Genomic DNA, 133,104 nt, shown 5'->3' on the forward strand with positions numbered 1-133,104 from the left:
CTTACCATACGCCAAGTGAAATGTGGGGAGTGGGGCCCAAGAGGTGCGTGGGGTCCCCATCGCTGCAGCCAGGCAAAGGGCAGGACAGGGCTCTGCAGCGCCTGAGCTGAGCCACCAGCAGCTCTGCTCTGTAAAGCCTCTCAGGGCCTCCCAGCCCAGGGCCAGGAGCTGGAGGAGCGGGACTCAGGGCACAGGGTGGGGGGCTGGGGCTGGCTGTGACCCCTGGGGAAGTTGGGGAGCCCAAGGCTGGCTGCGGGGGGGGAAAGGCAGCAGAGGGGCCGTGCAGGGAGAGGGCCCCCGGGGCTGCTGGCATGACCCTGCCTCGCCATGAGGCTCTGGCACCTGGCCCCAAGCGCAGCGTGAGCTAGGCATGGGGGCAGGGGCTGGGGAGAAGGCTGGCAATGTGGGAACAGAGCCCTGGCACCACCAGCTGAGCTGTGTCCTGGCTCCTGGGAGGGGCCAAAGAGGGACTGAAGGGAGCTGCAGGGCCAGCTGAGGAGGGAGGACATTCAGAGAGAGAAATGTGGGGCCAGGGCTCAGCTCAGCACAGGAGTCATAAAAACTGTCCTAAATGGAAAAGGTACAAGGGAGAAGAGTAGAGGGAAGGTGAAGCCCAGCCCAGAGAGCACCGGGAGCTGCTCCAGCCCCTGCCCCAGCCCTCAGCAGCACCTCCCAGCTCTGACCCAGGGGCTGCTCCCCTGGTCCTGGGCTTTGCCCCCCCCAGAACGACACCGTTCCCGCAGCCTGCACACACAGGGCAGCCCTGGGGCTTTATTGTTGGGAGAGCAGAAAGGTCCCAGAAGAGCTGGTGCCAGGTCTGGGGTGCGGTCCACGGGCTGGGCACTACGGCCGCCGCCGGCCCCGTGGGCGGCCCAGGGGCTGCTCCTGCCGCTGCCCCGCTGCCCGCTGCGGCTGGGCCGTGCTGCCGGGCCCGGGGCCGCCCGCGGGGACGTCGTCGGCAGCCAGCGGAGGGATGATGTGGCCGGCGCGGGTGAGCACGCGGGGAGCGGTGAGGCGCTGGAAGGCGCGCTGCGTGTTCCATGTGGGGCCCAGCGGCGTGCGGATGCTCTGCTCGAACTGCTGGTGCTTCTCGAAGGGGAAGGGCAGCTCACTGACCTGCAGGGAGACAGCACGGCACGGGGGTAGCGGCACAGGGCCCCCATTGCCACCCTCACCCCCCGCCTTGCTCCCGGGTTTGTCTCCTCCCTGCAGCAGGTTCCTGGGCAGGGGACAGGCACGGCTTGGGGGTGCTTTAGGGATCATGGAATCACTGAATGGTGGGGGTTGAAGGGACCTTTAGAGCTCATCCAGTCCAATCCCCTGCCAAAGCAGCTCCCACCTACATCAGGTCACACAAGAACATGTCCAGGAGGGTCTTGAAGAGCTCCAGAGCAGGAGCCTCCACACCCTCCCTGGGCAGCCTGGGCCAGGGCTCCCTCACTCAAACACTCAAACAGTTTTCCCTTGTGTTTCAATGGAACTGTTTGTGTTGCAGCTTCATCCCATCACCCCTTGTCCTGCCACTGGATACAACAGAGAGAAAGTGCTGCCCCAAGCTCCTGACACCCACCAGTGAGAGATTTGGAGCTATGAATGAGCTGCCCCCTCAGTCTCCTCTTCTCCAGCCTGAACAGCCCCAGGGCCCGCAGCCTGTCCTCAGAAGGAAGATGCTCCAGTCCCCTGAGCATCTGGGTGGCCCTGCCTGAAGGGGCTGTGGCGCAGGGGCGGGCTGTGGGGGTCGGTGGGGCGCTCACACACCTGGTGCGCTGCCGCGTGGATGTTGCGCCGCTCGCTGATGATGGCATGGGGCAGGTGCTGGTCGCGCCGGGGCGGCGCTGGCGGTGGCTTCAGCAGGAAGCTGCGGGGCAGGGGCAGCGTGAGGCGCGGGGCCGGGCCGAGGCCGGGCCGGGGCACGGCCCCTCCCCACACTCACCGCTTGAGCCGCTTGGCGCTGGGCCGCAGCCCCCCGCCGCCCCACTCGCCCCAGCCCGGCAGCGCCAGGCTCACGGCCCGCGGCTTCCCGGCCTGCTCCGCCTTGCGCTTCTCCCGACGGAAATCCGCCGCCACGTCGTCCCCGGCGAAGGCCTCTGTGATCACCCCTCTCTGGTCCACGCCCCCGTCCTGCGGACAGACCCCGTCAGCACCCGCCTGGCCCCGGGGCACAGCCCCGTCTGCTCCCCGCTCACCTCCTCCTCCAGGACCAGGGGCAGGCTGGGGCACTGCGCCTCCCGCGGCTCGCCCGCCAGCACGGCCTGCAGGCTCAGCAGCTGCTTCTTGGCTGGTTTCTTGGCTCGCTTGGCCCTGGCGCTGCCCTCCCGCCGCTGCTGCCCCCGCTGCTGCGCTCCTGCGGCCGATGGCTTCTGCTCCTCCGCACGCTCCTCCGAGCCCAAAGCCTCAACCTCCTCCATTGTCCGCACTCTGCCCAGCTGCTCCGACAGCAGTGGCTCCTCCTGGGCCTGGGGGGGCTCCTCCTGGGCCTGGGGGGGCTCCTCCGGCCCAGGGCTCGCCTCTCCCTTGGCACTGATGGGGTTGTCCCCCAGCAGTTCAGAAGCTGCCTCTGTCTCACCAGCACCTACATGTTGGGGCAGCGGGTGAGAGCTGCCCAGCAGTGGGCAGGACGAGCAGGGCAGCAGTGTGGGAGCAGCCCCCTCGCTGCCCCTGCCTCTGCCCAGCCTGCAGCACCCCAGGCCCACGCTGCCCAGGGCCGTGGGCTCCTCACCTCGGCCCTCGGGGCTCCCTGCCCGCCGCGCCTGCCGTCTCTGCGCAAAGCCCTGGAGCAGAGCTTCTTCCTCTGACACCTCCTCTTCCTTCTCGTCCTCCTCCACGTCCTCTTTGCTCCCTGGAGCACCAGGCTCTGCCACGCCTCCGAGCCCCTCCTGCAGCTGTGGCTCTGGGGCCAGGCCACTGGGCTTGCCCAACATCCAGGGGTTGGCTGTGCTGGGGGCCACGGGCCTGGCTGCCGGCGGCTCCTCCTCCGGCACAGCCTCGTCCGGCTCCTCCACAGGCAGCTCCACACGCACCTTCTCCGTCAGCTCCTTGTTCCTGGCCAGCTGCTCCTGCAGGGCCTTGCGGGCCTGTGAGGGCACAGAGCTGCTTCTAACACAGGCCAGAGGCAGCACACCTGCCTTCCCTGCTCCCCCCAAGCTGTGGCCCCTCCCCAGCCAGCACTGCAGACCCCCTTGTGCCTGTCACCAGACAAAGAGAACTCCTAAGAGACACGTTTCACTGAGGTCTGTAGTGACAGGACAAGGGGGCAATGGCTTTAAACTGAGTGAGGGCAGGTTTAGGTTGGACATAAGGAAGAAACGTCTCCCATTGAGGATGCTGAGGCACTGCAGCAGGTTGCACAGAGAAGCTGTGGCTGCCCCAGCCCTGGAAGTGTTCAAGGCCAGGCTGGATGGGGCTTGGAGAACATAACCCTAGGGAAGGACGTCTCTGCCCATAGTAGGGGAGTTGGACCTGCCTGGACATGTTCCTGTGTGACCTGATCTAGGTGGGACCTGCTTCTGCAGGAGTTTGGACAGGATGAGCTTTAAAGGTCCCTTCCACTCCCCCCCCCCCCATTCTATGATTCCAACCCAAACCCTCTGTGGTCTCACCTCCAGGTCATACTTAGCCATGATGGCCCTGGAACGGGCCCATTTTCCCTTGTTCTGGTGTTTGAGACTCATCCGCTCCTGGTAGGGGGGGAAGAGAAAGAGAATCCTCACAACAAGCACCCTCACAAGAAGGAGCTTCCCAAGGGGTGGGGAGAGTAGCACCTGCATCCTGAGCTGCTCCAGCTCCTCCAGCCTGGCCAAGGCAGCCTCAGGGTCTGACTTGTGCAGCAGCTCAAACTCCTTCAAGGCCTTGCGCCTCTTGCTTTTCTTCAGCACACGATGGTACCTGTGGCACGAGGCAGAGCCCGTGAGCCAGGCCACAGGGTCTGGGGGGGCTGCAGGGACAGAGCACTGCCTTGGGCAGGGAGCTGCAGGCACAGAGCACTGCCTTGGGCAGGAAGCTGCAGGCACAGAGCACTGCCTTGGGCAGGAAGCTGCAGGCACAGAGCACTGCCTTGGGCAGGAAGCTGCAGGCACAGAGCACTGCCTTGGGCAGGGGGCTGCAGGCACAGAGCACTGCCTTGGGCAGGGGGCTGCAGGCACAGAGCACTGCCTTGGGCAGGGGGCTGCAGGCACAGAGCACTGCCTTGGGCAGGGGGCTGCAGGCACAGAGCACTGCCTTGGGCAGGGGGCTGCAGGCACAGAGCACTGCCTTGGGCAGGGAGCTGCAGGCACAGAGCACTGCCTTGGGCAGGGGGCTGCAGGCACAGAGCACTGCCTTGGGCAGGGGGCTGCAGGCACAGAGCACTGCCTTGGGCAGGGGGCTGCAGGCACAGAGCACTGCCTTGGGCAGGGGGCTGCAGGCACAGAGCACTGCCTTGGGCAGGGGGCTGCAGGCACAGAGCACTGCCTTGGGCAGGGGGCTGCAGGCACAGAGCACTGCCTTGGGCAGGGGGCTGCAGGCACAGAGCACTGCCTTGGGCAGGGGGCTGCCAGACGTGCAGCACACCCTGGGAAAGAAGGGGCCATATGTGCCATGGCCTCACACACCAGGCAGGGTCAGTCTCTGTGCCAAGACTGAGGCCAGGCTCCCACTACCTGCCCTGGCCATGGCAAGTCCCCCCTGCCACCTGCCCCAGCCGTAGCATGGCTCCCCAGCCACCCACCCTGGCTATGACCCAGCCTTACTTCTTGCTCTTGATCCTCTTCTCTCGACGAGCTTTGGCTTCATAGTAAGACTGCAGGGCCCGTGCCCTCTGCAGCTCTGCCCGCCGCTGCCGGGCCTGCCAGGGAACAGTGTGAGGGCAGCACGGCGTGAGGGGGCAGAGATGTGAGGGGAGCACGAAGGCAGCGCCGTGGGGCCAGCAGAAACACTCACCTCCTCCAGGCTCATGGCCTCCAGCGAGGCCGTCTCGGCCGGCGTCAGCAGCGGGTCTGTGATGGGCTGCCGCGTCCGGTGGAGCAGCGCAAAGACCTCCTGCTCCAGGGGAGTTCGGGCCTGGAGGGACAGCACAGGCACAGCCAGGTCACTGTGAGAAGAGCTGCAGGAGCCAATGCTCTGTCCCCTTCCTCCCCTGTCTCCACCCTCCCCGCTGCCCCTGAGCAGTGCGTCCCCCTCCTCCTGGGGGCTGGGCTCACAGCTCGCTGCCCTGGGGCCCAGGTCAGGTGGGCAGAGCTGCACCTGAGGCAGAGGAACAGGCTGGCAGCAGACAGGCAGCGCTGTCTGGGTGGCAGTGGATGGAATCACAGCACAGCTGTGCCAGGAACATCACACCAACCAGGCACTTGGGGCAGGCAGAGGGCACGGGAGGAGCTTGGCTGGGGCTGCCTCTCACCTGAACTCTCAGGAACAACAACAGCACAACCCCCACGGGAACTTACACCCAGAACCTCAGGCACCCTTCCAAACCAAGCTCTGGCAAACCAATCCCTGCCCCTGCCTCAGCCCAAGCGCCTGAGGGTTGCTAGTGGGCACCTGGCTCAGCCCAGCGCCTGCAGGCTCAGCCTGTGTGTCTCAGCTGAAGGGCTAAACAAAAGAGCGGGCAGCACAGGCTCCAAACCCTCTGCTCCTGCACCAGAGCACACTCCCACACCTGCTGTGCACAGGGAACGCACAACATCTCCCTGAGCTGAGTCACAGGACAGACCCTTCCCGATGCCCTCCGCGGCCCTCCCGTCACAGCCAGGAGCCCCCAGGGGGCTGAGCCCCACCACCCACCTTCCACGCAGCCGCCGCGTGCTCCAGGGGCACCAGCGTGGGGATCTCCTGCCTGAGGGGGAACACGAGCTGCTCTGCCCGCCGGTTCTGCAGCACCACCTCCTGCCACTTGCCCACGTCTTTGGAAGTCCGGACGTAGGCTGCCTCCCTCACGACCTGTCAGCGGGGGGCGGAGAAAGGGGGCGGGAAGCACGAGACAAGCCCCTGAGTGTCGGCGAGGGGGAGAGGGGCGTGCAGGGGCCGCGTGTGCCGTCTCTGAAGCCCGGCCCTCTCTGCAGCAGCCCGCTCACCCGCTCGGCCTCCTCTTTGCTCAGCGGCAGCTCCACGGGCTTCTTCCGCTTCACCCTGCTCAGCTCCTTCCTCACGCTGCTCAGGGCAGACTGGGGGCGGATGGGCTGCAGCAGCTCGGACAGGACCAGCTTCTCCCCGGTTCCTGAGGAAGGTGCCGCGGCTCAGCACGGGCACAGCGTGGCCCGGGGGGGGCAGCCCCGGTGTGGGGAGCTCTGCCCGCCCCCTCCTGGCGCTCACCTTGGCAGCTGACGTTGAATTCGGACACCTGCACGCTGGCCTCGGTCCGCTCTGCCAGCTTCCTCCTGCCAGAGGGAAGGGAATGCAGCACAGACCCCCCACGTGCCCCCCTCCACCCGCTGCTGCCGTTGCTCGCTGCCCACGGCGGACGCACGAGAGCCGGCGCCAGCGAGCGGCAGCCCCCGAGCGCCCTCCCCGCCACCCCCCTTTCCCGAAGGGAGCCCCTCAGCCGCCCCTCACTCACCGCCTCCGCCCGGAGAGAGAGCTGACCGCCTCCAGCAGCTGCCGGTGCCGCCGCTCACCATCCTCCCGGCCCTGGCAAGGCGGCACACGCGGTTACAGAGCCCGCCCGGGCCCGCCGGCGGACCGGCGCTACCGGCAAGGGCTGCTCCGCGGCGGCCTCCACCGCCCGGCCCCGGCAGCCCCGGGACAGTGGCGGCCGCGGCACCCGGCGCCGCTCACCTCGTCCTCGGCCTCGCTGCCGCTCGGGGCCGCCTCCACGCCCAGCCAGTCCTCCGCCATGGCGCCGCGCGACCTGCCGCCAAGCGCGCCGCTTCCGCCCGCACGACGTCACGGCGGGGCCCAGCGGGCGGAGCGGAGCGGCCCGGCCCCGCCTCGCCGTGGCGGAGCCCTTCGAGCGGCGCTGCCTCGGGAGTGCCGCCATTGGCGGGGGCCCGACGGGGCGGTGCCCGCGGCGTCCCGCACCGCGTCTCGCGGCGCCTGAGGCGCGGCCCGGCGGGCGCATCCCCGCACGTCCCGCGGTCCCCGCCGCGCCGCGCCCGCCCCTCCCCGGCTGCTCGGCCCCCTGCCTGGCCCCGGGCTTCTCGCAGCCCGTCCGTGCGGCCCGAGGGGTGTGTTGTGTGAACGGGAGCGGCGCGGAGCGGCCGGCGCTCAGCCGCGGCGCAGCACACGGCGCGGGGCTGCGGGTCCCGTCCGAGCGCGCTGCCGCCGCTGCGGGGCCGGGCGCGGCCGCGGGACACACGCACAGCGAGCGGCTCCGTAGCGGCCGCGGCCCTGAAGCGCCCTTTGCCCGCCGTGCCCGGCCGCGCGGCGCCAGGCGCGGCCCCGCGGGGGGACCCGGGCTCGGTCCGGGCGGGGCGAGACGCGGCGGCGCGCGGTGGGAGGGGCCGCCGCGGAGTGGCGTGGCGCTCGGCCAATGGGAAGGCGGGGAGCGGCGGGGCGGGGCCAATGAGAAGGCGGGGAGCGGCCGCGGTCCCGCCCCGCGGCGCGAGGCGTGGCCGCCCCTCCCGCGGCGCTGAGGGAGCGAGCGGCGCGCCCGGCCCGGCGCTGCCCGCACCGGCACCGGGTGAGCGGCGGCGGCGCGTCCCCCTGGCCTTTCCTCCCCTTCCCTTCCCTTCTGGTCCCGGCGCGGCGGCGGCGCAGCGGGGGCTGCCCCAGCCCTGCCCCAGCCCTGCCCGATCCCCGCCCCTCCCGGTGGGGCCTGTGCGGGGCCGCCCCGCTCCCGCCGGGCGCTCCCCTCGGGGCCGAGGGTGTCCCCGGCCGCGCCCTGCGCACCCCCTCTCGCCCCCCTCTCCTCTGCGGGTTTCCATGGCGACTCCCCTGCCGGGGAGCGGGGGTTTCCATGGCGACGGCCGCCGCTCCCCCCCCCCGCCCCCCGGCGTCGATCCCCGCCGGGCCCCGGTGCTCAGGCGCTCTCCCTGTCCCCGCAGCCCCCAGCCCAGCGCAAACGAGCCCCGCGGGGCCCCCGATGATGCCGGCGGCGCGGGCGGCGGAGGAGCAGCGCCTGGACGTGTGGCGGCCGCCGCCGCCCCAGTGACGGCCCCGCCATGTCGGTGATGGTGGCGAGGAAGAAGGTGGTTCGGAAATGGGAGAAGCTGCCGGGCAGGAACACCTTCTGCTGCGACGGCCGCATCATGATGGCCCGGCAGAAGGGCATCTTCTACCTGACGCTCTTCCTCATCCTCGGCACCTGCGCCCTCTTCTTCGCCTTTGAGTGAGTTCCCGGCGGTGGTGGTGACGGCCCGGTGACCCCACGGCTCAGGGACGGGGTTGGCCCGGGCTCACAGGCTCGGTGGCCCGGGGAGAGGGAGGGAGCCGGGTGGAGGGGAGGCTGGCATGGCTCTCGCTGCCTCTTTGACTTCCCAGATGGACCCCGAAGGTTTTGGGGGAGGCTGGATGGGCCCTGCCAAAGCTTTTCCCCCTGCTCTGCCTGCAGCCTGACACTGGCCCTTCGTCTCTACTGTCCGTGCTTTCCCGTGTTTGGGGCTTACAGCCCTGAGCACGGCCAGAGGGGATGAGGAATGGAGGGCTGGGGCCGTGTGGGGACAGGCGGGGTGCAAGGGCAGTGCTGCCGCACTGACAGTGCCGTGTCCCTGCCACCCCAGCTCAGCCCCGTCTCAGAGGTGACCCAGCTGGAGAACAAACAGAAAGCAGGAGCGTGGCAGTGCGGGGTGCAGGCGGCTCCAGCGTGCCCTGCAGCTGCACTACAGCACGGTCTCCCTCCGGCCCCACAGCACGGCCTCCCTCCAGCCCCACGGCACGGCCTCCCTCCAGCCCCACGGCACGGCCTCCGTACAGCCCCACAGCACGGCCTCCGTACAGCCCCACAGCACGGCCTCCGTACAGCCCCACGACACGGCATCCCTCCGGCCCCATGGTACAGCCTTCCTCCAGCCCCACAGCATGGCCTCCCTCTGGCCCCATGGCACAGCTTCCCTTCAGCCCCACAGCACAGCCCTATGGCACAGCCTCCCCCCAGCCCCAGGGCTGCTCTCTGCGGGGCACCAGGCCACTCTTTCGGCGCTTCAGCACTCAGCGGCCTGAAGAGCTGCAGCCCAAGTCCTGGGTGCTGCCAAAAAAGCAGGGCCTGCCCCCTCTCCCCAGTGCTCCCCGAGAGCTGGGCTGGGAAATGATCTGCCCATAGACTAATCCTAGAGAAAGAGCCAAACAACAAGGACAAACACCCTGTGTTTGCCTCCACACTGGTGCTGTGGGGAGGGGGCACGACTGCCCCTTCTGCCTGGTGTGAGGATGAGCTTGGATCAGCTAAACTGCCTTGAAACTTTCCTTCCTCTGTCTCCATCAGCTTGTTTATGTTGCTCTTAGGAAGGCGAAGGTCCTAAACGCTGTTGGGTAACACCAAAGCTCTTTAAGCCAGGAAAGAGAGTGGAATAAACTGCTTGCTGCTTAAGCCCTGGCTCTTCCTCCTGATAACACAAAGCTCTTGGCCCAGATGCTACCCTCAGAGACATCTCTCCCTCTCCCTCAGAGACATCTTCCCTAGACTGGGGAGCTTGTCTCTACTTCCTCTGGCCTGGCATTGCCCTTCCTAGCTCCTCTCATTACTGGCTATCACTGGCAGCCTTGGAAGGGCTTTCTGGAATGGTCTGCCTTGGCTTGCCACGTCCCAGCTAAGGATGTGGCTAAGGTCAGGCCTCGGCCAGATATGAGACTGGTTTTTCTGCTTAGTTGTTGTGCAGCTCTGGGGGCACGTGCTGTGCAATGGATGGGGAGGTGTCAGGGCTCCTGCCCGTGGGAAGCCCGAACGCTCCCTGACTCAGTCTGAAGTGGAAGGTATGAAATGACACCCCTGGTTGTTTTGTTGTTTGGAAGTGGAGCTAAGGCTTCCTGCCTTGCAGGGGGCTGGGGCTCTGGACCTTGGAGAAGAGGAGCCTGAGGGGTGAGCTCAGGAATGGTTACAGATGCACAAAGGGTGGATGTCAGGAGGCTGGAGCCAGACTGTGCTCAGAGTAGGCCAGTGACAGGACAAGGGGCAACGGGCACAAGCTGGAACTGAAGAGGTTCCAAAGAGACACAAGGACAAAGTTGTTCCCTGTTGAGGTGAGGCAGCACTGGCAGAGGCTGCCCAGATGGGCTGTGGAGGCTCCTTCTCTGGAGACATTCCAACCCAGCTGGTTCCTGTGTGCCCTGCTCTAGGAGGTGCTGCCCTGGCAGGGGGGTTGCACTGGATGAGCTTTCCAGGTCCCTTCCAACCCTTGAGACTCTGTGATTGTGTTTGCTGCTCCAGAAACACTTCTTGCAAGAGATAATTGCTCTCACTCCCTGCGGAGCCTGTCCTGTGCAGAAGAGCGAGGCCACATCTCCTCTCAGCCGTGTGTGGCCTCAGCAGACCCTGCTGTGGGGCAGAGCCAGCCAAGGTGCCTTCCAGGCCCAGGGCAGTTTGGTTGTTTGGCCCTGGGTGCAGTGAGCATGTGACTAGAAGTTCCTCGAGAAGCCCCTTCCCTGTGCAGGAGTTCCTCTTGTCCTTGCTGGTGCTGAGACATCCAGCACGTGCCTTGTGTGCAGAGCTGGAGGGCACTGGGGGGGCTGCTGAGATTCTCTGAGTTTGAGTAAAGCCATCTGAGTGGCTGGAGCTGGGGAGATGAGGAAGGTTCGGGGAGATCCACCCCCCTGATCTGATTGTGTCGAAGCATGCTGCTGTGATGTTCTCTGTTTGAAGGAGGTGGGTTGGTTTGGAGATTGACAGAAAATGACCAGAAACACTCCCCAGTGCCTGTGAGGAGATGAGCAGCTTGGCTGCTCAGGAGCCCTGCTTGCCCTGGATGCCTCCTGAAGTGCTTTTGCATCAGGGGCTTGGCCTTGATCTTTTCTCTCTGTTAATTGTTCCTTTCAGCCTTTGGCAGATTCCTGTGGAAATCCAGGCTCCCCCTTAAAGTTTGTGCTACAGACGAGCAGTTCAGGTTGTGAGAGTCTGGTTTTGGCGAGAAGCAGACTGTGGCTCACGGAGGAGTCCTTTGATTCCTGTGTGCTCACTGCAGGGCTGCCTGTGTTGGAAAGGCTCCTTTCCTTCAGCTGCATCACTCGCGCAGTCACACCTTGTCTAAACACGGCTGGAGGTGCCTGGAGCCAGGGAGCCTCTGGCTGCACCACGGCCGTGTGGGTTTGTCCCCGACCCTTGGGCTGCCCCGGTGCCAGCTGCCATGGCCAGGGAGCGGGTCTGTCCCTGACCCTCGGGCTGCCCCGGTGCCAGCTGCCATGGCCAGGGAGCGGGTCTGTCCCCGACCCTTGGGCTGCCCCGGTGCCAGCTGCCATGGCCAGGGAGCGGGTCTGTCCCCGACCCTTGGGCTGCCCCGGTGCCAGCTGCCATGGCCAGGGAGCGGGTCTGTTCCCAACCCTTGGGCTGCCCCGGTGCCAGCTGCCATGGCCAGGGAGCGGGTTTGTCCCCGACCCTTGGGCTGCCCCGGTGCCAGCCGCTGGCCGGGGGCGGGAGGTGCCGTGTGTCATGTGCTGAGCCAGGCGGTTCTCGCCGGAGGAGCAGAGCCACAGCCACTCTGCTTGGGCTGCTGCTGGGCTGTGATTGTTGTTTTCCTTCAAGCAATTCCCGCTGCTGCTGTGGGCTCCTGTGCTGAACGCCCCGAAGCCACCTCAGCTGCACCTGCAGGCCCGTTTATGGTTTTAACGCTCCGGGCTGCAGAGCTGCCGTCTGGAGCCAGGGCGGCTTTTCACAGGGGCGGGAGCAGGACCCGGGGCCGATATGCTGTCCCTGCTGTACCTGGAGCTCCAGCTCCTCCCTCGCAGATAAAGCAGAGGCCCTGGGAGCTGGGCTGGCCTGGGGCAGTCCTCTGCAGTGCCCAAGTCCTCTGCCCAAGGGCACCTCTCACTGCTGCCTTGGCACAGAGCGGCTCCAGGGCCGAGGCCAGTCCCTGCAGGATATGAGACCTGCATTTACCTGAGGCTACTCTGTGGCTGTGACGTGCCACCTAAAGTTGTGTTTGATGTGTGCTTGGCGTTGTTTCAGACACCTAAAGTGCCTGTCAGCTTCCAGAGGAGCTGTCTGCCCGTGCTGCCCATGCCAGAGCGCGAGGACCAGCCCCGCTGAAGTGCTCCGAGCCTTGTGGGCACTCGGGCAGTGGGATGTTGCCTCGTCTCTCTGGCAGCTGGGAGCCTCCTCGCTGCTGTTTGTCTGTAACAGCCCTCCTGAAGCCAGAGCTCTCTCCTTTGGACTCTCCCAAGCAGGTGTAAGAGAATGGGGTTTCTTTTGTCTCCAGCTTTTCAGCATGAGCGCCTGACGGTTGTAAATGTTACAGGCGCGATAGCGGCAGCGAGGCTGGGCTGGGCGAGGGGCTGCTCTCTGCTGGCCTGAGACAAAACACCCTTATCACTTAATTCTATAGATTTATTTATTTTACTTTCTTAGCTATGTAGAGATTAAAATGTCTTTGTTTTCTGCTCCCCCTCTGCTCTGCCCTGCTGAGGCCTCAGCTGGAGTCCTGTGCCCAGTTGTGGGCTCCCCAGCTGCAGAGGGACAGGGAACTGCTGCAGAGAGGCCAGTGCAGGGACACCCAGATGCTCAGGGGACTGGAGCATCTTCCTTGTGAGGAAAGGCTGCAGGCCCTGGGGCTGTTCAGGCTGGAGAAGAGGAGACTGAGGGGGCAGCTCATTAATACTTATAAGAGTTTAAAAGGTGATGGCAAGGGAATGGTGCAGCACTTTTTTTCTTTTGTCTCCGGTGACAGGACAAGGGGTGATGGGATGAAGCTGGAACACAAACAGTTCCATTGAAATATAAGGACAATGTGTTTCAGTGTTTGAGTGAGGGAGCCCTGGCCCAGGCTGCCCAGGGAAGGTGTGGAGGATCCTTCCTTGGGGGTCTTCAAAACTCACCTGGACATGTTCCTGTGTGACCTGATGTAGGTGGGAGCTGCTTTGGCAGGGGGTTGGGCTGGATGAGCTCTGAAGGTCATTTCCAATCCCCACCATGCTGTGAGTTGAAAAAAAAATCTCAGTGCTGACACTGTGTGACTTCATGTTATTTGTTTTTCCCCAGGCCCCAAAGATTTCACACTGACAAAGAGGTGCTCTGGGGTGGTGTTAGCTCTGCTTAGGGCTGTGTCAAGCACTGGCAAAACTCAAACCCTTGTTGATCTGTGCTCTTCTTACGTTTTCACTCTATAGTTACATTTTCCTCTCCAAGTTGTGTTTTTCTCTGCTCTACCTCCATAGAGGTATACTTGCTGGTACCTGGAGTTGAGCTCCTTGGGCTTGTGAGGTTGTGTTTCTGCAGGAGGGAGCTGCTCCCAGGTTGCTGGATGGTGTGCCCTTCTTCCTGCACCTGGGCTCCTTCCCAGAAACAGCTTGGCTGGCCTTGCAGCCTGCACCTCCTCTAGCACTGCCAAGCAGGCCTTGGGTTGACTGTGGCTGGGAGAAGGATGATGACTGCATCTGGAATAGTGTGCCCAGTTCTGAGCCCCTCAGTTGCAGAAGGACAGGGAGCTGCTGGAGAGAGTTCAGCACAGGGCCACAGAGATGCTGGAGTGGAGCATCTCCCTTGTGCAGGGGGGTTGCACTGGGTGAGCTCTCCAGGTCCCTTCTAGCCCTTGAGACTCTGTGGCTCTGAGGTTCTGTGACATTGGCCCGATGCTTTGGTCTCTGTCTGAGGTTGGTGGCTGTGCTGTTGGGTCGGTGGCACGTGCTGGCAGCGGCCCCGTGGTGCCAGCCGGGCTCCAGCCAGTGTTCCCTGCACCGAGGTCAACGGATGGACAGGGAGAGTTTCTGCAAAGCTCCAGTCCTGCCCTGCAAGGGCTGCTTGGGAAGGGCCCCAGCCCCGCAGCACTGCAGCACAGCACTTGCCTGCTGCCACGCTCGCTGCCAGCCCATCAGGCGCTGGAAAGCGTCCCAGGGCTGGGCGAGGCAGATGGCTGCCGGGGCTCAGGGGAGGGCGCTTCCCTCACCTCGGCGACGAGCCCACGGCGTAGTTACGTGTGACCTCGGGGAGTCAAAACAGGGCATTTCCCAGCGAGATGGAAATGAGCTGTAGAACAGAGCTGGTGCTGGGCCTGAGGGCCCTGACCGCGAGGTGCTGCCGTGGCTGAAGGCCGCTTCCACCGCCCTGGGCTGCTGATTTCCCCTCCCTCCAGGGCTTTGGCTGCCGTGCTGGCTGCGGCAGCCCTTCCCAAATGCTTGCTCAAGCAGCCCTTGTGCCCTGAACTCATGTCACCTCCCGCCTGCTGCTCCTTGCTGCTTCCCCCTGCCCGTCCTAACAGGCTCTTTGTTTCAGCCTTTCCCCCCACCCCAGCACCCCTCCGGGGTGATGAGTTGTGATAGAGCTGTTATTGTCTGCGATTAGATGACAAAACGCTCAAGAACACAGATACTGCGCTGGGAATGGAGGAGGAGCAATCTCCCTCCGTGCCAACAGCGTGGCTCTGTTGACTCTCAGCTTTCCCAAACAAAAGCTCTTTGCAGTGCCCTTTCCGTCGTGCCCGGAGCGAGCTGCTGAGCCTCACCGTGCCGGGGCAGCCACGGACCGCAGGTGTCCCGGTGCCAGCGGGTACCGGTGCAGGGACACCTCCCGTGGTCACCTTACCTGTTGCTCAGCCCTTCTGGGCAGGGCTTGGCTTTCTGTTCCCTGGGACAGGGAGGGAGGGCCAGGGCCGTGCCGGTGGCACAGCCGGGGCTCGCCAGACATGGTTGTGGTGCGGTGGGCGTTTGTGTCGCTGCCCTCACCTCCTGCCCGTGTGGCTGCCCTGCTGCCTAGGGAAGCCAGAGGGCCCTGCTCAGCCCCTGCTGTGCCAAGGTGGGTGCCCAGCACAGCACCTGGCAGCTGGCTCCCAGCGGGGTGAGGATGGTGATGGGGTGATGGTGGTGACGGGGCCTTTGCTGAGCAGATGCCTCCTGCACGTCGGTGGCGGCGGCCGAAGGAGCCCCAGCGTTACTGCTTCCTTGTGACAGTTTCCAGGGGTCTGTTTCCCGTCAGACAGGAGAACAGCTGGTGTTTTCTGGGGCTTTCTCCTTGCCCTCGCTTCTGCCCACCTCTGTGCAGGCAGGTTGGGATGGCTCCTCTTCCCTCCCAAACTGTGTGCCCCGTGCCTGGGCCAGGCTGGGAGCAGGGTGGAAGGGCTGGATGGTGCCACATCCTGAGCCAGGGCGGGGAGGATGGTCACACGCTCTTCTGTCTCACCTCCTAAACTTGCTGGCTGCTTCCATTCCCACACCAAGCTCTGCGGTGGGGAAACGTCAACGTCGAGGCTGCTGTGCCGTGCCTTGGGGACAGCAGAGCAGGACTCCCAGAGGCAGGTTTCCTTGGGGAGATGCCCAGGAAGTGGTGAGCAGGGAGTGAGTCACAGCCCACGCTCCTGCTCGGACACAGGCTGCGTGGGGAGCGCGCTGGTCGCCGCGGGCACCGATCCCCTTGAGTCTGGAGTGCTGCTGTGTGTAGAGCTTTTCAGGCCTGTGCCTGGGAGAGTGCAGGCAGCACAGATCATGTGCTTGCAGGCAATAAGTCTCTTTGCTGACAGTGCACTGGATAAACTTCTAAGGTGTCAGTGTCTATCACAGCCTGGAAGCTCTGGCGCAGTTTCGGTTCGGCTGGAACATGGGTCACCAATCCATATTTTTAGGCTGTAATGGGTCCATGTTGTTACAATAACCACAAAGGCTGTCGTGTCAGTTGGACAAGGGGCGAGCTGCAGCCCTTTCAGGCAGGCTGTGGCAAGCTTTGCAAAGAATAAACCCGTGTTCCTTCTCAAAGCAGGACTGGAGGTTTCTGTTTAATCACTGACTGATGGGCAGCTCTTTCTAGACTTTGCCCTTACCAAGGGAAAGCAGTTACCTGGGGCTGCTGAAGACAGAAAGCTCAGCCCTCTGGCTGCTCAGCCCAGCTCTGCACAGGGGGGGACTCTGAGTAACTGCAGAGCTTGTGGTGCCTGAAATGAGGGACTGGGCAGGGGCCAGGCCCTGCACGTGTCTGCAGCTGCAGCCCTGCCTGTGCCCCCTCGCTGGGGCCAAGCAGTGGCCTGGGAAGGCCCAGGGAGCCTTCCTGCAGCACAGTGTGGGCTTGCAGGATCCAATTGGTGGAACAGTGGGGAACTGCACTGTGTTTGGAGAGGCTTGGGGGCAGGAGGGCTGTGGTGATGCTGTGGATGTCACAGAAATGGCCTTGCTTAGGGTGAGAGGTCCCCTGGGGAGGACAGTCCCGGGGCTCTCGCCACGGGTGCCTGAGGGGGTGTGGAGGGCAGGAGGCTGGGCTGGGAGCAGCACAGTGGGGTCGGGTCTGGGTGCCCAGCACCGTTGGGAAGGACCTGGAGCAGTGTGTGAGGAGAGGAGAGATTTTGCACAGGCCTTGGGACTTTAGTGGGCTTTCCCCTGAGCTGTGGGACCTCCACTCTGACATACACACGAAGGACCTGGGGTGAAAATGTGTTTTCTTTCTGCCCAGTCTATCTCTCAGCTGTGACTCCTGTGCCTGTGCTGCAGTGCCCACAGGAGCATGCCTGTGGGTGTCCAGCAGCGACACGGGCCTGGGGCAGATTAACCTCCCTGCTCCCTTTGCACTGCCTTAATCAGCGGGATTAGCAACACAAACTCCTCGTTGGCCCTTTCTGTATTTATAAAGCAAACAAACTTCATGCTGCTCTGGCAGGGGAGGTGCACTGGATGATCTTTCAAGGTCCCTTCCAGCCCTTGAGGTTCTGTGGCTCTGTGTTTCCTCTCCTGAGCCGGGTTGTCTTGGGGCAGGAGCTTTTCTGCTTTCTTTGGAGCTTTCATATCTCCCGCCTCAGGGGAGTCAAAGGAAGCCCCATGTCTCACTGCAGGGGAATGGTCCCCTTCCCTGTGAAGGACAGGACACAGTTCATCCCTGGAAAGTAACTTCTGTTGCTTTCCTGGGAGGTGCTGCCTCTTCAGGGCACAGCCAGAGGTTCCTGCTGCTGCCTCGTGTGCCCCGTGGCTCTTGGGGCTAGGCCTGGGCAGGACCCCTCTGCCTGGCCGGCTGCATGTCTGCCCTCGCCCCTGACTCTGGCCAAAACGGGAGCTGGAGACAAAACAAAGTGCTGGGCAGCATTCTGTGCCTGGCTGGTTACAAACACGGTGGCACTTTGCTGGTGGCCAGTGGCTGGAGCTGCGCCGGGCTCAGGAGGAAGCGATGGACCGCGTGTCCTCTGCAGGAGTGAGCAGCCTTGAGGCAGGCCTGGACTGTGCCACCTTGCCAGGCTGCCAGGGCCTGGCTGGGGGCTGCAGGGGTGCTGGGGGCTGGTGCTGAGGGCTGCTCCCCGCAGGTGCCGGTACCTGGCCGTGCAGCTCTCCCCCGCCATCCCCGTCTTCGCCGCCGTGCTCTTCCTCTTCGCCATGGCCACGCTCCTGCGGACGAGCTTCAGCGACCCCGGCGTGATCCCCAGAGCCCTGCCCGACGAGGCAGCCTTCATCGAGATGGAGATTGGTGAGTGTGGAGCCAGCGAGCCGCTGAGGGCTGGGCTGGCAAAGCCTCTCTGTTTCTGGCGCGTCTGTAGGCTGCAGAGCCCTCCCTCCCTCCCCGGCCGGCATTCCAGCAGCGAGCATTGCCCCAGATGGGGCTCGTCCCCACCTGCTGACTAATCCTGCTTGGCTGAGGCTCAAAAGCATGGTGTCATGTACCTGCTTCCCTTCCCTTCCCTTCCCTTCCCTTCCCTTCCCTTCCCTTCCCTTCCCTTCCCTTCCCTTCCCTTCCCACCCTTGCCCTACCCCCTTCAACCCCCCTCAATATGCCAGTGAAAGCTCTGGCATCCCTTTCCTGCCTCCGAGCTGCCAGGTTGGCTCTGGACGGCGGGAGCAGAGCGGCAGGCGCTGGCTGCAGAGCAGGGCGGGGAGGTGCGTGGTGCAGGGGCAGCAGCTCTCATGTCTTGCTCCGCTCTCCCTCTCAGAGGCCACCAACGGGACGGTGCCGCAGGGCCAGCGCCCGCCCCCGCGCATTAAAAACTTCCAGATCAACAACCAGATCGTGAAGCTCAAGTATTGCTACACATGCAAGATCTTCCGGCCGCCCCGCGCCTCGCACTGCAGCATCTGCGACAACTGTGTGGGTGAGTGGAAAGGCTCTGCCCGCCCCCTGCCCCTCCCTCCCTGCCCCCTCCCTGCCCTCTCCCTGCCCGCCCCCTGCCCCTCCCTGCCCGGATTTGTTATTAAAAGGGCTTTGAGCTTCCTTACCCTGCTTCCGCTCCTGGAAAGGGGACCACGCGTTGGCAGAGGGGTGGCACAGGGGGTCCTTGTCAGCTGGTGAGCTCGGGGCAGGGCGCAGGCGGGACCGTGGCCGGCGCTGAGCCCCGTCCCTGCTGTCACAGAGCGCTTCGACCATCACTGCCCCTGGGTGGGCAACTGTGTGGGGAAGAGGAACTACCGCTACTTCTACCTCTTCATCCTCTCGCTCTCACTCCTCACCATCTACATCTTCACCTTCAACATAGTCTACGTAGCACTGAGTGAGTGTGGCTGCGGGGACGGGGGTGGCTGGGCTGGTGGAGGGAGGGGGATGCAGGCCGGGCTGGGAAGGGGAACTGGACTGGATGTGATGTTCCACAGGAGAAAAAACATCTCCCTCTCTCTGTATTGCCAGAATCTCTGAAGATTGGGTTCCTGAACACATTGAAGGAAACCCCAGGGACATATCCTTCCTCAGTGCAGAGGGGCTGGCTTCTCCAAAGCTGGGGGTTGACGTGAGCTGTGTGATGCAAGGGCTGGAGCCTTGGTGCCCCAGCTTCTCTAAGGACTCTTTCGGGGCCTTTGTCCCCGTGATTACAAGGCAAGGAGCAATTTTGTGGCTTTTGGGAGGAGGGCAGGACAGAAAGCCATGTTTAGAAGAGGAGAGGTTAGGGTGCTGTGCCCGAGGCAGTGACACAGCTGGGCCAGGGCTGTTCCCAGGCTGTCCCCAGTCCTTAACTGTTCTCACTGTACTGGAGGTGCTCATCTGCTTCTTCACCCTGTGGTCAGTGGTGGGGTTAACTGGGTTCCACACCTTCCTGGTGGCACTGAATCAGACAACCAACGAAGACGTAAGTAGAGTCTTTCTGTCCCTCTGAGCCCTCTGCCAGCTCCTGGCCGTGCGCCTCACTGACGTGCCCACGGGCTGGGGCGGGCAGTGGGGCAGCAGGCCTCAGCTCCTGCCCTGACTCTTGCAGATTAAGGGGTCTTGGACTGGCAAGAACCGTGTGCAGAATCCCTACAGCCACGGCAACATAGTGAAGAACTGCTGTGAGGTGCTCTGTGGGCCTCTGCCCCCCAGGTGAGCTCTGGAGGGGCAGCCCTGCCAGTCCTGGGACCCTGGGGAGCAAACCCTTCCTTGGCTACCAGGCCTGGCTGATCTTCTGCTAGCTGTGTGTGTGTTTAGGGCTTCTGGAGGGCACTAGGGACATGGCTGGGTGCTCTGGGGAAGATCTTGTGTTGCCTACCTTGTGTATCTTGAGCGATTCGAGCCCGTGATGCAGCTCCTTGCCTGGGGCAGCACGTGGGGCAGAGGCTCCTTCCTGGGAGCTCCTTTCAGTGGGCTCCTGCCCTCTGAATTGGGATGCTCTCCAAGGGGCTTGGTTTTCACAGCAAGAACATAGAGACTAAAGGAGGTTTGGGCTGTGTCCAGCCTGTTTTGGAGAGGAGCGCCTTCCCCTGGCATTTGTCTTCCCCCAGCACTTTTCCCGTCAGGATAAGAAGGTGGTTTCAGGGGCAGGGGTGGGGGGCATGGGTCTCTGACAGTGTGGTTCTGCTCTTGCAGTGTCCTGGACAGACGAGGCATCTTGCAGCAGGAGGAGAGCTCAGCTCAAGAAGAGTCGTGCCGGCGGGGGCCCAGCAGCGCAGAGCCTGCGGCTGCCCAGGGCCCCGGGGCGCAGGAGGGCAGCGCTCAGCAGCCTGACACAGCTCTGCCTCAGCACAGCACCGTGAGTGAGCCCGCTGCAGGGGCTGAGGGGCTGGGCCTGCACCAGGGAGGGAGCTGGCAGTGGGACTGAGCAGGGATGAAGTAACAGTCGGGGGCCTTGCTGAGAGGCTGCTGCTGAACAGCCTCTGCTGCTCTAGCCCTGCAAACCAGCGGAGCCAGCTGGGAGGCTGCTGGGCTCCTCTGGCTCTCCTGGGGCAGCCTCAAAGCTGGCTGTGGCTTTGGAAATGTTGGTCCTGCTGGGACAGCCCCTAGGAGCTGGAAGCCGTGGAGACCAGGATGGGTCGGGAGCTGGGGGGCTGCAGGCACCTTGTTGTGGCAGCTGGTTCTCATTGAGGGGCTGTCCCTGGGCAGGGCCCTGGCAGCTGTGGGACCTCCACCCACAGAGAAAGCCATTGCCCCACGGGGTCTGGTCCTGAGCAGCCTGGTCTGGCTTTGCAAGAAGCCCTTCTTTAAGGCTGGAGACCTCCAGAGTGCCCTTCAATGACTCTGAACTGTGGTGGGAAGTGGCTGTTTGGGCGTGAGCTACAGAAACAGCCTAGACTACTGCTGGAGCAGTCCAGTGCTCTAGATCTTCATGGAGCTGCTGGTTTGCTTCTTGGGTGGCTCCTGGTTTCTCCTTTTCCCAAGCACAAGAGCCTGGAGCTCTGAGTGGTGGAGCTGGAGGCAGGAGCAGGGCAGTGGGTGCAGCGTCTGTGTGCTCACACAGATGCTCTTGGCACTCAATGCTGCCTCCTCTCCCTCTCCCTCTCCCTCTCCCTCTCCCTCTCCCTCTCCCTCTCCCTCTCCCTCTCCCTCTCCCTCTCCCTCTCTCTCCCCTCTCCCCTCTCCCCAGGTCCCTGTGCCAGCCCTGAGTGACACGGCCGTGCCAGAGGAGAAGCAGCCACCGCCTGGGGAGCTCTCGGCCCCTGCCCAGGATGCTGGGCAAGCAGAGCACTAGCATCTGCTGGAGAGGGACAGCTTTCTTGTTTTGTCTAAATCAAAGCTGGAAGTGATAGAGGAGAGGAGGAGATGGGCTGGATGGATGGCAGGCAAAGGATTCCTCATGGCCGTTGTGCTTTAGTGATCATTCCCCTCGCTGCGCAGGCAGCACCGAGTCACGGCCCCAGGCACCGCTGCGGCCGCTCTGCCTGCGGGACGGGGCGGGACCTTCGCTCGGCAGGCTGGGCACGGCTCGGGGCCAGGCTCACCTGGGGCTGCTGGCCAGGCCGTGGGGCTGATGGCCATGTGGTCCCCAGCTCAGTGGCCAGGCTATGGGGCCGGTGGCCAGGCTGTGGGGCCAGTGGCCGGGCTGTGGGGCTGGTGGCTGGGCTGTGGGGCCGGTGGCCAGCCTGACCCCCCAGCTAGCCCTGGCTCTGACAAAGTGACCCGTGGTCCAGCAGCTCTGCAGCAGTGACGCTGGGGCCGGCTGCTCGCTGCTGCTGGGGAATCCTGGTGGGAAGGGAAAAGCAACGGATGGCAGTGGTGTCCTGTCCCCCCTCCTCCCTCCTCCCTCCAGTCTGTGGCGTTGTTGTGTGGGTTCACGTGGCAGAGGTTGTCTGGAGACGTTTTGGTGCCGAAAGGGCCGAAACAACCTTTGGGGAAGGTGTTCTGCTGGCAAGTTTTTAAAGTCGCTTCCTTCCCGTGCTCCTTCTCCCCGGCTCCGTCTGTCCCTGGCCTCTGCACCACACACAGCCATGGCGTGAGGCTGGGGCTGCAGGGGAGGCTCTGCCCGTGCCACGGGCCCTTCAGCCAGTGCCAGGCCCCGGCATTTGGCTCCCAGGTGCCTGTGCCTGGCACAGCCACGGCCGCCCTGGCCTCCTCTGCCGTGCTGCTGTGAGCACACAGAGCCCGGTCTGTCCGAGCCCCTGGCAGCAGGGGCGGCTCAGCAGGCGGCTGGTGCTGCCCGTGCCCCACCGGGCTGAGCAACTGCTCCCTGCCAGGGCACAGCCCCAGCCCCCTGCCACTGCTGCCCCACAGCCACAGCCCAGGCAGGGGTTCCTGGCCCCGGGAGCTGCCCTGGCCTCAGGCTCCTGTGAAACTGTGTGTTGGCTCTGCCACAGCGTGTGTGGGTGACACCTGCAGCTCCTGCCTCTGGGGTCGTCCCATGAGGGCGGTAGGGATGGGGGGAGGGCAGTGGGGAGGGGGGAAGGCAGTGGGGAGGGGAAAAGGCAGAGGAGATGGGGTAAGGCAGGGAGGGGGGAGGGCAGAGGGGAAGGCAGGCAGTGGGGATGGGGGCAGGAAGGCAGTGTGGGGGAGAAGCAGAGGGGAAGGCAGGCTGTGGGGGTGCAGGCAGGCAGGGGGGAAGGCAGTGGGGAAGGCAGGCAGAGGGGAAGGCAGTGGGGAAGGCAGGCAGAGGGGAAGGCAGTGGGGAAGGCAGGCAGAGGGGAAGGCAGTGGGGAAGGCAGGCAGAGGGGATGGGAAGAGGATGCCACTTGCTTCACTTTTTTAAAAAATAACAAAGGAAATGGAATTGGCTTGAGAAGCAACTGAGCTGTGGCCCCTGCCTCTGTCTGTGCCCCCTTCCCAGGCAGCTGTCTCTCTCCCCAGCCTCTGCACCCCCTGCTCCCGGGGCAGGCAGGGAGCAGCACACTGGAAGAGCCTTGACTCGCTTTTATTGGGATGGAGCACAAAGGGACAACCCAGGTGCCCATGGCTGGGGTGTAGGAGCCAGTGCTGGGCTGAGGGCCTGAGGCAGGGCCCCCATGGGGAGCAGCTTGGCTGGGGTTAGGAGCTGCCCACGCCGGGAGGCTACAGGGTCCTGCCCAGGCTGCAGCTCCCCTGCCCATTCCCAGGGGTGCATTGGGGGGCTCTGGCAGGCTGGAAGGGGCTGTCCTGCTGGGCAAAGCCTCACCCTGCTGTGCAGATGTGTGTCGCTCCAGCTGCCTCAGAGCCTCCTGTGCCAGACTTGGTGGGGAGCTGGGAGCTGCCTTGGGGTCCCCTTGAGCCAGGGACGTTGCTGGCCGGGCCCTTGCTGAGCTGGTCTCCCCCCACAAGCCAAACTCGCCAGCAAAAACCTTTCCCTGGCCACCGTGGCCGTGTGAGGAAGACGCTGGGGGAAGGCACAGCGGGTTCCTCCCTGCAGAGGGGCTGGGCTGGTGGAAGCTCTGCGCTGCGGCCCCCAGGCGCTTGGCAAGTGGGGCCAGCTCCCTCCCTCCTGCCCTCACCCCCCGGCTGGCAGCCAGGGCCCCGGCAGCAGCTCGTCAGGCTGTGGGTACAGTGGGGTGAACCTGGGGGGGGGCACTCCAGGCCCACGATGCCCCAGGCTGCCAGAGCTCTGTGTGTCAGGGTGCGAGGCAGCGCTGGGCAAACTGTCCTGGGGCAGAAATGGGGCAGCCTCGGGGCTGCAGGGCTGAGCTGCTCACAGCTGGGGGGGGTCTCGCTGAAGGGGGGTCCTGCTGCCGGGGGTCCTGCTGCTGGGGCTCACCTGCTCCCCCTGCGAGCAGCCGTCCCTTCCAGGGCGGTGCGAGGCCGGGGCTGGGGCGGGAGCTGTGCCCACGGGCAGGGCAGCTCAGGGGGACTGTGCCAGGGACTGCGCCCGCGGCTGCCCCTCGGGACCCTCCGGCTCGGCCTCGTCCCGGCTGCTGTCCAAGGCCTCCGATCCCTCGAAGCAGCCCGAGTCCCGGGGAATGTCGCCCTTGGGCTCCGAGGGCGAGGGCTGAGCTTCGGAGCTGTCGCCTTCCTCGGGCTCGCTCGCTGCTGGGAGAGACGGGACGCGGCGTGGGGGCTGCGGCCGGCGCTGGGGCCGCGGGGGGCTGCAGGCATCCCACCCCCCCAGCCCTTACCATCGTAGTCCAGGAGGAGCTCGGCGGCCGTGAGCAGCTTGGCACGGTGCTGAGGGTCCGTGATGTTCAGCTCGTTGAGGTGGGTCTCCCGCAGCTCCTTGAAGTCCTCCAGGGTCTGGTAGCCGTTGAGCAGGAGCGTGGAGGTGTGTTCCTGCAGCGGGAGCAGAGCAGCACGGTTCCCCTTGCCTCTCCCTGCCCAGCCCTGGTGCTAGCCATGGGGCTACCGCCCTGGTGTGGGGTCACGCCAGCACTTGCCAAGCAGCATCCGAAAAAGCCCCTTGTGCCCCCTTTGCCATGCTGGGGCACGAGGTGGAGAGACCCACAGGGCTGGGGGCTGGTGCCAGGCTGCTGGGGGCAGCGGGAAGGTCCCATGGAGCAGAGGGAGGGTCCTGAGAGCAGAGGAGGGTCCTGGGAGCAGAGGAGGGGGACCACGAGCAGAGCAGAGTCCCAGGAGCAGAGTGGGGGTCCCAGGAGCAGGGGAGGGTCCTGGGAGCAGAAAGAGGGTCCTGGGAGCAGAGAGGGAAGGCCAAGAGTAGAGGAGGCTCCCAGGAGCAGAGTGGGGGTTCCAAGAGCAGGGGAGGGTCCCGGGAGCAGAAAGAGGGTCCCAGGGAGCAGAGGGAGCGTCCTGGGAGCAGAGGGAGGGTCCCGGGAGCAGAGTGGGAGTCCCAGGAGCAGAAAGAGGGTCCTGGGAGCAGAGAGGGAGGGCCAAGAGCAGAGGGGGCTCCCAGGAGCAGAGTGGGGGTTCCAAGAGCAGGGGAGGGTCCCGGGAGCAGAAAGAGGGTCCCAGGGAGCAGAGGAGGGTCCTGGGAGCAGAGAGGGAGGGCCAAGAGCAGAGGGGGGTCCCAGGAGCAGAGTGGGGGTTCCAGGAGCAGAAAGAGGGTCCTGGGAGCAGAGAGGGAGGGCCAAGAGCAGAGGGGGCTCCCAGGAGCAGAGTGGGGGTTCCAAGAGCAGGGGAGGGTCCCGGGAGCAGAAAGAGGGTCCCAGGGAGCACAGGAGGGTCCTGGGAGCAGAGAGGGAGGGCCAAGAGCAGAGGGGGGTCCCAGGAGCAGAGTGGGGGTTCCAGGAGCAGGGGAGGGTCCTGGGAGCAAAAAGAGGGTCCTGGGAGCAGAGAGGGAGGGCCAAGAGCAGAGGAGGCTCCCAGGAGCAGAGTGGGGGTTCCAAGAGCAGGGGAGGGTCCCGGGAGCAGAAAGAGAGTCCCAGGGAACAGAGGGAGGGTCCTGGGAGCAGAGGAGGGTCCCGGGAGCAGAGGGGGGTCCCAGGAGCAGGGGAGGGTCCGGGGAGCAGAGGTGGGGCAGCAGGAGCAGAAGGGGTGTCCTGGTAGCAGAGAGGGGTCCCAGGAGCAGGGCAGGGTCCCAGGAGCAGCCGTGTCTATCCCTTACCTGCAGGTTGATGCGCTCCAGCAGCTCGTGCAGAGTCTTGGGCTTGAGGCGCTTGTTCCTGCCGGCTCCGCGGCTCCTGCGTGCTGGTGCCGGCTCCTCGGGGATCACATCCACGTAGATGAACTTGAAGGAGCCCACCCTGTTGTTGAGCAACCCGGTCCAGGTGCCCACGGGCGGCTTCTCGATGATGCCGATGATGTCTCCTTTCTGGGCCAAGGGACACAGGGGGTGGCGGCGGGCGCGGGCTCGGGGAGGACCCCCGGCGGTGGGGGGACGTTCCCCAGCCTCCCTCCTCAGGGCTCAGCCCCGGCCCTGCCCTTCCCCTGGCTCACCCGCAGCTTCAGCGAGTCCCTGTCGTAGGGGCTGGGTGTGAAGTCGGTGTGGACACGAGCCCGGCCGCAGAAGGGGCCGCTGTACGCCGGGCTGCTCTCCTCCAGCTGCAGGCTCTCCCGGCTGCTGCTCCCGGGGCCAGGGCTGGACACTTCACTGCCTGGGGAGGGGAGAGGGGTCAGAGTGAGCACGGCGTGGGGTGAGAGGCCAGGGGGGTCTCGCTGGGGCCAGGCTCACCACTGGACAGCTGTCGGCTGAGCGACGGGTGCCCGTCCTCCTCCGTCTCCAGATACGAGAGAGGCATCTTGTGGCCCAGCTCCTCTGCACTGCCGCCTGGGGACAGGGGGCACGGGGAGCCCTCCTCCTCCTCCACCTCGCCCTGCCGGGGATACTGGGCTCAGGCCGAGGCGGGGGAGCTGCCCCCCGAAGCTGGCCAGGCCCCCCGCACACCTTGCCCTCGGCCAGGGCTCTCACGGCCATCCTGCCCATCTTGCGGTTCATGGTGCGGGAGATGACCGCCCGCCACTTCTTGCCCAGCTTCATCCCGCTGCCCCGCGCAGCCTCCTCGGGGCCGGCGCTGCTGGGCTCATCCTCTGGGATCTGCCAGACGGATGGAGAGTGAAGGCACAGCCCACTCCCAGACCCCCAGTCCTGCCAGCACCAGAGCCCCAGGGGCTGCCCCATGGGGACACCGGTAGGACAGGAGTTTGGGCAGGCAGGCTCTGTGCCTGGGGGAAGGGAGCCCAGGGGGCAGGAAGTGGTGGTGCATGCTGCTGCCCCCACCTCACCTTCTCCTCCAGGTTGAACTCCTTCTCACTGGGCGCTGGAGAGCTGACTTTGGACTTGGCAAAGTCCTTGAAGCTGCTGGAGCGCTGGAGGGAGAGCTGGGGGAGATGGAAAGGTGTGGGAGCTTCTCCCTGTTGAGAGCCCCGGCACCCACTGCAGGCACCCCAGCACTGAGCCTGGCAGGGGCTCAGCGCCCAGCCCGGGGGTCTCGCTCCACCAGCCCTGCCCTGAGATGGCGATTTTGGGAAGGAGAGCAGAATGGGACCGGCCTGGTGCTGGGTCCCCCTGCCACGGCGGCCGTGCGGTGGATCGGTCCCTCCCTCCCCTGCTGGTATCTGAGGGCTCAAAGCCGAGAGCCGAGTGCTGGCGGGGCCGTGCCCCCGTGCCCCTCTCCCAGCCCAGGCGCTGCCCACGCGATGGCCCGTGACCCCCCCAGGGAGCCCCCCCCGTGCCAGCAGCGCCCGCCAGCCCCGTCCTTCGGACCACAGCCACCCCGCTGATCTCGGCCGTGCAGCAGCCCCACATCACCGCCTCCTCCGGTCCTCCCGCGTCCCCCCGCCCGCCCCCGGCCCCTCCTTCCCCCCCGCTCTGTCTCCTCAGGCGCCGGTCCCACGCGGGAAGGGTTTCCCCGTGCCGGGAGCACTCCCCGTGCCAGCCAGCCTGGGTCCCTGCCTCGTCCCTGGCTGCTCGGCGCGAAGGCGGCGGTTTCCTGCCCGAGCCGCGCTGCCGCCGCGGGCTCCGCTTGCGCAGGAGGCGGCCGGGGCCCCTCCCGGCCCCGCGCCCTCCCCTCCCTCCTCCTTCTGCTTTCCACCGCCGCGGCTGAGCATCCTCTGCGCCTTGCTGCTGCCGTCTCCTCGCAGGGGGCCGGCTCGGCTGGGGGACGGCGGCTTCGGCCCCGCTCCGGCTTTCCTCGGCGGGACCAGCTCCGCCGGTTCGCCTGGCACCGCCGAACCCTCCGGGGCTGCCGGAACCCCTCGGCTTTCCCCTGCACCCTCCAGATAAAACGTTGCGCCCCCTTCCCCCCCGGCCGGGAAAGCTGCAGCATCAGCCTTTGCCCCGGGGCCGGGGCAGCCGGAGGTGCGAAGGCAGCGGGAAGCCCGGCAGCGGGGCTGAGGGCCGGGCCCCCCGAGCTCGGCTGCCAGAGGGAAGTGAGAGCAGCGGCTGCGGGGCCGAGGCAGGGGATGCCCGCCGGGGCCTGCCAGGCTCCCCGGGCCGGGGTGGGGGAACTTCACCCAGATTTCCGTCGGGAGCTTCCCGGCACGGAGGAGCCGCACGGCGCGTGGCTCCGTGGGCAGGAGCACAGCCCCGGCCGCCGGCCCCGCCACCCGCGGGGACTGCTCGTTGGCAGCACGCCAGGGCCCGGCCGGAGCTGCCGGGGGTGCCAGGGCGCCGGCCGCGGGGGCCGCAGCTCGGGCGTGCGGGGGCTGCAGGGACGCGCGGCCGCGGGGCCGGGTGCGGTGCCGGGTGCGGTGCTGCCGGCGGGACGAAGCGGCCAACGCACGTGGCGGAGCCGCAGCCTCGGCGCCGACACCTTCGCTGTGGGAGCCGAGCACCGGCAGCGCGGCCGCGTTCCCCCTCCCCCGGCAGGAAACGCTGCGCGGAGCCGTGGGAAGGGGCCCGCTGTCCCCTGCACAGCCCCGCGGGTCCCGGCGGCTCCCCGGGCTGCGGCACGCCGAGCAGGGACCGCGCGTCCCGGGCGCCCATCCTGCCTGCTGCAGTCGCGCTGGGAGCGGGGCGCGGGACGACGCCGGGACCCGCCGAGGGCACGGTGGCCGGCAGTGGCGGGGACTGATGGGTGCAGAGCAGCGCCCAGGCCCCGCGGGGCTCTGCCCCACGGCTGCCGCTGCCTCCTGACGCCAGGTCTGCGCTCAGCATCCCGCGGGCAGCCCGGGCTGGGGCGGTGCGGGGCGTGCGGGACCATCCCGAGCCCGCGGGCAGCCCGGGCTGGGGCGGTGCGGGGCGTGCGGGACCATCCCGAGCCCGCGGGCAGCCCGGGCTGGGGCGGTGCGGGGCGTGCGGGACCATCCCGAGCCCGCGGGCAGCCGGGCGCTGCCAGCGCTCACCTTCCTGTGTCCTGGCTCCTTGTCGCCGGCGTTGGACGGCTTGCGGCGCAGCATGGTGCTGGGCCCGGGGGCACGGGCAGCGCCTGGCGCGGCACCCACCGAAGCACCGGCACCGAGGCCGGGAGGCGACAGGAAGCCGGCGGTCACATGAGAGGTGCTCGGGGCGGCTGGCGGGTGCGCGGGCTGGGGTAGGAGGAAGGAAACCCTCCACGAAGCTGCTGCCCTGCCCGGGGCCCCGGGGGTGGCGCCTGCCAGCACCCTGCTGCCCCTTGGCCGTGCTGTCCTTGGCACCACGTCCCCTCTGTGCAAAGGATGAAGGTCCCCAGCCTCTCCGCTGTGCCCACTCCTCGTGCCTGCTCATTCTCCCTGCCCCTGCACGATGGTCATACCCCGTGTGACCCTGCACCCGGGATACCCCGTGTCCCCTGCATCCTACACTTATCAGTCCCTAAGGGATGGGTGTCAGGATGGGGCCAGCCTTTGTGCTGTGGTGGCCAGTGACAGGACAAGGGGTAACAGGCACAAGCTGGGACACAAAAAGTGCCACTGAAACACAAGGAGAAACTCATCTGGTGCTGAGATGAGGGAGCCCTGATCCAGGCTGCCCAGGGAAGGTGTGGAAGCTCCTTCTCGAGAGGTTTCCAAACCCACCTGGACACGTTCCTGTGCCCCCTGAGCCAGGGGAACCTGCTTTAGCAGGGGCTTGGGCTGGGTGAGCTCTGCAGGGCCCTTCCCACCCCACCATTCCATGTTTCTACCCACAGCTCCTCCTGGCTGGGTGTTGAGCTCATCATCAGCTCCCTGCCAGCCCCTGCCAGGATGGCTCCCCTGCCCCTCTCGCTCTGATTCCCCCATCTCTGCTCCTCAAGAATTGAAACCTGCCCTGAATCTGCCTCCTTGCTGAGGGTGCTGACTCAGCCACCCCTGGGCAGGGCAGAGGTGTGGAGCTGGCAGAGCCTGGCTGTGGGCAGGCAGAGCCCAGCCATGGTGGGCAGGCAGAGCTCAACCATGGTGGGCAGGCAGAGCACAGCCTTGGGAGGCAGAGCCCAGCCGTGGGAGGCAGAGCCCAGCCGTGGGCAGGTAGAGCACGGCCGTGCCAGGCCCCGCTGCGGCTCCTCTTTAATCACAAACGAGCACATAGGAAACAAACAAAGAAAAGGGAAGTGAGCAGCGGGGAGAAGCAGCGGCGGCGTGGAGGGAGGTCGGGCCTGCAGCCTCAGAGCAGCACAGACAGCAGGCAGGCGAGGGCCAGCGTGCCCAGCGTGGCCCCGGCAGCAGCGGTGCTGCCCACTGCGAAGGGCTCGGTGCTGCGCTGCAGCCAGCGATGCTCCTCCTGCAGCTGCTGCCGCTGCAGCTCCGGCCCCACGCGCGCACGGATCGTCTCGTAGTAGTTGTTCAGGTACTGGATCTGCAGCCAGACACCGCAGGGGGCTAAGGGGGGGTGCCCCACAGCATCCCCCACACACTGCCCGCACCCTCCTTGTCCCCAGTTGAGCCTCCCTGTCCAGGCTGCCCCACACCCTGGTCACTGGCCCCGTCCAAAAGCCCCCTTGCCCCTCACCATTGCCACACATCCATCGCTGCCCGGTGTCGTGTACTCACCCTGACTGCACGCCCATGCTCTTGGTTTCCCACTCTGTCTATCCCCATCCCCATTCCCCCCCCCCCAGACCCCTTGGCTCTCCTCACATCCCTGCCAGCCCCCCCCCACCCAAGCACCCCGTACCTGCTCTGGTGACAGGAGGTTGAGGTCGATGAGGTTGCGGTCGTAGGGCACGAGGGACACCACCTCGAAGGTGAGGAAGGGCTCGTCCCCGCTCTGGTGCTGCCACAGAGAAGTGCAGTGAGTGCTACCAGCCCTGGCTCACCACCGCTCCCTGCAACTGTGCCACCCCTACCAGCACGGCCCCATCATCTCACACTGTGCCACCCCCACCAGCACAGCCCCATCATCTCACACTGTGCCACCCCCACCAGCACGGCCCCGTCACCTCACACTGTGCCACCCCCACCAGCACGGCCCCGTCACCTCACACTGTGCCACCCCCACCAGCACGGCCCCATCACCTCACACTGTGCCACCCCCACCAGCACGGCCCCGTCACCTCACACTGTGCCACCCCCACCAGCACGGCCCCATCACCTCACACTGTGCCACCCCCACCAGCATGGCCCCATCCTGTTATCCCCAGCTCACTGCAGCCCCCCACGCTGTGCCACCCCCAGCAAAGCCCCATCGCTACCTCCGTCTGTGCCTCCACCACCAGAGCGATGTCCTCGATGCGGATCCCAAACTCCCCATCCCGGTAGTACCCAGGCTCTGGGGAAGGCGCCTGGTCAGCCTCAAGCCCCAGCAACTGCCCCAGCCCATCACTCCTCAGAGGGGCCAGATCCACCCTTCTGAGGGGTGCCAAGAGCTGAATGCCCCCTCCCCCAGCCAGGCTCCGTGCCCCGGGGCAGCCCTGAGAGCCCAAGGCACCGTCCTGAGCGGTGGGCACGTACCGATGGAGGTGAACATGCCGGGTGCCAGTGGCACATTGTTGGACTGGAAGCCCACGGGCCCTGCAGGGGACACAGGGTGGGTTACAGCTCCTGGGGACCCCTGGCCCATGCCCATGCCCCGCAGCTCAGCCCGTGGCTGCAGCGCTGGGGTGGCTGCCACAGCACTTACACTCATGCACTGAGAGGAAGTTGCCGATACCGTGGCCGGTCCCGTGGCCGTAGTTGAGTCCCACGTCCCAAAGTGCCCGACGGGCAAAAGACTCCACCATCCTCCCTGGGGAATACCAAGGTGTGGGATGGGGGCCTCCTGGACCCTCCTCCCCACGCCCAGGGGCCCGGGCTCAGCATCCACCTGCCGTGTTGGGCGGGAAGACGAGGCGGGCCAGGTCGATGTTGCCCATCAGCACGCGGGTGTAGGCTTCCTGCGAGGACACGGCGGGGGCTGAGCGCAGTGCTGCCCACACAGCCCCTCCCTGGCCCGTCCACGGACCTTGCTGCTGAGGGTGCCGGGCAGCACTGGGGGTGCTGGCTGCCATGGAAGGGGCTGGTACCTTCTGGAGTGGGGTGGGGACACCCCAGTGCACCGTCCGTGTGATATCTGTCGTCCCGTCCCTGCAGAGGGGTTATGTGTGAGCAGAGGTGGTGCAGCCCCAGTGCTGCCTCTGGGGCCCCCTGGCACCAGGCTACACTGGGGACACGAGGAGGGGCTGGTTGGGCTGAGAGGTGCTGGAGGGGTCCGTGCTCAAGGCTACACACAGGTATTGTCCTCCGGTGTCAAAAAGGTACATCTCATCCTTGGACAGCTGCCGGCTGCTCCCATTGGCGGGGCTGCGAAGGGAGGGGGGTCAGAGCCCGCTCCCAGCCTGCCCAGGGGCTGCCCACGCTGCTGGCCCTGCCTGGGGCTGAGCCCCACCTGTAGTGTGCCAGCGCTGCGTTGAGCCCGCTGGCAGAGATGGACTGGAAGCTGGGCCCGTGGTTGTACTGCTGTGCCCTGGAAGGCAGCGGGGAGGGCGATGTCAGGAGCTCCGGGTGCCCCACAGCGGGTGGGGGGCTGTGGGGGCAGCACTGACCGTCGGAGGCTGTCGATGTGCTGTGCCCCTGAAAACTCATCCACTTGCCCTTGTGGGACCGTCTTCTCCAGCCACAGCAGGTACTGGATGACAGCCACCGCATCCCGAACCTGGGGGGAGGGCCGGTGGCCTCAGGGCAGGGGGCATTAGCACCCCAGTTCCCACGGCTGCCCCCCACCTCTGCCGGGGGCTGTGGGCACAGGGGCGGCTCTTACGTGAGCGGCTCGCAGCAGCTCCTGCTCCTTAGTGTTTTTCACCGCCTTGGCCAGCATGACGGGGGAGTAGCTGGTCTCCAGCAGCTTCTCCTGCAAGGGCAGGCTGAGGGTGGCACCCCCCCCATGCCCCAGGGACAGCCGCAGCGCAGCCCGTGACGGTCGGGCAGCATGGGGCTGTCCCCCAGCCGTGGCCGGGCACGGCAGGGGCAGGGGCAGTGGCATGCAGCCGTCCCACCTGCGGGATGACCCCGTAGAGGCCATAGTTGGTGTACTCGGTGCCCAGCCAGACGGTGACGTTGCCCTGGGTGTAGTTGCGGAGGTGTGCCCGTGCCTGCCCGTAGTCCTGCAGCTCCACGCAGAGCGGCCCTGGGCACGCTGCCTGCAGGGACTGCTGTGCTGCCGCTGACAGCCGCTGCACCTCCACAAACAGGCTGGGGAGGGGATGGGGGACGGGCTGGGGGCGGCAGCCGCCTTTGCTCCCCTGGATCTGGCCATCGGGAGGATCTGGGGACTGCTGGGGGGGGCTCAGGGGAGGGATGCTGGGCTGGGAACTGGGGCTGGCCTCAGGTTGTGCCAGAGAGGATGGGGCTGCACCCCAGGCAGGGCTGGGAAGGAGGGAGCTAGAGCTGGGAAAGATGTGAAGCTTATGGAGCCGGGCACTGCAGGAGATGATGGGCTCTGGGGAAGGGGGCAGACAGGCTAGGGGAGGGTCCCATGGGTGCTAAGCCTCCCTCAGTGCCTGGTGCCTGCAGGGAGATGCTGCCCACCTTATGGTGGTGTTGGTCAGTAGAGTGTAGGAGTAGAAAACGGGGTTGTAGGGGATGTCGTCTCCTCGGAGGTTAAAGAGCCCTGCCAGGAATGAGACCTCGGAGCCTGTGCCCACTGGCAACCCCTCATCCCCCAGATTGGAAACCATGGCACCCAGCACAGCACCCACTGCAGCACCCACTGCAGCACCCACTGCGGTACCCAGTGCAGCACCCAGCACGGCACCCACTGCAGCATCCACTGTGGCACCCAGCATGGCACCCAGCACAGCACTCACTGCAGCACCCACTGCAGCACCCACTGCGGTACCCAGTGCAGCACCCAGCATGGCACCCACTGCGGCATCCACTGTGGCACCCAGAATGGCACCCAGTGCAGCACTCACTGCAGCACCCAGTGCAGCACCCAGCATGGCACCCACTGCGGCATCCACTGCAGCATCCACTGCGGCACCCAGTGCGGCACCCAGCATGGCATCCACTGCGGCATCCACTGTGGCACCCAGCATGGCACCCAGTGCAGCACTCACTGCAGCATCCACTGCAGCACCCAGCACGGCACCCACTGCAGCATCCACTGCAGCACTCAGCACGGCACCCACTGCAGCACCCAGCGCAGCTACTCACAGGCCGTCTCCTCCAGCCCTGACAGCAGCACGGCTGTGGGACGCTGCACGTGCTGCTCCATCTGCAGCCGGATCCCAGCCACCTTCTCCTGCCAGCTGCTCCCTGGGGGTGAGCGGCCGCCCAGCTCAGGACCACGCGGTGCCCAGCCCGAGGGCTGCAGGGCAGGCTGTTGGTGGTACCTGTGAAGGCCTCTGTCAGGTTGTAGATCTCGCTGGAGGCTGCAGAGGGTCGCTGGTCACCCCACGCTTCATCCACGAGGTTGGTCTCAATGGGGATCAGGGTCCTGCCAGAGCCGTGCAGGGCCTGGCTGTAGCTGTTCCACGTGTCTGGGGAGGGGGGGGAATAAGCCCATGGTTGGGGGCACCTGGTAAATCCACACCTGGGAGCTGCCCTTGTGTTGGGCAGGATCACCCCATGTGCCAGTCCTACCGATGGAGAAGAGGAAGGGGTCCAGGCTGACGTTGCCCCCCGTAGAAACCGCCTCCAGGATCCACAGCCCAATGGACGTGATCAGGGCTGCAGGAGAGACTCGGCTGGCACTGCCAGCACAAACCACGTCCCAGCCCACACTGAGCCCAGACAGGGCCGTGGCTGGGGCTGGGGGGACCCTGGGGATAAGGGGACGTGGCAGCCCCCCAGTCTGTGCCCCACTGACTTGTCCTCTGCAGCTCCCAGTTGCAGTCCAGTTGCCGCTCTGCCTGTGTCCAGTAGCGGCTGTCGGTCCAGAGCGCAGCCTTGTCCTGTGTCACCACGGCGGTGCCTGCGGCAAGGGGGGGTGCTCAGGCAGCACTCAGGACCCCTCAACAGCCCCAGGATCCCCAGTCTGACCAGTGGGACTGTGCCTTGTCCCAGGGCAGCGGGGCCATGGGGGCTGCTCACCTGCAGAGCCGCTGAAGCCCGTGAGCCAGCGCAGCCGTGCGTCCCGCTCCGCGATGTACTCGCTCTGGGGCCGGGGATGGAGCCGTGAGGGGTGAGCACCAGCTGGGGGGTGTGGGAGTGTGGGGGGTGGTCCCTCCTGCCAGGGGCACAGGCAGGCAACCGCCTTACCATGTGGGCATCCGTGGAGGGCACGATGTAGGCGTCGACACCGCGGTCCCGCATGGCATCTCGCAGAGCAGCCAGACGCGCCGTCGTGTTGGTGGCCGTGGGGGGCAGGTACTGGTGGCATAAGGGGACACATGCTTGGGGGGCAGCAGCTGCAGCGGTGGGGCTGGGGGTGACTCTCCCCTACCCCCTGCAGGGTGTCCTGGGCAGGGGTGAGCACAGGGTGGGGGGCTCACTGGAGGGTCCGTGGAGCAGTTCCGGACGTCAGTCCTGGCAGAGGTGGCACAGCCTGCGGGCACGGGGACACTGGAGCCTCGGGCTGCTGCCTGGGCAGCCTTAGGTTCCAGCCCTAAGCCAGTGCCAGGGCAGCATCCCCACTCCCAAGCACTGAGCCAGTCCAGTTCTGGGGCTTCTTGAGCAGTGTTTCGGGCCTCAGTGGGTGAAAACCAACACCAACACCCAGCTCAAGAGGGACCAAATGCTGCCGGGCATGGGCAGTGCCTGGGGATGGGCACGGGGTGCAGTGGGATCCTGCCAGGGCACAGCCAGTGCCCACTGCCCCCAGGAGCTGGGAGAGGGTTGACAGGAGGCAGCCCTGAGCACCCCTGGCACTGGGGCTGCGAGAAGCTGGAAACCAAGGCTGTGCCCTCAGCTTCTCCTCGGTGCTCCTTGGCACTTGGTGCCACCACCATCACCACCTTTCCCTGAACTGTCCATCACCGGCACCAGCTACATCCCAGGCCAAGGGCACCGGCCTCCAGCCATGGGGTCCGGGTCACCCTTAGGGTGGTGTGGCCTCGGCTCTGCCCTGGGAGCTGCTCCTCACCCGTCGCCTCCCCACAGCTCGTCCCCGGGATCCGGCGGGCAGGATCAGCCCCTCTCGGCAGCCTGGTCCCGTGCCCGAGGGCAGCGGGAGGGGGCAGCAGCACAGCCCGGGCTCCCCGAGCGCAAACCCACCCTCGCTACCCCCGACGTGGCGGTTGGGGCTGCTGCAAAGCGCCCCGACCTCCTCCACGCCGGGAGCAGCCGAATGCCGGGGGTCCCGGGCTGCGTCCTGCCTGGGGCAGCGCACCCCAGCCCGACCCTTCCGACCTACCCTGCAGCAGGAGCGCCCAGACCGCGACCCAGTGCCGCGGGTGCATGGCTGCCCGGCGGCGGAGCTGAGCGGCCGCGTCCCGGTGCCTCCTGCGGCGCCTTTGCCCCAGGGGCGGGGGGATGCTGCGTGGGAGGGCCGCGGCCCAGGGCAGGTTGGGGCGGGAGGGGTGGGGGGGGAAGGTTGTTGTCCTGCGCTTTGGCAGCGGATCCCGCCGCTAAATAAACGCAAACAGCAAAATCAGCACAAAGTCCAAAGATCCCGGGAGCCGAGGTGGCGCTGTGCCAGCGCGGCTGCCCGGCACAACGGGGGTGCCGGGGGTCCTGGCGTGGGGGTGCCGAGGGGGCCACGCTGCAGGATGTGGAGCGGAGCATCGTCCCGGGCACCGCCGCACCCGGCCCCACCGAGGGACACCCGCGGCGCTGGCGGAGGCCGGGGGGCGGCGGGAGGCACCGCTTGCCATCGCTCAGCGTCGTGGCTGTCGGGGGGCATGAAACGCCCTTCCTTCCCCAGGGCCGTGGTGCGGGAGCAGGGCTGGAGCTGGCCCTTGGCTCCGAGCGCCCCGGGACGGGCAGTGCTGGGACACGGCGGGGCGGGAGAGGAGCCGGGGCGGCCCGGGCGGCGGCACAGCGCATGCACGGGGCTTCGGGCTGGGGAGCTGTGAGGGGGGGTGAGGTGTGCGGGAAGGGCAGCGCTGTGCCGCACGAAAAGGGGCCGGCCTCCGGAAAGCCAGAGCTGCACGTGTGACCCCGCAGCCAGTGCGTGGGGCTCCTGGGGCAGGAGCACGCGTGAGGCCTTAGAGGGCAGCAACGGGTAATGTCAGCACCGGGCAGCACGTGGCCCTGCTCCTGGAGCAACGGGAGTAACCAACCGGGAGAGCACTGGCCACCCCCTGGGCCTGGCTGTCTGCGGGAGGAGCCCTCTGCGATGCGCCCTTTGTCCTGCCGAGCCCGTGAGCTCCGGTCCTGCAGCATCAGCTTGGTGAAAAAGCTCATTATGTCAGTCATAACGAGCCTTGACCCCAAGGCCTGTCACTTTTATTGCACACAGACTTGGTTCGATGACTTCTGTGCAGTTATTGAAGAGAAAGGCTGACTGCAACACAGACCTGCAGTGGGAGGCAGCGAGGTGCCCACACAGACGTTTGGGGAGGATGCATGTGCCCACCCCACACAGGGGTACCCGGCGCAGTCCCTGGTGCAGAGCTGCTGCTCACAGACTGTGAAGTTGCTTCTCTCCATCAGGGATGTCTCAAGGAGCTGCTGCACCACGGGGTGGGCACAGCAGTGTCACCATCACAGCCCGATGGTGGGCTCGGAGGGCACAAACACCCCTCTGGAGCGGGGCAAAGCCGACAGGGCACAGAGTGGGCACAGGGCAGGGAGGGGGATGGAAGGCCCTCGCTGCCAGTGCAGCAGCACCATGTGCTCCGTGGCTGCCGTGGCAGGGTACGAGAGCTGCAGAAGATCTGCAGGTCCTGTGGGAAAGGAACAAGCAGGTGTTTCAGCACAGAAAGACAAGAGGTCATCTGGGGACCTGGGTGGCAACTCCCTGTGCCCCCCGTGCAGCGGGCTGGGGGAGGAAGCGCTGGCTGGCTGAGCCCCAGGCTGGGCAGGATCCTGCCACCCTTCAGCTGCCCCTTCTGTCCCACTCACAACTCCCCACCCAGCCAGGTCCCTCTCCCAGGGCCAGCACCAGCACGGGGCTGTGGCTCCCTGGAAGGTCTCTCCTGAGCTCTCTGCCTCCAGGGATACAGCCGGGCCGGGGATGGGAGCTCAGAGACGCTGCCTCTTGCCAGCAGCGTTTCCCGACGTGGGGCACGGCGGGTTTTGAACCCTTTCAGGCTGGGAGCACTGCTGCAGTGGCCATCGAGGCTCTGGAGCAGCAACGTGTCCTCCGTCGGTCCCGGCAGCTGGCACGGCCCATCCCGGCAGCGCCGACAGCCCCGGCCGCGTCTCACGGCGCTGGGGCTCGGGCCACCAGTCCTGGCCCTGCTCTGCCGCCCCAGCCGCTGTCACCTCTGTCACCCGCCGGAGCCGCCGTCCCGTTCCGTCACCGGGCTCCCGCTCACCACGAGGTGGCACCAGGACGGCGCCGCGGAGCTGCACAGACCCCTGTCCCGTCCCCTGTCCCCTGCCCACGTCGGTGCAGCAGTTTCGGTGCCACCGTCCCGTCCCTGCCTGCGGGCGGCGCAGGGCCCGGCACACTCGTGCTGAGGTGGCTGCCCGTGTCTGACAGGAGCCGGGGGATGGGGTGGGGGAAGGGGATCCCCGGCCCTTGGATAGGAGCAGGAGGGAGGGGAGACGTGGGGCATCACCACAGCTGCCTCTAATTGTTATGGCAACAAAAGTTTCTCAAGGATGTGTCATGTGGTTGCCGTGGTGATGGGCAGCAAGTGGTTTGCTGCCATCCTGCTAATTAGTGAAACGTGCTAATGATGCCTTCCATCCTCCCCACCTGCTCGCTGCCCTGTGCCAGGCTGGGGGCTGCACCCACAGTGCTGCTCAGCCGCCCCCCGTCCCCCGCTGGCCTCTCCTTCGGCAGCCCCTCACCACACAGGGTCTCCCCCACCCCCTTGTTCCCACCCTCTGAGTTCGACCCTGTGCTGCCATCCCCAGTCCCACTCCCCACACCACGGCCTGAGGGTGGGGCTGAGGTCAGACAGAATCTTAATCACAGAATTTCAAGGGTTGGAAAGTCCTTGAAGCTGCCCTGCGTGGCAGCAGGCAAGTGCTGTGCTGCAGTGCTGCGGGGCTGGGGCCCTTCCCAAGCAGCCCTTGCAGGGCAGGACTGGAGCTTTACAGAAACTCTCCCCGTCCATCCGTTGACCTCGGTGCAGGGAACACTGGCTGGAGCCCGGCTGGCACCACGGGGCCGCTGCCAGCACGTGCCACCGACCCAACGGCACAGCCACCAACCTCAGGCAGAGACCAAAGCATCGGGCCAATGTCACAGAACCTCAGAGCCACAGAGTCTCAAGGGTTGGAAGGGACCTGCAGAGCTCACCCAGTGCAACCCCCCTGCCAGGGCAGCACCACCTAGAACAGGGCACTCAGGAACTCCTCCAGCTGGGTTGGAATGTCTCCAGAGAAGGAGCCTCCACAGCCCATCTGGGCAGCCCCTGCCAGTGCTGCCTCACCTCAACAGGGAACGACTTTGTCCTTGTGTCTCTTTGGAAGCTCTTCAGTTCCAGCTTGTGCCCGTTGCCCCTTGTCCTGTCACTGGCCATCCCTGAGCACAGCCTGGCTCCAGCCTCCTGACATCAGGCACAGCATCAGCCCTGTGGTGCATCCCCCCATCGTCCTTGCCCGGTGCAGGGGTTGGCAGCGGCCGTCCCCAGGGCCCCCCGGGCCACGTGCTGCTCCCAGCGCAGCGTCAACCGGACGAAGCTCATCGGCCGTGGCGCGTCCGGTGGGGCCCTTCCCTCCTGCGGGAGGTTTCCTCGAAGACGAGCCGGAGGAAGGCTCTGGGGGGGACATCCTCCCTTTGTGGGCTATTGTTGTCCTTCCGTCACCTGCGGAGGCCGTTGGGGTGACTCAGGCCGGGGTGACGCGCCTGGCAAACAGGACGCGGCGGGGGGAGGCTCCGGCTGCCGCAGGAATGCGGAAGCGCCGCGGCCCCGGGACGCTGCCACCGTCCCCTGTGAAGGCGAAGCCTGCCCGGCCCTGCCTGCCCTGCAGCACAGGCTGTGAGGCCTGCACAGAGGGGTGGGCTGGGGGGGTCCCTGCTGCACCTCAGAGCCCTGCTTACCCATAAAATGAAAAACAGAACCTAAAACCTTCAGAACACCGTCTCTACATCCCTCCCCTCCTCCTGGGCTCAGCTTTATTCCATGTTTCTCTGTCTCCTTCCCAAAGCAGCTCAGGGGGACAGGGAATGGTGGTTGAGGTCAGTTCATTGCCCGTGGCCTCTGCTGCTCCTTCCTCTTTGTGGAGTGATGGCTCCTCACCCTTCCCCTGCCCCAGCGTGGGGTCCCTCCCATGGGACATGTTCCTCACACCCTTCTCCTTCCCACATGCTGTGGTTCCTCCCTGGCTGCCCCAGCGAGGGGCTTCCCACGGCCGCAGTCCTGCAGGAACCGGCTGCTCCAGCGCTGGGTTTCCCATGGAGTCCTGACGGCAAACCTGATGTACCCTGGGCTCCTCTCTGCACAGGACCAGAGGTCCTGCCAGGAGCTGCTCCAGCACAGGCTCTCCACAGGGTCACATCCACCTGCTCTGGGGGTCCTGCCAGGGACTGCAGCTGGGTGCCACGGGTGCCTTCCCCGTGGCCTTCACCAGGGGAACCTGGAGCACCTCCTCTCCTTCCTTCTTCACTGACTTCGGTGTCTGCAGTTATTGCAATCACCTGCTCTCACTCTGCTTTCCAGCTGCTGTTGTGCAGGTGGTTTTTCCCCTTCTTAAATACGTTATCCCAGAGGTAACACAGTCCCTAACAGGCTCAGCCCTGGCTGCTGGGGGCTCCGTCTCAGAGCTGACTGGCACTGGCCCTGTCAGACACACGGGGGAAGATTCCAGCAGCTTCTCACAGAAGGTGCTCCCATCTCTTCCCCTGCCCACACAGAGCCCGTACACACCCATGCCCACACCATGCCCTTAGCCCCATGCCTGGAGCTGGATTGAGCCTCCTCAGCACCCCCCACACCTTTCCCCCAGATCTGTGGGGCAGGACGGTGGTGTCCTGGCATGGTGTTCAGTCCCGTGGCAGCACCTCCCTGCAGGCTGCCAGGGCTGCAGGAAATTTCAGCTCTGCCTTTGTCACCCCCCACAACGCAGTGTCAGCAGCTGCACCCACACCCCGTGTCTGTGAGGGCTCTGTGGGCACCTGCAGCTGCACCTCGGTGCATGGGGGGACCAGATACGTTGGCCCCAGCCTGGGTGCACAATGCAGAGCCAGGGCGGCTGTGGTGTGCATCCTGCTGCGGGTCTGTCCCGTGCCCCCCACTGCAGGCAGCAGCACCGTCGCTGTGCCCCTGGCAGAGGGGCTTTGTGCCCCCCCAGGCAGCGGCTGGAGGCTGGCGGGGGGAAGGGGCTGCAGGCGGACCCCTCTGTGGGCAGCGCCTCGCACAGGGGGCAGACGGGCAGGGGCTTCCGGGGGCGATGGGCATGGGAGGGAGTGCTGAGGACAACCCCCTGCCCGCCCGGGTGCCAGGCGAAGCGGTGTGGGCCGGCAGGGTGGGAGATCCCCGTGTCCCAGGGTGAGGCTGGGAGGGGGCTCTCAGAGCCAGGCTGTGCGGAGACCCCCGGTCAGGAGGAGAGGAGAGTTTCAGGGCCAGCCCGGGTGGGGGGGTCCTTGGACCCCAGGGACAGCCTGGGGAGGTCCCAGAGCCCCGGGGGTGGGGAGGATGCGGGACGGGACCCCCGGGATGGGATGCCGGCGGGGGACGAGGCTGGGGGGGGATCCCGCCCGGGGTTCGGGCTCTGGGGCGGGGCAGGGGGCGGACCCCCGGCCCGGGGGCCCGGGGGGCCACATGACCGGGCGGGCGGCGGGGCCGGGCCGGGCTCTCACCGCCTACAAATGCAGCGGCCCCGCGCCGGGACTGCCACCGCCGCCGCCCCCGCCGCCCCCCGCCGCCGCTCCCGCCATGGCCACGCCGCGCTGGCTCCTGCTGCTGCTGCTCTGCCTCGCACTGGCCGCCGCGGGTGAGTGCCGGGATCCCCGGGCGGGAACCCCCGACTCCCCGCCCTCCCCTGGCCCGGCATCCCCCGGTGCCCGGGCTGGCAGCGGGGAGGATGGAGGAGCCCGCGGGCAGGGTGGGCTGAGCGGGGCGCGGAGGGGCCCGTACCCCTTACTCGTGTCGGTCGGGAGCCGCTGCCGCCGGGATGGGGAGTACAAAGCGCTTTTCATGGTGCCAGTAAAACCCCCCGCGTCCCTCTGGGCAGCTGAGCAGAACAACAGCCGGCCAAGGGCTGGAGACCCATCACGGCCATCGGCTGCTAGGACAGCCCAGGGCATGGCGGGCGGAGAGCCCCGGGATCCAGGGGTGACAGCCCGGGGCATGGCGGGGGGACAGCCCCGGGATCCAGGGGTGACAGCCCGGGGCATGGCGGGGGGAGAGCCCCGGGATCCAGGGGTGACAATCCAGGGCATGGCGGGGGGACAGCCCCGGGATCCAGGGGTGACAGCCCGGGGCATGGCGGGGGGAGAGCCCCGGGATCCAGGGGTGACAGCCCAGGGCATGGCGGGGGGAGAGCCCCGGGATCCAGGGGTGACAGCCCGGGGCATGGCGGGGGGAGAGCCCCGGGATCCAGGGGTGACAATCCAGGGCATGGCGGGGGGACAGCCCCGGGATCCAGGGGTGACAGCCCGGGGCATGGCGGGGGGAGAGCCCCGGGATCCAGGGGTGACAGCCCAGGGCATGGCGGGGGGAGAGCCCCGGGATCCAGGGGTGACAGTCCAGGGCATGGCGGGGGGACAGCCCCGGGATCCAGGGGTGACAGCCCAGGGGTCTGGCAGTGACAGGCAGGGTGCTGGCAGTGAGTGCCACAGCTCTGCCACTCTGCCCAGAGCAGGTCTTGATCCCCTTTCCCAGGTGCCATCCCCGTCCCTGGCACTGCCACACGTCTGATGGGTGCGGGGACCGGTCCCGGCCCCGGAGCATCTCTGCCAGGCGTCCTGGAAAGTGGCGGGAGCGGGGAAGCAGGGGGCAACGGGGTGCATGGAGAGGGCTCTGCCCAGGGAGAGGGGGTGAGGGTGTTGGTGGGCCCTGACCATCGCTGGTGGAGGCGAGGGCAGGGCAGGGTGGCTCGGAAAGGCTGGGGACCGAAGCCCGGCGGCCCGCAGGAAGCACTCGGCGGCCAATGGCTCCTGCCGGGGGCAATTCAGGAAACGGGCGGCGGGGGCCGGGCCGGGGATCGCGGGGAAGCCCCTGGGGAAGCGGGCAGGGCGCGGGGCGCCGCTGACGCTCGCTCGTGCCGTCCGCAGGGCCGCTGTGCCGGGCGCCCGACGGGGAGGACGCGCGGCGCGGGCTCGTCCGCGGGCTCGTGCGGGCGCGGGGAGCGCGGCGCGGGGCCGGGCTGCGGCCGGGCGTGCGCCGGGCGCGGCGGCCGCGGCCCCGGCTCTCGCACAAGGGTCCCATGCCCTTCTGAGGCAGGTGAGGAGCTTGCGGCGGGGCTGCGGGGGGCTGCGGGGAAGCCGCTGCCGGCTGGGAGCTCACGCCGTGTGCCCGCCGTGCTGTCGTTGCAGGGCTGACACCGAACCCCGGGGACGCCCGCTCCGTGTCCTCGCCTGCCCGCGCTCTTCAGCCGGCCCTGAGCGCGGGGTCCCGCCTGTGAGCCTTGGCCTGGCCTCCCCTCCCTGCAGCCCCCTGCTGGCATCGACCAGGGGTCTGCAGCCCCGCCGTGCGCAGCTCCCGGCGCTGGCTGGCAGCGGGTGGCCCGTGGCGGGGCGGGCGCGGGGCTGCGCTGGGGCAGCAGCTCCCTGGACCCATGGCCTCTGCGCAAAGCACTTTGTCAGGAGGAGAAGCTCCTCTGCAGGAGTCTGCCAGCTGCTTCGAGGCTCCTGCCCCGTCCCTGCTGCTGGGGCGAGCACACTGGAGTCTCCGTCTGTTCCCATGGTGCCCATCCTGCATTCTGGAGCATCCTAGATGAGTCGCCCTCCCCTGCATGGGGGGTCCCCTTAGCGCTGGCACACCCAGCTCCTGGGGACCCCCGAGGCGTGGGGCGGCTGCCCAGGACATGGCGGGGGGCTCTGGGCCCCTCTGCCTGCTCCCTGCCGTGTGGGGTGGGGGTGTGTGGGGTGGGTGACACCAAGGGCAGCCCTCAGCCCTCGCTCAGGGTGCCGCAGGGTCCTGGTGACAGCCTCTCTCGCATCTGTAGAGATTTATTCTGTGTAAATACATCTTTGTAATAAAGAGCTATGATGACAGTAAACTGTTGTTTTTGGAGCTGTGGGCAGGAGTTGCTCGCCTGCTGCTGGGAAGGGCTCTCGGGGACCTCTGTGCCTTCCCAGGCTGCCTGGAGGGGGCTGGGGGCCAAAGCAGCCCCTTCCCCAGCTTGCTGCTGCAGGTAGGGAATGTGCCCAGCAAGGAAAGAAGCTGCAGGGCTGCCTGGCCTGTGAAGCTGGGGAGGAAGGTAGGAAAGAAGAGGTCAGCGTCCTCCAAGCTTGCAGAAGGGCTGTGTGACAGAGGGGAGGATGCTGGAAGGGCACAGGGATGCTGGCCCCTGCTGGGGCAGGGGAGTGAGCACATTGGGGCTGGGAGACCCTCGGGCTGTGGAGCAGACTCTAGAAGCAAATGCTGCCTCAGCCTCGACCCACACCTCTGTCCCCTTCTGGGGTCTGTTTTTTTCTGCTCTCCTGCATTGCCCTCATGGGGAGCATCAGCTGCCTGCCTAGGGGCCGAGCAGCAGTGACCTTCCGAAAGCAGGGAGCAGGGGAGCTGTGCCACGGAGGGGCCAAGCAGGGCCATGCCTGAGGAGGGGACAGGGCCTGGTTGGTGGCCCAGTCTTGCTCTCACTGACTCTGCTGCCTTCAGGCAGCCTCCAGCCCCTGTCCCCCAGCCTGACCCTGCCAGCTCTGGGTCTGTCCCCACAGCCCTGCACACAGGAGCAGCTGTGGCTGCCCAGTGCCCAGCCTCGGTGTCCCCATCCCCAGGGGGCTGTGCATGAGCAGGACCCGTGCAGGGGGGGCAGTGGGGCAGGGCTCAACAGACTGGGGGGTCCCTGCAGGACCTTACGGGTGGGTGGGGGCTGAGCTCTGCAAAGGGCTGGGACTCCAGGCCGGGCCCTACCCCAGCCCCAGCCCCATCCAGGCTCCCCCCAAGCTCAGGAGGCCTCTGTGGGGCCTCTGAACCCCACGTTGTTCGCAGGAGGCCGCCCTCCGAGTGAGCGTGGTCCTGGGGCAGGGGAGAGCGGCAGCCGCGGGGCACGGGCTGGGGGGTTCAGAGCAGCGGAAGGGCTGCAGCTGCGGGGCTGGCTGGGAGCAGAGCCCGGGGGAAGCGGGGCTGGGCCCAGCTGGCCTCCATTAGCTCATCCTCCGGGCCCGGGATGTGCCGATGGCCCCGCGCCACTGCTCCTGCCACGCCACCGCCCCGGAGCTGCTGCCGGCACTGCCTGTGCCCCACCGATGGCTGGCACGGGGGGACGAGGGCTGGCATGGGGGGGTAAGGGCCACCAGCTCCTGCCCAGGCCCCTCCTGGGCCGGCTCGTGGAGGTTTGCAGCCCCGTCAGCCCCCCCCAGGGCCGGCAGCCACGTTGTCACCGGTGCTGGAGGCAGAGGCGCTGGCCACAGCCCCCCTCAGCTCCCCGCCAGCTCCCCCCATGGCTGACTTGGGGTGGTTGGGGGGCACCATTCCCCCATGGCCACCCCATGCTGGTTTGAGCCGGGCAGGGTATCCCCCTGCACCGCACACTGCCGTGTGTGAGCAGCCATCCCCCAGGGCAGCACCTCCATGGGGAGGTTCCTCCTGGCGCAGGCAGGGCTGGGGCAGGGGGTGCAGGGCTGTCCTGGCAGCCCCCCGGCAACAGACGGGTGCTGCGGCCCGTGCCAGCGCCGCCCCACAGCATCCCCCGGCCCCAGCGCGGGGGCTTGGGCTGCGGCCAGGGGAGCACAGCTGAGCCTTGACCCTGGCCCTCCTGCACCAGCCTGGAAGGAGGAGGGCAGGGAGGACCCCCAGGTTGGGCCGTGGCCAGCCAGTGCCGGAGGAAAAGGCTCCTGGGCCGGGAGACCTAAGGAATCTCTGGCTCTTCCTGGCCTGGCCGGCTGCCCGCAGGCAGGTGGGAGGTTGCCAGGCTCCGGCAGCTTCTCCCTGCAGCGTGCCGGGAGCCATGGCAGCGAGGGCCGAGGGGACGGGCACAGGCACCACCGGGCAGCTCCTCCAGCACAGGGGCTGCTGCGGGCGCTGGGGCAGAGCGCTGGGGGTCTCCGGCGCTGGGTGGATGTGGAGCGGGGTCAAGTGGCCCCAGAACAGAGAGCTGCAGCCCTGGCACATGCTGGTGTTGGACTGGGAGGCGAGGCTGAGCCCCCAGCCCCTGTGCAGGGCAGCCTCCATGCCTCGCCCCAGCCTGAGGGCTGGCAGGGCCGCCCTGGGCCCAGTCCCCGAGGCTGAGGGCTGGCAGGGCTGCCCTGGGCCCTGTCCCCGAGGCTGAGGGCTGGCAGGGCAGCCCTGCACCCTGTCCCCGAGGCTGAGGGCTGGCAGGGCTGCCCTGCGCCCTGTCCCCGAGGCTGAGGGCTGGCAGGGCAGCCCTGGGCCCAGTCCCCGAGGCTGAGGGCTGGCAGGGCCGCCCTGGGCCCTGTCCCCGAGGCTGAGGGCTGGCAGGGCAGCCCTGCGCCCTGTCCCCGAGGCTGAGGGCAGCCCTGCGCCCTGTCCCCGAGGCTGAGGGCTGGCATTGCAGCCCTGGGCCCTGTCCCCGAGGCTGAGGGCTGGCAGGGCAGCCCTGGGTCCTGTCCCTGAGGCTGAGGGCTGGCAGGGCAGCCCTGGGCCCAGTCCCCGAGGCTGAGGGCTGGCAGGGCAGCCCTGGGCACAGTCCCCGAGGCTGAGGGCAGCCCTGCGCCCTGTCCCTGAGGCTGAGGGCTGGCAGGGCAGCCCTGGGTCCTGTCCCCGAGGCTGAGGGCTGGCAGGGCAGCCCTGCACCCTGTCCCCGAGGCTGAGGGCTGGCAGGGCAGCCCTGGGCCCAGTCCCCGAGGCTGAGGGCTGGCAGGGCAGCCCTGGGCACAGTCCCCGAGGCTGAGGGCAGCCCTGCGCCCTGTCCCCGAGGCTGAGGGCTGGCAGGGCAGCCCTGGGTCCTGTCCCCGAGGCTGAGGGCTGGCAGGGCAGCCCTGCACCCTGTCCCCGAGGCTGAGGGCTGGCAGGGCTGCCCTGCGCCCTGTCCCCGAGGCTGAGGGCTGGCAGGGCCGCCCTGGGCCCTGTCCCCGAGGCTGAGGGCTGGCAGGGCTGCCCTGCGCCCTGTCCCCGAGGCTGAGGGCTGGCAGGGCAGCCCTGGGCCCTGTCCCTGAGGCTGAGGGCCGCCCTGTGCCCTGTCCCCGGGAGCTGCCAGGGCCGCTGCTGCGGCATTTCCGGCGGCAGCGGCAGGAATGCGGCAGGAACAATGCGGCACCTTGCGCCGAGGGTCCGTCCGTGACGGGGCTGCAGCAGCTGCCCAGGCCCGGCCCTGCTCCCAAGGAGCCGGCAGGAAGCAGATGGGGATGACACCGGTGGCTGTTTCCTGCGGCAGGACACGTTGGCCCTTCCCTGCTGCTGTGGGGCCGGGGGGGGGACTCAGGGCTGCGCCAGCGCCCGGCCGTGCCCGCTCCGCACCGTCCCTCCCGCGCAACCAGCTGGGCTGGTGGCTGCCCGCGTGTGAGGAGGCTGCGAGCTGCAGCCCCAGGGGAGCTAAAGCGGCAGGAGCCGGGGATGCTGCTGCCATGCCCTGGCTCTGCCCCACACGCTGCCAGGGTGCTGGCAGGGGCCCGAGCCGGCTGTGGAAGGCTCCGGCCCCTCGCAGGGAGGGGGCTGGTGGGAGCAGGAGGATGGCAGAGCTCTGGGCAGCACACAGAGCGACAGGAGGCTGCTGCTGCCCCCTGCACAACGGAGCTTTATTTGGAACAAACAGTTTCCCAATAAATTATGTCATTTAAAAACTGTAAAAGAAGGAAAAAAAACCCATCCAACCCCAAAGCAGGAGCCAGAAGGTTGGGGAGCCTCAGCAGCTCAGCCAGAGCCTGGGGGCTGCAGGGCCATAGGGGCTGGCAGCAAGCGCAGTGCCAGGGGTCCCAGGCCCACAGCCCCCCTGGCTCTGCCCAGGCCATGCAGCCCCAGCCCGGGCAGGCAGGACTCTGCTTAGTGTTTCAGTGGACACCCACGGGCACCCCTGCCACACCTGTCTGTGGCTCTGGCACTACAGCTCGCTAGCACAGCCCCCAGCTGATCCTCGGGACCTGGACAGGGAGTTCTGGCTTGTTTTCCTCCCTTTCCCCCCAGTCTGTACCCACCCTCCTGAGGGATGACCCGTGGACAGCAACAGGAACTGTGTCCTGCCCCAGGGGGCTGTGCCCAGGGACAGCCCTGGAGGAGCACAGAGCAGCTCCTGCCCCTGCCTGGCCCGGGCTCCTGCATGAACCCCCAGCTCTGGTCCAGAGGGGAGCTGGGGCACAGGGGAGCAGGGCCCAGGCAACAGCAGCTGAGGGCTGGGAGTGCAGGAGGGACCATATGCCAGAGCCTCCCAGCCACGAGGCAGAAGAGAGGACAAAGGGCTGCTGAAGGGAAGAGGCTGAAGTTCCCGAGTTCCTGGGTCAGCCACAGTCCAGCATTCATACATAGCACAGTGATGGGGCAGCGGGGCTGGTGGTGGGGCAGAGGGAGGCAGACACCCAACAGCAGGCGAGGCAGAGTGCAGGGTGCTCACCAGTACAGCCAGCCCTCAGCAGTACAGCCAGCAATCACCAGTACAGCCAGCCTTCACCAGTACAGCCACCCCGCCCAGTACAGCCAGCCTTCACCAGTACAGCCAGCCCCCACCAGTACAGCCAGCGAACACAGCCCAGCACAGCCCCAGCGGCAGCGTCCCCGCAGCAGCTCCAGGTAGAAGGGGGTGAGGAGACAGAAGTGTGAGCTGGGGGCCTGGTGCAAGTGCCACGTGAGGAAGGGGCTGCTGGCACAGTGCTGGGGAGCACCAGAGCCAGCCCCGCTGCCGGGGAGCAGGGGCAGCGCGAGGAGCGTGCGGGGCCTGGCGCTGGGAGGGGAGGGGAACACGTCCCTCCCGCCCGGGAACACGGCGCTGGGAGCAGCCCCAGCCTGGCACCCTCCCGCGGCCCAGAGGCACGGCCCGGCTTTGGCATCCCTCGGGAGTCAGAGTCACTCCTCGTCCCCGGCGAGCAGGAAGCTGTGGAGGAAGCTGATGGCATGCTGGCGGTCCTGCGGGCTCTGCCTGGCCAGCAGGTTGGGCGGAGGGCGCAGGAGGAGGCTGGAGAACAAGGCGGCTGCAGGGGAGGGAAAACCAGTCATGGGCCTGGAAGGGAGAGCTGGGCTGGCCCAGGCAGGGGCTGCTCCGGCAGCAGAGCTGCACTCACCGATCATGGCCACGCTGACGTTGTTGTCTTCTGAGTATCGGAGCAGCTCTCGGAGGAACAGCATCAGGTACTGAAACACGCTGCGGTGGCACCGAGGCAGCTGAGAAATCACCTGCAGAGGAAACGGGGACAGGAAGCTGAGCTCCGGCAGCTCGCACGGCTGCAGCCCGGGCAGCGTGGCCTCCCTCTCCCACTGCCCCCAGCCTGCAGCCTGGCTGCTGGCACGAGCCACAGCCTCAGAAGGAAAGCAACGAGCCCCCAGCTGCGGCTCAGTGCTGATGGCACTGTGTCCCCACAGCCCAAACCCACCCCTGCCCGGGGCTGCATCCAGCCGGGCCCCGGCACTCACCCCCCAGCTGCACAGCAGCAGCACGAGGGTCAGGACGAGAGGGTTCCTGACAACCCTACTGAAAACATGCCCCCAAACCTCTTTCCCTGCCCAAGGATGTGCTTGGGCTGCCTTGCTGCCCCACCAGCCACTTCTCAGACCCAGGCAGCCGCAGCCCTCAGGACCAGGGGTGGCTCCTCCACTCCCTGGGGCTGCTCAGGGTGACGCTTGGGACCTCTTTGGAAGCCACCAGGACTGATGGGAGATGTGGCAGTGCCGATCCTGGGGCACAAAAGCAGTGCCAGGGTAATCAGCTCATCCTGCCCGCTGCAAAGAGCCTCCCAGCCCTGCCCCTGAAGGCCCAGCTGCCAGGGCCAGGGGCAGCCCCGTACCTGCCGGCACAGGCGGCTGCTGTGGGACCAGTCCAGGCAGCGCTGGTACAGCTCGTAGCAGATGACAGGCTCTGGCAGAGCCTCCAGGAAGATGAGGAGGGCCTCGGCCACAGAGTGGTTGCTGCCCGCTGCACCCGTGGGAATCAAGGGCCACACTGAGCACGTCCCACCTCAGGCTGCTCCCTGCCTCTCCTCCTCCTCCCCAGTTACAGTCTCTGCTTCCTCCCCACAGCACTTGCAGCTTCTTTGCCTGACAACAAAGCCCTCCTCCTCCTGCTCCTCCTCCTCTGTTGTCCTCCACCCACAGAAAACGCTGCTCCATCTGCCCTGCCCTGCATTTGCCAGCCCTCTGGTCCCCCTGCTCCCTTTGCCCCAGTGTCCCCCCTCCTCACTCCTCAGAACCAGCCAGAGCTCTGGCCTTGCAGCTGCTGCATGTTCAGCTTCAAGAGAGCTTTCCCTCTGGGGCCTGAGGGGAGCCCACCCCCCAAGGACTTCCCAGACAGAGGATCTGTCCTGGCAGAGCCAAGGCCCTGCGGGCTCCAGGGGACGGTGGGTGCAGGAAGGATACGGATTTTCTCAGGGATGCTGGTGTCCAGGCAGTCAATGATCTGCTCCAACTCCTCCTGCATGCCTGGGGTCTGGAACAGGTCCTCCTGCCAAAACCAGCACAGGGGTGGACAAAGTCACTTTCCTCACAAAGGCTGGGGCCGTAGTGACAACAGGGGTGAAAAGTGGTACCCACAGCCAGTGCCTTGAGCATAGGGGACAAGCCCTGTAAATGCCAAACTGGAGTTGTCTCCAGGTGCCACTGAGGTCCCCGAGCTCTCCAGCCAGGCAGAGGTCCTCTCCCTCACCTGATGGCAGGCATGCTTGAACAAGTGGTCCACCAAGAGCCAGATCTCCTTTGGCACCTGCAGTGGCGCCCCGCTCGCCTCCTCGCTGTCCAGGGAGCCCATCTGCAGGATGGATTTCTCCTGGGGGCACAGAGCACACAGGGGCTCAGGGAAAGCTCAGCCTCTCTGGAAGGGCCCTGGCACAGAAAGGCTGGGGAGGGGAAGCAGCAGCAGCCAGCACCCGCTGTCCCAGCACAGCCCCCAGCCCCGCTCCCTCCCTCCCCTGTGCCGGCGGGACCCCCGCAGCCCCGGGCATGGCTCGGAGCAGCTCCCAGGCCAGCCCAGCTCCCCCAGCACAGGGCCCTGGCTGGCTGAGCCACAGCTCCCAGCCTGGAGCCTGACAGACCCTCCTGCTGGCCTGGCCTCCAGAGCTGCCCCCGGCACGCTCCCAGCCCCTGTCGGCACGCAGAGCCAGGGCTGGGCCTCTCCCCGCTGCCCCGGGCTCTGACCACCTCTGAAGCTGCAAGGGGTGTAAAGTTTCTTCCCTCTGCCCTGACACCACTATCACGTTTTCCCACTTGCTCGTGGGGAGCAGCTGATGAGCTCAATGGCTCAAAAACCTCCATCACAGCAATCCTTAGCAGGACCCACACCGACCTGACACGGTACCTGCACTGTTTGCTTGGCTTTACTCTCACTTCACAACTGCCTCTGTCCCGTGTGCTCCTGGGCAGGAAGCCCCACACTGCTGCCCTGAAGCCCCTTCAGCAGAAGCACCCAGAAGAGACTGACACAAGCAGGAACACAACCCAAGACCAGCAGTAGGAAGGAAGGACACAAGCCAAAAGCAGCCAGCAGCTGCCTGCCCTGCTCAGCCGGGCCCACGGGGAAGCTCCGGAGCGGTGTGTTGGCCCAGAGCATCAAGGGTTCCATCCCAGGAGAAAGGCTGAGAGCTGCAGCCCCTCTGAGAGCTCAGGGCTCTCTGCCAGCATCCCCCACCGCCGGGCATCGCCCGCAGCACGGCCCAGGGGGCTGTGGAGAGCCCGGGGAGGGGAGCGCAGCGGCTCGGGACGCAAAGGCTGCGGCTCCCAGCGGGGCCCGGGCGCCCTCTCCTGCCTCGTCCCAGGAAGCAACAGCCCCTCTGTGGCTGCACAGCTTGCCCAGGCACCAACCTCCTCAGCTCTCCTCTGCTCGGATGGAGCCTGGGGGCTTTACCTGCTCCAGCACTGAGTTAAGCCCGGCCTGTTTAAACCCTCTCCCGTTTCCCCCGCTGTCACTGTGCTGACAGGCAGGGCAGGGACAAGCACCTGGCTGGGAATGGATGTGCAGAGCCCATTCAGGTCACCAAAGACCTGGGCTGGCACAGGGAGGGCAGGAGCAAGGTGGCCACACACCCCCAGCACCTCCTCTTGCTTCGAGGAGGAGATGCGACTGGCTTGGCCCCAGAGCAGAGTGCAGCAGCGATCCTGCTCAGGTGCTGGTGGCCACGAGGGAACCACTGCCTGAGGAAGCAGAGAAATATCTGTCTCCCACACCAGGCCCTCCTGGACACCATAAGGGCATGACAAGAGTGAGACTTCAGTGTTCCCAGCCAGCCCTCTCCCCACAGGTCTGAAGAGAGAGCTCTGGTGAACCCCACCTTATGCTCGTGGTTAAAGCCAACTCAGGCCTGTCAAAGGCTGCCAATCTCTTCTGGAAACATCTCTCATTGCTGACAGGACCAAGAGAGTGTTGTGGTTTTTCCTTCCCAAAGCAAATTTGGCGAGCTTTTAAGCAGCTCAGCTCAGCTGGGCTCACCCCACCTTGGCTGTGGGGTCACTCTGTGCTTCTGCACCTTCTGGTCTGTGCCACGCTAAGAGGCTTTGTGTGGCAGTAAGCTCTGCCTCTGGCCCACCTCCCTTCCCTCCTCAGCAGGAAACCAAGGGGAAACTCTCACTCTTTACAAACAAGGCATTGAGAAGCAGACTTGCCCAGAAACCACTTGCATTACCTTCTCTAAGAAGCTGTCTTCTCCCTGAGAGCAGCAGGAAAGAGAGAAGAGGAAAAAGTATCATTAAGAGAGAGGATGTGATCTCCCATTAAGCAGAAACCTCATTTTCATGACAGGAACCCACCAAACAGCCAGGTCCTCCACACACTTTGCTGACAGGGCCGAGGCTAAGCCTGTGGTGAGAGATTTGCCTGCCAATTAGCAAAAATCCTGCTCACATGATGCACAACCTGGCCAGGATTTCTGCAAACCTGGTGGAGGGGTCGTGCAGCAGCACTGCCCAGCACACAGCCAGGCCTCAGGTGACCAGAGCTGTGTGCAAAGGGCTTCTCCTTCTCTGATCTGTCCTCTCAGAAATAACTGTCCCTGGACCATTTCAGCCAGGCCATGGAGACAATGTTCACTAGGCTCAATCTGTGTCTCTGAGTGCGTGGCAGCTGTGGAGCTGACAGGCCCCCTAAGCAGCTTTGTGGAGAATCATGGAAACGAGGGTTTGTATTCAAACCCTGGGCTGCTGCTCACTCTCCACCTAAGAGCATTATCCTGCTGCCAGGAGCCTGGCAGAGCTCGTTGCAGGCGGCTCCTGGGGTCCCTCTGGCTCGTCAGCCATGGCCCTGGGACCAAACAGAAGCTGTTTGTTTGCCCAAGCTGAGCTTTGGTGGGTCAAATGTTGAGGGTGGGAGGAAGCAGGATGCACTGAAGGGCTGAGCTGGCTGTGTGGCTGCAGGAGCTGGCTGCTGTAGGAGCCTCTGTCAGAGAGGAAGCTGGCACAGGCTCTCCTTCCAAGGCTGAGGGGTGGATGGCAGTCAGAGGTTTGGGACAGCAGGCAGCCATGCTGCAAGGGACAGGGGCCTGTTTCCTGACTGGGTGAGCCATCTCCACAGCCTCACTACCACCCTCCTGACTGCTTGCCCTGCTGCTCAGCTCTCCTGGAGTGCTTGGCACATCAGACCAACCTGCTCCCGATGGAGATTCTTCAAGAGGCTTTTTAAGGCACACAGTAGGACCCCAAGGAAAGCCAGGATGAAATATCAATACTGAGATCCCAAAGGTGAGACGCTTAAGTGTCAGCAACCTCCCAGGAGGGCCATTCCCAAACAAGCCCCCACCTCTGTTCTGTTCTCCTGCATCAAACTGCCTCTCAGACCCTTCCAAATCCACGTTCTCCAGGTCTCCCACTGCTGGAGACCACAGACACAGTCTAGCCAGGCTGAGGAAGATCCTTGATGCAGTGAATGATGAGCTCCAGCACCACACAAGTGCAGGAGGGAAAATGGTTCTTAACATAGAACCTCTGGCCCAGGGCAGCTCAGCACAGCCACTGCACCCAAGGGCACCCACAGCATTCTCCCTCCCCTGCAGAAGGCACTCAGCCTGTCCTGACCCTGGCAACTCCTCCACTCACAGGTATGATTGAAACAAAAAAGACCCAAAATAACTCCAACTCCAGTGGCTTCACAGTGTGAGAAACTATGTCGTGTTCTGGGCAGAGAGGAACCTGCTGAGGGTCACCAAGGGCAAGGGCAGAGTCCTGCAGCTGGGGAGGAACAACCCCCTGCACCAGGCCAGGCTGGGGGTGACCTGCTGGAGATCAGCTCCAGGAGACAGACCTGGGAGTGCTGGGTGATAAGAAACTGCCCATGAGCAGCAACGTGGCCTCGTGGGCAAGAAGCCAATGGCAGCCTGGGGGCATCCAGCAGAGTGTGGGCAGCAGGGCCAGGGAGCTTCTGCTCCCCCTCTGCTCTGCCACAGCTGCTGAGGCCTCAGCTGGAGTCCTGTGCCCAGTTGTGGGCTCCCCAGCTGCAGAGGGACAGGGAACTGCTGCAGAGAGGCCAGTGCAGGGCCACCCAGATGCTCAGGGGACTGGAGCATCTTCCTTCTGAGGAAAGGCTGTTGGACCTGGGGCTGTTCAGTCTGGAGAAGAGGAGACTGAGGGGGCAGCTCATTCATAGCTCCAAATCTCTCACTGGTGGGTGTCAGGAGCTTGGAGCAGCACTTTCTGTTGTATCCAGTGACAGGACAAGGGGTGATGGGATGAAGCTGGAACACAAATAGTTCCACTGAAACATAAGGGAAACCTGTTGGAGTGTTTCAGTGAGGGAGCCCTGGCCCAGGCTGCCCAGGGAGGGTGTGGAGGCTCCTGCTCTGGAGGTCTCCAAACCCACCAGGACACGTTCCTGTGTGAGCTGATCTAGGTGGGAGCTGCTTTGGCAGGGGGGTTGGGCTGGATGAGCTCTAAAGGTCCCTCCCAACCCCACCATTCAGTGATTCCATGATTCTTTGGGCTGTTTGGGCATATCCCTGGGTGCTGCCTCATGTTCCCACGGGTCACTGGAGCCCTCAGAGCCTGTGGGCCCAAAGGACTGGTTTCTCTGCTGCTGGGACTGGGTGCTCTCCAACCATTCTGCCTCCTGCACTTCAATGTGATTCACCGAATAACAGAAGAAGGAAAGCTATAGGTAAAGGAAGCAGAAAATGCCTCAAACTCCTCTTAGAAAAGCAATAGTGTGTGTCTGTGAGGGCTGAAGCTAAGAGTGTAGGCCTGAGCTCCCACCTGTGGAGCAAGATGTCAGTGCTGAGCACGAAGCAGGAAAAAGCAGGTGGAAAAGCCATCAAGACTGACAGAGTGCTCCAGACCAAGCTCAACACATTTCTAGAACAAGACTAACTTTTAGACCCTGAAAAGTGTGAGGAGCCTGAGGCCTGGAGCAGCTGCTGGAACTGAGGGAGGCTGCACCCTTGCCACGCAGACTCTGCTGAGCTTGATCTTGTGACCACAACCCCAGGATTCTGGTACAATAAACAGCCTTCCTGAATGTTGGGCCTGTGAGAAAAGCAGATACCTACAACACAAAGTGGTAGCTGGAAGAGGCAGCAAGAGACATGGTGCAACAGCTGAGGGGATGAGATAGGAGTGCAAGCTGATGGGAGTGGAAGCTGCCAGATCTACAGATGTGAAGAAGCAGCAGCTCACTGGACAAAACAATGCATGTAAGGATATGAGAAAGTGGAAGGGTGTCACTTGTCAGAGAGACTAAAATAACTGGACTTACCTTTGAGGTGAACAAAAAAGAAATGGCTTCCCTGGCTAGAATGGGTAAAGAGTCCAAAAATCAGGAGCTGAAGCTCACTGAAGCACAGCTAGGAAAGGACACCAGAAGAGAGGAAAGCACACGGGCTGGAAACAAAAACTGAGCCCCAAAATGGGGCTTAATCTCAGAAACAGCCACGAGACACCAAAAACACAAAAGGTGACTAGGGCACAATTGCACCCCCTCCCAAGTGGCTTCAGAAGATGCCACTTGGGCCAGTGGAGCTTAGGGAGAGGAACAGTTGTCTGTGCCCTGCAGAAGAACTTGCTCCCTGCGGTCAGGATGAGAGGAAGTGGCCAGAGAGGTTACTGGGCAGGCCATCCGCTGAGCTGGGCTCAGCAGCACACCCAACAGCACCCAAATCCTTGCTTTGGCCCTCCTGCTTCTGTCCTCCTTCCCTCCTTCCCCTGAGCACTGCAAATGCCACAAGCATCTGGAAGGAAAAGGATCCTGGAGCCCAGGTCAGTGCACGGGCAGCCCAGGCACCTCGGAGGGGAGGGGAGGCTCTGCTCTCAGTCCCGCCTCTCACGGCACAGCAGTGCCACCCAGCTGAGCCTCCCAGCACCAGCACGGCACAAACACAAACGGCAAGGTGCTGGGATTGCTTTCCTCTCCCACCAAACCATATTTAGAACCCACTCAGAAAACAGGGGATGAAGTAGAGTCTGCCAAAAGCCATTGGTTGTGGTGGAGGGACATAACAAAAGAGCACCTCAAGCTCTGGAAAATGTCAATCAGCTGGGAGCCCGATCAGCTGACCCAGGTTGAAGGCATTTACTCCTGCTTTTAGGAGAAGGGAATATGTTCAGATTTGCTCCAGAACACTGCTACTCACCAGGTCAATGAGTTTGGTGACTGGAACTTCTCGGATTGGTCGTTTCATTCGGCACAAGGCTTCCAGGGAGGTGCCAAAGCAGCTGGGCAGGTAGGTCCCACTGATGGTGAGGAAATAATCCTTCCCCCGGTCCAAGTGAAGGACAAGGATATCCTCAATTTTGTCCTCACCAGAGTTGAGGAGGGTTACTGAGTCCTTACTGACATACACATCCAGGGAGATGTCTGTGCTCTCATCTGCAACAGACAGGAGCTCTCAGGAACACACAGACACTCACAAACACACAGCGGTGGGGACAAAGCCGAGAGGACAAACAGATGGGGACGATGGCAAGAAAGGTGAGACATGGGAAAGGTGGGAAGGACTGAAAGGAGACTGGGTGGACAGTCTGCACCAGTGCACACCGTGGAGACTGGTGGGAAAACTCACCTGGCTCCAAGTAACCTTCACAAGGCTCAGCCCGAAGCCACGGCTTACAGTAGTGGGTGTCGTTGAGCTTCGGGATGAAGGAGAAGTGACAGGTGACCTGCCCGTTATTGGTGATCTGGAACTTCTGCTTCTGCAGCTGGCGGAACTTCACGTTCTCAAACTCAAACTGCAGAGCGAAGAGAGAACACAGCCCCTGTCAGCAGCCAGGAGGGGACTCACAGGTAGCACCGTGTGCCCACACAGTGCACAACTCCTCACAGGAGACCAAGAAGCGAAGCCAAGCCAAGCCTAACCCCCACTCCTGATCATAACCTACAGCCCAGTCTACTGAATCAAAAGTCTTTAAAAGCAGTTCTGGCGTTCCTAAGGCTGCTGTGTCTGGGGAGTGGACAGCAAGTCAGGTTCCATCCTCACTTCTCTCCTGCTCAGCTCCAGCGACGGCAGAAAGTCGTTCTCCATCCTGTCCATCAGACGGACGATGTCTTCAAACAGCTTCCGGTACTTCTGCTCATCCACAACCTTCACCTGGGGAGGCCAGAAAACAGCAACGTTTCTGACCAGCTTCACAGAGACTCTTGGTCAGGGCTGAAGTGCAGAAGTGAAGTATTTCTCTAAGCACTTGCATGTGCAGCTGAAAGGCTGAGAGAACGCCTGGGTGCGCCTCTGAGCTGCACATGGGCCTCCTCTACAGATGTTACTGGGGTCTTTCTGGCCACTGACTGCACTACTGGGAGATCACAGGGGGCCATCTCTGTGGGACAGTGTTGGCATCCTGCAGCATTGCTCATGATTTTCCAGAGGAAGAGGAGAAAGGCTCTCCCTTAAGGAGACACGAGCTACCTAGTGAGCTGGAGGTAGCAAAAGCAGACACAGAGTGTCTCTATAAAGTTAGGAACCCAAAATCTGCTGCCACCAAAGAGATTCAGGTGTGAACCAGTGACACACTCTCTTAACCCATCAAAGGGCAGAGCAGCGGATGGCATCTGCCTTGACTTCAGCAAGGCTTTGGACACTGTCTCCCACAACATCCTCATCAGAAAGCGCAGGCAGTGTGGCTGGGATGAGAGGACAGTGAGGTGGATGGAGAGCTGCTGAATGACAGAGCCCAGAGGGTGCTGATCAGTGGCACAGAGTTGAGTGTGAGGCCTGTGGCCAGTGGAGTTCCACAGGGATGGGTTCTGAGGCCAGTCTGGTTCAATATCTTCATCAAGCACCTGGATGAGGGGACAGAGGGACCCTCAGTGAGTTCCCTGCTGGCACCAAACTGGGAGCACTGGCTGATTGCCCAGAGGCTGTGCTGCCATTCAGCGGGATCTCAACCGGCTGGAGAGTTGGGCACAGAGGAACCTGCTGAGGTTCAACAAGGACAAGGGCAGAGTCCTGCAGCTGGGAAGGAACAACCCCCTGCACCAGGCCAGGCTGGGGGTGACCTGCTGGAGAGCAGCTCCAGGAGACAGACCTGGGAGTGCTGATTGATAATAAGCTAAATATGAGCCAGCAACGTGGCCTCGTGGGCAAGAAGCCAATGGCAGCCTGGGGGCATCCAGCAGAGTGTGGGCAGCAGGTCAAGGGAGGTTCCTCTCCCCCTCTACTCTGCCATATCTGCTGAGGCCTCATCTGGGGTCCTGTATCCAGTTGTGGGCTCCCCAGCTGCAGAGGGACAGGGAACTGCTGCAGAGAGGCCAGTGCAGGGCCACCCAGATGCTCAGGGGACTGGAGCATCTTCCTTGTGAGGAAAGGCTGCGGGCCCTGGGGCTGTTCAGGCTGGAGAAGAGGAGACTGAGGGGGGATCTTATTAACATTTATAAATATCTAAAGGGTGGGTGTCAGGAGGTTGGGACATCCCTCTTTTCTATAGTAATTAGCAACAGGACAAGGGGTGATGGGATGAAGCTGCAACACAAACAGTTCCACTTAAACATAAGAAAAACCTATTTCACCGTGAGAGTGAGGGAGCCCTGGCCCAGGCTGCCCAGGGAGGGTGTGGAGGCTCTTTCCTTGGAGGTCTTCAAGACCCACCTGGACACGTTCCTGTGTGACCTGATCTAGGTGACCCTGCTTCTGCAAGGGGGTTGGACTGGATGATCTCTAAAGGTCCCTTCCAACCCCACCATTCTATGATTCTATGAAATGGCAACATTGCTCAACAGCAGGCTTTCTGCAGAGAGAAACCAGTAGCTCAGCTGTTGTAGCACTAGATATGCCGGGGTGTACCCCAGAAGCTGAGCAGCACCCCTGGAGCAGCCGATGTACCCAGGGTGCACCCTGTCCATGCCCTCACTGCTACCTGGCGTGCCCAGCTCAGCTGAGCTCTTTGCTGAACAGAGGCTGGCACAAACAATGGGCACACCTGCTTCTCACTCTGTCCTCTCACCATGGCGTCAGCAGAGGTGCCCTGAGCACGCTCAGCTGCGGAGGGGCTGTGTGGCAGCACCGTGCCCCCCTGCCCCGGCACGGCCCGCAGGAGCAGTTACCGCGATGCGGAAGAGCGCGCTGACGGGCTTGTGGTCACTGGTCTTCAGCTCCATGTGGCTGCAGTACCGGAGCTGGTGTATGTTGCCCCCTCGCCAAAGGATGCGGTCACACCACGCTGGCACACGACACTTGCCACTGCAAAGGAAAACAGGTTACCAGGGAAAGCCAAGAATCCTTCATGGAGCACCCACACTGCTCCTCCCCTGAGCCAGGCAGCTCCCTCCGCTCCCGTCCCTCAGGGGCTGTGCCAGGGAGCTCATCCCATCGCTTCCCTCAACTTGGACACTGTGTTATTTCTTCTCTCTTCCCCTTTCCCTATCCTGAAGCTAAATTTCCCACGCTTTCCAGCACCAGGAAACAAAATAACCTCCAACAAAACTGTTTCTACAGCCTGAAGCCATGTGTGTGGTGACCCAGGCTGCACTAGTTGCTTTTGCTGCCGGATCGTTCTGCCCTCTGCAATCTCAACCACCACTTCTTGTTTCCACTACAGAAACTCTCCTCAGCTGTTACTATCATGTTATGAAGTCGGCATCCTGGATTATCTTTCTGCAGATTAACTACTGGGCTGATTCACAAACACAGGCAGAGTGAAAATCCAGTTGCTGTATGGTTTGAAACTCCTCCTTGATAGGCTCTCCCTTTAGAGCCTGCTCCTGCAGCAGAGGTATAAACGTCTGTGGGAGGCACCGTTGCCATTGCAGCACAGCCACCCCTGCAAGTATGCAAGCCAGAGGACAGTATGACTCAGAGAGAGTGTTTCCTTATCTCTGCAGTTCCTTTTGTACTGTTTGCCTGTCCCTGGTAGCATGACAAAGCCTCTGGTGCAGGGGCTACCTGTGAGTTCACACTTTACCGGCCTTCTGCACGTGCCTGATCAAGGTATCTGGGTCTGCTGATTTCAGAAAGCAGGGGAAACAAAGGAGTACGAGCTTGTCTGTGCACTCCAGCCACCACCATAACACTGAGAGGTATTTCCAGCTCTAGCAAGCAGGAAACCAAGTGTTGTGTGAACATGCTTTGCGTGTCCTGGGTAAACACGTCCGATGTACCTGGAGTCCCAGCGATCCGTTTTAGAGTCGTATTTATACGTGGGGATGAACTTAATCTCTCCCTCGGTGAAATCTGCAAATGCCTTCTTCTGAGTGCGCTGAATATTCAGCTAAAGCAGGAAAAGAGCACTTTACAAACCAAACCAAACCCAACATCCCCTCCCCAAACACACACAGAGCATCAGAGAGCAGATCCATAGGCTGTGCAGTTCCAGCCTGTGGCCACGGGATTCATCAGACGTCCCCCAAAGTGCCTCTCAGTCCTCACACCTTCAGAGGCACAATCTCAGCACAGCACTAGAGCACTTCTAAACAGACTGAATACAAATTGCTGCAGTGCTGCTCACCACCCCATGCAGACAGCATAGGACAGTAGTTAAGGGAAATACTCCTTGCTCTGCTCGTGCTTAATGCTTTCAGTAGTTTGGAGGCCTAGGCATCACCATCACTGCCAATCGTCTTAGCAGAAGGCTCCAGGAGTGGCTGACAACCTGACACTGCCTTCCTCTTCTGAAAAATGTCCTAGTTGCCTTCCCCACAAGAATCTAAGCTGCAGCTGTTTTCTGCACAAAGCTCTGCAGCACCACAGAAACGAGCTACAGAACAGAATACATCAGGGCTGCTGCTCAACTCACACCACACCACTGCTGTTCACGTTTCACAGGTACAACCTTCAAGGGGCATCTGGTGCTGCCTCAGTGTTCAGGGTGCTGCAAAGAAATGCTGAGCAGGGAAGAGCAGAGCAGAAGGTTCAGGTGAAACTGGCCTTGGATCCAAGCTCTGGTCTCCAACACAATACCTCTCCCAGCACACTGACTGCAGCAGCTTTTGCTGCTGTTACAAATTGCTGTGTTCTGGCTTGTACATAAGCAAGAACTCTTCCAGTGAGCTGCAAAGACACCTGAGGCACCCAGTTAACCCCAGTATAATGTACAATCTACTCTTGTTTAGGGGGTTGATGTCACCAGGACATCACCAGCATTGACACCTACAGACACTTAGAATCACAGAGTGGTTTCAGCTGACAGAGCCCTTTCAGCCCATGGAGTGCAGCCTCTGTCCCAGCCCCATCACCCACCAGCCCATTGCCCTCAGTGCAACAGCCACCCAGCTCTGAAACCCCTCCAGGGACAGTGACTCCAGCAGCTCCCTAGGCAGCCCCTTCCAATGCCTGACAGCCCTGGCAGCCAAGAAACTTGTCAACTCGCCACAGTGTCTCCCAGCTCTCCCCAAGCACAGGCACATCTTCAACCAAGAGGACTTCATGAGGATGGAGAAAACCCAAGTGGAGGTGACTGACCTGGTCATATGTCAGCAACTTCTGAAGCTCGTTCTTACTGATCAGACTTTTCACTTCACTGGCATCAGGGAGACAGAGTCTGTAGTTCAAATCTCCTAGCCAGATGACAACACTGAAAACAAAGACAAAAACAGAAAAGAAGAGCCATCAGTCAGTATCACAGGCCATGCAGGGAAGGGGGGCCATAGGAGGGTATAAGGTGGTTGGCTGCTGGTGATCAAGGTTGAGACACAAGGATAACAAAAGGAGACACAAAAGATCAAGTCTGACAGCAAAAGTTTCTAGTGGCAGCAGATACTGCAGCACTAAGTGCATCTCCTTTGGAATCCCACATGGGACTGAAGGCTTAATTCAACAGGAGATACTTGAGTTTGCCTCGTTCTGAAAAGTGCCCAAAACACCATGGGCTTTCCAATGAAGTTGGAAGCAGCGTTATCTCGTCAGGCATTGCAACCTCTGGAGCTACACTAAATCCAGCCAGTATTCAGACTCCTCCTGTGTCCAGAAGAGGGCAATGGCAGAGCTCGTTCTTGTGTACAGAAGGCAATGACAGAGCTCATTAAGCATGTCAAGCACTCAGGCCAGCTGACATACACCTACCTGCCTGCTCACACCTCCTGGGCCAATCTGGTTTTACCAGTTTGTTTCCATCACCTGCCTTTTGACCAGATCAGGCCACTATGGTATCAGCTACCTAGCCCATCCTGATGGATGAAGGGCTGGCAAAAGCAGACTGGGTTCCTGTTTTGTTTCTGACCTCCAGAACATCCCAGCCCTGTCTTACCCATCAGCCATAGCTCATGGGCACCTGCTCTCACTCTGCAGCTCCCCGGGCTTTCTAACAGACCTACAGCCTTCTCATTACCAGCAGCTACAGCAACACTGTGGTAGTTGCTCCTAACTCCATAAAGGTTCCATTTAAATGTTAAAATCTAACAAAGCTCTTCCTGTTTACAGTCAAACCTCAACATTCCCATTAGTGGATTATCAAGGATAATCTACCATTGGAAGCTTTTTCTGTACTAATCCACTCCACATTTTATTTCTGCTCTTCACATGATTTAAATATTAACCACAGAAGTGGAAACCCTTTGTACCAGGCTGAAGAAGAGTTTCATTTACAAGCTCGGTTGCATGCACATTTGGGTTTGATACAGCACTGCTGTCACCCCTTTAAAAACAACAGTCACTTCAAGCCAATGATCAAGTGTTGTTTGCATAGCATCCAACTCATTTTAGAAGAAACTGGAAACAGCAATTGTAGGCATTTGCTACTCAAAAAGCCCAAACAGCAGAGCCTCTCCCCACCCTGCTCTCCCTTTTCTTCCCCTACTCACGCTCATGTTTCCCACCACAGAACCCCCTCAGTTTCTTTGAGCCCTGTCACATTCAGCCATTGAGCTGCTGACGTGGAAGTGCTATAACCTGTCAGAAACAGGGTGCCCAGATCACCAGGGTGCAGCCAGGACATCACCACACAGCCTGACTGCAGCAGCTCAAGTACACCAGAGACCTTGGCATTTTCATTCACCATAGAATCACAGCATGGTGGGGGTTGGAAGGGACTTTCAGAGCTCATCCAGCCCAACCCCCCTGACAAAACAGCTCCCACCTAGATCAGCTCACACAGGAATGTGTCCAGGGGCATCTGGAAACCTCCAGAGCCTCCACACCCTCCCTGGGCAGCCTGGGCCAGGGCCCCCTCACTGAAACACTCAAACAGTTTTCCCTTATGTTTCAATGGAACTGTTTGTGTTGCAGCTTCATCCCATCACCCCTTGTTCTGCCACTGGAGACAACAGAAAGAAAGTGCTGCCCCAAGCTCCTGACACCCACCAGTGAGAGATTTGGAGCTATGAATGAGCTGCCCCCTCAGTCTCCTCTTCTCCAGCCTGAACAGCCCCAGGGCCTGCAGCCTTTCCTCACAAGGAAGATGCTCCAGTCCCCTGAGCATCTGGGTGGCCCTGCACTGGCCTCTCTGCAGCAGTTCCCTGTCCCTCTGCAGCTGGGGAGCCCACAACTGGGCACAGGACTCCAGCTGAGGCCTCAGCAGCTGTGGCAGAGCAGAGGGGGAGCAGAAGCTCCCTGGCCCTGCTGCCCACACTCTGCTGGATGCAAGCTACAACGTGACGCCAGAAAACTCGCCTGTGTGAAACCTGCTGCTGTGATTCTGACCTGGATTACTCAACACCACCTCAAAAAGGACCAGAGCAACCCAAACTTACTCGTGCTTCATGATGTTGAGCTGAGGTAGACTGTCATCAGGGGTCACAAAGCTCATCCGAGCGCAGATGTCCTTGTAGTCCTGGTTCCGCCGCTCGAAGTCCTCCACGTGGGCAGCCAGGTGGGAGTTGACGACGCAGAAGGACGTGTTGTGGAACACAAACCTCACAGCCACGCCTCCCTTGTTGCCCTGGGGAGAGCAGGAACCCGGGGCCATTGGGGAGGAGATGGGGATGGCACAGACAGGTGAGCAGAACCAGACTGGGCCGTTTGTGGCACAGATACAGGGAAGCAAGGAATGGTCTGCAGTGACTCACCATCTTTCCTATGATTCCTGTGCCCACAGACTCTGTCATGATCTCTCTGATATTGCTCAGCTGATCCTTCTTCACAAATATGAGCAACATCATCCCAACCAGACGGACCATTTGAACCTGCAGAAAGAAAAGCACTCCGAGTTCCCAGTGTGAATGCAGTTCTGATGTGCCTGCTCAACCTGATGTTCTGCTTCTCTGCCTCTCCTCATCGTGTTTTGTGCTCAATCCCTGCTTGCACCACCACCCAAAGGGCCTCCTGCCCTAAAACAAGACCCTGGAGGACTCGTGTGTTCTCCCCACGGCCATCACTGTGCTGAGCTCACTGCATTCCCACTCCACTCCTTCCCTACAAACAGGAGGGCTGGCTGGAGAGCTCACAAATGTAATAAAACCTAGAGCAGACCTGCTTGTCTCAGCCTTCTGCACTAAGCTGTGCTCTAATCAGCCAAACAAGCAGAGGGAGAGGGTGAAGGCTGGGGCCAGGCATGCTGTGGTGAGCTGGGACTGTGGGTGCTGCTGGCAGTGGGCGCCTACTGAGAGCCACAGCAGGGCCAGGGACACCTGCAGGAAGGTTCTTATTTCTTGAGGCACATGTGCCTGACACACTGGGTGTCACAAGGCAGCCCCCTCCCAGCTGCATGAACTGTTTGCTTTGCAGAAAGCACTTGCTCTGTACTGCAGAGTCTGGCTCTGGAGCTCAGGGGTTCAGCTCTGCTTGCAGAGCTCAGCCCAGGGGTGTTCACACAGCGCTGGCACACGCTGCAGATCCCATGGACTCTTTTACATGTGCTAAGCCAATGTACCTCCCAGTACCTTCAAAACAGTGGAGTCATAGCTTTCAAAGACTGTGCTGAAGACTATTAGGCCTTGTCACTGTCTACACACTCACTTCAGAGGCACAGAAACATGAACACGTGTTGGGATTAAGTCTGTGCAGTGAGGGAAGAAGCTGAATTCAAGAGAATTCAGCTGAAAGAGCCCAAGTAACTCAGTCCACCCTGCAGAAGTGGACTTTGCATGCAACCACAAGCCTTATCTATGGTTTCAATCACTTTCCCCTGCCTGCAAACACATCCTGTTCCCTCCCTTTAACAAAAGTGGGGGAAATTCACTGAAAACTCAAGCAAAGCAAAGAGCTGGGGCTGTGAGCCTTTCTGCAGGTCAGCTGATGACCCCTGGCTCCCTCTGGATGACTCTCAGTTCAGCAAGGTGCTGCCTTCTCCACCTGGGATTACCTGTAACATGTACCACTGAGCTCAACCCAAAGAAAGCAGGACAAGAAGGGTGTGACAGCGAACACATGGGCTAAGGAGGAAAGGGGAACAACCTGCAGTGGAAAGGTTTGATACAGTAGAGATAAAAAACCCAACAGCTTGCTCTAAAGCAGCCAGAATAAAGCCCTGCTGCTGCAAGTGAAGCACTTACTTCACCAAATAAAAGAGCTATTCATTTACTTTCCCAGCTTAAGACACACTTTGCTTCTGCAGCACAAAGGTGAGGGGGTAACACAAGCAATGTGAACCCACTGCTGTGGCTCTATCGAGTGTACAACTTCTCTGACACCTGCCTTGTACTTTAAAGTTATTTTGATATATATCTTTATCAATTTCTACAGCTATGGGACAGGAACAGACTCTCCAGATGCACTCTGGTGTACTGGCCATGTGCACAGGCACACACCAAGTGTACATCCTTGGTGTGTCCAGTCACTGTCAGCTGTGGGAAGGGGATGCCCACTTCTCTTTTCCTTCCAGTGATGCCAACTCTATGATGAGACCCCACAACACTGAACAGAGCTCACTTTCTTATACTTAGCCTGGGGGTGCAGGGACTTCTCCACAGCAGCCAGCCACTCTTGCTCCTTTGCAGAATCAAAGTAGAAAAAAGCCTCTGTGCTGAGGTCCAGCTCCTGGAAGCTGAAAAACCAAGTCAGCTTAGCACATGCTGCCTGTCTGACACATCACCCTCTTTTCACAGGAAGAGACAGTGTGAAACCTCTAGCAATAGCTCTTTGTGGAAGAGAAAGCTCCTTATCCCCACTTGCTAAATAAAGCAGCAGGATTTCACCACAGTGCCTCAGGGACTCTGCTGCAATACACCCCCCAGCAGCCACCTCTTGCAGAAGCAGCACTGTAGGCAGAGGACGAGCATGCAGCTCTGCAGGTGCCTCCAGGAAAATCTCCCATTTACTGTGTCCAGTTGTGGGCTCTCCAGCTGCAGAGGGACAGGGAACTGCTGCAGAGAGCCCAGTGCAGGGCCACCAAGATGCTCAGGGGACTGGAACATCTTCCTTCTGAGGAAAGGCTGCGGGCCCTGGGGCTGTTCAGGTCTCGCCCCTGGAGAGGAGGAGACTGAGGGGGCAGCTCATTCATAGCTCCAAATCTCTCACTGGTGGGTGTCAGGAGCTTGGGGCAGCACTTTTTCTCTGTTGCATCCAGTGACAGGACAAGGGGTGATGGGATGAAGCTGGAACACAAACAGTTCCATTGAAACATAAGGAGAAACTGTTGGAGTGTTTCAGTGAGGGAGCCCTGGCCCAGGCTGCCCAGGGAGGGTGTGGAGGCTGCTGCTCTGGAGGTCTCCAAACCCACCAGGACACGTTCCTGTGTGAGTTGATCTAGGTGGGAGCTGCTTTGTCAGGTGGGTTGGGCTGGATGAGCTCTAAAGATCCCTTCCAACCCCCCCATTCTGTGATTCTATGGTTCTATGTCACACCAGGCTCCTTTACCCCGACACTCTGCCTCATCCCAACAGTGCTTTCCCCTCAGACAGCTCTTCTGAGACACAGCTCATGTCTGTGGAACTTCTGAGAGCACAGCAGGAACTCAAATCCAGCCCAACAGTCTGCAGGCAAGAGCGACACAAAATCCAGCACCTCACATAAGCAGGAGGTGGCTGCTACTCACCCGATGCAGTAGAAGTCCGGAGGCTCGGTGTCACACACCAGCCAGGGTTCCAGGCTGCTGTCTGGAGACTGCCCATTCACATTCCATGTTCCTACAAAAAATCTGCAACACAACAACAGCTGAACAACCAGCCAGGCCAGCAATGACCCCATCAGCCCAGCCTCTATGGCACAGCCACGTCCAGGCTGAGAGCAGGCAGGCTGTGAGTTGTCCCTGCATGGCGCCAGGCCAGCCAGGGGAGGTACAGAAACTCCTTGAGGCTTGGCTCCTGTTCAGTGACACTCAGGGACCCAACAGAACACTATGAAACTAAAGACATTTCACTGGGGCCGGCCAACATTTGGCTCTTTTCACATCACGGCACGTGGGGCGATGCTAAGGCAGGGCAGTGGGACAGCTGCCTTTACCCCCCTCCTGCCCAACTGCCTCACTCTTCCTGGAGAGTTGAGAGATGTAACACACTCAGGGGAGAAGATGCAAAAGGAGAAGCAGCAACATGGGCATTTATGGCCATTCAGTCAGCACTGACCCTTGTCCAGCCACCCAAGCTGGCCATGCACATCTCAGATTTGGAGCACGTCTCAGCTGAGGAAGGGCTGAGGGATCTGGGGCTGTTGAGCCTGGAGAAAAGGCTCAGGGAAACCTTCTCACTCTTGACAGCTACCTGAAAGGAAGCTACAGTGAGGCAGCTGCAGTGGGTCAGTCTGTTCTCCCTGGTAACAAGCAATAGAACAAGAGGAAACAGCCTCAAGTTGCATCCGGGAGGTTGAGGGTGGGTGTGAGGAGGAATCTCTTGGCTGTCAGGCATTGGAAGGGGCTGCCCAGGGAGCTGCTGGAGTCACCGTCCCTGGAGGGGTTTCAGAGCTGGGAGGGTGTTGCACTGAGGGCAATGGGCTGGTGGGTGATGGGGCTGGGACAGAGGCTGCACCCCATGGGCTGAAAGGGCTCTGTCAGCTCAAACCACTCTGTGATTCAATTTCCAACCTGGGCTAGATTTGAGTTCACAGGGGAGATTAAAGAGCTTTGTCTCTATCCAGGGTGCTCCTCAGTCACAGCTCTAACCTGAAGTTGTGAAGGTTGACATAGGCTTTCTCTCTCTTGGCAAGCAGGTGCTTGATGAGACCTTCTCTCTGCCCCGACGGGGTGCTGGGCAAAAACATTTTGCGCATAGTGTTGGTGACTTTGGGCTGATCCCTTGATGAGCCTTCTCCCTCTCGGTGAAATCTCGGAAGGAAGCAAAAGCAGAATTAAAACCCACTCTGCTGTCTAGGAAGAGAAGGGGAAAAAAAGGAACAGGCTCCCTAGCTTGCTTACTGCCTGTTTTGAGGCACGGGAGGGGGTGGGGGCTCCCGGCGAGACCCTGACTGGTGGTTCTGCATGTTTCTTTTCTCTTCGAGGCTCAGAGTGTTGAAATCATCCTCAAACCCAAGAGCTCCTGTAAGGAAAAGAACAAGCACAGCACCCTGAGAAACAATGCAAAACTTTGCAGACCAAGGAGAGGAAAATAAATAACTCCACAGAAAGTGAGAAAGCAAATGGTAACAGCAATAGATGAACCCTGCTGAGCCAGGGGATGAGAGGCAGCGGCAAGCACAGACCAGGGCAGGAGGCTGCTTCACATACACACATCAGGGCACCAGGCACCACTCAAGAAGGAATGAATGGTCCCAGGCAACAGAACACAGGGACTGAGATGTTTTCTTTTGTGCAGGACAGGAAGATGTCAAATGAGGAAATGAGGCAGAGGCCGAGTGCAGGGTCAGACCCAGCTCCTTGTCCCCGAGTGCCCGCTATTGCACAGACCACAGAGCACACACAGGTGAAAGGCAGCTCAGTACCTGACGAAGAGGCCTGAGATAGACCTGGGAGACCCTTCTCCACCTGATGCCAGCTGGCTGAGTCCTTGGCTTCAGGAAGAGAAGCCTTCAGGTGAGCTGGAAGGAAAAAAAAGCACTCAGCCTCATCAGAAAGTGCCAGCAGTCAGAGGATTTCACCAGCACAGCTCCAGCTCTGCTTACCTTCCTGTATGCTCTGCACTTCTGAAAGGAACCTTAGGCAACGCTCCTCATCGGGGATTTCAAAGAGCCGATCTGCCGTCTTGTCACCTTGTATCCTGACCTTGCAGCCTGCTTCAGGCACACACACAGCCTCACACAGCCACCCCTGGCTGCTTCACAGCCACCAACCCCTGACAATGCCCAGGCTCTCTGGGTGTGCTTTCAGCTCCTCACTGAAAGCCAGCTTCCCACGGAACTGTGCACCTCAGTCAGTTTCCCTGTGCTTCTGAGCCCCTCTCCCACTAAGGGTACCATCCACCATGTTGTCCTGGCTTTAGGAACGCTTCTCCCTACTGCAGTCTCACAGAGGAGAGCTCTAAAGGTAGGAGAAGAATCTCTTGAGAGGGAAAGCACAACTGGTGACTACACAGAGCACTGTCAAGGTTGAAAAGGGCAGATAGGAACCTCGACTCAAGTGCAGGCCAAAGAAACAGAAGGGAGATGAGAGGAGCTCAGAGTGCAGGAAACACCACCCCTCAAGTTGGTGAAAAGTCTAACACAAAGCATGGAGGAAGACTCTGGGGGGTTATGTAAGTCAGAGTGTGTTTGGGGCAGTCTGTGCACCGAAAGGAGCCTCAGCTGCGTGACTGCAGCACCCAAACTTACTGTTTGCAGCTATATCAATCAGGAGAGTTTCTTCTGCCTCTGGAAAAGAGGAAAAATCCCCAAATAAACCCAGGATCAAGGGAGTTCACCCAGAATTCTGCAGTAACTCGGTACTCAAAAAAGCATGCTGCCTGCTGCTGGCCTCAAGAGTCTCCTCACAAAGGAACAAAGCCCTGTAATCGACATCTGGCACAGAGAATGACAGACCTGGACAGTCATTTCCCACAACCAAAGTGTCCTAAGGGCGATTCCTGACATTCAGAGCTCTCTGTACACCAGGGTAGTTGAGTTCCACACCAGTGTAGCTTCTCTGGGAAGAGACCAACCTGAAAGTGAACTTCAGAGCCACGTCTGCACAGCACAAGGCGATGGACTCCTGCCACACTGAATTACACAAGAGGGTATAAGCTCACCCAGGAAAAGCTGCTCTTGTTTCTGAACAAGCATTTGCCCCAGGGACATACACTGATGTTGAAGTGCTTCTCACACAAGGCCAAAAGCTCCCTCCCGTTCCACGGGGGGCTGTTTGGACTTGACAGCTTTCCAGGTCTCATAGAAGTTTTGACCTAAACATGCAGGAATCAGCCTAAAGCTCCCAATCTCTTGCCATTATGGAGAACACAGACTTCAGTAGACACCAGACGTCAGCCCCTGCAGACAAGCGCAGGACACGCTGGCTCTGGGTGCTGCCAGGCCCATCTCACCCAATCCAGCTCCTCACACCGCAGTGATGACAGGGAGAGGCTGACCACTCTCACTCGAGGAAGGGGCAGGATTCCATGAGAGTTTCAGGGGGAATCGTGCTGTGGCTGGGTGGCCACGCCGGGGAGAGCCCGGCCCGGGCAGCCCGTACCTTGCACACATTTAAAGTGGCTGTTGATGGGGATGTAATCCGGCTCTGCCTTTGCCTTCTCCTGGGGCTGGATAATTACCCTGGAGACAATAAAGAGGCTGGTGAGGACACAGACCCGGCTCCGCGGGCACACACAGACCGCGGCTAACCCAGCCCTCGGGCAGAGCGCGGGAGGACGCGGCCGCCAGCCCCACCGCGCTCCGGGCCCCGCTCCCCGAGGCACCGGCCCGCAGACACGGGGGCTCCGAGAGAAACGAGCCGCTGCCGGACGGCACCGGCCTGACCCCGCGCCCAGCCGGGCCGGCGGCAGCCCCGCCCGGCAACACCGGGGACGAGCCGCGCCAGCCCCGGGCTTGCCCCGCAGCGGACCCGGCCTCCGCCGCAGCCCCGCACTCACCCGTAGCGGCCGCTCCGCCGGCCCAGGCTGAGCACGCACGGCTCCCGCCGCCCCGCCCGCACCTCGGCGCCGGACACGCTCTGCGCCGCAGCTAAGGAAAGCACAGCCGCGGCCGGCCCGCCCGCCCCCGCCCGCCCCGTCCCGCCCCGCCCCGTCCCGTCCCGGTGGATACGGGCAGGCCGCAGGCCGCGCCGGGCGGCTCCATGGCGGCGCCTCGCGCTCCCGGCGCCTCCGCGCTGCTCCCGGCGCGCCGCAGGGAGGCGCCCGCCGCCCCACACAGCGCCCCCTGCCGGCGGGCGGCCGCGCTGCTGCGAGGCGGGGCTACACGGGGGATCGGGGGGGAAAACGGCCCCGGCGGGGGGACGGACACTGCTGCCGGTCACGCAAACCGGCCCATACCGACCCTTTGCGCGAGGCCCCGCCCTCCCCGGCGCTGATTGGCCGCGGGCCGCGCCGATTTGCATATCCCGCGGTGCAGGACGGGAAAGGCCCGTGTTTGAAGCGCGGGGCGGCAGCGCCATGGCGGCCCCGGGGCCGGAGCAGGAGGAGCGGCGGTACCAGCAGTAAGCGGCAGCGGGGCAGGGCAGAGGGACGGGAGGGCTGCGCCGGGCCGGGCCTGGGGCGGCAGAGGAGGCCCTGGGCGCGGGGCGGTGGGCTGGGCTGGGCTAGGCCGCGCCGGGCCGGGTGCGGGCGGCCCGGGCCGACGCTGTTGTCTGTGGTTCCCGCAGGCTAATGAGCGGCGCAAAGGCAGCGGCAGGCGACGGGGAGCTAGAGGAGGCCCTGCGGCTGTTCCGGCTGGCGGCCGCCATCCGCCCCAGCGAGAAGCTGCGGGTCCGCATGCAGCGGGTGGAGGAGGTGCTGGCGGCCGCGGCGGAGGAGGAGGAGGAGGAGGAGGAAGGCTTTGTGAACGTGTGCGGCAGCGGCCTGATGATCTTCGGGCAGATGCACGAGAAGCTGTTCCAGCATCAGCGGGAAGGAGTCGCCTTCCTGTACCGCCTGCACCGCGAGGGCAGGCCGGGCGGCATCCTGGCTGATGACATGGGCCTGGGCAAGACCATCCAGGTGATCGCCTTCCTCTCGGGCATGTTCGACGCCGAGCTCGTCCGGCACGTCCTCCTCATCATGCCAACCACCCTGATCAGCAGCTGGCTGGCGGAGTTCACCCGCTGGACCCCAGGCCTGCGTGTTAAGGAGTTCCACGGCACCAGCAAGGCAGAGCGCACAAGGAACCTGGAGCGGATCCAGAGGAAGAACGGCATCATCATCACGACCTACCAGATGCTCATTAACAACTGGAAGCAGCTCGCCAGCAGCCACGAGCAGGAGTTTGTCTGGGACTATGTTGTCCTTGACGAGGCACATAAAATCAAGTGCCCCTCTAACAAAACGACCAAGTGTGTGTATGCCATCCCTGCCAAACATCGCCTTCTCCTGACGGGCACCCCCGTGCAGAACAACCTGCGGGAGATGTGGTCCTTGTTTGACTTTGCCTGCCAAGGCTCACTCCTAGGAACGGCCAAAACCTTTAAAATGGAATATGAGAACCCTATTACTCGGGCGAGGGAGAAGGACGCGACTCTGGGTGAGAAAGCCCTGGGGCTGAAGATGTCTGAGAACCTAATGACGATTATAAAGCCGTATTTCCTCAGGAGAACCAAAGAAGACATCAAAAACTACGGCACTGAGAAACCAGAAGCTCCTCTTCCTGAGCATCCCAGCGAGGACAGTGCTCCCGTCATGCCGTCTCTCACCAGGAAAAATGACTTTGTCGTGTGGGTGTACTTGTCACCAGTGCAGGAAGAAATCTACAGGAACTTTCTCTCTCTGGATCACGTGAAAGAGGTGCTGATGACAACCCGGTCACCTTTGGCTGAGCTGACTGTCCTTAAGAAGCTGTGTGACCACCCCAGGCTGCTGTCTGCCAGAGCATGCATCCAGCTGGGCCTGGAAGAGGCAGAGCACCCCGGGCAGGACCATGGGAGCGAGGCAGCTAATAAAATAGATCACCTGTCTGATGAGACCGTGATTCAGGAGTCTGGGAAAATGCAGTTCCTCGTTGGGCTCCTCGAGAGGCTGCGAGAAGAGGGACACAGGACTCTGGTGTTCTCGCAGTCGAGGAAGATGCTGGATATCATCGAGCACGTGCTGTCCGTCAGGCGGTTCCAGGTGATGCGCATCGATGGGACAGTGACCCAGCTGACGGAGCGGGAGAGGCGCATCCAGGCCTTCCAGAGCCATGCAGGCTGCTCTGTCTTCCTGCTCACCACGCAGGTCGGCGGCGTCGGCATCACCTTAACGGCAGCCAGCCGAGTGGTCATCTTTGACCCCAGCTGGAACCCAGCTACAGATGCTCAGGCTGTGGACAGAGCTTATAGGATTGGGCAAAAGGAGAACGTAGTCATTTACCGGCTGATTACCTGCGGCACCGTGGAGGAGAAAATATACAGGCGACAGGTGTTTAAGGACTCGCTGATAAGACAGAGCACTGGTGACAAAAAGAACCCTTTCAGATATTTCTCCAAACAGGAGCTAAGGGAGCTTTTCACGTTAGAAGACACTCGAACATCTGCGACTCAGATGCAGCTGCAGTCTCTGCACGCCACCCAAAGACAGAGCGACCTGCAGCTGGATGAACACATCGCCTATTTGCACTCGCTGGATATGTTTGGCATTTCCGACCACGACTTGATATACACGAGGGAAATGACTCACGAGGAGCAGGTGGAGAGTGAAGAAGCCCATCAGTACATTCAACAGAAGGTACAGAAAGCCCATGAGTTAGTTCAGTTGGAGTCTCAGCTTGGGGACCAGAGGATGGAGGGGATCAGAAACACTTGCGGAGAGATGTGGCGAATACCACCAGAACTGGTCTCCAGGCCAAGGAAGTTGTCTCCGGGGCTGAACGATGTAAGTCGCTTTGTTTCACCACCAGTAGCTGATAAACATGAAAAGGACAGTGTCATTGATCTTACAGAGGACAGAGATGTCCAGGTTCTGAATGTCAGCTCCAGAATGAACTGTCTGACTGTCAATGACGTGGATGAAGAGGGACAGGCACAGGATGTGGCTGGGATGGGTACAGAGCTGCTGAATTCCAGCAAGACGGCGAAACAGTCCGATACACCTGCAGCTCAGCAAAAGCTTGGCTCGAGTGTTGTGCTGTCATCACCAGCTCCTCGCCCTGGTGACACAGACAGCGAGAGCCTCCAGCAGAGACCGTGTTCCCCTGGAAATTCAGACAGCTTGAGCGAGGCAGGGCAGCAGCAGCAGTCCTCTAACGAGCCCGGTACGGCCGATGATCCCAAAAGGTTAAGAGCTGCAGAGCTGTCAGTCTGGGTACTCGACTCGCCTGCTGCCTTGGGGACAGAAGAGAGTTACATCCCTGAGGCAGCTTTGGCTCGTGCAGGGCCAAGCTTATCAAACATCACGCCAGAAATCCATGCTGGGCTCCAGATGGCTCGTGTGTTGGAAGACAGCTTGGAGGACATGTCTGTGCCTTCTCTCCAGGATCAGGTTGATTTCAACCTGGTCTTGGAGGAGTCTGAAGATGGGGGGCAAGATGCCTCAAATAGAGAAAGATCACGGGAGCACCTACAAAAGGAGAGCTTCCAATTAAATGCAGAAAGCTCCTGTGAATCTCCAACAAAACAGTCTCCCACAGAAAGCAGGCTGAGTGAGAAGAGTAACTGTGGGAAACCCTGTCCCAGTGTGGAAGAAGAGCCAGGGAGCGAGGCCTCAGAGGAAAGCAGCATTGCCTTTTCTTTTCGCACCAAGAAAGGCCCAAGGATTGTCTCAGACAGTGAGGATGAAGACTATTCTGGTATGAACTTGGAGGAAAATCAGTCTCAAAACAGGTCCTTCCTCTTGAAGAGCCCTCTGCATCCATTTCTGGAAAGAGTTAACGCATCCACTCCCAAATACGACAAAAGTATAGCAAAAGCCATCTTTTCTCCCCAAAGAACTAACACCAGTAACAAGTCTACTGCTTCCAGGCGATCTCTGATCAACAAGGTGGTGGATGAGGTGGAGGATATTGGAGAAATCATGGGAACCACTGATGAAGAAGACGATGATGACGGGGATGAGGAACAAGATGACCTGGTGGAAGATGAAGCTGAAGAGTGTAGCGGGGAATCTGCCGAGCCCGAGGAGGAACCTGAGGGAGAAACACTCGATACAACTGAAGAATCCTTCCATCTCACCAATGTGCCCTCTGTGCAGTCTGAAGTAGAGGAGACAGAGTCATCTCAGGAGGAATCCACTGGTGATGCTGAGCTCCAGTCGAGTGAGCAGATGGACTGTTTCACCCAGGAAAGCATCTCGGCCAAAGAGGTTGCTCAGAGTTCCTCTCCTACCACGGGCGATTACGATACCTTGGTGGACAGTGGGAAGAAGCTTCAGGGTGATGGAAAGCTGCAGGAGGCATTGGACTGCTTCCTGCAAGCCCTTGACATAAAAGGTGGCGACCCTGAAGTTATGCTTATGACTTTAAACTTGTACAAACAGCTCGCCCAGAAGTGAAACCCGTGTGACTTCAAGTACAGTCTCACTTTTCGTTGTTAAATGTTTGTCTTGAGCCACATCACTGAGCTGGCTGAGGGCTGCAATGTGCACTTGTGAACCAGTTCAGCGCTTCGTCCTGGGTGGGAAGACAGCCCTAAGGTTCTGGTTGTTGGGTGCTGGGGAAGGGACTTCACTGGGGACTTGGTTCACAAAGATGAAAACATTTCATGCTCCTGTCTTGTTATTTAATAAAACCACCCCTTTATGTCCAGTCCCCTCTCCAAACTTGCAGCCCTTCACCTTTCTGCCCCCAGCTTCTCTGGCTGCCCCAGTTGTCCGCAGCAGCCACGTGCAGCCTGAGCTGGGGCTGCTCTCGTTCCCCTCTCCTTGCCTGGACGTCGGCTGGTTTGTCTGCAGGAATGTTGCCCCGTTTGGGTGAGCTGGATGCTGCTACAAAGGAGAGGGCAGAGCTGCTGCAGCCTGGTTTGAACTTGGTCTGAGAGTGGATTTGTTATGCAGGAGCAAAAAAAACCTGCCAAAGTGGGTTGTTGCTATAAGCCCTCCTGGCACTGGAGGCCAGCAAAGGCCCGATCCCAAGCATGGTGCTGCAGGAACTGCTGCTCAAATCCCCACCAGGCCCCTTTATTTTCCTCTGAGTAGCACAGCCAAAGCCTGTTGAATAAAGCCAGCAAGTGGGGGACAAATATTGGTTTTAAAGATGTGAGCTGCTTCTCTTCTGGTGAGAAAGCTCTGTGACTTTTCCCACACCATTTGGCTGTGGTTGATAAAGTGTTTCTCTCTGGTGCCATAGGCACAGTGAAGGCAGACAGTGGCTTCACAGCTCAGAACCATGTTAAAACCAGAAGGACCTTGTTCTGGCTTTTAGCCATGCTCTGCTTACCTGAGTTGTCCCTCTGCCACCACACTCGGTTAAACCTGGCCTGGGTGTGCTCATCACTAGGACCATCTTCTGTAGGGTCCTTCCCTGTCACTTCTGACTCTTCCTCACCCCTCCCACGCCCATGCAGTGCCCAGGAGGTGTCCTTTCTGTGAGGCAAGCATGAGGGATACTTTTCACACCTTGACCAGTTTTGTACTTTTTGGAGAGGAGCCTGGTCTGCTGACTTGGCATCCCTTGTCCTAGGAGACAAGACAAACACCAGCAAGGATTCTGTTGGCACAGGCCAACGTGCTTTTGCTAACAGGCAGAACAAAGCTGCAGTAGCTTGGAAACAAGCAGTTTATTCCTAGAGCATCTCTTGGAGGCCACACCTGCCTTGTACTGCAGAAAGGCTGGTCTGCCTTTCATCACAGGCTATTAATGAACTACAGCTTTGCAGTCAGTTGCTGGCCTCTGCATTTTCCCTTACCAAACAGTCCAAAAAGGGTGGGAGGAGGGACCTGCCCTGCTTTCAGTCTCACCTCAGCTTCTATACAAAGTTGGGGCAGGCCTCTTGCTCTCAATGTTTTCTCTCTGAGCCTGAGTTATACAATTTCTTCCCCCAGCTCTGAGTGGGCAAGAAGCAGCTTTAGGTGTGGGTAACTGTATCCAGGAGGCCCCCTTTCCCCTACTCTCCTTCCCTGCTTGGTGATGGTGCTTCCAGCCCTGCCCTGATCCACACCTCTGGGCAACAGCAAGAAACCAGCTGCCTGCCCAGGGCAGTGGCCACTTGTCCTGTCTGCTGCCTGCCCTGTACTTAAAGGACCATCCTCTCAGTCAGAGTCTGAACCCTTGGAGCAGAAACTGCAGCACAGGAGCTGCCTGCATCCTCACTATTGAGGATGAGGATCAAGGTCCTGGGGAATCCCTCTCTCTTTCTGGATCACTTACATTTAACATATAAAAACCTGAGCACCTCATTCAGGTGGACAAATCATTGTCTCCACAAACAGCAAAAGCAAGAAGCTGGCCTTCCAGGCCAAGCAGGTTTCAACAACGGTGAAAAGCTCTTATTTCACCTTTTCCAGGGAAAGCTTGACCTCCGTAGGCAGGGCCCTGTCCTCTGCCAGCTGTAAACTGTGTGTTCTGCCACAAGGGCACGGATGGCCGGCTGCCTCCAAGCATGCTGATGGGTCTGACCAACCTTGCTCCAGGGTTAAGGTGTCTGGGATGCTCTCAGGATTCAAGCAGTCAACAAGGTCACAGTCATTCACATTTTATTTTCTGCCTTCCACCATGATAATGTGGTACCCAAACTTTGTTTTGATGGGGGGATCAGTATACACTGGCTTGTCCATGCTGCTCACGGGCAAGGCGAACGCTGCTTCCTGGAATGGTCCCACCATGGAGCCCCTGGTCATCCAGCCCAAGTCTCCCTGCAAGAAGGAGCCATCACGTCAGGCTTTGCGAATCTCACCGCAACAGTGACTTCATCAGCAAGGAGGGCAGGTTACGTGGCCATGGGACAGGTGCCACGTCCCGGCAGCATCTGTGTTGGCAGCGTGCACCATCAGTGGCAGAGGGCAGAGCTCCTCACACGGGGCTGCCCCTTGGCAAGCACCGCCTGGCTAAAGCTCTGCCCTGCTGCCACCAGCATCCTGCGCCTTGGTTCTGCCGGGAAGGGGCATTTACAGCTGAGTCACTGGCACCCGCCTGGGCCTTTGCCTGGCAGCTGGAGCTGCCCCAGACCCCTGTTTGCCCACCCCATCGGGACTGCTGCAGCTGTGTCTCTCCCAGCTATTGAAACAAGCTGCAGGGGGTACCCGCGATGGACCTCCTTGCAGCGGCACCCCCGGGCCGTGTGGCGCCTCGTACCCCTTGCCTGGCCTTGTCCTCGCTGTACTGAGCGGCGACCTCGCTGAAGCGCTGCCCGGACTTGAGCTTCTCCATGGCCTCCATGGCTTTGCCGTGCTTTTCGCACAGGATGTGCCGGACCTGCGAGGGGAGCAGAGGGGGCCGCGGTGGGCGGGCGGCCCGGGCGCTGGCTGCGGGGCAGCTGCGGGATGAGCCGCCGGCCCGAGGCTCCCACCCGGCCCCGCGCTCACCTTCACGGCGCTGCCGCCTCCCTTCGGGCCCTGCGCTTTGCCCTCGCTGCCGCCGCCGCCGTCAGCGCCTGCGAACGCAGCGCTGTGAGACCGGCCTACGCCGCCGGCCCCGGCCCCCACACCCCGCCGGCCCCGGCCCCTGCTGCCTCCAGACCCCGCCGGCCCCGGCCCCCGCTGGCCCCGGCCCCTGCTGCCCCCACACCCCGCCGGCCCCGGCCCCTGCTGGCGCAGACCCCGCTGGCTCCCACACCCTGCCGGCCCCGGCCCCCGCTGGCCCCGGCCCTCACACCCTGCCGGCCCCGGCCCCTGCCGGTGCAGACCCCGCTGGCCCCCAGACCCCGCCGGCTCAGACACCGCCGGCCCCGGCTCCCGCTGGCCCCGGCCCCTTCTGCCCCCAGACCCCGCTGGCCCCGGCCCCCACACCCTGCCGGCCCCGGCCCCGCTCACCCTTGCCCGCCTTGCCGCCGCCTTTCCCTTTGGGAGCCATCTTGCCGCCGCCAACCCGCCCCAAGCCCCGCCCCGGCCGCGCCTGCGGTGCTCGGCAGCCGGGGCTGTGCCAGTGTCCCGCAGCAGCCCGGGCTGCCCCCAGGACCCCCCAGCCGCCAGTGTCCCGCAGCAGCCCGGGCTGCCCCCAGGACCCCCAGCCGCCCGTGCCCCGCAGCAGCCCGGGCTGCCCCCAGGACCCCCAGCCGCCCGTGCCCCTCTGCGGCCCTCGACCCGCCCCCGGCGTCCTGCAGGTTCCCCGCTCTCGGCCGTGAGGCCGAAGAGGCTTCGTGGCCCCGCGCTTGCCAGCGTCCCCTCGTCCCAGGGGGTGTCCGCGGCGGCCCGTCCCCCCCCTCCCGAGCCCTTCCCCAGAGCTCCGGCCCCCGCGCAGCCCCAAGAACCAGCAGGCACAGGCAGGGTCAGCGGGGAGCGGTTTTACCAAGCTGGCGAGGTTTAAAAAGTACAACATTCCGCAGTGGGGGCTGTCACTGCTGAGCCCGGGGCTGTCAGCACCGGCCGGGCTCTCCCCGGGCACGGGAGCTGCTGCTCCCGCAGCGGAACAGCCGCAGAAAGGGTTCTGCGTCCACAGCGAGGGGACACAACAGCCTGGGACGAGCCTCAGCCCGGAGCTGCTTTGCTTGGCTGGGAAGGGCCTCTTCCTCTGGCCAGGGCGATGGGCATCTCCATCCCATGGCCCAGCCCTGGCTCGGCAGCCAGGATTCACCCCGGACGTGTCTTACCCGCCAGCGGATGAGCGCTTCAGCTGACAGCCGTCCTGGGGTCTGTAGGAGACCCCTGCCACGTCCCAGCTCGTTCTCTGGCTCCTGGCCCACCGCCTCCACCACCACTGGTTTCCTGAGCAGTCATGTGCAAAACGTACCCATCACCACAGAGCTTCCCCCTCCCATCCCCATCCCCAGGCCATGTCCCCGCTGTGCCAGCGCCGGGAGGGCCGGCTGCTGTGGGATGGAGACCATGGAGATTCGATAGAACTTTTGTTTTGTTTTGTTTTTCCTGAGTTTCTCAGCCTGGATCTTAATTACAGGCTTAAATCTGCAGCCCCGGGAGAGCGGAGGAAGCAATGTGCAAGTAACAAGAGGGAGAGGGCAGGAGGAAACCACAAAGACAGTGCAGCCTCTTTTAGCATCAAATTCAGCATGAGTGCGTGGCTGGGGAGGCATTTGTGGAGGGCTGAGTTCCCCGGGAGCCCAGCCACTGTGCAGACCTCCTGGGCATGCAGAGACCCCACTCCAGCCCAACCCTGGCCCTTGGAGGGATGTAGTGCTGCCCAAACCCATCTGCATTGCTCTCCCCCACTCACAGGAAGGCTGTGGCACGCTAAAGCTTGCAGAAATAGATCAAGGAATAAAGCAGAAATCTCCCCCAACCCCTCATTTCTCTGTCAGCTGAAGCCTGACCCTTCCTCTGCAGCTACAGACACGCTCGTGTGTGAGCTGGGGCTGACCTTTCCCCCCAGTGCTCCCCTCCTCCTGAGCTCTGCCCTGGCCGTGGTGGCTGTCCCTGCCCCGCTGCCCCTCACCATGGCCTCTGTCACCCACTACCGCGGCTCCCTTGCCAGAGCCAAGGTAGGAAGAAGCAGCTGAAGGTGAAAGGGACAGATCCCACCCTTTGGTACAAACCATCCCTTTGGCTGAGCCGGGCAGCATGGCACATGCCAACCTCACAGCCCCAGCACTGCCACAGCACCTGCCACCGCCACACCGATGGGCACACACCGTGCCGGGTCTGGCACATGGCTCAGCAGCACATCCCGGCACACAGACACTCTGGGGAGTGCAGCCTGGCTGACACACAGACACTCTGGGGTGCGCAGCCTGGCTGGCACAGGGACACTCTGGGGTGCGCAGCCTGGCTGGCACAGGGACACTCTGGGGAGCACAGCCTGGCTGGCACACGGACACTCTGGGGAGCGCAGCCTGGCTGGCACACGGACACTCTGGGGAGTGCAGCTTGGCTGACAGCTCGGGGCTGCAGCGGCTGACGTGGCAGATGTTGGTGGGGATGCTGTCGCCGGGCCGTTGGGTGCGATGCACAGAGCAGAGCTGGGGACCGGCCTCCCCTGGCAGCGCGGCTGCCCCAGCGCCTCCTGCAGCACAGGGACACCCACACCCCATGTCACCCACAGCTCACAGCGTGGCGTGGTCCTGCTGGTGTGGGGAGGCTGTCGGGGAGCAGGGAGGCTGTTGTGGTGCCGGGAGGCTGTGAGGGCATGGGGAGGCTCTCAGGGCATGGGGAGGTTGTTGGAGCACAGGGGGGGGGAGCAGAGAGGCTGTCGGGCCTGGCAGAGGCCACCCTGGGCTTTGCTTTTGGACCAAGAGTTGAGGAGCTCCAAAATGCAGCATTCTGGGGGCTTTTGAGGGGCTGGATTTAGGCTGAAGGTGGCGGTGCTGCCTGCAGACCCTGGGGTGCTTGTTGCCCATGTGCTGGGGAGGATGCTCGGGACGATGAACGGGAGCCGTGTGTGTCTCTGCCGCAGCGGCCTCAGTTCCAGCCGGCCCCTGGATGTCTTCCCAAAGTACATCTCCATGGATCCAGCCGAGCAGGCACCCAGGATCTTCCCTTGGGAAACTCAAGGTACAACGTCACGTGAAAGAGAATAAAACATCATCACCACTGTGCGTTAGAAAAGCCATTTAAAGTACCACATGCCAAAGTGACCAAACAGTTTGAAGCTGTGGGCGCTGAGCGACGCTGGGGGCCGCAGTCCTGCTCTGCTTCCTGAGCTGGCGCCTTCAGTGCCGGGAGCCAGCTCAGCCGGGACGGTCCCAACCGCAGTGCCGCCTCTTCCCTCCAGGAAAGGGCCCAGCTCCAACAGAGACACAGGCCCTTGGGCTCCCAGTGCTGCCCCTCCGCCGGCAGCTCTCCGAGGAAGGAACAAAAGCAGAAGCAAACCCTTGGCAGGACACACGGACTTGGCCGGCACAGCCCACCCGCAGCAACGCTCCCTCTGCAGCCGTCCCCAGCCCTTCACGGCCAGAAGGGGCCACACGAGGTTAGGGCTGGCTTTTGGGGCTGTTTGCACCATCTAGCTCGGGAGCAAACTCCATCATGACCCTCCGAGCCAGCGGGTTTGTGGTCTTGAGCAGTTCTGCGGCAGATGGCCGGGTGCCAGGGCTGGTTTTGCTGCCCTTCTTCTGGAGCAGCGCTTTAAAGTCTTCGTTCCGGCTGGAGGACCTGGTGCCGCTGCCCGCTGCGGCCGGTGGCTCGCCGCTCAGGGACCCTGACGTCTTTATGGGTGAGTGGGAGTTGGGCCGGCTGCCAAAGGTGTCACCAGGCTCCTTCCGCCCCAAGACCTTCCTCTTGGACCTAAAGCACGAGAGTCACATGGTGGGAGCAGCCACGGGCAGGAGCTGCCACTGCTCCCAACAGGGTGAGGTGCTGCGGCACAGGGCACGGCGCCCGGCTGGCCGCAGCTGAGCCGGCTCTGCTGGGGCACGAGGACAGCCCCTGGCACGGCAGGTGAGAGACCCAGCTGCTGGGAAATGCTCTCCTGCCAGCTGGGTCGCGCTTGCCCAGGGCTGAAGCAGCAGTGGACCTCTTCCCTGGGCTGGTAACACAGCCTGGCTGCACGTCCATGGTGCCGAATCTGGAGCCCTTGAGGCAGCGACAGGCTGTGCCCGAGTCTGAGCATCAGCCCTGGTGTGGACAAGCGAAGGTGTCACGGCAGGGGACACACTGTGCCTGGCCCGGTGACAGGGCAGGGGTGGGGGGCTGTGCCTGCTCAGGGCCATACCTGTGGATCACGGTGAAGAGATCCTCCGTGGTGCGGGATGTCACGAACACGTCGTCGTCCTCCTCTGCGATGGAGTCGGCTGTCTTGTCACTGACGAAGCTCTTCTCCGTGCCAGCCTCCGCCGGGGTGCCTGCAGGGGAAGGCAGCTGTGAGTCGCCCTGTGTGGGCATGGTGGGACCCCATGTCCCTGGAGCAAAGCCCACCCCGGGAGCGGGGAGCCCCTCACCTTGCTGCATGGCAGGGTCCCCGGCTCGCGCCGCGCCTGGGCCCTCTGGGGATGGCAGCTCCTCCTCGGCGTCGGGGCTGCAGCAGGTGGAGTCGGTGTCCAGTGTGATGATGGGGCTGGGGGTGGGTGGCTGCTCCCCCCCGCCGGCTCCCAGCTGCGCCGGCGCCGGGACGAGCGGCAGGTAGAGCACGCTGGGCTTTTTGGGCACTGGGGGTGGCACCTTGGCCTTCCTCTGCTCCCGCTCGCTGGCACAGCTCCGCTCCAGCCGAGGCTCGTCCTCCAGGCTGCCCTGTGAGAGCCGCCGGGGTCCCACTGGGGTCTGAGCCGAGGGGAGCTCTGCTGGACCCCTCCTCAGCTCCCCTTTCTGCAGCACTGCAAATCCATCCTGTGGCAGCCCCTTCTCCTTGGCGGCCGTGGGGGAAAGGGGACCCTCGTCCCGCAGAGCTGGGGGCTTGGGCAGGATGCTCAGGGGCCGCTTGGCCAGCGGCGGCTTCTCTGCCACGGGCGGCTTCACCTTCCTCTCCGGCGCCGGGCAGGGACCCCGCGCCGGCTCCTCGGCGTGCTCCGGGCTGTCGGTGCCGTCCTCCGGCTCCGAGCGGCTGATGGAGCGGAGGCGGACGGAGCGCAGGTCGGACTGCGTCACCACCGGCATGATGGCAGCGATGGGGCTGCTCTTCTGCGCCAGCTTGGCGCCGAACGTGGAGTCGGAGTGGTGCCGGCTGACCTTCGTCTTGCCCTTCAGGGAGATCTTCAGCCCCGAGAGGTCGAGGTGGGCGGGTGGTGTGAGTGGCAGGTCGAAGGAGAGCCTGGACTTGGGGCTCCTTTCCATGGGGGACGTGGGGGGCAGGGAGGACTTCCTCTCGGGGACCAGCGGCCTCACCCGGATCTGGTGCGGGGAGTGCCCGAGGATGGCGGAGGTTGGGATGGTAGGGGTCGGGGTCTCCGACTGGCTGGAGTACCCGCTGGACGGGGACATCAGCCCTGTGGGCCTGCCCGGGGACGAGGTCTTGAGGTCTGCCTCGGCGGAGAGCTGGGAGGGCGTTGTGGCCCTGGAGACAGAGGGGGACGCGAGGGACTCGGAGCTGCCCTGTGCCTTGGCGCACTCGGTGCTCGTGGTGCCCGTGGCTGTGCTGGAGCCGGAGAGGGATCGGTAGGGATCGCCCGCCTTCCAGTCCGCGGGGTGCCACTGGTGCGGGGCGGCCGTGCCGTCGGGCTCCCTCCCCGCGCTGCCCCGCGGGTCGGCGTGCACCAGCCGGTGGCCCTGGGGCTCTGCCGGGATGCACAGGCTCTTGGGCCGCTGCTCCTTGGGCAACGCCAGCCCGGGCCCCGCAGCGGAATCCTCTTTGATCAGAGAGACGCTGCGCGTGGGCGGCGACGGCTTCTTCTTGGCCTTCTTGAGGGAGATGCTCTTGGAGCGCCGCCGCCGCTGCCCCTCCTGCTCCAACCCCAGCGAGACGTTGTCGGTGCTGGTGCTGCCCTCGGAGCTGGCGCTGGGGTAGCCCAGAGCGTAGTTGGCGCTGCCCCGCCGGGTCTCGGCGTAGGCGATGTCCACGGAGCAGAGGGAGCCCGAGTCAGTGGGCACCGACAGCGACCGCTCACGGAACCGGCACCCTGCCCGCTCCACCTCCAGCCGCGCCGGCTCTGGCTCCTCTGGGCTTCCCGGCACGAAGTTCACCTTGGGTCCTTGGCCCTCGCCACTCTGGCCACCCCCAGCGGTGCAGGGCGACTCTGGCATCGAGCCACAGAAGGAGCTGGGCCCGTTGCTGCCCACGTGCTCCTCCATGGCGATGAAGAAGGAGGTGGCGGCCATGGCGGGTGAGCCGGGGCCGGGTGATGCGATGGAGCCACCCGGTGAGGTGCAGGTGGGTGCCTGGCCCTGGGCACCGGCGGGGCTGGAGGGGCTGGTGTAGCTCAGGCCACTCCAGGGCGGGGGGAAGGGGGTGGCCGGGGGTCCGTTGCAGGCGCCGGCGCAGGGGGTGGCCACACTGTCCATGGCGGCCGGCGGCAGGCAGCAGCGGGCCCCCAGGTCGCTGAAGGTCTTCCTCAGCGGGGCAGAGAGGGGCTGGGGGGCGCTGATCTGAGGCACCTTCACCCCGCTTGTGGCCTCGGGCACGAAGCTGCAGGAGAGGGACTCGGCGATGGGCCTGTGTGCGTTGGACGTGGGGCCGTTGGCGCTGCCTGCGAGGAAAGAAGCAGCCCAGGTGAGCATCGGCCCGCTTTGCGCTCTGCCAGTGGGGCAGCGGCACGCTCCTGCCCCCTGTGCCGTGGGGCCAGGACTGGCCCCAGCCTATGGCCAATCTCTGCGGCTGCATCTCTGCCCAGGTGTGAAACGTGCCTGGGAGGACGGGAGGGGACAGCTCGATACCTCTCACCAGATTCTCTCCTGCCGCCTGTACTGGCCTGGCCGTAACCCCACTGGGGACAAGCCCTGGCCTGTGTTAACTCTCGAGCCTGGGATCTGGTGGCTGGGATATGCTACGGGCAACTTAGCAGCCATGTCATAGCACGTCCATCCGTGGGCATGGCCGCCCAGGTTGGGGTGGACACAGTGGCTGCCAGTGCCATCTCATGCCAGCACAGTCCGGCTGGGGAAGGCCGTGGGCACCCCGCTCAGAGCACAGCCTGAAGACTCAGACATGGGATGCTGCAGAGGGGCTGAGTCCCGACTGGCCTTGAGGGCAGAGCCACAACAGCTCTTTGGAGGTTTGGCCACTGTCATGGCAGAAAACCTTCCTCCTCCCAAGTGACAATTCCTCTGGTACAGCGGGTGCTGCCGCTCCTCCGCCTCCCAGCACTGCCTGCCTCCAGCTTCTCCACACCTTCCGCAGGTGACGGCACGCCAAGGGCCCTGGGCTGGGATGGCTGCTGTCCCCACGGTCCCACCCTGGGCTGTGGCCATGCAGGGAATGCTGCAGGCAGCTCACAAGCACCAGCAAAGACTGGTTTGCCGTGGCCCCAGCACCCTGCGTGCGGGGGCTGACACAACAGGGAGGGTGAGCAGGTGGCAGGAGCTGCCAGGGCTGAGGCTGCTGACTCCTGTCACTAGGAGAAAGTTTGGTGGCCCTCCCACTGGGGACCCCAAGCTGGGGTGCAGGGGCTGTCCCCCATGCTGTGCCAACCCTAGGGCCAGCCCGCTGTCCCCTTGGTGCCCCAGGAGGGGGCAGAGCCAGCACGATGGCCGGGGCGTCCCTGGGGAGCCTGTCTGTGCCCAGGCTGGCTGCCAGCCCCTGCTGCAGCTCTGCCTCCCGTCAGGGCAGCTGTGGCAGCCCGGGCACTGCCAGGGCACGGAAGTGGCTGCGTGGTTCTCGCCGTCACCTTGGTCTCGCAGTGACAGGTGAGGGAATCCGATAACGGTCCGTCTGCGCCGCAGGGTGGACTTGGGGTTGATGGCGGTCTCTGTGTTAAACAGGGAGTGCCGAGCACTGGCATGCCTGGCAAGGTGCTGCCCTGTAGCCAAAACAAACAGGCTGTACATGGCGGGTGCCAGGGCCGGGGCTCCGTCCCCCAGCCTGGATGGTGACGGCGGGCAGCAGCGTGGGATGGCAGGAGGGGGTGAGCCGTGGCGGGGGAGATGGAGGCTTGGCGGGCACTGCCAGGCGGCGAGAGGATGGCGATGCCACGGATGGAAGTGGGATGCAGGGAAAGCTGCAGGGACCGGCTCTGGAGTCACAACTCAGCTTCCTTGTCCGTGGGGCCACACTGGCGCCGCGGCTATGAGGAACAGCAGCGCAAGGAGCATTGTGGAGGGAAAGGGCAGGAAGACATCTTTGCCCTTCAGGAGGCGAGTGCTGCTCAGGCACTGGGCCCAGGCTCTGGCCTGGGGCAGCGTGTGGCACTCGTGGTGCCAATGACCTGTGTGGGCAGGCCCAGGCTGCTGGGAGCTGCAGCCCCGAGGGCATGAGTGGGTGGACAGCGGATGGATGGGTGGGGGGACAGACAGGCAGGGGAGATGGGCTGGCTGTATGTAGCACGGCAGGAGCCAAGGAGGCAACAGAACTGGCTGGCTGCGTGGCACAGTGCGACATGAGAGCGGATGGTGGCGATGGTGGCGGGTCAGACGCACACTTGCAGATGGCAGGAGAGGTGTCTGGGCATGACGGATGCCAGCATGGCCCTGCTGTCCCCTGCTCTGCCCCAGCACCCACGGGCTCACAGCCCCAGCCCCCCAGTGCCACAGCCCTGCCCGCTGCTGCTTGGCACTGGGGCTGCCGTGTGCACCTCCTCCCCCCCGGCACTGTGGTGCAGACGCCTTACCTGAGACATTGATGGGGACGATGTTGGTTTGGATGGAGCAGGACTGGTGCCACTGCTTCTCCTCCACGGTGGGCAGGGGAAAGGCCCTGCTCCAGGCTGGCTGCTTGTCGGGGCTGGTGGGGAGGCTCAGGGAGGCGTCAGGCAGCTGTGCACCCAGCGCGGTGGTGCCTGTGGTCTCTTCTTCAGTCGCTCGCTGGCTGGGGGGCTGCGGGAGGAAAGGTGTGTGACCCACCAGTGGCACAGGGGTGGGACACCAACGGGCCCCCCTGGTCTTGCTGCCCAACTGGCCACGGCAGCTCCTCTTCCCCGGGCGCCGCCGGCACCGTGCCGCCCTGCCCCACCGCCCCAGCACTCACCATAAGCACGAACTCGAGGCGCTTGGCGGGCGGGGGTCGGGGTGATGGCTCGGGGGAGGCGTCGGCGGGCGAGTGACCAGCAGCGCGGAAGGTCTGCCCAGTGACTCTGCTCTCCGTGTACTGCTCCTCATACTCCTCTGCAAGACAAATGGTGCCTGGGATCCTGCTCCAGCTGCTGGCTGGGTTGGGGGGAAGCTTTCCCCCCAGGGCAGGAGGAACATGGAGACACTTGTGGCTGTCCCCAGGCTGGCTGTCCCCAGGCTGGCTTGCCATCCCAGCTTAACAGCTTGGGAAGTGGGGAAGGGAGAGCCAAAGGAGGAATGGCAGCTCTGGGGGGCAGCTGAGGCAGCACTGAGACCCCAGCAGCCCACCCCACTCCTCCCAGGGGGCTGGAGAAGGACGGTGGGGATCCTGCAGGGCAGCAGGGCCCAGGCAGGGACAGCCAGGAGGGAACTCAGCATCTCCCCATCCTGTAATTGTTGAGCTAATTAATGCCGGTCGTTATGGCCTGGCGGAAACCAGGCCTGCTCAGGCCAACTTAACGAGATTACAAGCCGGGAGAAGGCTGGGCTGCTGATCTAATCAATGCCTGCAGAGCATCTGAGCTGAGGCCGCCTGATGGGCTGCTCCAGAAATTGGAAGCAAACAAAATCAACGTCCATGCTGATCTGGTCAGACAGAGCAGCAGCTGGGCCCCCGAGGCTCTCGTGGGCAGCACCGTGCCATGCTGGGGCCATGGTGCCACCCTGGTGACCAGTTGCTTTGCAGCAGTGACTTGGGAGCAGAGACCAGAGAGGGGCTGAGACCCCCCCCAGCCTGGGACCCCACTCCTTGGTGAGGTCTGAGGAGGCATTTGGCCACGTGGACGTGGGAAGTGACTGTGCTGTTTGCGTGGCAGCCACATGCCTGGTGCAGCCCCCATCCCTGCACCCTCTCCCCACCTTGCAGCAAGCTCTGGAGGTTGAGCTGGGCCTCCTGGTGCAGCTGCTCCATGCCCGGCGGGCGCCCGGCCGCTAGGAAGACGTTCACTGGTTGCTGCCATGACAGCTTGGTGTGGGTGGCTTTCTTGCTCTCCAGGTCCAGGTTAGAGGTGGCTGTGGGCAGGAGGGAGCCGTGAGAGAGGGGCGGGTGGCTTCCCTGTGGACACGGTGCTGACACTACACACTCATCCTCTCCTGGGTGTCCCCAGGAACCCGGGGACAGGGGCGTAGCTGTGTCCCATCCCAGCAAAGCCACCCAGGCAGGCGTGACCAGAACACACCCCTGCTGCTGTGCTGGGGGCCAGACACTCCCCTCAGGCAGCCAGAGCAGGCCAGGGAAGGGAGCAGGGTGAAATTGGGGAAGGAAACAAGCCCCGTTGCCCTGGGTGACTGCTTGCCCGCTCCTGGGCACAGGAAACACCTCGAGCTCTGGTGAAGCAACCTCCTGGCTGCAGAAGAGCAGAAGTTGCAACCAAAAAGGAGGGAGAGAAACGGACACGGTGCTTTTCACCACAGTGGTTTCAGGCTGCTCGGAGCTGTTAAGGTGCCCTGCCCCTGCAGACACCTTACAAAGGCTTACAAAGGAAACCTCTGTGGGGACAGGCCAGGCACCTGCCCAGACCCTCTGAAGCACCTACAGCAATGGAAGAGTCCCTGGGAGAAGGATTTGAGCTCTCCACGGAGCTGAGCAGTGCTCTGGCAAACAGGCTTTGCCATGGGAAGCCTGTAACCCTGGCACGTTGGCTCTGAGCAGCGCGAGCCCGAGCGGATGTGGGTTTCCTCCCCAGCGCAGTTTCCAGCGAGGCCGAGGGAGTGCCAGCTGAGAACCAAGCCTGACCCGGGCAGCCGAGGCAGAGAGGGGGTTTGTGAGCATTAAACGGGCTGATGCTCACCCCTGGGGATTTAGGGCCAACCCTTCTCCAGCTGTCCTGGTGCAGGCAGAGGGAGCACTCACTGCGAGGTCCCATGCCCACTGCCAGCCACCCAGCTGGGTGTCACCCCAGAGACAAGAGCCTGATGTCCCATCAGCTCATCTGATAGCTGGGAAGTTCCTGCTTAGTATCCAGCACCACTTCATCTGCTTGGCTGGGAGGATGCACATCCCGAGGCCGACTCCTGTCGTGGAGGGAAGAGCGGCAGGCGCAGGGTGCGAGGGGCCAAGGGCACTCTGGCAGGCTGTGCCAGTGTGCCACCCCATCCTCACCCCCACCTCCACTCCCCACCCCCACCCCCATCGCTCAGGGTGCTCCTGTCACCAGCATAAACCCTTCCCCTGTGCTCCCCGCAGCACACGGGGCCTAGGGGTGCCTGTCCACAGCTGCCGAGACGCAACCACCTCTGCTCACAACTCCCTGCGCCACGCCAGAGCCCGGCTGGGGCAGTGCCAGCCATCCTGCCTGCCTGGCTGGGGGATAACAGCCCCAAAACGGGGCCAGGCTCCCCAGAACCCCCCCACACAAGCTGTGCCCCCCTGTCCCCGCAGCGCTGGGACCCATCCTGCCCACCCTTCCCCCCGCAGCCGCTGCCGGAGCACAGCGCCTGCACAACGCCCAGCACCCCAAAGCAAGGTGCCACGTCCCCAGCCTAGTTACTTTTATAATTTGTGTTACCATAACGACGTGCCTTCACACCAGGCTGCTTTGCCTTTTCTTTTCTGTCTGTTTTTTTTCCTCCTTTCTCCTTTAAATAATTTGACTCGTTTCCATATCAACCGAGAGGTGTCGGGGCGTGTGCGTGTGTGCCAACCGCGCTGCAGAGCCCCACGCCACGGGCGCTGCCACGCAGCTGGGGTGATGCTTCCCTGCAGCCTCCCAGCCTCTTCTGGGAACGGGGCTTCTCCTGCCTGATGCCTGCTGGGGCCATGCTCAGAGGGGTCAGGGGTCCCGGGAGTCCCTGGCCTCTGGCTTGCCCCATGTGCCCCCAGGGATGGCAGCCGCCTGTGTGGCTGGGAATGGCACAGGGTTGGGCATCTCACCAGAACCCTGACTTTTGGGGCTGCAGGAAGGGAGCTGGGGGCATGAGGGGACAGGGATTCCACGTTCACCTCCATAGACCCCAGACCCACTCTCTTTGGTGGGGCAGGGGATGTGCTGCTGCCCCGCTTCTGAGTGCACCCCAGCTCGCTGCACCCCTCTGCCCAGCTGGCACAGACCCAGCATTCAGCCTCACTGGCTGCCACTGCTCCTCATCTGCTGCCCACATCCCCCCGGCTTGCCACCCCCACCACCCCCGCAGCAGCTGCGCCGTTTTCCCTCCCAGGACACCCCCAAAGCACAGCCCCCAGCCTCCCCCACCCCAGCATCCTGCCGGGAGGCAGCCCTTGCCACCCTCCCCAGAGCCACGGTACGGAGCTTACCTCCTGGGCCTGGCCCCGCTGCCGGGACACCCGCGGGCACCCACCCACGGGCCCCAACCATGTGAGCAAACCGCAGCCCCGAAACACGGGGCCGCCCCGGGGAGAAACGGAACTGAGCAAGGGGAGGCCGGGACCCTGCCCTGCCCTGCCCTGCCCGCAGGGCTGCAGGCAGTGAGAGGGCAGCAGGACAGCTGGGCACACGAGGCCAGGCGATGGGGGTGGCGGGGGCCCTGCTGAGAGGGCTGCCCACCCTCTGCACACACCCACTCACTTGGGAACGCAAGCGAGCCGGCGCCGTGCTGAGCCGGGGCTGGCAGCTGCATCACCGAGGTGCTGGTGGGGCTGGACTCGTCTCCCCAGGAGGAGATGGGGTGGGAAAGGGTGATGGGCCAAGCACCCCCTTGGCACAGGCACCGGCACCGGCACCCCCAACCCGTGCCTCGTGCTCGCGCTGCCCTGCCAGCAACAGCCACCCAACGCCTGGAGTGGCTGGGGTTTGCTCCTCAGGAGCTGCTGCTCTCAGACTGTGTTGGACACGGCCCCAGCAGCTGCTCAGGGCTTAGTGTCACAACGCCATGCGAGGAGCCCCCAGCACAGCCCACGGCGGGGGCTGGTACAGCCGCATCACTGCCCGTGTGCCCAGGCTTGGTGCAAGGGCAGATGTGGGATGTGGGCACAAGCTGTGGCTGCCAGCCGCATCCATGGGGCTCAGGCTGCCCCAGGACACGGCAGCAGCCGGCAGGAACGTCGTGCCCGGTGCCCTTGGCGGTGACCCTCCTGCCGAGCTTATCAGTGACAGGCTCAAAATACAAAATGCCTCTGAGGGGGCCCCCACCTCGTGGCAAATGCCTGTAGTGAGCGAAGGGCACCCTGGGAGAGCAGAGCTGGGGGCTCCTCCATGCCACACATCCCTAGCACTCAGTCTGAGACTTGCTGCTGAGGGAAACTGAGGCACGACTGGTGGGGAGACTCACCCCGCATGCATCAGTCCCCTGTCCCTGCCCCGGGGCTTGTGGAGGGGAGCAGGAACTAGGCCAGCCCTGCCTGCAGACGGGACCGGGCACGGGAGGCCAGAGGCGAGGGCTGCCAGAGGCTGCTCCTCACATGTGCCCCTGTCTCCCAGGAGTCTGTCCCCACCTCAGAGCTGCAGGCTGGCAGCAGCGGGCTCTGCCCCTTGCCCCGGGGGTGGAAGCAGGGGAAGCAGCCAGCAGCGCCGCAGCAGAGTCCAGCAGGGCTGGTCCTGGACAGGCTGCCCTGGTGCGAGTCAGCCCCGCCACGGCTGCAGCGGCTGCAGCCCGAGGCAGCACACGGCCTGGGCCGCCGCGGGTGTGCGAGGAGCAGGGCTGGAGCCCACGGGAGTTCGCTTCGAGGGGAGCTCTGCTTCGCTCTCCCTGGGGAGAAGGTCCCTGCATGACCCCAGCTGCAAAGCACAGAAGCCTCCACGAGCATCTCCCCGTGACACCCCCACGCCGCGCAACCGTCCTTCGTTACCTACTGCCCAGGCACCCCGGATCCACAGCGAGATATTCGACAGAGCCATCGGGAGCCGGTTCGGTTCAGGCCGGAGCTGCCATGAGACGGCGGCTCCCGCTCGAGCTCGCCACCAAACTTTTCCTTCTCAGGCTCGCCCAGAGCTCGCGGGCAGCGCCAGCACCACAGCCGGAGCTGCTCGGCCCCTTGCAGCCAACGCAGAGGTACCACAGGAGTGATGTAACGGCAGTGGCAGGCGATGCACCATCAGCAGAGCAGCCATGGCAACGGGTACCGGCACGGCGGCACGCAGCCGGCCGGAGCACAGGACTGCCGGCTCGGAGGCTGAGATTGATCCCGATGGCAAACCCTGCTGATGCACCGTAGTGCTGGTAACTTATGCCGCCGGCTTTGAGCAAGCGCCCGGGCCTGCTGCCGGCACCGCGGCTGCTCGCTGCCGGCGTGTGCGGCTCGATGACATTCCCTGTGGTACGGAGCCAACGCACACGCTGCTCTGCGACGAGCGGGGAGGAAGAGAAAAGAGCAAACAGCGGGAGCTGGCAGCGGCCGCAGAAACACCTCCTGTCCCCAGCTCACCCCCCGCTGAAGCCGGAGCCACCGGCCCCGCTGCCCCGCCGGCACGCGCAGCAGCACCGGCACAACACGCACCGCAGCTCCGGGCCTGATGCCTGCCTGGGCCCAAAACACATCCACATGACTCCTCAGGGAGCGTCCCCGTGCCCGGTGCCAGGCGGGGGAGGCACTTAGGGGCTGACCTGCCACGAGCGCTGGCCATGCCTGGGCAGCAGTGTGCCCAAGATGCGCCTGTGCCCTGTCCAAATCCGGATCCTTCCCAGGGCATCGTCCCTCCGTTACATCTCGTGGGTACATCTCCGAGGCAGAGGTGTCCTTACAGACACCTGACCTGCTGCTGGTTGAGGCTGGAGGGGCTGGAAGCTTGTTAGGGGGGTGCTGGTGCCAGGACCCCGACGTTGCCCTGCGCAGCACGTCTGTGTGCTCCTGTACAGGAGCCCAGCAGCCTATGGGGCACTGAGGAGTAACCACTCTGCTAGAAACAACGTGCAGGAGGCTCTCAGCTCTTTTCACTCTCTTCCTTAAATGCAACCAGCTGATTTTTGTACTGACAGGAGGTGAGAGCACTGCAGAAGTTGCTGGCAAGGGGGGTGGGTTTGGCAGCTCTGAGGGTCACTGAGGGTGGGGAGAAAACTGGATCCTGTGAGAGGTTCCTATTAAAACCACTCTCATCAGAACAGTGAATGATGTCACTCATGGGCTCAGAGTTAACAGTGTGCTGGGGCACTCTGCCTGCCTGGCCCTGGGATGAGATCTGGTTAGACAGACAAAAGCCCCCTTTTCCAGAAGGATCTCAAGTGATCCATCACCTTCACCTCACGCCCTACACAGGGCAGGGGCAAAGTGGCCTCGTGTGCTCCCCATGGAAGGGTGAGACTTGACCCGTGCAGACAGAGCCTCCTGCGTGCGGCAGAGCCTCCTGTCCTGCTTGAGGCAGAGCCTCCTGCACTGGCCAGTGGTGAAAAGCAGTGCTGGGTCCATTGGGCTGCGGTGGCGCGAGCCGGGATGTGGAGGTTTGGGCAGGCAGGGGAGGAGTGTGTGCTGCGAGGAGGCCTTGGCTGGTGAGCCTGGCACAGGAGGAGCCCCGGCAAGCCATCCGCCTGTGCCGCGGGGACAGGAACTGCCCGTGGCCACGCTGGCAGCGGGGCTCAGCCCGGCACTGCTGCTGGCCAAGATGAACTCACGCCACTCCCTGCCAAGTGACCGAGAGCCACTGCTCCCGACCACAGAGCTGCAGCCCCGGGGCTGGCGGGGGCTGCTCTGGGCTCTCATCACCCCCCTTTGCCATCCCTGGACCCAGGGCCCTGCAGCAAGCCATCAGCCACGAGCAGCACAACCGGGCCCCTCGCAGCCCCTCTCCCAGCCCCACCTGCCCGGCTTTCCCCTCAGATTGCAACCTTCACGTGCCTCCCAGCCCCAAAACATGGGCACGAGCCTTTCCCAGAGCCCCAGGAAAGCCCTCAGGGCAACCTGACAGCCCCAGCCAGTCCTGGGCACCCTGGCACAGCTTATCATTGGCACTGTGGCCAAGGGCACCGCAAGGCCGGTTGCCCGCAGGTTTCCCCCCGGCGATGCCCCCGGCCTGGCTGGGGCTGTGTGGTGGCACAGGGATGCCCGGAGGAGCCCCCACAGCTGTCCAGGCCCAGGGGCTGCCCATGGCTGCAGCCCCTCGCTGGGCAGGGGTGCTTCCAGGAAAGCGCCGCTTCCCCTGGGCCGGCTGGTTTTACACTCCACAGGGCCGGGACAATGCGAGGAAGTCGCCTGAGAGGGGAACGTCGCCAGGCCCCAGGACAAAGGGGCCCGAGACATGAAATCAGCCTCTGCAGGAGCAACGGCGAGGGCCCCGCTGGCTGCTGCGTGTGCCGAACCGTGCTCCTGCGGTCCCCGCTCCCGCCACCAGCCAGTGAGAGCTGCCAGCAGGGTACAGCACCACACAGCCAGGCAGGATCTGTCCCAGCAGGGTTAGCCCCAGCCCGAGGAGAGGCTGGCGGGACACGTGGGTCAGGGGGCTCTGTGCTTCTCTTGCCTTGTCAGGGCATAGACACCCCAATGGGCTGGGGAACGGTGGCGAGGGTCTGAACGGGAAGGGGACACACCACAGGCAAGGCCATGCTGGGAAAGGCGGGACAAAACCTGTGCTGCCGGATGGCACCGACCCCGTGGCCATTGCACAGCCTCTGGAGACGACAGCCCGTGCCCCACAGCTCACCCCAATCTGGAGTCTCGCCCTGCAGAGCGATTGGAACCTGCACACTCCGCTGCCCCCGCTGCCTGCTCCTCTCAGAGCCGGCTGCCTCGCTGTCCGCCCCTGCCCGCACTGCCTGCCTTACCTGCCCTCTGCCAGGGTGCCAGGAGCCACTCTGCCTTGGCCATGACCACGGGTGCAGGCAGGAGGGTGCCTGCACCGGCTGCCCAGGAGCCCTCACTTCAAACCTAGGCCGCGAGAAGTGAGCTTCCTCCGTGTCCCTGCCCCGGCCAGCGCCAGCTCCAGCTCCAGCCCACCAGAGGAAGCGACCAGGAACTGGCTGTTTGAGTCAGAGCACAGCCCATTGTCCCAGCCCCGGCCCCTCTTCCTTCCCTGCCACCAGCCCTGGGGAGGGATGGCGGAGGGGCTGTGGTGTCGCACCCACCAGCGTACGTCTGTGGACCCTGCAGAAGCGGTGAGTCGGAGCAGAGGGGCTCATCCCTTCCCCATACGGCCCCACAGCAGTGCCCAGAGAGGGGAACACGGCAAGGACAGGCTGAACTCCCCCCACTGTGCAGAGTCATGGAGCCAAACATCCCCCAGCCATGGCTGGAGCAGCAACCGGCACCATCCGAAAGCTGCGGTGAGTGGGGAGGCTCATCCCGGCTCCTCCCCCAGCACGGCACAGGAACACTCCTGCGTGCCCCATCCAGAGCAGCCATCCACATTCTGCCCTGGAACTCAGCTCCCTGGAGCCCACCGCTGCCTCCTGGATGGCTTGAGCTGCCTTTTCCCTCCAGCCTCCTCACATTTGCCAGCTAAAAAAGTGAGGGGACCTTCCTGAATTCACCTGACTTTGTCCCAGAAGCTGCAAGAGCCCCTCAGAGCTCCCTCTTGCTCTGGCTCCTTCTAAAAGCTGTGAACCAAGGCTCCTCAGGGACCACTTTACCAGCACCCCAGGGCTTTGTAAAGCTGAGCCTGTTTCTCCCTGAGGATGGAGGCCCGTGGGAGCCAGGGACTGCAGCACAGACAGCAATGCAGCCCCCAGCCCTGGCTTACTTCACCAAGTGTCTTTGGTGCTGGGAGCACGTGCCGTGCCAGGGCCGGTACCATCCACCCCTGTGCCAGGCACCTGGCACTGCCACACACCCAACTGATGGGATGGGGAAAAGATGGCAGATACCAGCATTTTCCCTCTTGCAACTCAGGCAGCACTTGCACGAAGCTCCAACAGACAGGGAGGACAAGGAGACCTGCCACATGGCTGGTGCTGCTTCTGGAACTCTGTCTAACAGTTCTAGTGCTGGCGGAGGACAGATGCAGTAACTGCAGAGCTGCCTCCCAGCCCCACCAGCCCCTTGGACATAGACACTTACAAACCCATCACATGGGTTCCAGCAGCCTACGAGCATGCTGCCTTCACTGACCAGCCCCTCCAAACACCATCACACTTGCAAGCCAGCAGCTCAGGAGCAGCCTGGGCTCAGGAGCAGCCTGGGCTCATGAGAAGCAGCCCAGGCTCACGAGAAGCAGCCTGTGCTCAGCAGCAGCCCATGCTCAGGAGCAGCCCATGCTCAGCAGCAGCCCAGCAGCAGCCCAGCCTCAGGAGCAGCCCATGCTCAGGAGCAGCCCATGCTCAGCAGCAGCCCAGCAGCAGCCCAGCCTCAGGAGCAGCCCATGTTCAGGAGCAGCCTGGGCTCAGCAGCAGCCAGGGCTCAGGAGCAGCCTGGGCTCATGGGAAGCAGCCCAGGCTCATGAGAAGCAGCCTGTGCTCAGCAGCAGCCTGCTCTGCTCTTCCAACATGTGAGGAGGGGTGCAGGGAGACGCAAGTTCCCACCAGTGTTAGAAGAGCATCAAAGGTCGAGCGGGCAGAGCTCAGGTTCACACGTCCCAGATTCAGGCAGCCTTTCCCAGCCTGCTGGGACATGAGGAAGGTTGGATTTTAACAATATTAACACTTTCACAGTGTAAAGACCCCTCTGTACATTGCTCTGTACACAGGGCGAAAGAATGACCCTGCCCAAGACGAGCCTCCTAGTACCACAGGTCCCTGCGCGCCTCTGCCCACCCTGCACCCAGCCCCACAGCAGGGCTGCTTCTTATCAAGTCTCAGCTGCCTCCCCTCTGCAGATAAGCTCCAGCCTGGACCCACTGCCACCTCTCAGCCATGCAGCAGCTCAGGAATGTGCAGCACTCCCAAGCCTAAACGGCCTCAGAGCACCCAAGTATTTGCCCCAGCTTCACAGACAAGCAGGTTTCGAGTGGTGCAGTGCCAAATGCAGCTTGTCCCTGCTCCCTGCAGTCACCCCAGGGCTGGCCAGGCCCCGGGAGGAAGGTCTGCTGGGTCTCCAGGCTGTCAGGGAGATGTGCCCTGTGCGCCAGGACAACGGCGATCTGGCACAAGGGCTGTGCTGCAACCCCCCACGGGCTGTTCCTGCAACCCCCCACGGGCCCTTCTGGCAGCAGGGGGAGGGTGATTTGCAGCTCCCAAGAGTCCCTTTGATGATGCAGAAGAGTGATCGGCTCCTGTCCCCCCTGTCCCCCCCTGAGCCACACCAGACATTTGCAAGGGTGGGAGAGGCAGGTGGGGAGCAGCCCAGCAGCCTGTAGCCTCCCTGGGTCCAGCCACTGCCCACCTCCTGCACCCTCCCAGCCGGGAGCCAAGGGTGATGTGCTGGGTACTGACCACAGCATCCCTCAGGACCCAGCGGAGCAGCATCCTTCCCAGTCTCCCATGCAACCCAAAGCTCTCTTGCCCCGTTTCAGTCATTCGCAACAATCGCTACAACAGCGGGTGCAAAATTAGACAGAGACAGGCTGTACTTCCACCCCCTCTGCCCGCTAATTATTAAGCTATGACAGTCACTTGGGCTGTGACAATCACTCCCCATTTTCTTGCAGCTTCTAAGCAATTTTCCTGAGGTCTCTCCCAGGGCTGGCACCTCCCTGCTACCGTCTGCACCACCAGGGCTGGCTCTGGAGCAGTGGCTGACCAAAAGGCAGCGAGTGCTGCAGTGGGGGCCAGCAGAGCCTGGGACACCTGGGGACACCCAGCTCAGCCAGGGCCCCAAGCTAGGAGCTGAGGCAGACCCCAGCCTCCCCAGCCTTCTGGTGTTTCCAGGAGCTGGGCTGGGTCAGGCAGGGGAGCTCCAGTCCTGGATGTCTGGACAGGGCTGCTGAACTGCCTGGGCCAGCCAGGTGGGGACAAAGGAGTGACCAGACAGGTCCTGCTTGTCTGACCCAGCCTTTTCAGAGGGCACCTGCACTCAGCTGCCTGCTCCCGGCTCCCAGCGAGCCCTCTGCTAGCCCTGCTCCCCACAAACACCCCGGCACATTTACAGGGCTTTCTGCCTTCCTCAGGCAATCTGTGGCATGGTGTCCCTCAAAAACACCCACAACCTTCACCATCAGTGGGAGAAAGGGGCTGGGGGTGCAGGGGACTAGGCAGGCACAGGCTCTCTGCCTGAGCAGGACACAGCTCCAAAGCCAGCAAGTGCAAGGGCTTCCAGCTGCCCAGGGCTGGCTCCTGCTGCCTGTGGAGGCTTCTGCTGCCAGGGGATGGCTCCCCATCATTTGAGCTGAGCCCCAGCTACTCAGGGCTAGCTCCCCACTGTTCAGGGCTGTCTTCCCACTGCTTGGGGATGGCTCCTGACTGCTCGGGGATGGCTCCCCACTGCCCAGAGCTGCTCCCCAGTGATGAAGGCTGGCTCCCCACTGCTCCTTGCTTCTCGGGGCTGGCTCCCCACTGCCCAGAGCTGCTCCCCAGTGATGAAGGCTGGCTCCCCACTGCTCCTTGCTTCTCGGGGCTAGCTCCCCACTGCCCAGAGCTGGCTCCCCAGTGATGAAGGCTGGCTCCCCACTGCTCCTTGCTTCTCGGGGCTAGCTCCCCACTGCCCAGAGCTGGCTCCCCAGTGATGAAGGCTGGCTCCCCACTGCTCCTTGCTTCTTGGGGATGGCTCCCCACTGCTTGGGGCTGGCTCCCCACTGCCCAGAGCTGCTCCCCAGTGATGAAGGCTGGCTCCCCACTGCTCCTTGCTTCTCGGGGATGGCTTCCCACTGCTTGGGGCTAGCTCCCCACTGCCCAGAGCTGGCTTCCCAGTGATGAAGGCTGGCTCCCCACTGCTCCTTGCTTCTTGGGGATGGCTCCCCACTGCTTGGGGCTGGCTCCCCACTGCCCAGAGCTGCTCCCCAGTGATGAAGGCTGGCTCCCCACTGCTCCTTGCTTCTCGGGGCTAGCTCCCCACTGCCCAGAGCTGGCTTCCCAGTGATGAAGGCTGGCTCCCCACTGCTCCTTGCTTCTCGGGGCTGGCTCCCCACTGCTTGGGGCTGGCTCCCCACTGCCCAGAGCTGCTCCCCAGTGATGAAGGCTGGCTCCCCACTGCTCCCCGCTTCTCGGGGCTGGCTCCCCGCTGCTCGGGCTGCGGATCAGCACCTGTTCCCCACGCGGGAGCAGTACGGTGGGCCCCACCGCCAGCCCCATCCCTCGCCCTCCCCGCCAGCGAGGCCGAGCCTCAGCCGGAGGTGACCTCTCCCCGCGTCCTCCAAGCGACCTGGCGGGACCGCCGGCTCGGGAGCGGGGGCGAGGGGCCCGCGGCAGAGGCCGAGCCTCCCCCTCTCCTGCTGCTGCCGCCGCCGGCTCAGGCGCGGGGCCGGGGGGGGGGGCGGCAGGGGGCAGCGCGGGGCGAGGGTCCGGTCCCGCCCCGTCCCGTCCCCCCGGTACCTGTTGCTGAGCGCATCCTGCCCCGGCGCTGGCTGCGCGGCGCCTTCCGCTGCGCGTTGCCCATCCTCCGCCGCCGCTCGCCCGGCCCCGCCGGTCACCGCGCCGCCGCCCCCGGGCCGCTCCCCGCCGGCTCCATGCCTCCCCCGCCGCCGGGCCCGCCGCGCCGCGCGGGGAGGAGCCGCCGGCCCGGGCCCCGCCGGGCCCCGCCGGGCCGCATCGCATCGCGCCGCACCGGGCGGCCCCCGCCGCGCCGCATCGGCCCGGCCGCCCCCTCGGAGCCCGCCCGCCGCGCCGGGGCCGCCGAGCCCGCGCCCAATGGCGGCTGCTGCGGGGGACGGCCGGGGGCAGCTGGAGCCGGGCGGCAGAGGGGGCGGCTGGGGGCGGCGCGGGGCTGGGCAGAGCGGGGCGGGGGGGATGGTGTGGGACTGGGCACCCCCGCGGGGTGATGGGCATGGGGGGTCCTGAGGCTCGGCACCCCCCCGAGGCGATAGGGATGGGGGGGGGATACCGGGGCTGGAGTAGGGGGCGTCGGGGACCGCAATTGGACACACCGTCAGGTGAGGGGCCGGGGATGGAGGGTGGTCATGGGGTTGAGCAGCCCTCACGGAGTGATGGGGCTGGGGAACACCCATACCGGGCAGCCCTGGGGATTGTTTGGGCTGGGGGGTGGGGTGCCTCAGCCTGACCCTGTAGATGGGAGGCTGGGCAGGGGATGAGGGCAGGGTGCACAGCAACTTCAAGAGCAGCTTGAGCCGTGCACCAGTGGGAGACAGAAGGGTGTCAGTGAGCTCTAGGGGCTGGCACCCCATGGGGAAAACCTCTGTGAGAGTCACGGGACATGGTGAGAGCCAGGCCTGTGGGTGATGGGGTCTCTAGCAGGAGAAACGGGGAGGTTTCTGGCCACCAGCACCTCCAGGGGTCCTGTCCCTAGCACCAAGCATCCCAGGCAGTGCCATATCAGCACAAGGCTGAGCTTGGGGACCTGTCCTGAGAAGGTGGTATGTCTGGATCAGCTATGGCCCTTGGGCTCCTTCTTTCCCCAGCCCAAACCACACCATATCACTCTGATGGGTAAAAAAAACCACTCCCAGATCAGGGTAAACTTGTTCAGTGTGCCCCAGCCTCCATCAAGCAAGCAGCCCTGTGCACCCAGAAGCCAGAGGCACTTGGTGACAGCTTGGCCCAGCCACCCCGTCCCAGGCCGGAGCACCCCTCACACGTTGGAGCTCGGCATCTGCGTAGCGACAGAAAGGACCAGAAAGCGCTGGGAGGTTGTTATGGAAACAGCCACAAATTGGATCAGTACTTGGCGCAAGGAGCAGTTTGTGTGACTGATGTGGGAGCAGGTGGGTGTGACAGCCACAGCGGTGCGGGGGCCCGTGCTGGCACCCCCGGCCCTGTGCTCTGCCCCCGCGCTCTGCCCCCACGCTGTGCCCCCACGCTGTGCACCCACACTGTGCCCCTGTGCTGTTCTCTGCTCTGTGCTCCCGTGCTGTGCCCCTGCACTCTGCCCCTGTGCTGGGGCAGTGCCTCACCCCACGGCTATGAGCTGCAGCAGGGCTGTGGGCAGCACAGGAGGCCTCCCACCTCTCCCTGGCCCCCACGTGCTCACCAGGAAGATGAAGAGTGGAGGCGAGCCTGGGGTGCTTTGCAGAGATGCACTGAATTTTCTGCCATTCCCCCGGTCAAGCCAAGGCACACGGTGCCAGAGCCAGGCTGCGTTGGCACCTCTGCAAGCGGCCCCCACTCAGGTTGTGGGGTCCGTGGTTTGGCAGCCTGGCCATCTTCACGTCCCGTCCCGAGGAGCTGAGGACGCTGCTCATCGCTCTGAGCTGCCCCTGCAGTGAAGCCCCAGGCGCCGCGTGGCCCCTCGAGCTCCCCGTGCCCCGCGCGTTCCCGCTGCTCCGTGCAGCCCCAGCGAGCTCGCAGCCTCCCGGACGCCCCGTCCCGCCGCAGTGCTGGGGCTGGGAGGGCGGCGGGGCTCAGCCCGGGATGTCCCTCCCTCCCTCCCGCCCGCTGAGGGAGTGGGGCGGGGGAAGAGCCTGGAGCGGCGGTTCTACCCAGCCCCGAGCGCGGGGAGCGGCTCAGTTCCCCGTTCCCGAAGTAGCCCCTCTCCTGGCAGGGAAAGCAGCTTCTCTGAAGACGCCATAAACCCTCGCCAAGCGGACGGGCCGATCGTTTTCTGGCCAAGAGACCATGTTAAAAAGTAATAACCAGCAAACCAGATGAGCTCATTGGAGAACAACGGCGTGGGGCCGGGCCCAGGCGCGGGAGCGGGGCTGCGCGGCCCCGCACGGGCACAGCGGACAGCGGGCAGCGCTGCCCCGCGCTCCCGGGGACGCCACGTCCCGCTGAGCGGGTGCCGGGGGAGGCTCGGCCACTGTCAGGGTCCCGGAGGGGCTGGAAGGCGGGTCCCGGGCGGCTGAGCCCCGCAGCCCCGCCGCCGGTGACCTCCAGCCTTCCCGCAGCGCGGCGGGCCCGGCAGGGAACCTGCCCGCAGCCGCTCGAAAAGCTGGGCTGAAGCTGCCGTGCCACCTCGTGTCCCCTCCGGGTTCTGCATTCCTGGGATTCCTCCAGCGCAGCAACACATTTCCGTGCTCTGGGAGCTGCGCTGGGGGCGAACCCGTCCCGGGTGCCGGCGGTGCCCTCCCCGCTTGCCGTGTGTCCACGGCTGGAGGCACCGGCAGCCTGGCGGGGGTCCGGCACTGAGCCATGCCGCGGTGGGCACACGGGGGCACCGAGTGCTGCAGGGGGCTGCGCCCCCACGCACCTAAACCCCAGAGCTTGGCGTGGGCTCTTCTCCAGGCTCGGGACCGCTGCTCTGGTCCCCCCAGCTGCCCGGGGGAGGGAAAACATTGTGCTCAGCAACAGGGTCTTCTAATGGCCACTGTGCCACCAGCACAGGACAAGCAACAAGGCCTCTGCTGCCCACACAGAGGTTGAGCCCAGGGAACATGGAAACCCTGGTCCTGATCACCCCCAAAACGTGCCACTGCACCCCCAAAGCACCCAGAGCTTCCTTTGGCTTGGGAAAACTGAATGTACCCCAAAACAACTGTGCCAGAGAACCAACACAGACCCGGAGTGCCACCACATGCCATGATGCCATCACTGATTTGTGCCAGTCAGGGGCCCACCATGGCAGACAAGGGGTGCAGAGCGTGGCACTGGCATCTCCCCCTGCACGGCCACTGGATCCCTTGGCACCCCAGCAGTGGGAGGTGGGCAGCAGTGCCAGGGCACACTGGGCACCTTCCCTGGATGGGGTCCCTGGGGACGCCCCCTGCCGAGGCCCCAACGGGTGATGAAGAGGAGGAGGGACACATGCAGCCCTGGTGCTGGGCATGGGCGCTGCCCAGGGAGCAGAGGGCACTATATCCCTCAGTGTGTCCTAGCCAGCCCTGGCCATGCAGGCAAGCCCTGGGGCTGCCTCTGCCAGCACCCAGCTTTGGGGACAGTCACCATGCCAAGCCCTGGGGCTGCCTCTGCCAGCACCCAGCTTTGGGGGCAGTCGCCCATGCCATGCTGCCCACCACGCTCCCTGCCCTCGCCCTGCTGTGCTGCCGTCCGCCCTCCCCGGTGCCGGGCAGAGTCCAGAGAGCAGGGAGGAGGATAAAACTTCTACGTACCCAGTTCTGCCTCCTCCTCTTCCTCTCCTTGCAGGGACTGAGGCCACGGGGGGGACAGAGGCTGCCCCACGCCCCATCAGCTCCTCTGACCCCCCACGGCCACTCGCGGGGTGCGCTGGCGGCTGCCCCGGGGGGAGGGCGCGGGGGGAGCGGCCCCGGCGCCAGCTCTGCCGCTCGCTCGCTCGCTCCCCCTAACTCGTTCCAGGTTTGCTGGGAGAAAGGCTAGATGGAAACGCTTCTCCCACCCCAGCCCAGGCCCTTCTTAAAGATATAGCGACACGTCCCTGCTGCGGCTGCTGGAGCCACGGAGACCGAGCGGGGCCGGAGCGTCCTGCCAGCCTGCCCTGCCCAGAGGGCATCCCACCCGCAGCTCCTGGGAGCCACAGCGGGGGCTGCCATCTGTGGGACCCCCACAGAGGAGATGGCACCCCTCTGCCCACGCTGCTGCGCTGTGCCAACCTGCCTGGCCGCCGTGGGCAGTGCCAGCCTCCCCTGTCCCGTAACTCAGAGGGACCAGACAGGCGGGTGAAAGGCTCAAGCAGCCCTCGTTGCCTGTCTGTGGGCAGGGGCCCCACAGTGCCCACATGCCTGCAGGAAGAGCTCCGGGGAGCTTGGGGAAAGGCTTTAGGAGCCAATTATCAGAGCAGGGCCAGGCAGCTCACCTCGGCACAAGGCAGGTGGGCAGCAGCCTGGTGTGACCCACCAACCTGCCTGGTGCTCCTGGATCTGCCCAGGGCCTTCCCTTAGCCACAGCCTGGAGAACTCGGGGAGCAAGATGCTGCATGGGGCAAGGAAGGCACCCTGCCACCCTGCTCTTACCTCTCACTGCACCTGTCCTGCGGGTGAGCAGGAGCTCGGGGCCAACAGGCAGCTTTCACCAGCACAAATCCCCTCCCAGCTTTCCGCCTGACTTCTTCCAGCTGAGCCCCCTGCCCCAGGAGCCCTCCAGCTTTCCACACAAGCATGAGACGAGCCATTCCCAGGCACATAGCACAGGCATCCCCAGCCTGGCCCTGCCCAACCGGGAAAAGAGGGTTTACAAAGCCATGGGGCTTCAGGGCAGCGTGGGCTGCAGCAGGGGAGGTGGTGATGCTGGCAGAGATGCTCTGGCAGGTCTCATCACAAGGCACTCACTGTCAACTCAGGTGTGCATCAGCCTCGTTTCACACTCCTGCTGCCCATCCTGATTGTTGCAGCAGAAGATCCCTGTTAGCCTGTTTTCTGCTACTTCAGGAAATGATCTGGCAGCTTCTGCCTGTCTGCCAGCTCCAGCAAACAGCTCCTGGGTGTACGGCACGTTTGCAGAGGCTGTGCATACCCAGGATGTGGTGCACGAGCAGATTGCTGTGTCCAAGCTGCTGCCTGGCTGCCTGTGAGACAGGGGAGGGTGAGGATGGTGGGTGGCATGCTGAGGGCTGAGCTGCCAGTGTGGTGTGCTGGCATGGGACATGCACCGACCTGTGCCCACCAGCCCCCGCGCCTGGGTCACGGCTGCGCTACGAGACGGATCTGCCACGTCTAGGCCTGGCAGTGCAGGCAGGTCTGCAGGGTTTTGAGGAGGAAGCACAGCTCCTTCCTACCACTGTACACACTTCCCTACAACCAGACATTGTCTCCAGCCCTGGGCCTGAGGGGTAGAGCCTGATGAGCAACTGATGAACACACACTACCAAGCCTCTTCCATTATCTGCTTTGGAGGTGCTCAGCACCCTCCTTCTGCCCCTGCCACATGGGCACCCACTGGTCCTTACAGCCTCCATCCTCATCTGGCTGCTGCCTGACCCTGTCCTGCCCACAGCTGGAGGGTTTCTCTCCCAGTGCAGGTTGCAATGGGATGAACTGGAGCATCTCAGCCTCCCAGCAACCCTTTGCCAAAGCCATCAGCTGCAGGGCTTACTGGGGAGCAACCTGAAAAGGCCCAAAGCTGTCCCCAAGGCCAGCAGCACCTCATGGCCTTTGGGGAGGCAGCTACCCATCCATCCATCCATCCATCCATCCATCCATCCATCCATCCATCCATCCATCCATCCCTCCCCCTGGCCATGGTCTGGCTCCTGGTATGGGCAGGAAAGGAGCCAGTCTCATACAGGCAGTTCCTTGCAGGTGGCCCTGGCAGCCCTTGCTCTGCCTGACAGCCAGGACCACCCAGGAGGCTGCCGGCCGCAGCCATGGGGAGGGCAAACAGCCAGAAGAGCCCCGGGGGATGGTGATGGGGGAGCCCTGCCTGGCAGGGAGATGCCAGTGTGGTGCTGCAAGCAGGGCGGGAGCCTGGGCACCCCCTGCTCCTCTGATGGGCTGGGGCTGGCACCCACGGGTGCCATGAGCTGCAAGGGATGGCACAGGGTGCCGAATCAGGGGTCCTGAAGACGTGTGGGCTTCGTCTCAGGCCTGACCCCTCTGTTCCACCAGGCACGGAGCAAGCGCATCAGGACAGCCTGTGGTGTCTGTCCAGGAACCGCCGGCCCCTCTCAGTGCCTGGGCATATGTGGGGCTGGTGACTTTGCCAGCCCCTGCTGTGAGCTACCAGGACCCCTTTCCTTTGGTGTTTCAGAGCCCATGAGAGTCATGGAGCAGCTGAGGCTCCTCCAAAAGCCGCTGGTACGGAGCGTGGCAGCACAGCCCCAGACACCCACTGCCTGCACAGGAGCCCCTTTTCCCTGCCACAGGCACCGCTCTGCATGCTCAGACACGCAAGGACACGTCAGCGCGGGTGTGAGGACGGCGTGTGCCCTGTGCCAGGGCTGCAGGCTGCCCTTTGCCTCCATCCTCCTGCCTGGCCTCAGGGAGACAGAGGCAGGACACAGGCTCACTTCGGGGCTGTGCCACTCCGTATGGATGCAGCTGGTTGCTGGGAAGGGAATTGCCACTAAGGCCCCTGCCTGGCTAATGGGGGATGAGCTCATTCCCCCGGCTGCCTCCATCTGCCATCACTCCATTAACTCGAGAGACTAACGACCCTCTGCTGACCTCAGTCCTTCCCGCCATCAGCCTGGCCCCAGCGCCCGGCAGCTCCGCTAAGGCTCCTGGATCCAGGCCCGGCTGCCAGGCACCTCATCGTGCCGGGCTGGCACCGGCAGAAGGGGCCGGTTCTCGCGGCGTGCCGGTGGGTACTCACCCAGAGCGGCCGCCTGCTCCCCCGACAGCGGCATCTCGGTCCCCACGGCGGGCGGCCGCCCTCGCTGCCAGGCACCAGCGCAGGAGGAGAGCGTCAGAGCTCGCTGGTACGGGCGAGGAGAAGAAGAGCCGATTCTCCCTGCCAGCACACTCGGCCCGTTCAGCGCCGCGCCAGCTCTCCCTCAATCCAGGCTTTGTGCTGCCAGCCTCAGCCCCGGTGTGTGTGCAGCGGCCGACGTGCTGCCCGGCGCTGTGCCAGCAGCCGCGGGGGTGCTGGGGATGGCCCGCGGGCACCGCGCTGGGTACCACGGACCCAGGGAGCACAGACTGTGTTGGGAGCTGAATGTGAGTCCTCAAGGGTCCTACACAGCCAGGAAAGGTCTGTGGTGGGTCCCTGGGACCTCCTCATGCCCATCAGGAATGAAGCAGTGAGTGTCCAGCATGCACAGGGTTGGCATATGGGAGTCTTTGGTGGCATTTGTGCCAGCTGAGCAATGCAAGGTGTAGCCACAGTCCCCCATGGGTGGCAGCCAGGCCACAGGGGGGTGCATAGGCCATCCTGCTGCCTGGAGGCACGAGCTGCAGCCCTGGCACCCACAGCAGTACACAAGGAGGCTGCAGCATCTGGGAGGTGAGGACAGTGAAGGTTGGGTGAGAGACATTGATACATGAGGGGCTGGTGAGGTCTTTGGAGACAGAATGTGTTGCTGGCAGCTCACGTCAGCCTCCCCACAGTTCTGATCCTCCTGGGAGTCAGGATGCTCCTTCAGGCACTTATCCAGGCAGTGAAATGAGCTCCAGCTGCTCCTCACTGCCCAGACAACCCACACGTGCACTGTGGGGAGCAGGGAGCAAGTCCCACCTGCACACTCACACCTCTTCCTTCTCTGAGCATCAGGGAGATCTCTGCAGCTGGAGAACATCTTGACAAAGTGAGTTCCAACTCCTGCTTCCACACAGAGGTGAACACATCCTTCAAACTGCTTTCACATGACACAAGCTTCTTTGGAGACACATAGTTGAAGCCAATCCATGTTCCTGTGCACCAGAACTGCTGCTGTATCTGCAGCCAACGTGACGCCGTAAGAGCTTCCTAAGAGCAACCACCACTGCAGAAATACTGGTGGTACTAAAGGTGTCTGTCTCTCTTCCAAGCTCACATCACTGGCCCAGGCAGGAGGAAAGATGAACACCAGGGATGTGTGAGGGGGTGAGGGGTAGTGGTGACCACTTTCCCTCATGCCCCCGGGCACTTCTCTCTGGGTAAGGGGGGTCCCAAGGACCTCCAGCCCACGATGTCTAAAGCCCAGCTCCTGAGGAAGGACTGCCAGCCAGATCAGCTCTCACATGTCTCCTTTCAAAACACTACCCAAGGATGAAAATGCTTCCTGTTGGAAGCAGGATTTGGGACCATCTAAGCAGGAATCTCAGCTCCAGCCAAACCCCAGCGGGGAGGGAGAGAGCTCATGGCAACAGGCTGGAGATGCCTCCTGCAACCCCAGCTCCCAGGACGTCCCGTGTGTGTTGTCCTGGGCAGTGCAGAGACCTCACAGGCAGGGTGTGTGTGGGGAGCTGCAGCCATGGAGCGGGGAGAAGCCCAGCTGGACAGCAACCCAAGTGGCACAGGGAAGCTGCTGGATGGCAGTGATGGTGTCTCCTCCTGCCCTCTGCCCTGCCTGCGGTACTCAGCCTGTGCTGCCCACTGCCCTTCAGCACTCAGTTCACGCTGCCCACTGCCCTGCCTGCATCACACCAACCCATGCTGTCCACTGCCCTGCCTGCATCACACTAACCCATGCCCTGCCTGCAGCACTCATTCTGTGTTGCCCACTGCCCTGCCTGCATCACACCAACCCATGCTGTCCACTGCCCTGCCTGCATCACACCAACCCATGCCCTACCTGCAGCACTCAGCCCGTGCTGCCCACCGCCCTGTCTACAGCACTTAGCCCATGCTGCCCACTGCCCTTCCTGCAGCAGAGGAGCAGCTCTGACCCCTGCTGGGGCAGGCTCTTGGCCAGAGGCCGTACATTACTCATTTCTCTGCCTTTTCTCTGAGTTGCTTCTGCAGACGGTTCCTGTTAGAGCGAGGGTGTGGCTCCCCGCTCCCCTCCTCTGGCAGCTTCCCACCATCCATCCCAGCCTTGGGCAGCTGCCCGCAGCTTTTGGGGCCTGTGCTCTCCCCTCTGACGCTGAAATCACCGCTGGCTTCGAAACAAGAAGGCGGAGAAAATGTCTTGGAGGTCTGGGAGGCTTTTGGGAGCTGCTGTGCCTCGGAACGGAGGCTGTGGCAGGTTGTGGCATTGCTGTGGGGGTGAGCAGCCTTCACCCCGTGCTTGCCACTGCCTGTCTTGATGGCCAAGGAGACTCAGAACTACCCCTGACAACTGCCCCTTCCCCACGGGTCTGGGTTGCTGAGGAAGGAAGCACCACTGTCCCCATGCCTGAACCCACATCTCACTCCAAACCAACCCTTCTCATCCCCTGTGGCTCTGTGACTTGAAGGGCACTGACCCCTTAGAGAGGAGCTGGTGAGGGCAGCTGAGGGGCCAAAGAAAGCTGCTCAGACCCCAAAATGCAGCCGTGGGCCTCCATCAGGCTCACACGGGTGCATTTCTGTGCCTGTGGTCACAGCTGTAGAGGGGGCTGCAGCCCCTGTCCCTGGCAGCAGCTCTGCCTGGGCTGAGGGACAGTATGGCCACTCCAGCCTGGCAGGACACTCCAGCAAGTCAACAAAGGCACTTTTTTTCCTTATTTTCTTTCCTTTTTTAAAAGTGGCAACAAGATCAAGGGAAAAATGTGCCAGTCCTTACCCACCTGGTGGGCAGCAGCCCCCGGAGCCGGCTGGCAGCTCTGCTTGTCTCGAGGGCTTGTTTCAAGAGGAAGGCTGGGAGGTCAGAGGATGGGGAACTCTGCATATTTCGGCAAGAGCTGTAAACAGTTGCTGCTGCCAGCACAGCCCGGGGTTTCTTCTAGAGAACCAACCCCACAGCTCTTCAGGGACAGCGTTTTAAATTGCTCTCGGCGCTATGCCCCCATCCTCTTCCCTGGCTCGTGTCACCCAGCTGGTGCCCATGGAGGCAACTGGTCGAGGATGGGCAGGAGAGCCGGCAAGCCGGCTGTCCTGGGCTGCAAGGCAGCCTCCAACCGCAGTGCCAAGTGCTGTCAGGGAAGCCGGGTTCAGCGGCTTTATCACAGTTTAAGGCGGGGCGGGGGGGGGATTTCTGCCATTGGATCTTCTTCAAGAAGTGGCAAAGAAGAGAAAAAAATAACCCAGCCCTCGAGAGGGGTATTGTTAAGCATTTGCTCCTCACTCAAGGGAATCCATACAAGGGTGCAAAGCGCTGGCGCAGCCTCAAGCTGTCTCTGCTCTCCCCGCAGCGCCACGGTGCCGGGGGCTTGCAAGGAGCTCCCGTCCTCCAGAGACACGAACCGTTCCCCCGCGACAGACTGAGGCTGGAGCGCTTAGAAAAACAAACAGCAATCGGAATTATGCTCTTCTTCCCCTCAGTCAAGGGCTCAGTACAGCCGGAGGCTCCAGCATCCCGACGGAACGACAGCGGTGGACGGATGAGGAGCAGGCGGGGACTGGGTGGGCTGTGCCCCCCTTGGGGTGCGGGGAGGAATGCAAACCACCCCCTGCCTCCCCCGAGTCTCTGCGCCACAGAAGCAGGGGTGAAGTGGAGGTGTGTTGGGTTCCACTCTCTTGGCACGCCCCAGCTATTCCCACAAAAAAATACCGAAGCATTTTTGTCAGCACGCACCCCTCACCGCAGCTAGCCAGCCAGCTCAGAGCCGGCCCCGCACATTTGCATATATGCATATTTATGCCCCCCTAACGAGGAGCTGCCTCTCGGGAGGACCCGTCTGGCCGCGCCACGCCGCTCCCAGCTACCGCCGGGCGCTGACACGCTGCTCAAAGCACAGCCTGGGGGCCACAAAGCCGCCGTGCCCGCAGCAGCCGCTGCCGCCCAGCCTCCCCTCGCCGCGCCGACCCCGGCCCCGCCGTCCCGCCGCCTCTGCAGCCGCGCACCAGGCTCCCGCGCCCGCCAAGAGCGTCCCAGCGTGCGGGGCAGACGCGGGCAGCGAGGGACCATCTGCTCACCCGCGGCCACCTCCTCCTCACAGCACCTACAGGGACAACGCGGCCGGGTTTGGCGCTGCACTGGTGCCACTTTGGGCGCCTGCGGTACCTCCACGCCCTCTCATTTCTGCACCGGCTGACACGGCACAACAGGAGCCTCTTCTTACCCCAATAAGTGATTTAGTCCAGCAGCGTCTGCGAGAGCAGTGCCCTTCCCAGGGCAGCGCGCTGCGAAGCTCTGGCAGGCATTTCCCACGGCTCCACGCAGACCGAGCAGCAGAGCAGCACTCGCGAGGGGCTTTGCAGAAATCACAAGAGGCACCCGTTTCGCCAGGGGCCTGAGAAACACGCCACGCTCCTGGGGGAAACGTGCTCCAGCTGCACTGCCCCTTCCCGCCCCGCAGAGCCTCGTAAAACAAACTTTTATAAACAATTCCAAACGAGCTTATTTTAAGCTCCTCTGAAGCAGGCTGCCCGCTTCTGACCTTGCACGGAAGCCTGTGCCAAACCCAAGCGCTTGAAATGGGAAATGAAAGCAGTCCAGGCGAAACCCGGCCCCACTCGCTGCCAGGATGAGCAGACGGGACACCCGGGGCTGCCACTTGTCGTTCCCCCTGTCTACACAAAACCCGGTGTGAAAGCTGCTCCGCACCGACCTACAGTTGCGTTCCGGCTGAAAGCACAGCGAGGGGACGGCCACCTCGGGGACAGGGCTGAAGCATCCCAGTGCTGCGGCGGCGAGGACCAGCTCCCGTGTTCTGCTCCCCCAGGATCAGCCGCCGGTAACTGGGGCCGCAGCGTGAAGCATGAGCTTGGCCGGCGGCCTGGAAAATGCCCGCTGTGTGCGGGGCAGGGCGAAGGGCTGCTGCTGGGCTGTCCCCACCTCACCCCGATGCCATAAGCCGCCGCGCTGCCCCAGATACTGCGAGGGAAAGGGCTCCGCGGCCGCCCGGGTCCGCCACGCCTCGAGGGGCCGCGGGGCACACGCGGGGAACCGCTTTGGGAGACCAGCGGTGGGGACGCCCCCGATCTTCGAGAGGGGAGACGGGACACCCCTGTGAGCGGGGCGCGGCGCCGGGTGGCACACGCGGGGCTGCGGGACCCGGAGACCCCGGGGCAGGGCCGGGGCAGTTTTGGTCGCCTTACCTGGGGCGGCGCTGGCCCCGCGCAGCGGTTGCCCCCGCAGCAGCGCCTGCAGGCGGGCGGCTCGACGGTGCAGCCGCCCGGTGCGGTGGCCCAGCTCCAGGAGGTGGCCCTCGATGTCTCCCAGGAGGGCGAGCGAGTGGCCGCAGAGGTCGGCGAGCTGCCGGAGCAGGGTGAGGGCGGCCAGGCTGCAGGCGTCCCGCAGCTCGGCCAGCGGCACCGCAGCCCGCCCGCGCCGCGTCACCACGCTCCGCTTGTAGAACGGCATGGCCCGGCTCGGCCCGGCCCCCCCCACCCCCAGCTCGGTTCCCCCCGGGTCAGCCCCGCGGCTGCGAGGGTTCTGGGCCGTCCGCAGCGCCGGGGCTCGGGGCCGGCCGGTGGGAGGAGGAGGAGGAGGAGGAAGAGGAGGGAGGGGCGGCCCTGCTCGGGGATGCTCGGGCCGGCAGCGGGGCCCGGGAGCTCGTCCCGGCACCCTGGAGGGACCGGACCGGACCCAGCGTGGAGCGCTGCGGGGCCGCTCCGGGCTGTTTGCCGACGGGGCCTCCCCTCGGGACTGGCACTGCTCGGGATGGGGGCACGGCCATCCCCGGTGCCAGCCCTTCGGGACCGGCTGGTGTGGGTACAGGCTTTCCCCAACTTCGGGCTCCTCTGCTCCAGGATGGCTGGGGGGGATCGGGGTTGCTGGTCCTGGCAGAGACAGGTGGGCAGCACATTGATCTGGCGTTTTTTTAAAGCATTTCCCCTCCATGGCCGTTGTTGGCCTCCAGCAGCTCGTTCCTCTGCCCATCTCCCTCTCCCCAGCACACACAAAAGCAAAAATCTGTACTGTCCCAGTGGCATGAATTCCCAACCTCCTGACCCCTGAGATGCACTGGGATGCCACTGAAATGCACTGGGATGCCGCTGAGATGCACTGGGATGCTGCTGAGATGCACTGGGATGCTGCTGAGATGCACTGGGATGCCACTTAGATGCGTTGGGATGCTGCTGAGATGCCACTGGGATGCTGCTGAGATGCACTGGGATGCTGCTGAGATGCACTGGGATGCCACTTAGATGCGTTGGGATGCTGCTGAGATGCCACTGGGATGCTGCTGAGATGCACTGGGATGCTGCTGAGATGCCACTGGGATGCTGCTGAGATGCCACTGGGATGCCACTGAGATGCACTGGGATGCCACTGGGATGCACTGGGATGCTGCTGAGATGCCACTGGGATGCTACTGAGATGCACTGGGATGCTGCTGAGATGCACTGGGATGCCACTTAGATGCATTGGGATGCTGCTGAGATGCCACTGGGATGCTGCTGAGATGCACTGGGATGCTGCTGAGATGCACTGGGATGCCACTTAGATGCATTGGGATGCTGCTGAGATGCCACTGGGATGCTACTGAGATGCACTGGGATGCTCCTGAGATGTACTGGCTGCTGGTTGGGTGCAGTGGGGCTCTGGCTTTCTAGGCAGCCTGCTTTGGGCACAGCTCAGAGCAGAGCCCCTGAGCAGAGGTATGGGGCTGTCTTCTCACCCAGGCAGGGTAGGCAGCTGGAGTGACATTTCAGTGCAGCCTTCAAAGTCCCTTCCTTCATGTTCCTGGACTTTGAAGGTCCATTTTATGGCCATAGTGGGTCTGCACCTTACCCTGGGGCCATGCTGATGAGTGACCAGGCGCTGTGTGCCCCTGGCTGTGTCCAGGTCAAAGGATGAGCCTGGAGAGGGTCAGGGAGCCAAGCACAGAGTGATGGGTTGTGCTTTCCCATCCTTCAGCCAGGCTGCTTGTGGAGAGGCCCCAGCTGAGCACAGGAACACTGGGTGAGCGCAGTGGTGAGGGCAGCAAAGGGAAACAGCAAGGGCAGGATCCCTGCCAGCACTTGAAGAGCCTTTTGCCCTTCCCTAAGCAGACTAAATTTAACATGTTCTTATTTGATCAGTTCTTTAGGCCAATATTTTTTCCTCTTCAGTAGGAAAAATATGCACTGGCAGCATTTTCTTGTGGCTGTAGGGATGCCCCCTGGAGAGGCTGTGGATGCCATTTCTCCCTGCATGGGGATCCTTGCTGGACTCCTGAGCTGTTCGTGCTCAGCTTGGGCTCGTGTAAATGTTTGTGCATCCAAACTTCCCATCCCCAGCCCACTCACCCTTCCCAGCACTGATCTCTCCTACAGCCAAACAAGAAGGAACACACACACACAATGTGCCTATTTTTGTGGCTTCCCGGCAGAGATCTGCTTGTTTCAAGATTTCCTCACAGAGTAAATGTGGAGAGCCAGGTTTCACCTGTCCTTGCACAGGGCAGCAGTGCACACCCTGGGTCCTGTGGAGCCTGAATCACACCTAAACACGAATTCATCCAATGTTCTTACAATTTCGAGGCTGCTTCCTCTTGCTCTGCCCCGTGACGCAGGTTTCTTGTGACATTTGCTGTGTTCAGTGGTTCCTTCATCCATTTCTTGGGTCTTGAGGCTGCATTCATGAGCAAGAGGTTTTTAAGCTGAGGAAGTGCCAAGGGCCTTTTCCTTACTTGCTGTGTGCCTTTGGCCTCATTTTCAAGCCTTTTGCTGCAACTGGAGAAATCTGAACACCTTGCTGTTGAGTACAAGCAGATCCCCAGGTAATCAGCTGAGTCTGGGAGCCAGGGGATTCACAAAACCATCACACAGTGCAGGAGCCTCAATAAATCCCCAAATCAGGCTGCTTAGCAACTTTAACTGTCTTCTTTTCCTAAAGGGAATGTGTTTTCCTTAAGTCTTCTGTCAAATGTTGAGCGTGAGAAAACTAAACTGGCCTTTTAAATGTGAAGTGAGCTGCGTAATGAACTCACCACGTTATCATGATGAGGGTTACAGTAAGGACGGGGCTGGAAACGTGCAGCCTCAGCCCTGCAGCAGCTCAAGACAAGTCCCAGGGGAGAAATCCCAGGGGAGAAGGCTTGTGCCCACACTGGAGTATTTCCTCTCAGGTGCAGGGTCTCAGTTCCATGCCAGAGCCCTGGGTGTGGACAGAGCTGGAGCCAGATCCCGCTCCAAGGACGCAGCTCCCTGTGACGGCTGTGCCAAAGCCCAGAGCACAGAGTAATGGGCTCGGGATCCTGTGGGAAACAGCTCGGTTGGCCACTGGCCAGGCAGGAACTTTGCCAGTTCTGCAAACATTGATTGCAACCAGATGCTGCAGGGGATGGGACTCTCCCTGCTCCGGCTCCACCCCGCAGCGCTGACCCCAGGGGCAGGGCATGCAGCATGCCCTGGAGCTAATCCCATGGGTGGGCTTTGTTTGGGTGACAGGGCTTTGGGTGAGCCACGCTTGCTGGTGAGGGTGCAGAGGATGGGGATGTTGGGTCAGGTGAGCAGAGGGGGACCTGATCTTTTTCCTCTTCCCCTGCTTGTCCCAGGGCCTCCCACTGCAGCATGCACCAGGCAGCAGCCTTTAAGCTACGAAATACTTGCCAAAACACACCGGCTCGGACAGCTTCTGGCTTGGCCTCCACTTTGCTTGAACTGAGAGGAGCAGTGGGGAGGGAGCAGGAGGCCTGAGGAGGAGCACAGAGCCCCAGGCACCCATCTGTCCTCACCCCATGGCTGACATCACATGGAGCTGGAGGAGTGGGGGACACACTTGGCAGTACAAATGGGGTTTCCTCTGCCATTGCACTCACTGGGGACTCCAAGCTGCTATGAGACCACTTAGCCTTGGGTTTGCTGCAATCTCTGCGAGGCAGCCAGACCCAGGGGTGCCTTTGCCTTGGAATCCCCCCAGGAGCCTACGGGGCTGACTGCCAAGTACACAGGGCAACAGCAAATGCCTTTGCCTTGTGTCTTCTCAACATCTGGTGATCTGAGTAAGGATCCTTCTTTTCATCATCTCTTTACAAAAGCACCCACCCCAGATGTGCTTGTGGCCACCTTGTAAAGCCTGAGCAGTAACCCTGGCTGGGGCTGGTTCAGCACCCAACAGGCAAACTTGCACATTTTGCAGAGCTGCTTCTCACTACACCGAGATCTCGGTCCCAAGAGCAATGCTTTCCTGGAGCCCATGGCCACAGAGGTAAATGAGGCTGATGTTCCCTGTGGGGAACATCTGACTGGAGCAAGATGTGCTGGATGCAGGCTGTGGGCCAGAGCTGCTCTGTCCTGCTGCTCCTGGGACCCCTCACCCCAGGTCACTGCTCTTGCTACCTGGACGCCCCGGTCCCTCCCGTACCTGGCATGCAGGAGCAGTGTGTGTGGGGCTCTCACTGGCCTCCCCATGCCTGCTGAAGGGTGTCTGCCAAGACTTGGCCGTAGATGCTGCCAAGAAACCCTTGATGCTGGTGAGAAAACCATTAAGTGGGTGCCCGAGCTGTTGCCACCTCCAGCTCACGCTGCACGGCTGTGCCCTTGGAGCATGCAGGGCTGCAGCTCCCAAACCATCTCTTATGGTTGTTCTAGAAAGTCCCTTTCCTGCTCCAAAATCCTGCAGTTTCTGCAGCCTTCCTGCTCACCCTGCACCTCCTCCCAGGACTCTCCAATCAGCCCATGCAATGTCACGGAGTAGTTCCCTGCGTGGGCACACAGGCTGCAGGGCTGTGAGCCAGATGATGGTGTCCTGCAGGCAGGACACTGAGGGCAGGACAGGGACCAGTGCCTGTGCTCACACTGTTCTCCCATGCAATCGCCTTTATTTACTGGCAAGGGCTCCACAATTTCATCTGAGTAGCGTGAACTATCTCCACCAAGGCATGTGAGCCACAGCTACGGCCTCCTCCCTGTCCCTGTCCTCCCACTAAAAGTTAATTACCTAAAAAGTACTCCAAGAGTGTCTCCTACAGCCAGGTTTTCTCACTGATGCAATTTGCTACCAAAACTGGATACAGCAGTCCCTGTTCTGAGCTCACACATGGCCCTAATTGTTGGAGCAGCTCTTTTTAAAAGAGGATGGCAGGGGCTGCCCCATGCTCTGCAGCTGGGCTTTGCACACTCTGAAACTCGTGTGCTGCAGCATTTGTTCACTGAAGTGGATATTCACTAGAAACTCATGGCCCAGTTCCCTGGCTCAGGTTTCTCTGAGGTGGTTTTTCTGGATTCAATTGGCTTCCTTCCGTGTCATCTGCAAACTGGGCTCTGCTTTCCAGCTCTTTCTCCTGTCTGGATTGCTGTGGAAAGCACATACAGGCTCAGGGAGTGGATCCATGCTGGTGTCATTCATGAAAAGCTGATTATTAAGTTCCCTTCCTCTTCTGAGTCATTCTTTTTCCCATAAGGGCTTTCTTCCACTGCCTCTCACCCGCATTCAGTGCTGCACCTTGCTCAGACCTCTGGCTGGCCCAAACAAGCCATAACTCCTGTTGGAAACAGGAGCAGTGTCGAGGATGTTTTGGAGAGACCGATACACTTTCCTTCATGGAATCACAATGTCATCCCATCTGTACTCCATTAGTCTATTTTTAATCACAGTTTCAAAATGTTTTCCAGGAACAAAGGCAAAGCTCACTGGCCTGTAATTCCCCCCAGCCCCCAGTGACATTTCGTGTCCAGGTCCAGGATTTGCTGCCAGGCAGAGCAGGGGCTGCATTAAAGGGCTGCATGTTGTTGAGAGCAGAACAACAGTTAAAGTTTCTCTCTTTTTTTAATCACATTATTCCACCTTATTGAGTCACTGTTGAGCACCCAACTGTTTTTTTTCTGAGCTAGAGGCTGGTAATATCCCCCACTACCTTCAGCTCCTGACAGCCCGTGTGCTGAGCCCCATGGCTCCCCACGTGAGCCTTGTGTCCTTCCTGCTGGGTGGGTTATGATGGGGTATGGGCTGTGATGTGGGTTTCCCAGGTAGTTCTAGTGCAGATGCTCCTCCTTTCTCCAGATCCCCACCATCCCTGTGCCCAGCACGTGCTGGATCTCGCTTTGCCATGAGCTGCCTGAGCTGCCCCAGGAGCCTCCTCTGCCCAGGACACTGAGCGAGCAGGGTGCAGGGGGTCCACTGGGGGTTTCCTCTCAAGCAGGAGACATCTGTGCTGCACTCACTGGTACAAAGGGACAGCAGAGCACCAGACTGTACCCCTGCTGCAATGCTTTAAACTCTTTTTCCATGCTGGGGCCACTCTTTTAATGGAATCATGGAATGGTAGGGGTTGGAAGGTACCTCTAAAGATCATCCAGTTCAAACTCCTGCCAAAGTAGCTCCCACCTAGATCAGGTCACACAGGAATGTGTTCAGGTGGATTTTGGGGACCTCTAGAGCAGGAGCCTCCACACCCTCCCTGGGCAGCCTGGGCCAGGGCTCCCTCACTGAAACACTGAAATAGTTTTTCAATTTGTTTAAATGGATCTTTTTGTGTTCTTTTGGGGCAGAGGAAGCAATTTCACCCATTCTCAGGGCTTTTAACACTATAGGGTTGTTTTGTACCCATTGCACAGACTGCTGTTCCATATCCAGCTTGTGCTGTTCCCAACAGACCTGGGACAGATGTGTGGCTCCAAGGGGGGGATGCAAGAAGCTCCTCTCACCTATTTCAACAAGGAGACATCAGGTTGCCCTAAAGAATGAGACTCACCCTGTGCAACATTCAGCTGTGTCCCACCATTCAGGTGATCTCTCTCAGTATCAAAATGTAATAATTGCAAAGCTCAACTGTATTTCAGCATGTTGCTGTTTAATCTTTGGGGACACAGAACTCATTATTTGATGTTCTGGCAATGATGAGTAAGTGCTTAAATAAAACCAGTGCAAAACAATAATTATCTGACAAAACCCACAGGCAAAATTCAATCTATGGGGCAAAGGAACACGATTCTCCTCAGAGGTACACAGCAGGTACTTGTGTCTTTATGGAAATGGCTCTTGCACACTGCAGAAACACCTGTCATTTTTGAATGAGTCCTTGTACATAGGTCACCTGGGCAGAGCCTTTGTGGATGGATCTCTCTGCCTCTCACAGTTCCTTTTGCTTTGGCGAAGCAGGCGGCTGCAGGCATGGCACTCTGCACAGCAACGTGTGTGTTCTCCCTTTCATCTTTCAGGTAATTTACTCTCACAAATGAAATGAGAGCCTTTTTTTCCCCTCTGTGCCAATAGATTAAAAGCCAGGCCACTGTTTGTCACGAGGCTGCATTCCCTGCAGAGGGACCCCTCACACCTCTCAGAGGCAGCTGCTGACCCATCCTGCTTGCTGGGAGCACAGATGTCACAAGGATGTGTTCTCGCTGCAGCAGTGCTACAGTCCTTTCACATCTAGGAACTGCAGTCCCTCACATCTAGGAACTGCAGTCCCTCACATCTGGGAGCTGCAATCCCTCACATCTAGGGGTTGTAGTCCATGTCTGGGAGCTGCAGTCCCTCACATCTGGGAGCTGCAGTCCCTCACATCTAGGGGTTGTAGTCCATGTCTGGGAGCTGCAGTCCCTCACATCTGGGAGCTGCAGTCCCTCACATCTAGGAGCTGCAGTCCCTCACATCTGAGGGTTGTAGTCCATGTCTGGGAGCTGCAGTCCCTCACATTTAGGACCCCAACATGCTGATGCCTTTAAGCAGCAGCAGATGGAATCGGTGGCACACGTGTTAAAATCCACCACTTGTAGCCAGGGTTTGGCAGGTCTCCTGGCAGCCCAGCCTGCCTCATCCTCCTCCATCAGCAGGCAGCTGCAAGGGGGCTGTCACTCAGGGTGATCAATCACTGCCACTGCCTGTTACAATGATACATGGCTTCCCAACTTGCTCTCCTCGTTCTGCCAGCCACAGCCATGCTCCCCACACACTGAATGTGTGATGAACATTGTCATTGCTGCCTCTGTCTCTCACTAAGTGATAGCAGGTTAAATAAATGGTGGTTAGAACCTCTCCCTGTAATGATGCCCCTCTATGTGCTATCTCTGCTGCCTGCTCTGGTGCCCAGCCTGTCCCCTGCAGTCCTCTGCCTGTGAGGAGGCCAGCACCTGGAGCTGGGGAACTGCACACAGTTTGCACTCTGGTGGCCCTATTCCTCAAACTGGTGCCCCACTGGGAGTGCAGTGGCCCAGGGCCTGAGTCTCCCTCAGTCTTCTGCTCAGCCTTGCCTGAAACAGCTCTGCAGTCTTCAAATCCACCACAGAGGCAGAAGCTTGTCTTTCTGGTGTGTCCCAGACTCCTTTACTACCCATCTGGCCTCAGAACCTTCCTTTACCTCCCTCCCAAGCAGCACAGCCCAGCAGCGCAGCAGAGAAGCCGTTCTGCTGTTACCACAAGTGTTGATAAAGTCACATATGGCTGCTTGTGTGTCAACTGTTGCAGCCGTGAGCTCAGGGCCTGAGGCCACGAGAGCGTGTGTAAGCTGTCATGTCTGCTGAAGCAGCAACAGTAGAACCAGGCAGAAATCACCCCATGGCTGGCATGACATTGGTGAGGCTCCCTGTGGCAAACGCCCATGCCAGGCAAAGGTAGCCTGGCAGCTGCTGGCACAGGGAGGGTTAAAGCAGCCGTACTGAGAGCATTAGGATTTCAGCTGCAGCAGCTGTGGTTTCCTCAGCTATGCCATTGCAAGCTGTGAGGTGGGGATGTGTGCAGAGGAAATGTGTGGCAGCACTTGGGGTCCACCAATAATTTATATGTTGCAGTGGCTGAAAGTTGCTGCAGGATGTGGGAAGATGGAGATGTAAGTGAACTCTGTCATCAGCTGAGCTGGGAGATCAGAATCAGCCTGAATGCGACAGGGCTTGCCAGGGAATGGGGGCAAAGAGGTTTCTGAAACACAGGCTGACACAGAGAGGGCAGAGAAAACCTTTAAATACAAAGCTTAAAGGAAACAGTGGCCAAAGGAGACACATGGGGAGCACCAAACCTGGAGCCTTCCCTCTTGAGGGACCACCAGTGCTGGTTGTACTGATGCATCCACCTGGGAGGGGTGCATGAGGGGAAAACTTAGGCACATTGGGTGCCAAACCTCTTCTCAAAAGAGACACAGCATCAGAGGTCAGGGCTGGCTGGTTGCTGTGTTGTGGAGCAGCTTGCTCTGTGCATGATCCACATGCTGTAGATTTGGGGAGTAATTGTCAAATCAAACTAGTTTGGATTGGGAAGGACCTTAGAGTTCTAGTTCCATCGTCCACCATGGGCAGGATCTGTCCCTTATGCTCCTGGCCAGCTCTGCCCCAGCTGGGCTCAGACCCGTGCAGGGACAACATCGTTTTGCAGAGTCAGTGAGGGGTCCAGAGCAAAGTCCCTCCCTGCCAGCGTGTGACTTCACCCTGAGGTCAGGGGCTTCAATCCTCTTCCAGTCCCAGCTTTTCACGTGCTGCTGTGACTGCAGATGCCTAACCAGTGGCCATATAAAATGCAGCAATATCTTTTATTAAATATGGGCCAGTTCACGTGCGATTTGTACTCTAAACACTAAATCACCCACGTTGCTTTTGCCTGGCTTTGCACAAACTCCGAGTCCGGGGCTGGGGAGGGGGTGGAACTTCCTCACCTGCAAACTCCGGTACTGAAACACGTGTTTCTCAAGCAGAGAAGAACTCTTTATTCTCCTCACGTGAGTCGTGTCGGCATCGCAGCAGAGCACAGCAGGGAGGGTTTGGCTCCGGCTGTCCCCGCGCTGCTCCCATCCCGCTCCCATTCCGCCCCCGTCCCGCTCCCATCCCGCTCGCATCCCGCTCCCATCCCGCTCACTTCCCGCTCTCATCCCGCTCGCATCTCGCTCGCATCCCGCTCCCATCCCGCTCCCATCCCGCTCCCATCCCGCTTCCATCCCGCTCCCATCCCGCTCCCGTCCCGCTCGCATCCCGCTCCCATGCCGCTCGCATCCCGCTCCCATCCCGCTCGCATCCCGCTCGCATCCCGGTGGCGGTCCCGGCGCTGCGCTGAGCGCGATGCGCCGGCTTTCGGGACCTGTCCTCTGGGTGTCACTGTGCCATCGCTACAAATCCCGAGCATCGCTCGGAGGGGAAGGGATTTAGCCCAAAAGAGGGAAGGAAAACATCTCTCACCGCCCGCAACGACCTCGGCGCTGCTGCCGGCCGAGGGCTGCGGCTGCTTTGGGCTCTCCTCCCCTCCGCTCCGCCCGCTCGGCCCAGCCCGTGCTCTGCCTCCAGCCTCCCGCTTCCTCCTGCCCAAACGCTGACACCCTTCAGGCTCAGGGTCCCTCTCCTCTGGGGAGGCCAGCGCTGGGATGCGCCCCCACGGCAGAGCCGGCCCCCGGGATGAGGCGGCGCCTGGGGACGGCTGCTGCCCCACGGCCGTGGCTCGGCTGGTGGGGAGCCCGAGGCTCAGAGGCCCTGGCTCCGGCTGCCTTTGCCTGAGATGCCCCTTGCCAGGCACACGGCTCAGCCGGCAGAGCCGACGGGTATTGCAGGTGCAGAGGCCACCGAGGTGCCCCGGCACGGACGCTGCTGCCAGCCAGAAGCGTTCTCACGAGGCAGGGCTCAGCCTCCCACACTGCACACAGGGAGGGAAATGTTCCTGGGAGCAGCATCCACAGGGTCTCTGTCTGTCTGCATCATCCAGTGACTCTCCTCCAGTTCCTCCACGCTCCTTCAGTTGAGTCAGCAACACGTCTTGGTGCTGCATGTGTTCATTTTGGAAGTATGGATAGAGGAGAGAGTTGACTCTTCTGGGATAAAACCCCCTTTGGTGGAGTGGACAATGCTCCCAAATAAATGGTGAGCCATAACTAAGAGAAGGGAAGGCAGGAGAGTGCTGTCTGCCTCCTGCCAGACATCCCTCCTCCCCAGGCACTGGCAGTTCCCTCTTGGTCACTGGTGACTGGGAAGTTTGGCCTTAGGGAATGACTCTTGGTGGGAGCCATCCCATCCTCACAAGTTCAGGAATGAGGAGTGTTAGTGAATTCCTCTGCTCCTGCTCTGCCCAGCTGGGGAGGGCAGAGCCCTCTGGCACAAGGGCCATGCCTGCACGCTGCCTGGCAGCACACCTGCATCCCTGGGGCTTTCTGCCCAAACCTGTCCTAACAAACCAAGCTGAATGACTCCTGGGTGGGATTTGGGAGCCTCAAATTTTCAGTGGTCTCAGATGGGATCAGAAGTTTGGAGCTCTGGTAGGGAAAGCCCTCCTCCAGGCTCTTGGGGAGCACAGCAGCCCTGATACAACTCCCTGGCACAGGTGGAGACCTCAGGCCAAGGAGAGGAGCCTTTTTTTGTGCTTTCATTTGAAATGAGCAATAAAAGCAAAAGCTCTAGGTGTCTCATGGCCAGGACACGTGCAGCTTTCAGCTCTACCAGAGGAAGGTGCCAAGGACATGCTGCATCAGAGGGGCTGAGACCTCTGCACCCAGCGCCCAGCCTGGGCTGGCTGGGGAAGGAAGGTCTGGAGGCACAGCAGCTCCCTTGTAGGGCTTTGATGTGTGTCCTTGCCCTGTCTCACAGATCCCTGCAGGCTGGCAGGCCCGGGGCAGCCCCAGCACTGCCACAGCTGCCAGGACAAGTGCTGGAGCATCTCATCCCTTACAAGCCCCCGCACGCTCTGCAGATATAATGGCCCTCTCCATTTCGGGCTGCCCCCCTTGTTTGAGTTGGTGCTGAGATAATTACAGCATGCCTGGGCAGCCCAGCAGCCTTAGGACTTGTGTGTGGGCAGCTCTGGAGAGCTGCTTTCTGCAGGGAACGGAGCTTTCAATTGCCACTCCATCGGTGGCTCTACGAAGCTAATTATGGCGTCAGCGAGACGGGCAGGGGGCTGGCAGCTCTGAGGTGCCCTCTCTCACCAGCTCTGAGTCCTGCCACAGCCTTCCAGGTCCTTACACAGCTTAAGTAGTGACAGGATCTAATTAGGATCTCCTGGGGAAGGGAGGAGGAGACTCGTTGAATGGAAAAGCCCTGCGGCAGATGACAGGCTTGGCAGGGGGAAGATGCCTGTTTATATTGTGCCTGTTACAGGGGCTGTTCCTTGGCAGTAAAACCCACGTGGAGAATCCTTGGCTCTGGGAAGGAAGGACGTTGGGGCTGCTGAGCCCTGCAGCTATGGGGTGGTGCTGTGCAGCCCAGGCTGTGCATACAAGTTGCTCAGACACAAAATGTAGGGGAGCGTGAGGAGGAGGAGACCCCACTCCCAGCCCAGAGGAGGGCCCAGGGACTCTGGAGAAAGCACTTGTGCCTGGGCTAATGCACAGCTTTGGCTGAGGCTTGGGGGGGGAAACCTTTCCTGGCACAGACCCCTCACCTCTGTGTATGCATGGTGCAGTGAGGAGGGCTGCAAAGGGCAAACGAGAGTGTGTGAGGACAGGCCTTGGAAGGGCTTTGAGGAGCTGCTGTAACTCCTGAAAGTCACAGAGCTGGGGCAGGACACAGCCCTGGAGGAATGGACCTGCTGGGAGGACACAGGGCAGGGGCAGGTTTATTTCTGATCACCTTTCATTTTTGTTCTGACACACTCGGCTGCTTCTGAGGTTCCTGTGCATTCAAAAGCAACTTATTCCAGTTTCTCTTCAGATAAAACTTCACTTTTGAGTTTAAAAGCTCTTTTAGGAGCAGCTTGTTCTATAGAACCCATCCAGGCAAATTCACCTTAAACCTCTTGCTGCTCAGGGCCCTTCAAACCCCTGATCCTCACAGCCTCTGCCCACCCACCCGGCCACATACAACCTAACAACCCCTCACTCCTTCCCCTTCTCTCTACTTGTGCTCATTTTTTTTGCCTGAAATCAGCAGCCTGTTGGGGAAGAGGTGTTATTTTCAGGCTGAGTTTGTGCAGCAGGGTAGCAATGCTGAGAGCAGAGGGCATTGCAGGCTCCAGCTCTGGAGGCACAGCTTTGCAGCGGGGTCAGCCCTTCTGTATCACCTCTCATCCTCATGGTCACAAAGAGAAGGTGGGTAAAGTTACCTACAAGATGTTTGGTGGAGTTTGAGAAATGTTGGAGAAGGGGCTGCTGCCTGGAACTGGGTGCCCTGTTCTGTGCTCAGAGGTCGGGGCTGACCCACAGATGTGCCAGGACGGAGCACTGAGCACCAGCCCCGGGATGCTTCTGATGTCTGTGGGGATGGGTGCCCAGAGCATCCTGTTCTAGGGAAGGCTCTGACATAAACCACGTGGCACGCACTTACCTGGGGACAGCATCAGGCAGCAGCTCTTTCTATGTGGAGATCACAGCCCACCAGTTGTAATTCAGTGACTTGGTGGCAAAGGTAAGATGGGAGGTAGAGTGGAAGCATCTTCTGTTTCCCTTAACGACCAGATCCACCTGAGGTGGAAGCTGATGCTTGTGATTCCTTCTTTTATCCCACAGCAGCTGCATGTCTCTTCTGGCCCAGTGTTTTGGCCATTTCAGACTCAAAATTCCAGGTGAAAACAAGCAGAAAAGGGGAGCTGATGGTTTAACTCTTGGTGGTTTAACTCTTGGTCCCCAGTTGGCATTAGCTGGTTCAGAATTAGCAGCTGTGATTGATGGCTGAGTACGGGATAACAACCTGTGGATTGAGCTTCTGTCAGCCTCCCTGACAGTTCATTCAGTCACAAGATGATTTATGCAAGCTTGGGGCTTCTCAAGCAGGATTTTCTGTTCCACTGCCTATGAGCTGCTTTTCTTTTGTTCGCCTTGCCCATTGTTCTCACAAACTGATGCTCATCTTTTGTCGCTGGTTGATATTAGCTTAGGACTGAGTTTAAGGGCATGAACACACAGACAAGGCACATATGCACACATGGCTGGAGCTGTGGCAGAAGGCAGAGTCCAGCTCCCCGGGCTCACACAGACATGAGCAGACTCACAATTCTTTAGCCACCTCTCCCTGGCACCTCCCACCGTGGGGCAGAAGCCCTGGCTGGCTGGAGATGTGCAAACCACGGCTGGATCTGCTCTTCCACCTGCAGTGGGGTGCAGCCGAGGGGCTGGACCCTGGAGTGAGGAGGACAAGGTGTAGTGGGGGGTGATGTGTGGGCCCAAGGGCAGGGAGAGCTGCCAGGATGGTCCTGGGAGGAGGAGGACGATGAAACTGGCACCTGCTGGGCTGCTGGAGCAGGGTCAGAGGCTGCTGGTGGGAGAGGAGTCTCTGTTTCTCCGTGACTTCTCTGCAGGGCTGCATGGTGACTCCTCCTGGTAACCATTTGATCCTTCACATGTGACATTCAGGATGAGTTGTTGCATCACCTTTCCAGGGATGGAGGTCAGGCTGACCAGCCTGCGGTTTCCTGGCTCATCCTTCCTGCCCTTGTTGCAGCCTGCAGTGACACTGGCCTGTCTCCAGCCCTCAGGCACCTCGCCTGTGCTCCATGATTGACCATGAATGTCCCAGCTCTGTGCAGGCACACGGCCACAGGCATTGCCCCACAGGAGCCCCTGAGGCCAAAGGGGCACTGGCAAAGCTCTCACCACCCTAAACCCAAAGCCAGGAAGCAAATAAAAGGCCCTTTGTCCTCCTCATTAGTCTGTGTCTCTCCCCAGTGCAGGGGAAGCAATGACCCAGCTCCTTGTGCTGGTGCAGTCGCCTCTTTCCCTCAGAGCGTGCCCAAAGGCGCCGTCTGCAGAGTCTCATGGACACACACAGTGGGTTTCCTCTCGTGCCCAGTCCCTGGAAGGGCTCTCTGCTCTGCCTGCTTTGGGGTTTTTTGCTGGTTTTTCTGTGGTGCCCACTCAATGAACTGGCTCAGGGCAGTTTTGCCCCTTGGGAAGAGCTTGTTCCTGGGTGGTGAGCAGCACTTGGAAGATGTTATGGAGTTAATGACCATTGATGCCCCCTCCTGAAGGTCAGGCTGGTAATAAAGTCACACCACAGTGTTTATGCTAATACCAAAATGAATTACCTGTCGTTTTTATGTGTATTAAAGATCTGGTTGTGATGATCTTTACAGCTGTAATGGAAGGCCAGCGACTGATAGGCCTCTGCTTCGTGAATGTAATTAAAAATAAAACTCTTTGAGGCATTTATCCACAACTGACACCCAGCAGGATCTGAAGCTCAGCTGGTGTGTGAGCTCTGCACTGTTTGTGAGGTGCCATGCTCATAGTCCTGGGCTCCCACATGGTTTACATCAGCTGTGAGGGTAGGAGGGGGTCTGTAGGCACACTGCTGGGTGAGCAACAAGCGGGAGCTACAATGGGAGATGCAGCTCAGAGCAGAGTGCACTGTGGGCGAGGAGCACAGCACCCTGCCTCACCCTCCCCTGGGCATCTCGGGAGCTACAGAAGCTCCTGATGTAAGTTCCCTCAGAGGCCCTGCCAGGCTCTCTCTGCACAGCAGCACTCTGAGCACTCGCCAGGGATGCTCGCTGCTCTTCCTGGTGGCACGTGGGAGAGGAGAACAAGGAGAGGGGCTGAGATTTTGGGGTGGCACAGGCTGCTGTTGGATATGACCCCCAGGTCCCTGCCTTCACAAACCTGCTTTGGATGTCACAGGGCAGCCCTTGCCCTGCACCACACTGAGAGCTTGCTTGACTTTTGGATGCCTTTGGAGACATGAGCAAGGGAAGAGGGGTCTTGTTAAAGGTGACAGGGACCTCACCCCAGCCATTCCCTCAGTGCTCTGATCAAGGCAGCACTGAGGATCTGTGGGGTCTGTCTCCACCCACCCCCACTGCTCTGCTCCCCTTGCATGTGGTCCATGCTGCCTTCTGAGCAAGCTGAGGATTTTTTTCTTCTCTGGGTTTCTTTTGTGCAAAGGGGTCGTTTTGAAGACGGATATTTTCCCAGCCTCCTGCAGCCAAGGTGTGGAGGTGAGGTTTTTTGTGGGACAGAGACGATGGCAGCCTTGTAACAAGGTCAGTCGTTGAGCTGGAGCGTAACCAGGCTCCAAGTGAGGCAAGAAGCACTGATGCTGATGTGGGAGCTGTTTCACGTGGGATGGGGTTGTCCCTCCCTGCTCTGCCCAGCCCACTGAGCAGGAGATGCGTGGAGCTGCTTTGTAGCTCCTGCTTGTATCTCTAGAGACAAGCATCTCTAGAGCTTCCCCTTGTCCAAACTCTCAGGGAGCAGAAGATCTGCAGGAGGAGGAGCACCATCTTCTCTGATCTGAAGGAAACGAAGCGTCAGAGCAGGCTTCAGAGAAACAGCTTCTCAGCAGACTGGGGCTCTGAAAGAGGAAATGTTTTCTCATGGAACTGAAGTTTTGGTCTCTGTTTTAACCACTTTTTAACGTTCCAAATACACACAAAGGCATTTTTGGTGCCTGCTCTGAGGAATGACTTTGGGAGGGGCTCTGACACAAGCCGTTTGGTGAGATCAGCAGGGACCTGAGATTCATGCCAGAGAGAAGCTTACCTTTGAGATGTGAAAACCTGCTGGAAATTCTCACCTCTCCCTGATTCCCCCAGAAAAGGCAACTTGTGCCCCTTGCCACCCCTCTGTGCCGTGACAGTTTGGAAGCAGCAGTAACTGCCAGGAGCCTTCACAGCAACGTATTCCTGTAGCTCATGTCAGCTCACGCGAGGGGCTCTGCCATTGGCAGCTGCAGTCATTCCTAATCCATGTACAGTAGTGCCCAGGCATCCCAGGCAGGACCAGGGCAGCGAGGCTGGCGAGCACCCCTGCCACCTCGGCAGATGGACAGCGAGGCAGGAGACGAGCCGTGGGGCAGCCGCCTGTGGCCTCGTCGTTCTGAGGCAGTTGCTTCTGCAGAGAGGGAACAATCTTTTCCATGTCTGATTAGTATGAAATCCCTCACAGCTCCCAGAGCCCCGGCATGCCTCAGCATATGGCAGAGCTGCCTCGGTTTTGGCTACTGCGAGGGGATGATTAATTAGTAAGACATTTTTATGTATGAAAGGAAAAACATTACAATCCTTGTGGCTGGCAGCGTGCTGAGGGTTTACATTTCTGTGAGGGATAGGAGGATGTGCTCACTGGCACACTGCCTTGAAATGTTTACCAGCAAACATTTATCCTTGTTGTCTTAAATAGAAGCAATTGTGTGTGGCATGTTGGTGTAACAGCATGTGGGAGATGGGCCCTTTGGAAGGGAAATGGGGCAGTGTGAGCTCCTGCCACGGAATGGTGCTCCTCTAACCTTCAATACACAAACTGTCAGGAGGAAAGTCAAGCTTGGAAGAGGAAAGGAAGCGTGGAAGAGATTTGTAGTGGAGCCATTGAGTGGAAATGGAAATGCAGGTGTATGAAAGCGTGAGAAGCAGCACTAGAAAAGGGATTTGGGGAGTGAGCCGTGTTGACAGCTGAGGAGAAGACTGAGGCTGAACCGAGGCACGTGGCTTCTCTCAGGTCTGTGTCACATGCCATTTGTCAGCAGAGAGCCTTCGTTCCAGCTACAGTAAGATGGCACCGAGGAGCAATGCATCGTGTGTACAGCATGGTCTCCACAGGAGGAAGGTGCCTGAAACCAAAGGACAAAACATAAGGGGCAGGAACCTGAGCACCTGAGATTTAGCAAGCATGGTCCTGAGACAGAAAATCCACCCCCCACCCGAAGCATGTGGCTCTTGAAATATGTAATCTCTAATAGCAGAGTTGCTTTTACCCACCAAATCCTTTATCCCTTCAAAAGGATGAGGATGCATATGCCACAGAGACGAGGAGGGCGTGCAGGGCCTGAGGTCTGAGCGGAATGGGAAGGAGCTGCCTGCACCTCAGAGGAGCAGCACGCTGGAGGTGGGAGCAGGTGGGCTGGGAGAGGAGGGACTGGAGCAGGCAGAGTCATACACCACCCAATAACACAGAAATATCAGATTCAAACTGATTTTGAGTGAGGAAAAGCAGACAATTCGCTGCCAGAGCAGGGCAGCACAGGAACACACACAGTGATGAACTGGGTGGAGAGAGCAGCTGAGCCCTCTGAGCTCCCCACAGCAAACACTCACAGAAGAAGGCCCAGGGGAAGACAAACCTTACCATGGTCCTGCTGGAAGTATCAAAGCACTGGAGCTCAGCCTCCAGATTCCTGGACCAGGAATCCACTGCAGCTGCCTGAGGGACCTGAGGGACCACTGGCTCCTACCTCCAGCACATCAGCATGGAGCAACCTGTCCTCCTGCACAAACACCACGGCAGAAATATCCCCTCCCTTAGTGCCCTCGGGAGTTCAGCAGCTCTCAAAGTCCATGTGAAAGGATTTATCTTCGCTTGCTTCTCCCTTGTTGACTAAGTGGTGGCAAATTAGGTCATGTGGAGCTAAATTGAGCATTAACTGTGCTCCCTTCAGAAGTTCTGCTGCAGCCTCTCCGGGGAAACAAAACAGTCAAACTGTGGCTTGGATCAGATTGCTTCCCCTCTGGTGCTGGAAACCTCAGAGACTAGTGGCTGGGAGAAGGCTCCTGCCAAGGAGCAGGGCTTTGGGGAGGTGTAAGGACAAACAGGGCAGGAAGGGGGTAGGAGCCTGCAGCCTGTGCTTGGAGCCTGCAGCCAGCTCCCCTCTGTGCAGCTCTGCTGCGGCATCTGGCGCCAGCTCCATGCACACCCCTCGTGCCTCCTCATGCAGAACCAAACCACAAACTGCTATTTCAGGCCTTCAGAAGTAGATGTAACTCAGAGACAAAAGGCTGAGCATGACTTGGATTGTCCTTCTGTTGTGAGCTGCCTGTGCCAGGGAGGAGGCAGAGGGTCTCCAGCACCGTTGGTCTGTCCCTGAGCCATCCTTGCCCCTGCCACCTCCCCCCGATGCTCATGTGAGATGATGGGTGAGCCTCGGGTGTGAGTGGCACAGGCAGGGCTGGGACATGAGGCAGGGTTTCTCCTCCACTTCATGTGCTCTGTAGGCAGCATTGCTGTCTGAGATGACTCCCTGGCTTGTTCTACAGCCTCTGGAGAAGTCCTGTTCTGTCTCAGCTTGCTCCCAGAAGATGTTGCTGAATTGGCCCTTCACAGCAACCTAAAGGATGCACACATAGCAGCTCAGAGTAGTGGGATCAACCCCCTTGATAATCTCTTACAGCCCATCTCTCAGCTGCTGCAGGGAGGTGGAAAAAGCTCCTGAGATGCTGGAGCAAGGTGAGTGCTCCAGAGACGCTCCCGTCCCCACGAAACTCTGCTTGGATTTGACCAGTGCTTGAGCCTCCAGCCATCCCACCCAGCCCACCCCACAACTGACAGCTCAGCTTTCTCCTCCCAGCATCCCACCTGTGCTGCTGTGGGGCTCTCCCAGTCCCTTGTGTCACAGGCACTGCCCAGTGATGCCCATGGGACACTCCAGCCCCCAGAGCTATGACGGAGGGCTGCTCTCCACCACGCTGCCTTCTGATCACTTACATCTTCCAGATTAAGAGGAGTCTGTCTTTTGGCAGACAGGAGAAGCAGCATCTGCTAAAAGAGACACATGCAAAACTTTCCCATGTGTCAGTGAGTCAGTCCAAGGCTGAATGCAAATGCACCAAGCTTCAAAGGCAGCTGGATGGTGCGTCATGGGACGTGCAGATGGAGCAGCGAGGAACGTCTCCTCCTCACATTGAAGGCACCTGGGCTGGGGCTGGTGCAACCTCCTGTCCCTCTTGGAGAAGCCTAGACCTATCCAGCCAAGCCCAGGAACTCTGGGGTCAGCATTCCCAGGCATAGCTCAGGCAGTGATGGGCAGAAGGTGGCAGGGAACTTCTTTCTAGGGCCTCAGGGGCTGCTATAAGGCAGGGCAAGAAGTTTGATACTGTATGAAATGATACCGGCAGGAGCAATGGGGTAAAACTGGGCAAAGGCTGCCAGGGGATGGCTCTGCACAGTGAGCATGGCAGACTGGGTAGGATGGAGCCTCTGGGGACACATGCCAGAGCCACTCTCTGGGCTTTTTCCCCTTCCCATTCTTTTCCCTTCCTACTCTTCCCAAGCTGCCTCTGCCAAGGGGCCTGTCCTTATGTGCAGGTTCAGTGGGGCTGTGCCAGGTCAGCCCATGAGGGGCTGGAAGGGACTTTTAGAGAGCATCCAGCCCAACCCCCTGCCAAAGCAGCTCCCACTTAGATCAGGTCACACAGGAACGTGTCCAGGTGGGTTTTGAAAACCTCCAGAGAAGTTCTGATTAGTGCTCAGTTACATCCTGTGTTTTCCCCAGAGCAAGGAAGATCCCAGGCCTCTACTTTACAGGGGTGCACAAACTCCTGCCTAACAGCTCCCAAGCCAGGCATCCATCTGCACTGATAACCAGGCAGAGGTGGCTGTCAGGACACAGGATGCTGCTGAACATCTCCCTGCTCCAAACTCCACCCTCCCTGTAGCTCAGCCCTGCTCTGGCCATGCAGGACGGGCTGCAAGCTGCTGATGCCCTGGCTCCCACCCTTCAGAGCCTTTCCCTGCACAGCACAGGTGGCCAATGGCTAGTTAATGCTGTGTGAGTCACTGCTCTAGTGTTTATTGCTGGGGGAATTGTCCCAATTAATCACTGCTGCTGCTGCAAAGCTCTGTAATAAAAACGTAAATGAAATAAAAGATGGTCAGGTGATTAATTCATTGATGGAAATCCCTCCCCTGCTCCCAGTTGGAAGCACTTGCTGTGATCTCAGTGCTGGAGTTTCCTTCAGTTCTCTGACTTTAATCCATAAAACACTGTAATGGCTTGGAGACACCTTGCAGGTTGGGACAGCTGGAAAAGGGATAATTCCTGTCAGGGAAATGGTGATGTACCCTTTGGTGTGAGCAAAGCTGCTCTGTTCACGCACGAGGGAGATGTGGCCTTGGGCTTTGCCATGTCGTTGGGCCTCTGGATCTCCCTGTCCCTGGCTCCTGCAGGAGCACTGGCCTGGAAAACCTTTATGTTTGGCTCCTGCACTCACAAGCCTTTTTCCAGCAACTAAGAAAACACTTCTACCATTCAAAAGCAGAGAACTTCTGTGCCTCACAGTGGAAGAGAAACCCCTGAGAAAGTGCTCTAGGTACCTCAAGAAACAGCTGATAACCAAAAGCATGGTGGTTGCATTTCTTCCCAATGCTCTTCACCTGATCCTCTCCTCACTCCCCTATAATCGCCTTGATCAAGCCCTCTCGAGTCCCTTCAAGCAGCAGAACTCTTGTGCTCTTGCAGCTTCTTTGATGGCAACTTAGAAGCAGTTGCAAATGCTCTCCTGGTGGCAAGATTGGTTCCTTGGGCTGGTGTCTTGTTTGGTTGGCTTCTGAGAAGGTGAGAGGTGAGTCAGTACAGGGCTTTGACACTTCAGGTCAGGCTGAGCTCTGTGAGCTTGCAGGGAAAAGGATCCTGCAGTCCCTTGGGCTCAAGGCAATTCCTCTTCTTCTTGAACTCAAGCAGCAGGAGCCTGCTGGGACTTGTTCTCTTCCCTGAGGCCCTCTCTTCCTTAGGGAGATCATAGCAAAGAGGAGCCTAATGGTCAAAGAGGAGGCCAGTGAGGCTGCCCAAGAGCAGGCTGGCCTGGAGTCTGGGCAGCCCCAGCGGTGCCCTCACCCAAGGATGCTTATTGGGCTCTCCTAGCATGGCCAGCCCAGAAGCAGGATGGGAGTGGGCAGGAGATACCCCTCTCTCCCCATCCCAAAGGGAGTTAGTTTTAAGGACCTGTGGGGCATTGCTGAACAGGTGTGGCCTTCTGGAAAGCCATCCCTATTCCCTCATACAGCCTCCTGGGCGAGGCTGAGGGGTACTTTAACGAGACTTGTGTTTGAATAAAAGCTGCCTTGCACAGATCATTGTTTTACTTCATTACCCATTGCTAAGAGTGAACAAGATTCCAAGTTTCTGCCAGGAACAAATGTATGTTTGCACAGATTGCAAAGGTTACCTGCTTTCTCTCCATCTGAGACGGGTTATTTACCATAAATATGTTTGCACTGGAGCTGTGAACACTGAGGCATGTTGACTGAAAACCTTGCAGCAGATGTTGTCGTAGCATCCCCCAGGAAGCTGTCACAAGCGTCTCG

The 133,104-nt window shown here is 62.0% G+C and overlaps 8 protein-coding genes across 15 annotated transcripts; 2 read left to right on the forward strand and 6 right to left on the reverse strand.

Annotated features, from left to right (window-relative positions):
* Positions 1 to 742: 742 nt before the first annotated feature.
* UTP14A (UTP14A small subunit processome component) lies at positions 743 to 6,920 on the reverse strand. The gene is made up of 14 exons (XM_062006890.1): positions 6,748 to 6,920; positions 6,530 to 6,600; positions 6,286 to 6,350; positions 6,048 to 6,190; positions 5,758 to 5,913; positions 4,918 to 5,037; positions 4,728 to 4,822; positions 3,762 to 3,885; positions 3,600 to 3,677; positions 2,720 to 3,074; positions 2,187 to 2,572; positions 1,934 to 2,121; positions 1,759 to 1,858; positions 743 to 1,116 (listed from the first exon to the last, which is right to left on the reverse strand). Exons 1-14 carry the CDS (start codon positions 6,805 to 6,807, stop codon positions 844 to 846), a joined length of 2,214 nt encoding a protein of 737 aa, XP_061862874.1. The 5' UTR covers positions 6,808 to 6,920; the 3' UTR covers positions 743 to 843.
* Positions 6,921 to 7,507: 587 nt separating this feature from the next.
* Positions 7,508 to 21,505, forward strand: ZDHHC9 (zinc finger DHHC-type palmitoyltransferase 9). The gene is made up of 10 exons (XM_062006312.1): positions 7,508 to 7,591; positions 7,956 to 8,239; positions 17,262 to 17,422; positions 17,883 to 18,041; positions 18,300 to 18,437; positions 18,572 to 18,620; positions 18,905 to 19,007; positions 19,134 to 19,237; positions 19,721 to 19,883; positions 20,715 to 21,505. Exons 2-10 carry the CDS (start codon positions 8,073 to 8,075, stop codon positions 20,817 to 20,819), a joined length of 1,149 nt encoding a protein of 382 aa, XP_061862296.1. The 5' UTR covers positions 7,508 to 7,591; positions 7,956 to 8,072; the 3' UTR covers positions 20,820 to 21,505.
* Positions 21,506 to 22,456: 951 nt separating this feature from the next.
* SASH3 (SAM and SH3 domain containing 3) lies at positions 22,457 to 28,321 on the reverse strand. 2 transcript variants are annotated; one of them, XM_062006600.1, is made up of 8 exons: positions 28,202 to 28,321; positions 26,141 to 26,236; positions 25,803 to 25,952; positions 25,590 to 25,731; positions 25,355 to 25,512; positions 25,023 to 25,229; positions 23,644 to 23,794; positions 22,457 to 23,554 (listed from the first exon to the last, which is right to left on the reverse strand). In XM_062006600.1, exons 1-8 carry the CDS (start codon positions 28,253 to 28,255, stop codon positions 23,370 to 23,372), a joined length of 1,143 nt encoding a protein of 380 aa, XP_061862584.1. In that variant the 5' UTR covers positions 28,256 to 28,321; the 3' UTR covers positions 22,457 to 23,369. The 2 variants fall into 2 exon arrangements, with proteins under 2 accessions (XP_061862584.1, XP_061862583.1); XM_062006599.1 differs by having other exon boundaries at positions 22,457 to 23,557.
* Positions 28,322 to 29,417: 1,096 nt separating this feature from the next.
* XPNPEP2 (X-prolyl aminopeptidase 2) lies at positions 29,418 to 36,526 on the reverse strand. The gene is made up of 22 exons (XM_062006974.1): positions 35,924 to 36,526; positions 35,523 to 35,736; positions 34,663 to 34,715; positions 34,430 to 34,540; positions 34,262 to 34,325; positions 34,038 to 34,142; positions 33,812 to 33,898; positions 33,562 to 33,708; positions 33,383 to 33,484; positions 32,756 to 32,837; positions 32,224 to 32,419; positions 31,989 to 32,078; positions 31,774 to 31,883; positions 31,617 to 31,694; positions 31,460 to 31,531; positions 31,255 to 31,315; positions 31,056 to 31,125; positions 30,873 to 30,977; positions 30,704 to 30,763; positions 30,445 to 30,521; positions 29,928 to 30,026; positions 29,418 to 29,609 (listed from the first exon to the last, which is right to left on the reverse strand). Exons 1-22 carry the CDS (start codon positions 36,524 to 36,526, stop codon positions 29,418 to 29,420), a joined length of 2,778 nt encoding a protein of 925 aa, XP_061862958.1.
* A 10,133-nt stretch (positions 36,527 to 46,659) lies between these two features.
* OCRL (OCRL inositol polyphosphate-5-phosphatase) lies at positions 46,660 to 70,799 on the reverse strand. 3 transcript variants are annotated; one of them, XM_062006441.1, is made up of 24 exons: positions 70,761 to 70,799; positions 70,589 to 70,668; positions 70,192 to 70,271; positions 69,339 to 69,377; positions 68,694 to 68,801; positions 68,514 to 68,609; positions 67,990 to 68,110; positions 67,738 to 67,899; positions 66,676 to 66,777; positions 65,571 to 65,685; positions 63,770 to 63,886; positions 63,455 to 63,642; positions 61,230 to 61,341; positions 59,930 to 60,039; positions 58,877 to 59,012; positions 56,817 to 56,927; positions 56,403 to 56,568; positions 55,974 to 56,209; positions 52,047 to 52,070; positions 50,078 to 50,197; positions 49,792 to 49,876; positions 49,224 to 49,351; positions 48,504 to 48,615; positions 46,660 to 48,413 (listed from the first exon to the last, which is right to left on the reverse strand). In XM_062006441.1, exons 1-24 carry the CDS (start codon positions 70,791 to 70,793, stop codon positions 48,289 to 48,291), a joined length of 2,706 nt encoding a protein of 901 aa, XP_061862425.1. In that variant the 5' UTR covers positions 70,794 to 70,799; the 3' UTR covers positions 46,660 to 48,288. The 3 variants fall into 3 exon arrangements, with proteins under 3 accessions (XP_061862425.1, XP_061862424.1, XP_061862426.1); XM_062006440.1 differs by having other exon boundaries at positions 68,694 to 68,804; XM_062006442.1 differs by lacking the exon at positions 52,047 to 52,070 and having other exon boundaries at positions 68,694 to 68,804.
* Positions 70,800 to 71,611: 812 nt separating this feature from the next.
* ERCC6L (ERCC excision repair 6 like, spindle assembly checkpoint helicase) lies at positions 71,612 to 75,343 on the forward strand. The gene has a single exon (XM_010202761.2). The coding sequence runs from the start codon at positions 71,627 to 71,629 to the stop codon at positions 75,107 to 75,109; it is 3,483 nt and encodes a 1,160-aa protein (XP_010201063.2). The 5' UTR covers positions 71,612 to 71,626; the 3' UTR covers positions 75,110 to 75,343.
* Positions 75,344 to 77,231: 1,888 nt separating this feature from the next.
* Positions 77,232 to 78,583, reverse strand: PIN4 (peptidylprolyl cis/trans isomerase, NIMA-interacting 4). Its single transcript, XM_062006789.1, has 4 exons — positions 78,524 to 78,583; positions 78,077 to 78,144; positions 77,847 to 77,966; positions 77,232 to 77,407 (listed from the first exon to the last, which is right to left on the reverse strand). Exons 1-4 carry the CDS (start codon positions 78,561 to 78,563, stop codon positions 77,249 to 77,251), a joined length of 387 nt encoding a protein of 128 aa, XP_061862773.1. The 5' UTR covers positions 78,564 to 78,583; the 3' UTR covers positions 77,232 to 77,248.
* Positions 78,584 to 78,978: 395 nt separating this feature from the next.
* NHSL2 (NHS like 2) lies at positions 78,979 to 110,525 on the reverse strand. Of its 5 annotated transcripts, none has more exons than XM_062006730.1 (8): positions 110,449 to 110,525; positions 88,091 to 88,243; positions 87,150 to 87,286; positions 86,794 to 86,998; positions 85,855 to 85,986; positions 82,540 to 84,717; positions 82,314 to 82,443; positions 78,979 to 81,886 (listed from the first exon to the last, which is right to left on the reverse strand). In XM_062006730.1, the coding sequence occupies exons 2-8, from the start codon at positions 88,140 to 88,142 to the stop codon at positions 81,574 to 81,576; spliced, it is 3,147 nt and encodes a 1,048-aa protein (XP_061862714.1). In that variant the 5' UTR covers positions 88,143 to 88,243; positions 110,449 to 110,525; the 3' UTR covers positions 78,979 to 81,573. The 5 variants fall into 5 exon arrangements, with proteins under 5 accessions (XP_061862714.1, XP_061862713.1, XP_061862711.1 ...); XM_062006729.1 differs by lacking the exon at positions 110,449 to 110,525 and adding an exon at positions 103,084 to 103,257; XM_062006727.1 differs by lacking the exon at positions 110,449 to 110,525 and adding an exon at positions 99,455 to 99,530.
* Between the last annotated feature and the right edge of the window lie 22,579 nt (positions 110,526 to 133,104).

Source organism: Colius striatus, chromosome 13 (genome assembly GCF_028858725.1).
Source record: "Colius striatus isolate bColStr4 chromosome 13, bColStr4.1.hap1, whole genome shotgun sequence".
Classification (NCBI taxonomy): Eukaryota; Metazoa; Chordata; class Aves; order Coliiformes; family Coliidae; genus Colius; species Colius striatus.

Excerpts from the sequence above, each read along its gene's own strand:
- UTP14A (XM_062006890.1), bottom strand. The coding sequence starts at position 6,807 with ATGGCGGAGGACTGGCTGGGCGTGGAGGCGGCCCCGAGCGGCAGCGAG. Across the intron at positions 4,823-4,917 it reads AGGCCATGAGCCTGGAGGAG|GCCCGGCAGCGGCGGGCAGA; the intron begins GTGAGTGTTTCT and ends GTTCCCTGGCAG. Across the intron at positions 3,075-3,599 it reads TGGCTAAGTATGACCTGGAG|GCCCGCAAGGCCCTGCAGGA; the intron begins GTGAGACCACAG and ends GTGCCCTCACAG.
- ZDHHC9 (XM_062006312.1), top strand. The coding sequence starts at position 8,073 with ATGTCGGTGATGGTGGCGAGGAAGAAGGTGGTTCGGAAATGGGAGAAG. Across the intron at positions 8,240-17,261 it reads GCCCTCTTCTTCGCCTTTGA|GTGCCGGTACCTGGCCGTGC; the intron begins GTGAGTTCCCGG and ends TGCTCCCCGCAG. Across the intron at positions 19,238-19,720 it reads TGTGGGCCTCTGCCCCCCAG|TGTCCTGGACAGACGAGGCA; the intron begins GTGAGCTCTGGA and ends CTGCTCTTGCAG.
- SASH3 (XM_062006599.1), bottom strand. The coding sequence starts at position 28,255 with ATGCTGCGCCGCAAGCCGTCCAACGCCGGCGACAAGGAGCCAGGACAC. Across the intron at positions 25,953-26,140 it reads AGTTCAACCTGGAGGAGAAG|ATCCCAGAGGATGAGCCCAG; the intron begins GTGAGGTGGGGG and ends TCCGTCTGGCAG. Across the intron at positions 23,558-23,643 it reads GCTCCTCCTGGACTACGATG|CAGCGAGCGAGCCCGAGGAA; the intron begins GTAAGGGCTGGG and ends CGTCTCTCCCAG.
- XPNPEP2 (XM_062006974.1), bottom strand. The coding sequence starts at position 36,526 with ATGACTGACATAATGAGCTTTTTCACCAAGCTGATGCTGCAGGACCGG. Across the intron at positions 34,541-34,662 it reads ACTGCTCCACGGACCCTCCA|TACCTGCCCCCCACGGCCAC; the intron begins GTGAGCCCCCCA and ends TTATGCCACCAG. Across the intron at positions 31,884-31,988 it reads AGCTGCTGCGAGCCGCTCAC|GTTCGGGATGCGGTGGCTGT; the intron begins GTAAGAGCCGCC and ends CCCTCCCCCCAG.
- OCRL (XM_062006440.1), bottom strand. The coding sequence starts at position 70,793 with ATGGAGCCGCCCGGCGCGGCCTGCGGCCTGCCC. Across the intron at positions 68,610-68,693 it reads AGTGCAGAGCATACAGGAAG|CTCACCTGAAGGCTTCTCTT; the intron begins GTAAGCAGAGCT and ends TTTTCCTTCCAG. Across the intron at positions 65,686-66,675 it reads CCGGACTTCTACTGCATCGG|CTTCCAGGAGCTGGACCTCA; the intron begins GTGAGTAGCAGC and ends TTGGTTTTTCAG.
- ERCC6L (XM_010202761.2), top strand. The coding sequence starts at position 71,627 with ATGGGCCTGGGCAAGACCATCCAGGTGATCGCCTTCCTCTCGGGCATG.
- PIN4 (XM_062006789.1), bottom strand. The coding sequence starts at position 78,563 with ATGGCTCCCAAAGGGAAAGGCGGCGGCAAGGCGGGCAAGG. Across the intron at positions 78,145-78,523 it reads CGGCGGCAAGGCGGGCAAGG|GCGCTGACGGCGGCGGCGGC; the intron begins GTGAGCGGGGCC and ends CTGCGTTCGCAG. Across the intron at positions 77,967-78,076 it reads GAGGCGGCAGCGCCGTGAAG|GTCCGGCACATCCTGTGCGA; the intron begins GTGAGCGCGGGG and ends CTCCCCTCGCAG.
- NHSL2 (XM_062006726.1), bottom strand. The coding sequence starts at position 95,330 with ATGTTTGGCTCCATGACTCTGCACAGTGGGGGGAGTTCAGCCTGTCCT. Across the intron at positions 85,987-86,793 it reads CGTCCCCATCAATGTCTCAG|GGCAGCACCTTGCCAGGCAT; the intron begins GTAAGGCGTCTG and ends TTTTGGCTACAG. Across the intron at positions 81,887-82,313 it reads CTCTTCACCGTGATCCACAG|GTCCAAGAGGAAGGTCTTGG; the intron begins GTATGGCCCTGA and ends CTCGTGCTTTAG.